Raw genomic sequence first — 144,179 nt, 5'->3', positions numbered from 1 at the left:
GTCATGAGGAAGGTGAGGGGTGGCAGTGTATTCTGTTCCCCTTTATAGTAAATCATATGTGCACGAGTGACCTTAGGTGTAAATTACAAGTGCAGGTATTAATACCTACAAGTGTAGGTATTGTTCTACTGAGGAATGAACTGGGGTTCCGAGTGCTCATACAAATGCTGACAAGCCAGAATGTGGCCTGGTCAACCTTTGAAATGAAGTCAGGAACACTCAACTCAAAACTAATTCTATTTTAGTTCCAGGACATTTGTCTAGAAAATAACCAGAGAAACTACATCAATCATTCATATGCCTATGAAACACTGAAGATCCTGGCCATAGGACTTTTGTTTTTAAAGGAAAAGACAGAAAGATAATGATAATTACATCAATTAAGGGGTCTGTAATTGAAGAATGCAAGGTATCATGATTGCCGCACTGGGAACTGCAGGCAGTGGGGTTCTGTGGCTGTAACAAGAGCATGGCACTAGCATGTTCTTCAGAGGAGTGTCCTCATTCACTCTATAACTATATTCATTCCTGTGGGTATCTACCTATTTCATTCCCAGTGCCTGGTAGTTTCTGAAGAATCCTAGCAGTGGTCATAATGCATCCTGGCTCATTTCTGGGAAGGCTATTAAATGGCATTTGTTTTGATTCTTTCTGCAGATACAAACCTTGACTAAAGCCCTAAGTTGTTTTTACAGTATAAAGAGGTTTCTTCAACCTCTGCTGTTTTCCTTTGAGGACTGGCTTGACCAGGCAACTAGAAATCCAGGATAGTCTCCAGCCTAGGTGTTTTGTTCAACTGGAATCTGCCAAAAAATTATATGTAACCTGCAATGAGTTTCTAAAGAAATTAGGACACGGAGTTGTAGATGGACTTTTTGAAATGTTGTTAAGAAGAGCATTTCTTGTAGCCCCAAGTATTCCCACTTCAGTGTGCAGCCCACCCTCTCGTGGTGATGACAGATCCTCACCTCTGTGAACGATGAGTGAAGGTGATACTCTCTCTCACACACACTTTCATCATTCTCATTTCTACAATGGTCCCCTGTCAGTATTTAATTTCATTTGTCTATATCCTTTAGGTATATTTGGCAAATAAACATTCCAGGCATTCAAAATACATAATTATTTAGTACCCATGGTGAGACAAACACAAAAGCCAAATTGCCTAACCCATTCATTCCCCTATCAGATTGGTATCAGTCTCTCTGTCTCTGTGTGTGAGATAGAAATAAATTACATCTATTTTCTTAGCAAATTCCACAGCCTTTGAGTGAAGTAACACAATGTAAGGTAAAGAATAGGTAACTCAGAGAACTGAATTTCACTAATGTACAGTAGAAAATGGAACAAGAGACCCAGCCAATAGCGAATCTATATTTGGGTCACACATAGAATTACATTTAAATAAAGATTCAATTATTTATTACTTATATGACTTATATGACAGTTGGTAAGTTCCCCGCTGTTCTGCATTTGGATTGGAAGGAGAAAATTTAAAAGAATTACCTGAAGCCCAAATAGACATTGCCTGTCTTCTTGTTTAGTTTTATATTAATGCAGAGAAAAAGCTGAAATAGTCGATGTACAAAAATGAAAGTCCATCTGGGCTCACAGGTTCTTGCGTTTTGTCCCATTATCAATTATTCCCATTGCTCTTGGGCTTCTACTCAGGAGTGGGGTCAATGGTAAGGAGTTCTGTTCTTCAGGCCTGGCCATGGCCATCTTGAAATCATAGATGTGATTACTTGCAGGAGAGCCTCACTAGTTACTCTGCCACACAAACAGAGAGGATGGAACGCAGACACTCCTGAGACTCCAGTCATTGATTTCTTCTGCAGCCCAATGTCCTACAGCTGCATGTGATGGTATGCCGGCTAGTATGGTCTTGGGAGATGCTAGAGTATATAGTCAGTGGAAGGTTAAGTGACGATGTGACTCCATCTCTACAATTTTTATGAGGTCATCATCATAAAAATTAGGTGGGATTTTTCAGTGATGCAGCTGTCTTGTGGGCCCCTTCACTCCTCTAAGCATTCTTCTTTAAGTAAGTCTAGTAATCATTGACCCATTATGCTGAACATAGATGTAATTATTTCCTTAATCTGTCATTGGCATACTTTCTGAAGTGAGCAGATACTTGTTTGTGTCTTCCAAGGAAAAGATCACACAGTATAACACATTCTGTCAGAAGGGTGAATAGTGAAATCATTAATTTCATGGCCAGGATGTGAAAGAGCTGATGGGAAGAGCCTGGGTCCAATTATTCCCTTTTACGTCATATGCCCAATAAGGCCTCTCACTAGACTCTATATCTTGAAGGTTCCATTGTTGTCCACACAACTCACCACTCTCGTAACCTGGACCTTCAAAGGATATTCCAGATTCAAGTTGTAGCATCTATGGAAATTAATAAAATATTTTAAGAGTTTGCCTTTGAATTCGGTTATTTATAGTTAATTTCATCTGAAAGCAAACTCCCATTTAGCAGAAGCAGCTTCCAAGACACTCTGGTGAAGAACTATCTCCCTTTATAGTGTCTCCTAAAGACATCTTTCTTGTTATTGTGGGTCACACGGACAAAAATCCTGTGCTGTTTTCCTCTAAAAGTGCATCTTAAAGTGAAAATAACACTTAGCTCTTCCATCAAGCTGTGTCAATGTAGACACAACTTTGAGTATTGATCTCAATGACAGCAAAGAAATATGTTCCCACTTCCTTCTAAGGAAGATTTATTTGTCTTATAAACATCCATGGTTCATCATTATAGTTCCTCTTTAAAAATAAATATTCTTTACTCTTGAGGGTTTTATACATATGTACAATGAAACATTATTGTATCTGCCCTCATTTCTTCCTTCAACTTCCCAACATGCCCTCCTCACACAGCAGCTATTACTACTTGAACAAGACCTGTATAAGATCAAGCTAGCCAGAGTTCTGGCATAGATAGCGCAGGTGCTCTCCACGCCCTGCACCTTACTGAGGAGCTTTTAGTACATCATAGCTACTCCTGAAGTTAATCTTACTCCTTTCTTAGGGTGTAACCATTGGTAGGTATCCTGTGCTCTTGTGCATGCCCCCACCTCTTCACACACATGGGCAGTACTAATTATTAGTGGCTATATTTTAAAAACAAAGTTCTTATAAACATCACCTCCCAAAGGAGGAAGTCTTCAATCACAGACAACAATGGGTCCTGAGTGCAGAGAAAAAGAAGCAAGTCTTGACAAGGGCTGCCATGGTGGTGAGGCTAGCAGATAGCAGGTGTCAGATTTGTCTGGAGCAATCTGGCAAGAGAAAACTGTGTGAAGAATCCAGGCAGGTATGAGAGTGACAGAAGGAACCATTTTTTAAAGAGGATGTGCATTGAGGTGAGGGACACTGTAAAAGGCTAGATGGCTTAAGAAAGGATGGCTAGGATTAACAAGGATTGACTAAGCAAAAACTCAGTGCAGTTAGGATGCTACAATAAAATTCATAAACAACAGAAATTCACTTCTCACATTTCTGGAGATTAAAAGTCTTAAATGTGGGTAGATTAAGCATCTGGTGGAGCTGGTCTGTGGCTATAACTCTTCGTGGCTCCTTTTACCATACTGATCCCATTTGCAGAAGCAGTACTCTTATGACCTAACCACTCCCCAAAGGGTCTGCCATGTAGAGTCTGCCTACCCCTAGCATCACTGTAGGAGCTATTATGATGTCAGCATATTGAAGGCACACACATTCCATGTATGTCATTCATGGCAGGCCAGATCCTTTATGAGGTTGTGATTGTAGGAATGAGTATCCATCTTCTTGTGTGCATATACCTCCTGTCTCAACTATGACCTGAAAACTTGCTGGGCCCAACAGATATATCCAGGGATGGCAAAACTTCCAGGGCCCTGTGTGGACTTCTTCCAAAACCAAACAGAATGCTTCAGGCTTGCCAAGGGATGAGCTACTCTGTCTCAAGGGAGGGGAGAATAATCCTTTATTCTCTCACCATGAAATGGAAGCAAATCCAAGGCCATGAAGACCTGTTTGCTAGGACGCCATGACCCTTCACATTCCAATCTCAGCCAAGAAAGCAGGCAGATCTGCTGCTTAGCTTTCTCATAGTTTGTAAAGTAGGTTTGCACTCACATTTGAGAAAAATACCATGCATTGAGCTTGTATTTATTTTTAAAATTGTTTTCTTGTTTAAGATTCGACTAATGCAAATATTTACTGAAAGAAAACTATTGCAAATGTCAAAATCTGAGGAACAGTTCTACTTTGTGAGACAAGTTAGTATGTTCTTTGGGGACTTGTCAAAAATGCACACTCAGATTTATTACCTTTCTCAAAATCTGTTTTATGTCAAACTGCAGCTAAAGATGGCTAGGATATTCTAGAAGATTTATTATGTTTTAGATCAAGCCCTTGCTATAGTCAAGTATGCATTTGGTTTCCACTTACATCAAGATGAATTTCAGTACAGTGTCCAGGTAAATGTCTGAACAGCATAGGAACCAGTTAACATGAAATTGATGCTTTCTATCAATGGTGCCACAAAACAAAAATGTGAAGAGAGGCTGTGTCTGTCATGAACCAGGCACCACAACCTCTGTTCTCTGCACCATCTGAACAGTCTGTTCTGTTAATGTAAATAATGAAATCCCTCTTCCTGAAAGTATCCCAAAGAGGGAAAATGTCATTATGATCTTGCTTTGATTAGTAGATTAAAAGATCATTCAATATTAATGAAATGAAGTAACTGGCACAGTAAGCAACAGTGAAATATTGCTGTGTGGAAGAATCTCATCCTCATGATTCCAAGATGAAACTTTGACCTCAGTGACCTCAGTGCTCTACCTGATGTGGGTTAAAACATCCCCCCACAGGTCCATGGGTACCATTGTCTGGTCTCTAGCACCCACCCTGGAGAGGTTGTGGAGTATCAAAGAGTAAGTAAGTCACCTGGAGGTGAGCTCTTAGCCTGGACAATATTCCTGTCCCATTTCTGATCCTCAGTCTACAAATATGTGAGAAGCTTCCTTAGAATCCCTCTGCCATGTACCCCACTATAATGAAGTACACCTTCAATTAGAGTCAAAAATGAATCTCTCTTCCTCTCTTGGTTGAAGAGATACCATGACCAAGGCAACTTAAAAAAAACAAGCATTTAATTTGGGGCTTGCTCATAGTTTCAGAGTTGAGTCCATGAATATTATGATGGGGAGCAGACAGGTCTAATGCTGGAGCAGGAACTCAGAACATACCTGTTGAGAGAATAATGAACCAGAGAAACAGAGAGAGATGGAGAGACAGAAGTGGAGACAGAGATGGGCACAGAGCTATCTGGTGGTAAAAGGGTTTTGAAACCTCAAAGCCCACTTCCAGTGACACACTCCCTCCAATGAAGCCACACCTCCTAATCCTTTCTACACAGTTCTACCAACTGGGAGGCAAATGTTCAAATATGTAAGCCTATGGGGGCCATTTGCCTTCAAATCACCAAATTAGGTTTTAAGTCACAAAAACGAGAAAAATAACTAATGCATTAGTAGGCTGCTGTGACTTTCTACATGCATTATTGTTGTTACAATTGGAGTTGAAGGAGGCCAAGGATAGAGCTGGAAAATGAAGCATAAAAGCAAATGGAAAACCAGCTAGACCTGCTGAACGATGACAGGACAGATGACAGCAGTTAGTCCTGATAAATAGCACAACTTTCTAGAGTCATCTTCTATCGACATACAAACTGAAGAGGGTATTAATAGAATGTGCTAAGAAGCACGTCAAGAACACTTGCATGTGAACGGTGTGCAATTCTTCCCATTAGCATCATAAAGCTCTACACTACTGCAATCTATGCAGGCTTGGGCCTCGGCACTCTCACAGTTGAGTCATTTCTTTTCCCATCAACCTGCTTGTCAGAGACAAAAATGTCACATTCCTTTCCTTTACCCCCTCGGTACTATAAAGATTTGGGCAGGACTGAACACTAGCTCTCAATATCTCAATATAGGAAGGTTTTCTCACAACCAAGGAGTACTTGGGAATATATCTAATATCTAGAGATATTTATGTTGTCACAATAAAGGGGATGATCTTAAAAGCACTAAGACGCTCCCAAATCAACTACAGTGTGCGTAGCAGGCCCCAAAGTAGACTTAAAATGTTACCAGTGGTAAGAATAGAAAATAGTTAATTAAAAACCTTGCTTTTTAGGCCATGGGAAATGAGTCTTAAATTAATTACAGACAATAAGTAACTTCTAAAAGGAACAAAGCTTATTTAAACTATATGACCTTTTAATTTTTCATTTTTAAAATAATTTTGTATGTGAGTACAATGTATTTACATTATTTCTACCCCATTCCCCTCTCATCTCTCTTTCACTCATTGCCTCTTATAATTATTTTTAATGTATGTATCTGCATATGTGTGTAATCTGCTGAGTCTATTTAGTGTTTCTCATATGTACAAGTGTTTAGTGTTACACACTTAGGATCAGATAAGCTACTAGGGTGTATCCTGGAGAAAACTACTTTTCCTTCCTGCCACAACCAGTGGTTTAGTGCTTCTTTACCTGGGCATGGGGCCTGATGTGGTTTTCTTCTATCTAGTTTGTCATGTTGACCTGGTGTGGTCCTTATACAGGCCACCACACTGCTGAGATTTTAACAGAACAGCATATTTAAAATTTAACTCAACTATTTTCTTAAAATTTAATAATATGCCTTTTCTTTTATAGCAGTAAGCATATATTCCCATCCATGTAATATTCTTTGAACATTGCTGTGTTCCAAATATCATTGATATAGACTATAAAAAAAGAACATGGAAACCACACTCAAGAAGTGCAAACAGACCAAGGGAGATTCTGGCCACGAGCCCAGTAGTTTCTGAGTGATATGTAAGAGTTAGACTCCCAGAGAGGATCAAGCAACCATGTGACTGGGTCAGGCAGAGAAAGCTTTAGTTCAAAGAACCAATAAGTAGCACGTTTTGAATATTTAGGAAGTGTGACTATAGTTTGAAATGTATGGTATGCTGCTAGAGTTCCAGTCCATCAGATTTTTAATGTGCTTAAAAGGGTTACTTTTTTCCTAATATGCTTTTATGAGCTTAAAAGTCATTTTTTTTCTTTTTTTTATTAACTTGAGTATTTCTTTTTTTTTTTAACTTGAGTATTTCTTATATACATTTCGAGTGTTATTCCCTTTCCCGGTTTCCGGGCAAACATCCCCCTCCCCCCCCCCCCCCCCTCCCCTTCTTTATGGGTGTTCCCCTCCCCACCCTCCCCCCATTGCCGCCCTCCCCCCAACAGTCTAGTTCACTGGGGGTTCAGTCTTAGCAGGACCCAGGGCATCCCCTTCCACTGGTGCTCTTACTAGGATATTCATTGCTACCTATGAGGTCAGAGTCCAGGGTCAGTCCATGTAGAGTCTTTAGGTAGTGGCTTAGTCCCTGGAAGCTCTGGTTGCTTGGCATTGTTGTACATATGGGGTCTCGAGCCCCTTCAAGCTCTTCCAGTTCTTTCTCTGATTCTTTCAACGGGGGTCCTATTCTCAGTTCAGAGGTTTGCTGCTGGCATTCGCCTCTGTATTTGCTGTATTCTGGCTGTGTCTCTCAGGAGCGATCTACATCTGGCTCCTGTTGGTCTGCACTTCTTTGCTTCATCCATCTTGTCTATATGGGTGGCTGTATATGTATGGGCCACATGTGGGGCAGGCTCTGAATGGGTGTTCCTTCTGTGTCTGTTTTAATCTTTGCCTCTCTATTCCCTGCCAAGGGTATTCTTGTTCCCCTTTTAAAGAAGAAGTGAAGCATTCACATTTTGATCATCCGTCTTGAGTTTCATTTGTTCTAGGCATCTAGGGTAATTCAAGCATTTGGGCTAATAGCCACTTATCAATGAGTGCATACCATGTATGTCTTTCTGTGATTGGGTTAGCTCACTCAGGATGATATTTTCCAGTTCCAACCATTTGCCTACGAATTTCATAAAGTCATTGTTTTTGATAGCTGAGTAATATTCCATTGTGTAGATGTACCACATTTTCTGTATCCATTCCTCTGTTGAAGGGCATCTGGGTTCTTTCCAGCTTCTGGCTATTAAAAATAAGGCTGCTATGAACATAGTGGAGCACGTGTCTTTTTTATATGTTGAGGCATCTTTTGGGTATATGCCCAAGAGAGGTATAGCTGGATCCTCAGGCAGTTCAATGTCCAATTTTCTGAGGAACCTCCAGACTGATTTCCAGAATGGTTGTACCAGTCTGCAACCCCACCAACAATGGAGGAGTGTTCCTCTTTCTCCGCATCCTTGCCAGCATTTGCTGTCACCTGAGTTTTTGATCTTAGCCATTCTCACTGGCGTGAGGTGAAATCTCAGGGTTGTTTTGATTTGCATTTCCCTTATGACTAAATATGTTGAACATTTCTTTAGGTGTTTCTCAGCCATTCGGCATTCCTCAGCTGTGAATTCTTTGTTTAATTCTGAACCCCATTTTTTAATAGGGTTATTTGTCTCCCTGCGGTCTAACTTCTTGAGTTCTTTGTATATTTTGGATATAAGGCCTCTATCTGTTGTAGGATTGGTAAAGATCTTTTCCCAATCTGTTGGTTGCCGTTTTGTCCTAACAACAGTGTCCTTTGCCTTGTAGAAGCTTTGCAGTTTTATGAGATCCCATTTGTCGATTCTTGATCTTAGAGCATAAGCCATTGGTGTTTTGTTCAGGAAATTTTTTCCAGTGCCCATGTGTTCCAGATGCTTCCCTAGTTTTTCTTCTATTAGTTTGAGTGTGTCTGCTTTCATGTGGAGGTCCTTGATCCACTTGGACTTAAGCTTTGTACAGGGTGATAAGCATGGATCGATCTGCATTCTTCTACATGTTGACCTCCAGTTGAACCAGCACCATTTGCTGAAAATGCTATCTTTTTTCCATTGGATGGTTTTGGCTCCTTTGTCAAAAATCAAGTGACCATAGGTGTGTGGGTTTATTTCTGGGTCTTCAATTCTATTCCATTGGTCTATCTGTCTGTCTCTGTACCAATACCATGCAGTTTTTAATCACTATTGCTCTGTAATACTGCTTGAGTTCAGGGATAGTGATTCCCCCTGAAGTCCTTTTATTGTTGAGGATAGTTTTAGCTATCCTGGGTTTTTTGTTATTCCAGATGAATTTGCAAATTGTTCTGTCTAACTCTTTGAAGAATTGGATTGGGATTTTGATGGGGATTGCATTGAATCTGTAGATTGCTTTTGGTAAAATGGCCATTTTTACTATATTAATCCTGCCAATCCATGAGCATGGGAGATCTTTCCATCTTCTGAGGTCTTCTTCAATTTCTTTCTTCAGTGTCTTGAAGTTCTTATTGTACAAATCTTTTACTTGCTTGGTTAAAGTCACACTGAAGTACTTTATATTATTTGGGTCTATTATGAATGGTGTCGTTTCCCTAATTTCTTTCTCGGCTAGTTTCTCTTTTGTATAGAGGAAGGCTACAGATTTATTGAGTTAATTTTATACCCAGCCACTTTGCTGAAGTTGTTTATCAGCTTTAGTAGTTCTCTGGTGGAACTTTTGGGATCACTTAAATATACTATCATATCATCTGCAAATAGTGATATTTTGACTTCTTCTTTTAAAAGTCATTTTAAATTCATCCACATGGGCATATGCATTTTTTTTATCAAAGATGACCGAATCAGGTTTGCTCTACAGTCTTTGTGACTAGGGTCAAAGGTCTGACTTAGCTTTTCTTCTGAGGAAAGCACCCGCTCCCAGGTTACCTACACCGTATGAGTTCTTAGAACCCTGGTGATACATCCACTAAAGTCCATTTTAATAAAAAGAAAGAACCATAGTTTGTTCAAATTTCTTCAGTTCTCTATCAATTTCTCCATCTATATAACTTATATAACCTTTATTTTGTAAATAGCGCATTTAAGAAGTAACCTATATTTCTCCAGGATCTCCCCACAATAAAACAGTCCATAAAACACAGGCAAGGCCAGGCATAGAATCTTTGAAGACTAAGGAGAGATACCAGTGAAGAGATGGGAGCCGTTAGTCATCCCTCCCTCCTTCCCACCCTTCTTTCCTCCCTTCCTCCCTTTCTACCTTCCTTCCTTCCTTCCTTCCTTCCTTCCTTCCTCTGATTATGCTTGACTTTCGAATTTTTCTAAGTTCCCAGCCACTATAGTAGCCAAGGCCACCGCCTATCTTCTATCATCTTCAGGTAGCTTCCTGACTGGGTCTTCATCATTCCCCAGGTGTGCATAAGGCAAGTCACAGAGAGGCATGCATTGTGGCTTGCTGCTGAGTTCCCTTCCTGCTCTCTCATCTGCCCATCTCTGTGAGCCCTCTTCCTCCCCTCACCCCACCTTTGTATTTACAGGCCACCCAATAACTTCTTTTTGTACGCGAAAGCTTGCTTTAGTGTCTGCCTTTAGTGCTTCCAAGATGACAAAGGGGACCATTCTATAAAGATCACTTAGGACTTGCTTTCCTTTCCTCTCCTTCCCCACTCGACCCCCATTCCCCTCCTCTTCTCTGCTTTCTCTTTAATCCTCTTCTTTCTCTTCGCCTCTCCTTTCCTCCCACCCTGTTCTGTCCTGTCTTCTCCTCTACGGCTCTTTCTAAGTCTCTCTTCCTGTGGTCCAAGCTGACCTAGAATGCTGTATGAGCTCAGCTGCCCTTTAACTCTTGATTCAGCCTTTTAAGCACCGAGATACCATGCATGTATTGCCACACCCCTGGAGTCCTGGTTTTCCTTAATACATTATTTTCCTGGAATTTGTATCCAGCTCTCTAATTCATAGCTTCAAGAAATGAGGTTTCTATCCCACGTCATCCCTGTATTCTTAGATGTCCAATTATATGCCCCAAGGCTCTTCCAATCCCCAAGAGAATATACATTTAAGAATAAATTCTACCCTCATATTCCCATCCAAAATCAGTTTCAAAATCAACTCGCAACTAGGAAAACAAAACAAAGCTTTAGAACTATGTTTCTGTGTGGTCTCTCTGTGCACACAACCGTATCTTTCTCCCTTCCTTCAGTTCACTCTCAATACTGTTGTAAATGACCCATGAGGGAACCGTACAGCCTATTTCCAAATACAGCTCAGCCCGGATTAATCTTTGTGTGGTCTTAATCAGGTTTTAAGATCACTTCCCTTACCCTCTTGGCCTTGTGATTTAACAGGAATGGGTGTTTGGGAGCTTAATGGAAATATCTATAAATGAGAGTCTCATTGTGCCAAACACTTTATATGTGAGCTAAAATTACGCCCCTGTTTTAATAAAAACACTCTCAGTTTCAAGTAAGAAACAATTTAGTTTTACCTCTTCAATTCCACCTCTTTATTTAAAATTTGCAGATGACATCACCTGTGTTGATAATGTCCAATGTGGTGACGTGAAGCACAAACGCAAAAGGCGAACAAGCCCTGGTCCCCCTTGCCTGAACTCGCCACGGTACTCGCTGAGAGTCACTGAGGGTCCGTGCCATACCATCTAGAGAATGTTCTGTTTATAGTTCAGGCCTCTGCCCTCCTATGAGCCAAGGATAATTTTGATCTTCTAACCTTCCTGCCTTTACTCCTTTAGTGTTGGGGACTGAATCCAGCGCCATATAAATGCTGGGTAAGCATGCCATCACCTGAGCCACACTTTGGCCCCACACAGGGCATCCTTACACATGTTCTACATTACCCTGCCTTACCTGGGAAGAGTCCAATGTCATTAAGACACTGCCCTTCCCAAAATGGGTATCATAAAAGACAGTTTCAGTCAAATGTGTCCATGATTCAATAATGCAAAAAGCAAACACTAACATAAAATGGATAAAAAATAAAAATATTTTGATATCAGAAATTTTCAGGGTCTTTAAAAGGGAGGGATGTTGGATGTAGTGTCAAAAGCACTTATAAGTGGATTATATGAAAATGCATGGGGTCAGTTCTACTGCTCCAGGATACGTTTGTTCTAGCCATGCCTCAGGGATGGGTTCACACAGTCTAGGGTTGATGGGGAGGGCAAGTCTAGACTAGTCCCTGACTAAGACTGACCTCTGTTCCCCCTACATGGAGTGTTCTGCAGTCAGAGCCCTCTCCACAGGAAATGATTTGATTTTCAAGTACCAGCTACTTCTATGGCCACATAAGAGTGTTTAACTCTAGGGTCCTGCTTTAATTTCAGACTTAACCAGAGCCAGAGTGTGAGGCGCAGACCATTATTTTTATTCCCTCTCCTCAAGCTTCAGTTGTAACTCATCAAACACAGAGCTCATGGTGACTGAGAAAATCAAGTCACAGCTTGCATTCATTTTGCAAGAACAAGATTGGATTACATCCCAGGTATCTCCTCTGGTGACACTAACACTTCCAAGCTCTTACTAAGCAAAGCGTCCCTGCTTGTGTGACACACCACCAGTCCTGAGCCCATGTGGCCCTTCTGTTTGAGGGCCTCCTGTGTGGTAGCTTATCTTTAAATCTATTACAGAGCATCATGCAGAGTAAACCAGACTCTGTTGTTTACCTCCAGAGGCCTCCCTGTGATGTGCTGCGGTCTAAGCAGAACCTAGAATGACATAGCCAAAGAGCTGAAGACTGAGGAACCATCTTCCCTACTGCTCTCTGAAGTTTGGGCCTCATTTCTGCATTGATGGGTATAGTAAACCTAGGTAGGGAAAACAGCCTGAATCAAATTAGAGACATTCCGGTGCTTGGTTGATGCTACTAATCCAGAAATCGAGGATTTTGGAGAGTTACTCTCAGTGGCTGTTTTCTTATAGTCTTGAAGCTCAGTAATTCAATAATTTTACTTTTCTTCACTCCAAAGTCAGTTCCATAAGACTAACCACAAGGCTCTGTAAGAATAGAAAGGGAACCATTGCCATACGGTGAAATAGTCGTTGCTGCACGTTTTTAAAGTTTCTGTTAATTTTCTTCATGGACCACTGCAGTTTTGCTCCACTGGTTATATTTATGTATGCATCATCCACTTACTTCTACTAAGGATCAGAGGCCAAGGGCTAGGTCCAAGAACATGTGTGTCTCAAGTCACACAGGCTCATTTTCTCTGCATATGTTGCTCATTCTGTATGTGCTCCCCTAAACTGCAGCACATGACTATTCTACATACAGAAACCACCCGACCCTCTTTCTCTGCACCCTTTGTGGGCGCACATGTGAAGAGAGCTGTTTGTTAGGGCCTAACAGGGAGCCAAGGCATAGTGAAGATATTCAGAAGCTTGAAGAATGACTTCGGTTTCAAAACCCTTTCTGCTCCTACTGAGGGCCTAGGCTCAGTTCCCCAGTCCTCATCAGGTAGTTCACAACTTTCTTTAACTCCAGTTCTAGGGAGAGCTAATGTCCTCTTCTGGCTTCTGCTAGTAACAAGAACACACATGGTACACATACATGCATGTAGGCAAGCAATATATGGGTATATATATTATAATATATTAATTATATAATTATAATATGTAATCTGTATGATATAATATATATTACAAATAAAATAAACACTTTTAAAAAGAAAAGATTCCTAGTAAATAAAGACTAAATGAGTAGCTATGTCCAGAACCTGAACATGGCAGAAAATCCTGAGTCTTAGCCTTTCCCACTGAACCACACACATTTACCTTGTGGCTTGGGTACCCAATGCCTCCTTTCCCAAGGGAAACATTGACAGCCCTGACCCAAAGGACGAGGGCATCCTACATGATCACATTTCCTAGGATCTTTCTTGTGCCCAAAGGAAATCTTATAAACCATAGAAAGCCTTGCAAGTTTAAATAACAATAACAATGAGATGAAATAAAGTTTCACTTGAAAACTCTAATGTCACCATGAGGCTGAATGTATCCTCCAGAGGACAAGAATATGACAGCTCCTGGCAGATCTGCCCCTTAGTACTGGAGATTCAAGGCATGTGAGGCAGTCATTTACCTGTCAGCACTGTTCCAGGAAGTCTACAGGTGGGAGAAATCAGGCTCAGTTGCTGAAAACCCATTTGCGTCCCTCACTATGGCGTTATCTCCTTCAGTTATAATTTGCCTATCTATCAGCTTGAGAGTAAATCCCAGCCACATCTATACTCTGTGCTGCAGCCTTCTGCACAGATATGTAACTAATGAGCTCTGTAATCAGCCATTTATCTTCTGTCTTAGGCTAACTGTCTCAGCCCTCAGCCCCTAGCACACGGCTGGGCACTTGATTAGAGATCACAGGATATTGCTAGATGTAATTGAATCAAAGGCGCCTCACTGAGGGTGGACAGAGGTAAGAAAGTTATTAGCCCTCCTTTGTTCTCCATTTTCTCTGTTCTTTGAAGAAAATTCACACCCAGCTCACACCGGAAAACCAGGCCTCCGTCCTGGTCATCACAGCATGCATGAGCCATTCTGGGCTCGTACCAGTCACCAACAACTCCTTGTCCCTGTCAAACAGGAAAATAGATGCCTGACCTATAGCTGTCACAAATTACAGTGCCCATGCTACCAAGAATAGCACAAGCTGTTCCTTCGTTTCTCAACAGCCAATCAAGCTAGTTATGGGAAAGCCATTAGAGCATCGCTGCTCTCTCTTCTGCCTGCTTCATCCCCCCACCTTACCCCTGCAGGAAGATCTCTAAGCCTAACTAGTTATTTTTCTAAGCTAGCTATGGCAGGGCAGAGACACTGAACGGATGGGAGACAGTGACACCCACGAACAGACCTTATCATTAATATCTTCCCTTCACAACTGTTCCACTCTCAGGTTCACCTATAATGCCTAATTAAAGCCAGCTCCTATTCGATTCATTCATCAGGCATTTCAAAAGCATCCACTAGAACGATGTAGGCACTTGGAAGAAAGGGGAAATGCAAGCATTGGCGATGCCTCCTTCCAGTATCCTATGTGCAGAGAAGTTGAGGATCATGGTAAAGGGGCTGTGAGAAGGTTCCAGAGAGCCCGATGCTGTTATTAAGTGGGGTCTTCACCTGCGCAGTCATTTACTATTTACTAAGCGGTCCCTGGGCTAGATGCTGAAGTATTGTCCATTCTTCACTTCAGCGTCCAGTAAGGTCTTCAGAATTTAGAATTGGTGCTGGGGCGGGGAGAAGGAACAGTATTAGAGACTGAGACCATTCTACCTTGAGTCTCCATCCTTCCGTCAGAAGTGGGCAAAGCTGATTTCCTATAGGCTAATCTTTCCTTCCTAAAGAAATAAATGGAGTCTTTTCCAGGATCAGTTTGAGCTGTTGTTTTTACTCTTGTGCCTCATTTCAGACTTTTTTCCTAGTAGCTCACTTTCTACTGAGTTTACAAGAGCAAAAAACCAACTCTGGCCGATCTGCAATTCAGCCTGCTTGCCTCGCAGGAAAATTTTCACACTGATGTCCTAAATTTTATGCAGAGCATACATGAGCTTCATGGTCTTGGAAGTCTGGGGACCTCTCACCCAAATCTGCCTTTAGGGGCCCAGGCTGACATCAAGGGGCTGGAATGCTCCTGCAGAGGTGGACAATGGCGCCCTCTTGTGACGCACTTTGTCACATGCTGTTCGTTCCTGTCCTCGCTATGAAAAGACAATTTGTTCTTTTCCCAACTTCACTGCAGATAGACAGGAGCAACTTGACCTGAGTCTGAGGATGACTTCAACACTCTCCCATTTAGAGACTCTCTCCTTTGCCATTATATTCGTGCATTCAAAAAGTACTAGTCTTTGCCTTAAATGAGCTGGGCTTTCAGTTCTGGGCTTAGGAACAATGGTTCTCCTTCTTTGCTCTCAGCCTCCATGTGGGGGGGACCACTGTGAGAATGAGGTTAAAACCGGCAGGAAGCAGACTGAAGCGCCTCAGGGAAAACTGGATCCAGTAGACAAGTCTTCAGCACGAGGCCAGTCTTTTTGTGCCTTGCTCTAGGTCAAGGGACACTCTAGCCAAATGAGACACAGACAATGAGGGCATGATCATTCTCAGTAGTTCTTTGTTCAACGTTAGTCAAAAGTTTGTCAAGAAAAATCAAACGTTCACTTTGCACATCTACCAGCTACCTCTGTGTTTGTCTGTAACTAGACCACACAATGAGGAGCCAACGATGGACAGGGCCATGCCTTGACCAGGACTGTTCAGATGTGCTTGTCCTTGGCTCACTACCAAAGCTTCAGTCTCACTTCAGAACCCCAAAGATGGACCTATGAGGTCCTACGAAATGTGCTTCCAAATGTCTTTGTCTTTCCCAGTGTGGCCATATTGGATAAATCTCTATCTTCTGCTTCCTACCCTCAATTTGTCTCTTACTTGGCTGCTGAGGTTTGGGTCACAGGTTATGAGCCCCAAGTTCTGTGGTCAGTGGTAAACCTTGACACGTGTCTGTCATGCCTCTTGCAATAGCGAAGGGAAGAGAATCCACACAGGACCAGCTTCAACCTAAAGCATTTCTCAGGGCACACGGCCAGGTTGTTCTTTGTGTGTCAGTGCTATAGTTTGTGTGCTTATATCCAGTCACAGTAAGCACATTGCCGCCTTGTGTTTCTGTGGCTTTGGGCTGTCACAGCTCCTCCCAGTGACCAGTTTTCCCAGGGGGCTGTGAAACTGTGTGTGAGGGGTGGGCTGATTTTCTTGCCTGGGTAGGAACTGAAAATGAAGCTGAAATCATGGCACATAGTTCTGCAATGCTACAACAGACCTGCCTCAACACCATCAAACATACACACATCCTTCTGCAGCAAGAAAGGCAGCCACAGCCCTGGGGCCTGCATGCTGACTCCCATGCCGCACTCTCTCCATGTCTCTGCTCTGCATCGAAAGCCCAACGCTCCCATTACTCTCTGTGTGGCTTTGATCATATTGTGTGGATTGGATTGGGCTTGAGTGTTTTCATCTCGTCTAAAGAAATAGCATCTACATGATGGATTTTCATGGAGACTTGAGTAAACAATGCAGATAAAGGAAGACCTGGCATAGACTCTGTGTTTAATAGAAGACAACTGTGGTTATGTTAGGCAACACAAAAGAACTTTTAATGGCAACAATTAGGTGATAACATAAATTAGTTAAAAAAAAAACATAGGGTCTGTGGAGTAAGATGCTTGCTGTGTAAGATTAAGAACCTGAGTCCAAATCCCAGACACCCAAAAAGTGTGGGCATGGCCACGTGTGCACCTCTAGCCTCAGCACTGTGTGGACAGAGATAGGAGGGTGGTTGGGGCTTGCAGACTGACAGTCAGCCCAGTTCCAGGTTCAGTGAGAGACGGCATCTCATCAGGACAGAGAGAATGACTGAGAAGGATACGGATGCCATGTGTCTCTACTGTCCTCTCAGTATCTGCAGATCATGGAGTGCCTCCCTACACCTAGCTAACCTATACATGCGTGCACGCACATGCACGCACACGCGCGCGCACACACATACTTCATACGTACATGCCACACATACACACCACACACACACCTTATATATACATACCACACAGCACATATCACACACAAATACCACACATATCACACACATACACATTATACACACACACACCACACATACATACAACACACAGCACCTGTCACACACATCACCATACCTAACACATATCACACACATGCACACACAGCACATATCACACTCATCCACACACAGCACAAATCACACACATCCATACACAGCACATATCACACACATCCACACACAGCACATATCACACACATCCACACACAGCACATATCACACACATCCACGCACAGCACATATCACACTCACCCACACCCAGCACAAATCACACACATCCATACACAGCACATATCACACACATCCACACACAGCACATATCACACACATCCACACACAGCACATATCACACACACACACACACACACACACACACACACACACACACACACACACACACAGTCCTTTATTATTTTATGAAGCTCCCATTATGCCTGAGCAGGTCATAAGCCTTCACAATCCAATTATTATAGTGCTGTCCAACTCACTGCTGGGGAAAATGCTATGAAGGGCTGGGCAGATGGCGATTGCACATGTCAGGCCTTAGCCACACTTGCTGTTCAGATGGTCTTCAGGACTCATCCCAAATGCCAGGATTAGGAGCACTGCAGACCTGAGGTGATCTCAGACTGCTACAGAGCCGTCTGTGTCACAATGTTCTGACTGCTAGACAGCCTGTACCAGGGCACGCTGCTGCTCAGCTGCCCACCCAGGCTCTCTCGTTGCCCCTGATCCAGCCAGGGCAGCTAAATGGAGGGCTGCAGCCGTCACCTGTGCCTCACCAGACAGTGGTGCTAGAGAGCGAAGTAGACTAGAGCCTACCAATACGGTGCTGCTGCTTCAGTCTTGTGCCCTGGAGCCAATTTCTGGAAATAAAAAGAAAACATTACACATTTATTTTTATAAAAGCCAGTTTTCTGAGCCTGATGTAATGACTCAGTGGGTAAACCTAAATCCCATCAAACCAAGACTGCCTGAGGTCAATACCTGGACTCCCACATATGGAAGGAGGAAACCAACTCTGTCCTCTGACCATGTACATACTGTGGCACATGGACACAAGTGCATGCACACATGCTATAAACAGACAGACAGACAGACAGATAGACAGACAGACAGATGTCATAAAAACTCAATTGGTTTTCTTTTTAGCATAAGGACTCTGAGGCTAATCCTTTGCTGGCTTTGACCTCTGGAGAAACAAACAAGATTAGAAACATGGAGGATTCTAGCACTGGCTTCAACGAGTTAATTAGAAAATCCTTTTGTTGGGTCTAAGTCTGTGGTCTGCTGGTGGCAAAGAGCATGTGTCTAAGGAAATACGGGACAATGAGGAGGGGAGGAGGGAGGCAGATGCAGCTCTGGCCATTGGAAAGAACTATGAAACGGTGGTTGGGTCACTGAGTGTGACACAGGACACAGGGGACCCAGATGAGGTCAGCAAAGGACCACACTGTGAGTGGGAGGTCAGACAAGCCTGTGCTCCCTGTACCACACCAAACTGCACCAGGGCGTGATGCCTTTGGGAGATCAGACCAAGAAAGAAACAGACACTCCAGGCAGCAGAGCCATACCATGCTAGCTGACATCAGTATCCTGCTTCGCATCAGAGTGGAATCCACAGCCTTCCTGCACCATTCTCTACCTCTGTCATGCTCAGCAGACTGGTCCTCCACCCTTGGTTCCACCCTTCAGTTCCAACCACACCCATCCTGTGCTACAGCCTAGCAGTCTTCTGCTGAGGCTCTTCCTGCCTGGAACCTTCTGTCTGCTTTACTCCTGTTTCTGCCATCTCAGATACTTTCCTCCTTAGAGCTGGAACTCACTGACCTGTCTTCATGTTCCTTGGATAAAAGATGCACATTTTACTTATGGTGGGTCTTCAACCTCCTGGTTTCCAGGCCCATGGGAAGGCAAATATTTTCCTTGTTACCATCCTCACCTAGGTGAGCCTCTAGGACACAGAGCATTTGGGGCATATTTATGGAACCACAAAGAAGGCGGTCACCTGCTATCCAACGGCCCTGTCTTTGGTGGGGCCGGAGCTCTAAGAATTCCTAAGTTCCAAGCCTGAGAAATAAACAATTTGTGTGATGAAGGTAGTAAGGAACCCCACTGTGGCAGGCATGCCTGTGTGTGTGAGTTCATCATGTGCTAACCTACCTAACACAGGAGAACCAATGGAAAAGCCATTGGGACTCCAGAAATGTCAAACATACAGTACCACATAGAAGTGTGTCGCCACTGAAAATAACAATATATGTGTGAGCAAGGCCATAGTGGAGTTGGATAAATCTCTATCTTCTGCTTCCTACCCTCAGTTTGTCTCTTACTTGGCTGCTGAGGTTTGGGTCACAGGTTATGAGCCCCAAGTTCTGTGGTCAGTGGTAAACCTTGACACGTGTCTGTCATGCCTCTTGCAATAGCGAAGGGAAGAGAATCCACACAGGACCAGCTTCAACCTAAAGCATTTCTCAGGGCACACGGCCAGGTTGTTCTTTGTGTGTCAGTGCTATAGTTTGTGTGCTTATATCCAGTCACAGTAAGCGCATTGCCACCTTGTGTTTCTGTGGCTTTGGGCTGTCACAGCTCCTCCCAGTGACCAGTTTTCCCATGGGGCTGTGAAACTGTGGCATGCAGGCCCCAGGGCTGTGGCTGCCTTTCTTGTTGCAGAAGGATGTGTGTATGTTTGATGGTGTTGAGGCAGGTCTGTTGTAGCATTGCAGAACTACGTGCCATGTTTTCAACTTAGTGGAGCTAAAACGGGACCATATTTGCTAATGGCTACTCACAAGAATGGATATGTTGTCTCCCTGTGGCTCTGGAACTCTGTCCTGTGTCCATGTCCTTTCTACATCCCTGGGAGTGCTCTGTGTGAATCTCGCCCTGGTATTTGGTAACCCATATGCATACCTTGAGTCTTGTCTCCAGATTGTTTAACAAGCATGCACATAGTATTTTACAGTTGCGTTGGGACATCATGGGTGGAAAACATACAGAAGACAGATAAAGCCTGTTTTCTGGCAGTGCCGTCCAGGTTTTTTTTGTTTGTTTGTTTGTTTTGTTTTGTTTTTTTTTGTTTTGTTTTGTTTGTTCGTTCATTTGTTTATCTGTTTAATTTAATTTTTTTAAGTTTTTTCTTTCTTTTTTTTAATTGGATATTTTTTATTTACCTTTCAAATGTTATTCCCTTTTCCAGTTTCCTATTCATAAGTCCCCATCCCACCCCCCTCCCCTTCTTCTATAGGGTGTTCCTCATCCCCAACCACTCTCCCTTCCACCTTCCCCAACCTGACATTTCCTTATACTGGGGGTTATAGCCTTGGTAGGACCAAGGGTTTCTCCCATTGCTGAACAAACCCATCCTTTGCTACACATGCAGCTGGAGCCATGGGTCTGTCCATATCTAGTCCCTGGGTAGTGGTTTAGTCCCTGGGAGCTCAGATTGGTTGGTATTGTTGTTCTTATGGGGTTGCAAGCCCCTTCAGCTCCTTTAATCAAGACAGGCCTTCGTACATGTCTGATTCAATTCACCCTCCAACCTCAGAGGAAGCGGAACGAGAGAAATTCAGCATTTTCCCGGATTTCCCAGCAGCATGTGGGCTTTTCTTCCAGTCCTTCTCTGTCTCTCAGTCCATTTCTCTAGGGCATCACAGCAACAGCAGGCTCCACCACTTCCTTTCTGTTTCTCCAGGGCCTTGTCACAAGCCTGCCTGAACTGTGTCACTGACCTCCAAGACTGGAGAGAAAACAGTGTGGTCTGGCCAACAGCCACGTATAAAGGAAGCAGGACCTACATCTGGCCAGGTTTGTGCAGAAAGACAGAGATGGTTGACAGAACATTGGAGCCCCAAGCCCTTCATGAAGTCTTGGTGCCCAGGAAGACTGACAGGACTTACTGAGATGCCACTGCCAAAATATGTGGCCAGTATATCTTGACTCGGTCCCAATTGATGTCTTTCTCTGCCTGGGAACTGTCCTGTTCTCTTCTCACATGAAGGCTGTCAGTCCTACTGAGGTTGCAAGTGGCACCAGAACATTCATTCAGCAAACATGACCATTTTCAAACATTATTTGCACCTAATGAAACATGCTGAGACCTCTGATAGTGTCTGCTAAATAATTCCATGGGTCATAGGTCTCCCAGGGTTATGCAAGTTGTGGTTTGTTTGCTTGATTGCTTGTTTTCATGGCCATGAGAACCCAAGTCCTTTGAAGGGTGCTTCTTGGTAAGGAGTATGAAGTATATGCTCGGTTCTTGGGTTTGCTGAGGCTATCCAATACTTCTCTGCCGTCCCTCAGGTCAGAGACCTGGCTGTGATGTTTTAACCTCACTCAACTGAGTTATAACCCACTAAAATTGAGAGAAAACTGCAGAATGCCCAACCGAATGAGAGCAACATGCTAACAATAGAGCGTGTTCTGATGCTGTTACCTACAGCAATACAGGTGACTGTGTGGAGTTGAAGCAGTTTTCTCCAATAGGCATCCTATCCAACTGACATGTAAAGCCATCTCTTCCCCTCACCATAGAGCACACGTTTAGGGACTTGTCCTGATGGATTCCAGTGTTTTACAGGCTGTAGGTCTCAGAACTCTAGTAGGGCATGAACCCTCTTAGTTAGTGTCATGATTCTAACTGATATGACTGAAGAAGACATGAATTCCTTGTACTTGTTTGGGAGATTTGCTAAGCCAAGAGCAGAAGTGAGCATCAGACACTGCCTTGTGAGGCACGTGCCAAGACACTCTGAGGGCAGTACTAATGCAGTGATATGAACTTACCATGCATTCCTGATGGACAGTTTTATAATCCTCCCAAAATTCTGTAATACACTCAAAGGATGCAGTCCTGGCAAAGGCTGGAGAAGGAGGAATTCAAGATGATGTAGATTGTCTTATTGATCGCAACCTTCAACTAACAGATTAATTTTCAAGTCTAATGTCTAACCTCAGCATAAACAAATCTCCAGAAGAGATAACCATGATCACAGGTGGAGGAGGTTGCTATGACCACAGAGTGGTGAACATTGCCATGACCACAGGTGGAGGAGGTTGCCATGACTACATAGTGTCACAATTTAGACCAGACCACTAAAGGGGTTGTGTTTCTTATAACCAAAACCAAACTCTGAATCCTTCAATATATTAAACACTTTTATCCTATATTGTCATACTGATTTGCCCAGAATAGTCAAAAGGCCCTGAGGACCTGTGAAGATCCACATAGAGGGTTCACATTTAGAATTTCATTGAGGTCCTAACCCATCAGGAAGATATCAAGTCATATCTAACTGTACTGGAGATGTGTAAGAAATATAATGATGTTCCAGAACAAAGAGCATCCAGCAGCAGTGAAATACTGAGATGGGCCATGAGCAAGAAAAGACCCTTTCCATTGATGCTAACCATTAATGATAACCATGGAGACTGGACCATGCTGCTGGAGTAACCAGCGAGATGACGGTCAGTGAATTAAGAAGTGTGTAAATTTGCTGTTGCTTTCCTGAGCTGCAGGATGATTTTTCTACTAAACAGAAGGAAGAAGTGAATAGCTTAAATTCACGTGCCTCGAGGAGGACTTGAAAACATGCATCAGCCTGCTGGCATCTGTACAATATCCAGTGTGTCTTCTAAGAAAGAAGAAACCACAGACCACAGCAGGAAATCTGAACTTAACAGAATCTCTCCAGATTTGCTTCTCCACGGAGGCTCTAGAATGTCCACGTGACATTCGTACCTTCCTAAGAGGACAGGATCCCCTGCCCCTCCCTGGCAGCCCCTGGCTCTGTCTCTGAGAGCCCACTCCCTAAGCTCTGTCTTAAGCACTCCTATTGAAAACAGTACCAGAACATTCCCACAACTGCCACAAGCTCCCATAAAAATTTATGAATGGGATCTAACATAGTCCTCAACCCAAACAACCTTTCAATGCCATTATTTAAAATAATACATTATTAGAATCCAAACAGTAAAAGCACCTTGAAAATTTCCCAAATGCTGTTTAAATGTGACTCGTCTATTTTTTTAGGCATGACAGCTATGTGGCCTGAAGGTCAGGCCTAAACAGACAGAACTCCTCTGTCATTTGTCTCTACAATTCCAGCTGGGGCCTCGGGCTCCTTCTTAGCTCAGGGATGACATAAGCCGAGTGTTCTTTGCTTTTATTTGGCTTAAGGTGGAAGAGGCTGAGACAATGGGAAGGGAGTTTGTCCATCCTGTGTCCCATTATCTTTTGAGGGAGCGTCTCATGTGACTTACTGTTGAAACTAGCCAAATATCTTCAACGTCTGTCTCTCCTTACTCTACCTCTCAACTATGAGATTGCAGGCCTGCACCATGGTCCCCAGTTATGTGATACTGAAGTTCAAACCCAGAGACTCATACACAGGAGGCAATAAGTCTGCCAATGGAGCTGTTTCCACATCCCCACAAAAAAGAAAAATTTGAGCCACATTATTTTTGTTCAGTGGCTCCCATTAACTGAATGCTTACTGTGTCCCCAGTACTATGGTCTGAATTTAAAGTGTTTAAACTTACTTCAGCCTTAACATCACTCAGAGCAGAAGTTTTCCATCTCTATAAGCACTAGTTTTCCATCTATATAAGTGTAGACCAGGAAAAGAGGAAAACAGTAAAGAATGCACAGATGGAAATTTCCAGAGTTGGAACTTGAACCCACATATCCTGTCTTTACATCTGTAGTAGGCTGAGAAGGTCTTAGAAGAGGAAGATAATAGAGATTCAAAAGAGGATAAACTTATTAAGATAATAATAAAAATTAAATGAAGGAACAAGTAAAGCGAAAGAAAACAGTATGTTTTCTACTGTCACAGTCAGCTGGGATTTGAAAGGGTATGTATGTATAGGTGTGTAGTGCTGTTATTTACTACATATCATTGCAGATTATATATGTGTGTGTATATGTACATGCATGTGGCACACACACACACACACACACACACATTCTACCACATGTTAACAACTTATAGCTATGAAGTAGACACAAGTGAATCTTTTTTTAAGATACAAGGAAACACTCTAAAATTTGACCTTTTCCAATTATCCTAGCGAAAGTCCACCTACTGAAGGAAAGATGAGGGTAAATGTCAGGCAACAAATCACAGACTACTGAAAAGGTTACAGCCCAGGAAAGCATCTCCACACTGCTTTAGTTCAAGACATGGTAATAAGGAACCTAATTTATTCTGATTAAAAATTCTCCCATTTTCATGGACAACAATTAGGACCAAAATGCCAAGTAGTGAAGTTCAATACTTACTTCCTGAATGCCAGTATGAAGGTTCTTCTCTAGGGATTTATGAGAAACATCCACAGTGTTCTTGTGTTTCCTAAAGGGCATGTCCATCTACCCACTTCTGTACATTCTCCCTGATGTTTGCCAACAAGGAAGAATAGCCCTTGCTGCCCGGTGGACACAAAAAAAATTTCTGTATATATCAATGACTGTGATATAAGAATTTGTGTCTGCCTTCCAAATTCAGGTGTCAAAATCTAAACCACAAAGCAGAACTGTCTGAAGAGATAATGGTGATGTTCGACATGGTTTATCAACTTGACCAAACTCTGCGCATACCTATGCTAGAGTATCAAGATTGGACTAACTTAGGTCAAGAGAACCACAGTAACTGTGGATGGCATCATTTCATGTGCTAGGATGCGAGACTACATATAGAGCAAAGGGAGCAGAGCACAGATTCCTCCCTCTGCTCCATAACTGTGGATGAAAAATGATCTGCCTTATACTCCGACTGCCTCCAGACAGTGAGCACAGGTACAGTCCTGTAGTCACACACAGTGAGCACAGGTACACTCCTGTAGTCACACACAGTGAGCACAGGTACACTCCTGCAACGACACACAGTGAGCACAGGTACACTCCTGCAACCACACACAGTGAGCGCAGGTACACTCCTGCAACCCCACACAGTGACACACATACACTCCTGCAACCCCACACAGTGACACAGACACAGTCCTGCAACCACAGTCACCTGACAGTGAGTGTAGATACAATCCTGAATCAACAGACTGAGTACAGACACATTCCTGCAACCACAGACAGTGAGCACACATACACTCCCGCAACCACACACAGTGACACAGATGCACTCCTGCCACCTGGAGACAGTGACAAAAATATACCTTGCCTTTTTGTGTTTGTCAGAGCATCAAGAAAAGAAAGAAAACCAGAGCCTTGGGAAGTATTAGTGATGAACAGAGTCAGGGAGGTTGTGAAAGAGATCCCAGAGAATAGATGGCCCCATCTACAGTGCAAGGACACAGTGAACAACGGGCGTTCATGAAGCAGGAAATGCACCCCCCAACTTACTCCTCTCCTAAATGTAGAAAATTCAGGTGCTATCTACAAACTGCTCACTTTACTGGCATTGTTTAATAGCAGCCCACACAGACTAAAACACATCTCTCTCCTGTTTTTCTCCCACATCCCATGTAACACTGTAATTACTTATGATAACTGTGGTTAGCATTTGACCTGTTTTCTTTTCCATCAAACAAAATGGCCTCCAACATGTCATCTTCAAAAGGGTGAAATATTTTTCTTGTAGACAGGACATGAATCAAAATCTCTGTATCCACTTACTGTAATTATCTATAAAAATAGCATGATATTTAAAATGAATAATCACATTGCTGGATAGCATAAACTTAATTACACACAAATCTCTGTAAAAGTTGATTTCAGAACAAGAGATAGTCTTACTATGACCAACTTTATTCTGAGGTCATGAGTGGCTATTCAAAGTTGGTTCTGCTGGGATCATAGAATTAAAAGGCTTTTAAAATAATGTGTGGGGTTGAAGATTATAAAGTTGAAGTAGCTATAGCAGATGGAGTAGGTTACCACTTTCGAGGATTATATGCAAGTCCCTGGACATGACTATTTTTAACAAAATCTAAAATCCATATACAAATCAATACACTTAAACAAAATCTTGAAAGACTTAAAAATTGAAAAATTATCTCTAGAAAGTTCTATAGGTACAAACATAAGATAAAAGAGAAAAAAGTCAAGCAATCATTTGAACACACACACATGCACACATTCACATGTACACACACACACACAGGTACACACACATACACAGAAACACACACAATGAAATTCTAAAACTCTAAGTCTCATTAATCATCTATCTAAACATCTGTTCATGATTGTCTGCTTTTCATCAGACTTAAAGCAAAATATGTAAGTTGAATTATTTTGTATTTCTGAAGGCTCAATGCCACAGAAGGTTTGTATTAAATAAACCTGTAGGTTGGTCTGTGTACTCGCCTGTGTTTTGTTACAGGAGATTCAGTAATGAAGATGTGTAAGTAACAAAGCAATTCCCTTCTCCCCTGTATCTACATCCACTTGAAAGCAGATTTTCTACTGATCACAACTTTCCTCATCATAGGCTGTCATCTGCTTCTGGGCTGGACGTTGAACACTGGGTACACCAAAATTTCTTATCAAGAGATTAAACATAGTATGAGACTGCACCTCCAGTCAGTGGAGAGTACCAACAAGGGTGTGGGACCTGTGTCCTTCACTCCTGACTCTGGCACTTCTCTTTACAAGTTATTTATACTCAAAGAACTTGTTTTTTCTCGTTTCCAAAATAAGCATATGATTTTTATAAGCATGAAGTTTGAGTAAGTGAGATAATGGATGTGGTGGTTATGTGATCAAATTGGCACAGTCTTGAGTCATCTCAGAAGGGAGTCTCAGTGAGGAGATGCCTAGACTAGACTAGTCTATGGACATTTTTATGAGAGATTATCTGAATAATGTTTACTAGTGAGGGAAGACCCAGCCTACTGTGGATGGCACCATTGCCTGGGTTTGGGCCCTAGACTGTCTGATTAAAGGAAGCAAGCTGAGTAGGACACATGCGTGCACTCATGTCTTTCTTCCTTCACTATAGGTGTGATATGACTAGCTGCCTTCACTTCCTGCAGCATTGATTTTCTGCTGTGACAGACTGTGACCTGAATTGTGAGCTGAAATAAACCTGGCTCTCCAAAGGTTTCTTTCTCTTAGGTTGTTTTGACACAGCAACGTAAGTGAAACTTTGGTAAAAAACAAGAGTGAAAGCCTGGCAGGAGACACACGCTCAGTAATCCTTTCTCCCAAATGTGTGCTGTCTCAGTTCCATTTACATTCAGTTTCTAGGAGGTAGGTTCTGATCATTTGTTCCACAGGCCTAGAGCATGAACTAGTTTCTCGCTGCTGTGTCTAAACACCAGACAAGAAGCAACTTCATGGAGAAAGGTTTAATTTTAGTTCATGGCTTGAGGGAGTATAATGTCATCATGGCAGGAATCTCATCCTGAGTGCTGGACCTATCACATCATATTTGAGAGGAGCAAGAAACAGGGGACACTAATAAGGATAGACCTATAAACTTTGTGCCCTGCTTTTCAGTGATTCACTTCCTTCAGCAAGGTCTCACCTACCAAAGGTTCCACAGCTCCCCACTCCCAATAGCACACCACTTTAGGGACCAAGTGTTGGAACAAACAAGACTGTGGCAAACATTTCACATTCAAACCACAGCATCTAGTAAGATCATGCTGGATTTGTGTCATTTCTCAGATTCAGCCATGAAGTGAGGGGCGAAATCATGCATGATCACACCACAGTTTTTGATATGCTCACTAGCAATAAGTCCTCCAGTGAGGGAAGGGCTAGGCAGGAAGGAACACCTGTTGGCTGTAATGACAGAGTCATTAATGTCTCTTCCACGTGGTGCCCAAGTCTCAAAAAGGAGCGAGTATCTGGCATAGGTGCAACATTTCAACTTTATTTTAGCAACAGAGGTGTCTGTGATGTGGATAAGGGTCTTCAATTACTTGTGTTTATAAAAGCCAGCGATCCTGAGATTTTTGTCATATTTAGTGTCTGTCTTCAGTTTTAAAAGTCATATTATACTCTGGTATCTTTTCTTGATGTTCTAACTGAAGGAAAAACCAGAACAGATACCAATTGAGCTGCCCTCTGAAACACCTGCTGACCTCAGGATATTTATTGTGACCATGTAAGAGAAGGCGATTAGATGGTAGTGTCTTTCACTGGGGACCCACAGCCATGCTGTCCACCTCTTTTCTGGAGAAGCCTGGAGTCAAACCGAGTCATTGTTCCATGGTCCTTGTCACGGAAGCCAATCTCTTCATGACACGCAAAGTCTATGCATGTCACATTATTCAACTTGTGGATATGGCAGTTGGTTTGAGGTGTTTTGGGGGGATGTATTTCACAATTTTTAGTTAAATATTGCCACACACCATTTGAAGATGGACCTCTACTTTGTCAGTGTAATGTTAATCTATAAGAAACCACAAATACAAAAACCACTAAATATAAAAATTCAGCTGTGTGGTCTAAGCTGATTCTCCAGCCATATTTGGTGATAAACAGATTTTCTGTTCTCTCCACCTTTAAGGCAATTTAAAAATGTGCTTCTGCTCAACTAGAAGCAGTGGTGTGGCTAACAGTAGGCATCATCTGAAGATCATTGGGTAAAATGATAACCTTCATGGCTGTGTTTTACTTGTTTAAGATACTGGATTAAAGCATCGGTAATTATAACAACCAGCACTGAGTGAGTTGTTACATGTCTGTTTACACATCTGTTTACATATCTGTTTACATGTCTGTTTACATGTCTGTTTACATGTTTGGGAGCAGAGTGGACCACACTGGTAGTAATAGACTCAACGCTTGCAAGTTACCATAGGACTACATATACTCAAAGATTGAAAGTGGAACTTTGTAAATCCCTCAGAAAAAGCACAGAATTGTGCTGTCAAGGAACCAACACAACTGTAATAAAAAGTTCTTATTCAATAGTAACTTTTAGCCACAATTTAAAAAGTCATAATAAAGAGATTTTGGGGATTCACTCTAACTACAAAAGAAGGCAAGAATTCTGTATATATGTATATACTTATGCACACACAGATTTACATAAATGTGCATGCATACATACATATGTACTCAAGCACAGATATACACACACATACATACACAAACACACACATACACACATAGATACACACATACAAACACACACACACACACACACACACACACACACACACACACACACACACCATGTTTCCTAGCCAAGAAAACCATTTTGCTTGTTAAGTGTAATGTTTTTAAACAGGTGAGGCAGAGAATTGAACACAGGCATAGGTATATTTTGCTTTGGTTTTTAGATTTGGTCTCATGTACCCCAGAGAGTCTCATCCTGTAGCCATGGATGACCTTAAGTTCCAGACCTTCCTCTATCTGTCAAGTGCTGATCTGACAGGAGTTTGCCACCACACAAGGCTCTAAACAAAGTTGAAACAGGCAGCATCAATTATATTAAGGACCTATATGGTGCTTACGGAACATTTTACATTATTTTCTTCCATATTCCATGGTTGGAAGTCCCAGGTGAACGCAGATGCCTGAACTCACTCTGTCAGGGGAACCACACAGAGGCACAAGGAACAGTATAAACTCTTCTGAGGCTCATTCCCTAACAGGAAAAACCCCGCCACCTGAGGCCCATTCCCAGGCAAACAGAGGAGACATTCACACCAGCAGAGTTACCCTCTCCCACCCAAGAAAGCTATCCAGCGAACAAGCTCTAAGGAACCGAGCAGACTTTTCAGCATATCCACAATCTTTAGCCTCAACAATGCAATTTAATCACCAAAAACATTGATATTAGGACTCTAAATGATCCAAGTTACCAGTTAACATACTTTTTATCATTGGCACTTAAAAAAATAAGTCAGAAAATAATATGGCTTCAAGTGGAGAAATAAATATGCGTTTCTGAGGGGCCGTGCATTATCTGCGGCTTTCCTCTTGTTTTGACTCTAAAGACAGTCTCTCCCCAAGCTTTCTAATGAGTTCTGCTAGGTCCTCTGTGTTCTGTGATTTTTCCTCAAGGAGTTCATAACGGAGACTTGAGATGTCCTGCTTAATTTCCTTCAGCTCCCCTGTGAAGAGGAAGAATCAAAGGAAGTTAAATATAAATAAGAAATGAAGTTAACTATGAATTCTAAATGCAAACCAATGATTCTAGGTTAGGATGAAAATGATCCTGACCACAGTCTGAATCTTTTGAAAGGAAACAGCATGCCAATTCGAAAAGGGTTTTTATTTTCTCAGGCAAGAAAAGGCATTACAGCAAAAGTTTAGTTATCTGGAGACGTGAAGAGTTGTGGAGCACCCCCCTCCTTTCCCGGGCACCTCCACCAAAACCCCATAAAATTAGTGTTTCATCTAGCCTGTGCCGTCTCTGCAAAAAGAGTTTGTTCCCGGCTGTTTTGTGCCTTTGATGGCTTGGTCACAGATAATATTGACTGTTACTTGACAAGATCTAGAATGGCCTTGGAGACTCACTAGCATCTGGACCAGTAAGGGAGTTATCTGTGAGGGACCAGAGTGCCATGGGAAGATTCATCTAACCTGTGGGCTGCACCAGTCTCTGGGAAAGGATCCCAGTGGAACCAAAGGGAGAGTGAGCCCAGCACAGCCACTCATTTCATCCTCCTTCCTGACAGCACATAGTAAAAGAGCTGCCTCCCGTGCCTTTTGCCAGTGCAGTGGACTGTCCTCTCTCACTGTACTTTTTCAGCATGGTAGACTGTCCCCTTAATCAGTGGACCAGAATAAACTTCTGTTCCTTTAGTCACTTTGTTAGGTATATTGCCTCAGCAGTGGGGAGATCTATTAACACAGCCAGAGAGAACTTATTCTGTATGTCCTCCAGAGGCTCATCTACTGTGCCCAGCTCTCTCTTACCTCCACATCTCCACACATCCCCAGCTCACATAGGAAAGCTGTGTCCTTATGGTCAACTCACCTTCGTTCACTTCATCACTCTCCTTATCAATCTGGGCCTGCAGTACGTATCTTTTAATGAGTCTTTTCATGATTTTCTAGACAAGAAGAAATCCACTTCAGCCTTATGTTCATGCAAATCTCTCATTTGAAATAGGGTTCTGGTCTACCTGCCTTTGGAAATGATGGCTATCAAAGCTCAGGTAAGATTTAGCTCACAAGGAGAATGCATTTCCACATTTTATTTTTCTTATGAAAGCAACTGTCACATTACTCGGGCTAATGACTCAAAGGTTAATTCTCACAAGGAAGAAGACAATAGAGCAAACATTTAATTCTTTGGGCTTCTTCTTGTATTATTTAACAGTAAAGCACAGACTTCCTGTCAGATGGGTCAAAGATTTGTGTAGAACTCTGAAGAAGTAAGGAATTAAACAATGTCCAGTCTTCCACCCTACCAAGAATTTTAGACACTTTTGATTATATAGTTTCTTTAAAAACCACCTGTTTCAATAAAATAAAGCTTCTCTAGTGTCTTGGCTTGTGTATAACTATAAATATATATTAAAGGTAAATTAATAGACAACAATTGTATAGACATGTTTACATTACTACACCAAAAATTACTGCATAAAACCAAAACTAAAAGGTAATTAATTCACATGAGGATGTGGTTTGGTTTATAGATGCAATGTTTTTAACATTGTAAAAACAGAAATAAATATGTTTTAATAGTGTTACTTACAAAGGGAAGTCTTAAATGTCCATCAATAGTAAGGTGGGGTTTTTTGCTAAATTTCCATTTACTTATATAAAAGAATAAATCCATTGATAATCACAGGAATATATGTCAGAGTGAAAGCACCCACTGTAGAACTATTACACAATTTACCATTAGTTCATCTGTATAACATGCAACATATGCTGTAGAACATTACCATATATAAAATTGTACACATGCATACACATATACAAGCAGCAGATACGGTCTATTCACAAGTAGACCATCTTTATTTCACAGTGGGAGAAGGTGAGGTAAATTTTGCTCTGGTTTTATTTTTAAAGGTTTACATTTAAAATCATGCATATGTATGTGTATCTGTGTGCACATATATTCACAAGAGTGTAGGAGACCTTGAAAGTCAAAAGAGTGGGTTAGATGCCCTGGAGCTGAAGTTATAGGTTGTTGTAAGCTGTCATGTGGGTAGTAGGAACCAAACTTGGGTCCTTTGTAAGAGCAGTATGTGCCCCTAAGTTGAGTCATTTCTCTAGCCCCTCTTCCTTGTTTTGTAATGTTGGCCTTCTACAAAGAAGCTAGGCTCTAAGCTAGGTGATTATCTGTTTATATATCCCCTATTTGGAAAGTACCAGGCATATGATAGTTGCTCCATAAGCACAGGATACAACCTTTGATGTTGAAAAATATCCTGATATTTCATTTTAATTTAACAAAGTTCAGAGCTTGAAAGCCTGAACCTAACCAATATTTACATCTTGAAGTACTCTGAGCTTACCTGATACTGTCTTGGAGGATTACTGAAGCTATTTAAATGGAAATCTTCTGAGCTCCTTGTACTTGATTGTTTGTTGTGTGCCAGCTACAAAGAGAATTAGACACTCTGATTTAATTCGTATTGTTAGTTACTGTGTGACAGATTATTAGTTACACACGTGAGCTAATGGTCTGGTGCCTTCCGATGAGCATATTTGTATATAAGGCTCTTTGTTTTCATTCCATAGTACTCTGTCTTATAAGATATAAGAAGTGGCCTGACAAGAGTCTTTGATCACTGCTGCTACTAAAGATTATGTGTGGAGCCCCTCAGACATTGTGGCTCTCACAATGTTCTCACAAGAGTCATGTTTTAGCCTTGCAACAAGTAGGTGTATGGTACAAGGGGAAATACACGTGCTGGGGACTTTGTGATGATGTGCTGATCTGCTGGTGAGAACGCATTCACTGTCTGATTGCCAAATCTGCACCTACCCTAGACACTCAATAGAATACCAGGGGCCTCACCAAACAGAACTCAGATGCTACAGAAGCTCTATGAGACCGTTTCAATTCGGGGATCTGGACAGTGTCCCCTTCAGTTGTACTTGCTACTGAACTGCCATTGTGGCGATTTAAAGAAAGAAAATGAATTTTGGCAGTACACAATAAATGGAACCAACTACATTCACGTGCAAAGATGCTGGCTGAGGATTCTTCAAGGCATTTTTCTTCTAGGAGAAAAACTTATTTTTTTTACAAATAATCTTCAGCAAAACAGAATACTTCTAAATCTATATCATGGGGATAAACTATCTTCCAATGGAATAAGACTTTTCCAAAAGTCTGTGAAGTCATCCATTGTTTAGATTCCCTAATAACATCTGAGCAGCATGCCTGCTTTCTAAGCCCTACATGTTGATAGCAGCCCCACCCCACTCAACAGCCCCAAATTCTTCAAATCAAATGCATCCCCATGGAGGGTCAATGGGAAAATCACTACAATTAACAGTTCATAAGCAGACAGGTATTAACTCATACCCATCCTTCTCTGGCTAGAAGATATAAATTTGTTATTTCAGGAAATAATATTATCATTTTTCCAATACATCAAAACAACACAACAAATAGTTATTTGAAAATTGAATCGGGCAATGTAATGTGTAAAAGGAACTGTACTCAAATGTGCAAAAAAGCTTTGTTACCACTTGGTGGCACAAAATCCTGCTTTATCATCTGGCCCTGTGCTCAGCTGCCTTGCTGGCTCTAAGCCTAGAGAGCTGCAGAGTGGCAGGTTTGCTCTTTAGCTCATAAAAGGTAATTCAATTGCCAGTATGAAAAATATCTAAGATTTAGAGATGTAGGCACAATAAAGGCACAAAGGACTGAGCGCAAGCTTTGTTCTAACTATCTGTAAATAGCCGCCCTCTCCAATTCAGAACTAAGCATGGACTGCTCTTAAAAATCCTTTAATTATATTTTGTGTATGTTTGGAAGATATGGAGATCAAATGCATGAGACTATACATGCTACACAGGTACTGTTCCATGAACCACATACAAGTCCTTTTCTGCATGTAGAGAGTTCTGGAGTTTTCTTGATCTTGTAAGGATTAAATTATCAGCAGCCAGGAAAAATCAAGGAAAAAAAGAGCTGGAGGTGACGTACTCAGGCTTCACCAAATGCAGATGTGAGGAGAACTGTTGTGTGCACTGCTGGTATAGAGCTCCTGCTTTAGAACTAAGTAGATGTGGACTTGGATTTTAACTACCACTTGTCTGAGACTGGAATTTAGCCAACGTATTTTACCTGTCTGAGCTCAGAGACCTCCAGTGCAGAATGGAGGGATAATATTGCAAAAGAAAAGGTGCATGGATCCTGCAGCTTAGAATGGTAGGCGTTGCCAATATCCATTGTTGTTATTTTAATTATATAGAGGCATAAGTACATACTGTATGGTTTGAAGTCTGTTCATAAACAGTTCTCATCTACTTGATCTGGGGATAATCTGCAAACCTTGCTTTTGATTCATGCCCAAGGCCATGAATAAGACATTTAGAGAATTACATAGTATTAGTCCCCCATAATCTCCTACAGTCTTGCCTTTCTTATATTTTAAATAGGTTTCTACCACATATCCCTGAGTGGCCTAGGACTCACTCTGTACACCAGGCCAGCCTTGAACAGCAATCCTCCTGCCTCTGCTACTTGAGCATTGGGATTAGAAGCATGAGCTCCCATGCCCAACTTCCCTTGAGCTTAATGAATGCATATGTTTCCAGAACCTTCTGTCATATATTAATGCAAAAAGATTGAGAGTTCTTACAAGGTCATGTAAAAGTTAGCCCTGTATTTTCTCTGCTTGCTTTTTCAGACGATTTGCTTTTCAGTAGCTCCTGCCCTATTTGGTGACTACAAGTCCTAGCTGTAAGAACCATTAAAAAAAAAAACAAACAAAACAATATTCTCACTGAATCCAGGGTGGAGCAAACTACCCGAAAGGCATGAAACCTACTGTGACATCAACAGTGTGTCAGTGACCTATTTTGAGACAGGAGCAGAGCAGGAATTAAAACATCACTCTGCATTAGCTGGTTTATGTGTATAATATTGAATGGCAGAGACTGATTCTCAATTACACTCTTATGTGGCACTACATGTCTGAAAAGCGGAGGCTATCCTCCATTAGAGCCAGTAGACACTCAAAATAAAGCATGTGACAGACAGTAATGAAAAGGTCTTCTCAGTTAGTTTTGAAAAGAACTTTGACCTGGCTCACCCTATTGATTTCATGGTATGCCTGCAGTAAATGGTATGCCCATCCCAGTGAGCCTTTCCATAGCTAATTAAAGACTATAACTTGCGAGCCATCAGAGAGGGATCTTGGATGAAAGAGAAACTGCCATCCTAGAGGCTGACTTTATAAAAGAGAATGAGCTGAGCTTTTGGGTAATGAAGACTGAACCATAGGTGTTCAAACCTGGACCTTTATGAGAAAGGAACATTCCCAGAGGAACCTCCCTCAGCAACACTGGGAAAAGATTATTTTCAATATAAATGGCTGGTTTGAAATTATTTTTTTTCAAATAAAATCATTTGAAACCAGAATCTCACATAGTAAGGAAAATTGACATTTATGTTGATTTGATTATCCAGTAAGCAAGTGTCAAAGATGGTTCTCGAAGTTTGGGACATATCCAGAATGATAGGTCACAGCACATGCAAAATAATGAGCTTTATTATGTCCTGTACAGATGTGAATCATGTGCTCTGCTTATTCTCTTCCTCATTATCCTCTCTCACTCTCCCTCCACACACTGCTCCCCTCAACACTGAGGGATGGCTTGCCTATGAAAGAGGGAAAGGAACAGAGACTGCCTTGGAGAAAGCCAGCCCATTCCAGTGTCTAGATTGCACAGGGGTTGGGGGGCTGGTGGATGATGTTCCGTGTGAGACAGAGGACCTGGAACCTAAAGAATACAGTCATAGCAAGAGCGTGACAAAATCTCAAAGGTCTACACCGAGAGGCTGCTGCTAGTTACAAAATTACCACTCTTTCTTGAAGAAAGACATGAGTGCCACAGTATACAACCACACGAATATCTCTTATTGTCAAATTGACAACAGAATCAATATCTCACCCCAAACTCCACAACTGGATCAACTAAGCCATTCCTGTGCTACCTAGATGTTCACACATTCTTCTTGGTCTGGGGACTGGTTACCATGCCATGACCAGCATGACCTCACCAGGGAAAAGGAAGGAGAAATGGCCAAGTATACATCCCACCATGTGCCTTGTTTCAGAGTTTATTTTGCTTCGTTTAGTCTTCCTTTGAGACTATAATAACTACAGTAAGGAACCAGCCTGACAGGTTCATTCAATTTATGTAAATTCTTAGCCAGAGTGTAATGGGAAAATGAATATAATGTTGAGAATGTGTGTGTGTGTGTGTGTGTGTGTGTGTGTGTGTGTGCGTGTGCGTGTGTGTGTGTGGCCAAGCACACCCAACAGAAGTTAATGTTGGTGCCATTCCTCAATTAATGCTCAATTAATGTATGCTGGCTTCCAAGTGGCTGATGATTTTCTATTATCATTACCATTTTTCCACTTACTAATTCAGTTATTGCAATTATTTTTCCAGACACACCCACTTACATTATTTAGCTGGACTCCTTTCCTTTTTTGTTTGGACCCTTTCTCTAGGAGTTTAGGCCTAGTCTCAGTTCTGTCTCCCTGTGTGACTATCAAATGTGTGCTTGTGTTTGCTCTCACAATGCTAATAAAATAATAAGAACCCACTCTATTCTACTCCAGCTTAGATACTGTCATAAGCACTTTATTTGCATTAACTGAGCGGATGTTCATCGTGTTTGCTGCCTACATCCTACACATGAGGAAGGAGCCATCCCGATAATGTTTCTAGCATAACTCTTACAGCCATGCACTATCCTGAGGAAATCCTTTATAAATATTCAAATATGCTCTGTGTTTTCAAAGTGTTCTTGTCATAACATCAGCACAAGCCCTGGAGCAGGAAGCTTCTGTTGTGACCAGATAGTAAATACTTGGTAGTTGTGAGCCACATACTATTTCTGCCAAATTCTTCACTTGTTTTTCTGTAATTCTTTAAAATGTAAACACACGTGATCACACACATGCACACACATGAATGCACGACACACACGTGTCCCTGCAACAAACACACCAGCTCCCCACAGAGAAAGTAGACCTTGGGGCACTCTTAAAAACATTATTTCACTCTATGCCTCCCTTATCTGCACCATTTGAAAATGCCTGGTGTCTTGGTCAGAAGAGAAGCAGCTCTAAATAGCAAGATGGTGCCAATTCCTCACAACACTGGTGGTCACTGCCCTGAGGGCTGAAGGCTATTTTCCCTTCACTGGCTACTATCTCACTCATGGCCCCCATGCTGCAAACTAAAGCCTCAGGCTGCAGCAGGCCTCTTGGATTCCTGGGTGTGTCATACCCACACCTCCTTTCTACCACCCTTCCTGCTTGGGATCGTGTTCAGTGAAACTTCTTCCAGATAAAATTCCTAATCGAAGTAGGGCTTCTAGCCCTAGGTGCTCTATATTAAGACCTGCGCATCAGGTTCTGGTTTAAAGTAGGAAATGGTTGACAGACTCATGGCAGAGAGGATAAGAAAGGAACCTGGGAGACTGGGGATCATGGTCACACAGTCCTTGAGAATAGCTGTGTTTTGGTGAGGGACATAAAATATTCAGTTAAAAGCAGACAGCAGTGGCCTCCCTTTTGGCCTTTGCTTTCTTTCCTCAGAGCAGCTACACAACACATTATAGCCAACCAGCACAACAGAAGTGCCTCAGAGATGCTTTTGGGATTCAGCTAGCTAGCCATGATTCTTGGTACACGGTCATTCCACTCTCCTACCTTCACAGGGAGTGAAATGACTGCAGGTAAAGCTGTCATCTTGTGTCCAGGACAAGAAAACTCCAAGAGAATCACAGCCACTCACCCTTAACAAACCCCACATGCTGTCTCACTGGGGCAGGTTATACGAGAGGAGGAAAAATGAAAACAACTGTCTTGCTTCGCCCATGAAGCTTGGGGATTTTGTTATGTACAAGTGAACACAGGGCCTTCCGACAAATTGCTCTCTGGATTTGCTTAGTTGAATTTCTCTTTAGTGTCTATTGGAACCTATGACCTATGACTAACAAGGAAGGGAGCAAATATCCTTATCATCGAGGATTTGCTGTCTTCCATTTAGTGTACCTCAAGATACCTAACTCATTAGGAACTGTACTGGCCACAACATCTGTTGAATCCTCACGGTACCTTTGCAAACAGCTGCTTGCTGCCTGACAGACCTCATTAGCTTCACTTGCTCTTCAGTGCAGTTAACACGAACCATCGAATCCAGTGCCTCCTTCCTACCATTAGCCTTGTACCCCACTACCCATCAGTCCCACAGTTTACACACATGCTAATTTCCTTTTGTAAAAGAACACAGATGCATCCTCTCGTCTCAATTACAAAATCATTGAAAGTTGTCAGGGTGCCTGTTAATACTATTAATGTGGCTGTTATCTATTTCTCTTACTTTTTAATGTGCACTGGTGTTATGTCTGTATGCATGCCTGTGCATACTAGTGCCTATGAAGTCCAGAAGAGGGTATTGGATCCCCTAGGACTGGAGTTACAAAGGTTATGGACTACGACGTATGTGTGTAAATTTGGACATGGGTTCCCTGGAAAAGCAGCCTATGCTCTTACCCACTGAGCCATCTCTCAAGCTGCTACAACACATCCCTTAACATCGCTTACAAACATGGGTTCTTTTCTCTGACAAGATAACTCTGATCCCAGGCAACGTAGATGTGAATTCCTAGTTTCAAGTATTAACTTACCTGATTTCTGTCAAGTGAAAATTTTGAAAGGTCTTCATGACTTCCCAACATTCCAAATTTCTTTTCTTCATTTCTCTTTAAAAGATAGACATTTAAATGAGTCCAGTAACATGGCCAAGTTTTACTCTTCAATCTTTAGATTACTCAGTTGGACCATATCCCAAAATCTACCTGCTCTAATCCTACAGCATGAGTTAGTGTCAGAAATACATTCTTTTTGAGTCTTCCCTTTAACAAGTCCTTGTATATTTATTTAAACATTAATTTTCACATGCTATAATTCTTATCAAATCTGACAACTGTATATTTAATTACATTGAGTAAAGAATTTTTTCCATTAATCCACTGACTAAACTAGATATATGGAGGAAGGCCATAGATGCATTTTTCCCCCAAATTTCTACGCACAATTATTTAGAATTTTAAAATCACTTTCTATATTGATTTGATTTAATCTCTGCAATGTAGAGGTGAGGAAATCTGAACCAATGGAGCTTGTCCCTGATTCAGAGTCTCATGCAGCTGGAACAACTATTGAAAAGTGTTTTCCTTCCATTCAGTGACAGCGAATGACAGACTCCTGTTATTTCAAGAACCCGCAAATCTGGTCAATGGGCCACCCAATCTAGGGAGGAACTTCTCCTACTGTCAGACACTCATGGTTTTCTGATTGGCAACAGTTACAGGGGCACCATACTTCCTACGACTATCCAACACTCTGCTTGGAAGATCTTATCATTATGAACTCGTTCTTTATAAAACTCAAATTGAATTATTTATAACTTTTGCTCATTGACTTACTTCTCAATTTTCGAGAAGACAAAAAATGCCTATAATCTCTAACCAAAACGAATTTTCTAAAAAGATCCTTGTTCCTTTCAAACTCCTTTTGAAGAAGAAACTGAGAGCTGTCACCACCCTGACCCACCTCCCCTGGAAGTGGCTGGAAACTTAACAATGATACTTGGTATGCTACTCAGCAGCCACAAAGGAGCCTTGTGCAGGGCACACACAGCACTGAGTATGTGTTTGAAAGGCTTCCAGGATTACTGACCTCAAAACTCTCATGTGTTTATAAACACTATATAAGATATCAAGTGAACTTTTTATACTGCATGACTCCTACCCCATCATCTGAACAGTACTCTTGATCTGTTCTTTCTTGAGATTAACTTGCCTGCTGGGATTCTTATTTCTAGTCAGTAATCTTAGACCTTCTTTCATCAAAAACCTTGCTGCAGACACTGACTTCCCACATTGTGTGTGAACAATCATTCCTGAACTTTGCTATGCACATGCTATCTCAGAGTCAGCCCAGCTCCCATCAGCTGTTCATAACTCCTGGCATTTCAGTAACAGTGAAGTGAGGAACTTGGGCATGAAGAGCACGATAAGGCTCCAAATGCTCTCACTTTCAGTATCTATCAGACAATGCATTGATTTAGTTACATTTCATAAATTTTTCTTAAACACACTGTTTAGGTAGGAATTTTCCAGTGTGTTCTTGCTAATCAACAGACCAAGGAGCACCATAGATATAGTGATGAGGAGTGAGAATAGAGGGACATGGTTCATTTATGGACAGCTCCTTTAAAAGGGTGTGCTTACTGCTTACCACGATGAAGGCAACAATTATGCCCTAGAGATTATTGAGCAAGCTAATCACCTTGTTCATCTCTGCATCTTCTTGAAAGCCTTTCTTATGACCCTGGATAAGCTCAGACATCCATTTCTTAAATTTCAATAGGAGATAAAGCAGGGACTTTGGACTTGGCACAAGATTGAAGGGGACAGGCAGTGTTCTTCCCTCTTCAAAGTAGGAAAACCACAATTTGGCCCTTGCAAACTTCCACTCCACATCCGCATCATCCTGTACAAATAGATGTGAGTGTTCAGCATGGAAACAGAATTATCAAGTTGTTATAATGCCACATGGCTAGAGAGAAGAGGGAAAGGCTACAAAAGGCCTAAGACTTCCAAGACAGAGCTCCATGGTACACTCATGCTGTATTCCTTCTGAAGTCTGCTTCAGACTTTACTAGGCTTGCAGGACTACTGATCTCAAAACTCCCAGCTATTTATAAACACTATGCAAGAAATCAAGTGTACTTTCTGACACTCTAAAGAACCCTGTGAGATAGTATACTTCACTCAGTCGTTCATTCATTCAGGGTACTTTTGGAATAAAAACCCACAGTCATCACCAATTTGAGAAAGGATTAATTCTGAATATATCTCAAGAACAGATTTGGACAGTAATATTATTTCTAAACTCTTTTTCATTTTTGGTATTGTTCTTTTGAAATAGAGTTTTACTGCATAGCCCAGGCAGGTCTGACCCTCATGTTATTCTATCTGCTTCAGTCTTACAAATGTTGGGATTTCAGCTTGGGCCACAACACCTGACTGTTGGTAATAACTGCTGACTAAAATAAGAACTCATCACTAGGTACAGTGGCACATGGACCCAGAAAATAGAAGCAGGAGGACCAGGAGCTCAAGATCATTCTCTTCTATGCAGCAAGTTCTAGGCTAGCTTGAACTACAAGAAATTCTATCTCTGAAAATGTAGAATAACAAAACACCACAAAAAAAGTTCACCTCGTTATACTATTTTAAATTTGAAGAAACAGTGATGCATTTGGACTTTGCAGACCTAGCAGATTCCATCAATACTGTGTTTAAGAGCAAAGTTAAACTCTTCAGCATTCCTTGACCAATATAGACCGAACAAGCATGGAATGTGGAGAAATAGCAAAGCAGGCAGAATCTGCTTCATTCCATTGATTATTGATCCTTACACTACTTGAAAGATGTAAGCATGGACTATAAGAGATTATAGATTTCATACCTCAATTTCCTGGAATGAACTGTTGATCATCGCAATTAACATATTTAGCAAAACAATGACCATTGTGACATTATAGACTCCATACAGAACATAGCCTATGTTCTCAATGAACTTGTGATTGTAGTTGATGACCACCGACTTCACTTCAGAAAGACCAAATATAGCCCAGAACAGAGTCTTAAAACTTTCCTCAACTCTGGGGAATCAAATAACAGAAAGAAAAATATGAGAAAAGATATGATTACATAATAATAGCATCATCATAAATCAGCTTTTTCAATATTCTTGCAAACTGCTTGATACTTATGAGAAGTCAAAATTGCCTGACTTTTTAGTTTCCCTTCTGTAAATGGGTAAAATTGTAGATCTGGGTTCACTGCAAAGATGTGATGCTGTGAACGAGAAGCATGCCTTGAGGTTTAGCATTGGATAGATAGTAAAGGCGATGAGATCACTTCACAGCTGTCAGACATTTGTATTTAAATGATCAATGGGTTGGCAAAGTTAAATGAATTGCTTTAAAGAAATACAACATGCTAAAGTGATTTTAGTTCTAGTTCATCTGTGCTTTCACCCATACAAAATAAATAGAAAGTAATGATACATCAGGAAATAGGACACTATAAATACAGACAATGGCGCCAAAATTCCTGGAATGACCTGGGAAAAACTGTGGTGCTATAGACATAATTGTTTGTCCAAGGTTAAGCCTATGTGTTTAACCCAGTTGGTTTAATTTCCCCTTTAAAAATGCACTTAGGAATGTGAAAAACAGTGAGCTTCTCTTGAGATGTCATTTGTCATGTGACAGGGAGGCTCCGACATTTAAAACACCGATTGCAGCACAATATTTGCAATTGTGTGTGGTGGTGGTGATGATGATAGGTTCCAGGAAACCGAGCTGTGAGAGCAGCTGTCCTCATACCTAGTCTTCTGGATTCCCCGTTAAAGAGAATGGCCCGTGATGTAGAACAGTCGATGCTACATAGCCAGCATTGTCAGCACTTATGCAACATTGCTTAGCTTTAGTGAGCTTTGGTTTCTCCTTTTTGTGGACTGAAGATAATAAATGTATGTGTGGGAGGTATTTGTCATCTAATCTGATTCTAAAAACATTATTTATCATCATTTTATGTTGGGAAGTTTCCTATATGCTAGTCTTCTTGCAATCCACTTTAAGATCTCCTCATCTTGCTAATGCATACCGAGAGAAGAGGTCTGCACCAAAGTGTAGACCTGCAAGCATAAATGCTATTGGTCAAACCCCCTCCTAATCCTCTAATCTGCAGCCTCTACCATCAAGACACATAGCACCACATACGTTGTGAAGGCTTCATTCTGTTTTGCACCAATGTAGTAGGAGTAGAGGTTGAACATTCCAATCATAAAGGCTACAAACACCATGATGAATATGACCATGAATTTGAAGATATCTTTCACTGTTCTTCCAAGTGAAATCTGCAGAGGTCCAAAGCTTTCATTTGCCGGTAAAATGTAAGCTATTCTGGAGAAACTTAAAACCACCGCGATTGCATAAAGACCTTCAGAGATGATCTGAGGATCGGTAGGGTCCCACTTTATCCTGGCTGGAGAAAAAATAATCAGAGACAAAGATTATGGTAAGTTCCCATGGTTTATTTACTTAGGTAAATTCTTCTCTGAGAAAATAAATGTTCAATCAAATTTCCCAAGTGTAAGTTTGTTCTCTGAAGAACTTCTCAAGTATCTGTAGCATATTCTTACTTGATTGGGGTGATTTGTTATGAATTCTCAGTATAATATAATCCTGTAGACCAGTTGAGCAACTGATTCTATTGATTTTATTGATAGCTACAAATGGAAGAAAGAACTTATGCAAATTACCCCTCAGTTTCATTTCTCCCTCTCTAGCAATTAGGTGGTTCTGCTCCTGTGGCTCTCATATGCCCTTCAAAATTCATTGTTTACATACGGACAGTGCTTAAAAACATCTGTCCATTACTCTGTTGAAGTATTCATCATCTTGAACTATAACTACAAAATAATGTTATTTGTGGCTTATCCTCCTTGTTATTTAAACTTACTAGAAATACTTTTTATTGGTCAGTAAAACAAGTCTATTTTGTCACAAAAAATTTCTATAATTCATTAATAATTTCTTCTGGCATTATTACATCAAGCCATCAAAACCCACTTAAGAGACCATTATGAAGAAAATAAATGCAACACAGTGTGTAAGAAGCAGGAGAATATAATTATAATTTTGCATTTCCTCATTTGCAGAGAATTAGAATTAGGAAAGGATAACACAGAACTTATGAATGTGTTTCCTTTTTATAGTGTTTTGAGTGTCCCCTATAAATAGATATTTTTGAGTATATTTTAGGAAACTACTTAAATAAAAAATTAGAATTGAAGTAAGTACTAAGAATTCACAATAAGGAGACTTTAGTAATATAGATATTAAACCCACAAAGGTGTCAGTTAACAGATTTCTTACTAGAGAGTTTCAATAAATATTCAAAAGGACTATATTTCCCCAAAAGCCAAGTTCCTATGGGAGGGATGATTTTCCTTTGGCAAATACTGTACTTTATTTCCATTCTAGTCACTTTTCTCCAGGGGAGAAAAAATAATTCACCTGGTTTGTTAATCTGGGATAGGGAAAAAGTCTGTTTGGATCGTGGGCCTGGCATCATCATCTTTAGTCTTATGGGACTTCTCAGATCCCCACAGAAGCATCCCTGAAGATCAACCATTTACTGAAATCACCATGTCACCCCTCATTGAGAAATTTGATGATAACTCTTACAATTTCTGCTACTCAGCCTTGGTGATCGGTCTGGTTCAGATTTATGACATCTACCCTTTTATCAGGTTTAGGAATAATGATTAGGACTCAACTCCATATTCATTCATTTGTTTTATCTCTCAACTTATTCAATGCCTGGTTGGAAACAGTGTCATTATTATTTACAGAGAGCCTTCCTGGAGACTTCAAAGACTTTTGGGTTGAAACAGCTTATATGTCTTGAAAGGAAAATAGGTTCAAATATAAACTTTTTCAAGTCATGTGTATATGGATTCAATGTCACACGTGTTGACATGTCATACTGATTAAATTAATTTCATTAACATATCAATCACCTCACAAACTTTTTCTGTGTGGTAAGAACATTTAAAGGTAACTGTCTTCTGCAATTTTCCCTTGCACAATATGCTGCTGATAACCCCAGGCACCATGCTGTAGAAAAGAACAGTAGCATTTGTAAACTGTGTCTGACTACAATATGATCTTCTCTCTGACCCACATGACTCTGTTCCTGCCAACCACCAGTATGATGTACTCTATGAGAACACACATGTAAGTGACGTCATGAGGCTTTTTCCATGCCAGTCTTGTTTCACATAACATGATGTTCATTGTGGTTTTGTAATAATCATCTCCTTTCTTATTTAAACTCAAGTATCATTTCATCACGTGTGCATAATTCAAATGTAAACTTTTCTATTTCAACATTTCACAATTATTGAACATGGTTGATTAGACAAATATCTAATGAACTCCTACCATCAACATGTGATCCTGTCAAATGCTCCAACAAAGCCTGCATTAAGAGGCCATACATTTTTGGCCAGGTGTGGTGGTGCTTATTTTTAACCATGACACTTGGGAACTATAGGTAGATGGATCTTTGTGAGTTGAAGGCCAGCACGGTTTACAAAGTGAACTTCACGGCACAACCAAGACTACACAGAGAAACCCTATCTCAAAAAAAAAAAAGTAGGAGGAGAAGACTAAAGAGAAAAAGAAAAAGCCATATATGATTCACTGTTACTACTCAAGTTGTTCTCACAGAAGTACTACAAAGTAGTTTGCTCAGGTCTGTGCATTAGGTGAATGGTCAAGTGAGTTTAAACAGCATAAGAATCAACGGGATACTGAAATAGATGAAGGGGAGGAGCCGATGATAAGATCTCTGCTTCCTTACACTGTTATAAACAAAGGTACAGCCAAAATAAGACTTTAGTAGAGGCTTTAGAAGGAAGGGGATGCTTTCATGACATGAAAGACATGATTGGTCAAATACCTATTCTGCCTCTTTTTGGATCACTGTCTAATGTGGACTATCTATCTTAGTAGACTAGGAAAAAAATGGAGTAGAGAGAGGGCTCAGTGTTTAAGAATGTTGCTTCTCAGTTCCCATAAGTCCTGTTGAACAGCTCATAACCACCAGTAACTTTAGCTTCAGTGGATCTAACAACTGCTGTACACTTTAGGTACTTAGTCTTACATGAGAAACACACAAAGACATAAATAAAAATAAAAAGGAAGCATAAAATACACATATATGAGGTATGTGATAGTGATTCTCAGTGGATTTGATAGCTATTGAGTTGATCCAAGAGATAATGGGGGATGGTTCTTTTGGTTAATAAAGGTTTCCAATCAGAAGATAAATAAAAAGGAGAGGCAGAAAGCATGATTCTTCAGACACTGATGCTATTTGTCAAATGCAGATGCTATCAATAAACAATTTTACGTGAAGTGGAGAACAACTACTACTACTGATGTCTCTTTCACAAGAAAGTAGTTTATTGTCACTAGTTTAATCAGTATTGTAAACTCACCCAGATTGTAGTATTTGACGTTGTCCCCCAGTGTGACTTTTGTCAAGTCCTTTAAAGTGTCATTTGCATCGATGATGCTCTGAGCTTTGGATGCATGCCAGAATGCCATAAATCTTGCAATGAATGATGCTGCAAAGATTGCTAACATTCCAAAGTCAAGCATATTCCACAACTCAAATAAATATTCTTTGGGGCCTTGAGTCCAGATTTCTTTACATTCAGCCCATATCATTCCTGCATTGGTAAAGAGTTAATATAACAGATCAATTTCATTCTAACTGTAGCTCTTCCATGGCGAAAAACAATTGGAAAAGTCTCACTGGCTATTCACAGCCCTGTAAATATCCCCCACCTTCCTTTCCCACCCCCAAAAACCACAGTCCAACATCACCGAACTACCAGAAAGCAATCAAGTGATACTGAGTAAGAATCTCAAGTGAAATGGTCTTCTATTTCTAGCAAAGGAAAAAATAATTAAGATGTTCATTATGATAACCCAAACAAACATATACACACTTAAAATGGAAATGCTCAGTTTCACAATGTAGTTATGCAGACATTGGATATAAATTGTCATATAAATTACTGTAAGTTACAGGTCACAGGAATAGCACACTAACTTCTAAATACAGAACCTCTGTTGACCATTGGCCTCAGCTATGGCCTCTCGAAAACCACTTGTACCCTTCCTACTGTGTGCCACACCCAGACAGACAAAGAAATACATAAAACTCCTCTGATGGGGACTTTGGCTCAAATATTAACGGCCTTGCCGTATTTCTCTTTGTGTGAATGAAAGTTCGAACACATCTAACCAAAGATGCCTTCTCCCCTTCTCCAACCCTGAGGGCTAAATGTGCACCTGGTTTGGCAGCCCTTGACCTCTGACCCTCAGAAAAAAAATGCTCCTTAATAAAATTGCACTTCTTTCAATGTAAACATTGGTTATTTAGTATTTCTATGTGTATCTTGAGGGACCAGAACACACCCCAGTTGAAGGAATCAGAGAAAGAACTGGAAGAGCTTGAAGGGGCTCGAGACCCCATATGAACAACAATGCCAAGCAACCAGAGCTTCCAGGGACTAAGCCACTACCCAAAGACTATACATGGACTGACCCTGGACTCTGACCTCATAGGTAGCAATGAATATCCTAGTAAGAGCATCAGTGGAAGGGGAAGCCCTGGGTCCTGCTAAGACTGAACCCCCAGTGAACTAGACTGTTGGGGGAGGGCGGCAATGGGGGGAGGATGGGGAGGGGAACACCGATAAGAAAGGGGAGGGGGGAGGGGATGTTTGCCCGGAAACCGGGAAAGGGAATAACACTCGAAATGTATATAAGAAATACTCAAGTTAATAAAAAAAATTAAATGGCATGCAGTCTGTGAACAAATTTAAAATTAGCATCTTGAAAGACTAAAGGACATTAAAGTAGCAATTAGTATCAGTGTACGGATAGTAGTTGACATCTTTGATGTAATTACCAACACTTCATGGTTTTCCAAACATTTAATGCAGTGCTTAGGGCTGTTAGTTGTGAGGTTTTGATCTCCAATAACTCCAAGAATGCAGCTTTCAAAATGAGAGTGTAAATTTACCTACTTTGCAAGACAATGTAAAATAAAATGCCATGTGAAAATGTAGATTGCAGTACTAACATTTGGGAAGAAACTATGACAAACAATTTTTGTCCTTCCTTCTTTGGTTTACTCATAATATTCACGTATCCTCTCTCTTAACTTGACTAATATTACTTGATTTAAAAAAGTTAAGAATGCCTTCTGTTCTGTCATCCCAATCTCCTCTTAGCGCCCTGTGGCGAAATAAAATTCAACCCTGTGTTCAAGCCTTATTTCATAAATAACTTCCTAACCTAAGAAATAGGATGCTTTCCTAATTTTCAGCAGCCCCAGCCCCGTTCTCACAATCATCTCATGTCTATCACAGAACATGCCAATCCAATACCTGAGGAGCCCTGAGGAGAGAAGGAAAATGCCATGGCCTTTGCTCTCTGAGAACATATCATGTGCTTTTCTCAGTACAGCACAAAGAATCAGAGAATGTGGTCTTACAGGCAAGGCAATTTCACACTCATATTAGGTAATTTCAGGTTAAGGGAGCATTAACATTGACTTTCTATGAACTCTTATAAATTTGTAACAGAAAATAATGCAAGACTCATATTCACACCAAAACAATGAACAAGATAGGAAAACCTAAGACATCTAAGTTCTTGGTATGATCCCCAGGTGTCTTCCAACCTCAACAAAGACCACAATGATGGAGAGTAATGCACAGCAGCTCCGACCTCTGGGAAGTCAGCGATCACATAGTCTACTGATACACAGGGACCGAGGGGAACTCCATAAAACCCACACAATCCACCATCTTTAAAGCTTTCCATTCTTCCTCATTTCTTTCCTTCCTCTTTTCTATGATATAAATGGTATCTTGTTGTAGTCAACAAAGCACAGCAAGCATTCAGAGGTATTCAACGTAAAGGAAGTATGCCCATCTGCTTCCCTCTCTGCCATCCCCACCCCCGGGCTGTTGCTTAAGAACTTTTGAAACTGCCCACATTTGGGTCAGAGAGCTCTCCATAGGGACCACAATGCTTACACAGCACTGGGTGAGTGACTTATTACTTCTGAGGGAGACTTGCTCTGCTGCCAGATTGTGAGGACTACCTCTTCAAAGAGAGTGTGCTGGCTCTATTTCTGCTCTCTAGCGCAGTGGGAAGTATGCCAGCTCTCTCTACATTTGAATTTCTCTAAAGTACTGCTAACCTGTGTGCTCTTCTAGCAGAGCTGTGCTTAGCTGTGAAACTATAGCAGCTTAGGCTTCAATGTATCCTGCTTGCCCCCTCCTTCCAGGCATATTTTATCTTCTTTCTCTCTAAATGAGACCCCCAGCCACCAATGGAGTTGGCTCAAGTTACAATACTGTGCCCCCTTCTTTCTATCACCTTCAGCAATGAAAAGTAACACCCCAAGTCCTCCAAGAAACTCATTGTGGGGTCCCTCATTCTATAGTTTGCTAATCTTCTGAGAACCACTCCAGTGAGGTAACTCATTGTCACTCACTCTGCAGCTGCTGTCACAGGCAAGCACTGTCCTTTGTCAATCTTGCAGCCCTGGTCTCCACAGCAGGACAATGGCAGCCCTGAGTGTGATCTTACCCTCTTAGAGTCAACCCAGGATTCCAACAACTCCCTGTAGGTGACAAATAAGTGACCCATGGACTTCTGAATATTAAGCACTTTTAAACCTGCACCCTGACTGTGTTCCCGCTAGACTTTACATCAACATGGGTGTGCAGTTATCCTGCCTTGCCACAAATCTCTTGGAATATCAGTTCTACTTTTTGGCTGTTAGAATTTTCATCAAATGAAAGTCAAATATTTGTTTTCTGTTTTTAAAAACATGACTATTTTGCACCAACCAATGTAACACATCCAGCCATTGACCCACATAGGCAGTTTCTTCTTAATATTTGTAGAAGGCTCTGTGACTTTCTTGCAAGAACAAAAAAACATGAAAATACACAGTATTACCAGAAACCTCACGTATACCACATGTGCATAGCTAGCTGTTTTACTTTTTGTTTTTTCTTCAAGTAAGCATTGTGACATAATTTCTGAAGCAAAACAAACATACTTTTCTTCATAACATTAAAGGTTAATTTAATATTTTCAGCTTTGTTTTTTATTGAAAAGTATCTAACTCTATACTAAAAATATCAAATTATGGAAAGAATGAATTTTGATACAGAATGAAATGAGCTTTCATTATCTCTAACTCTCTCTATAAAATTTCTTTCTTTTAAAAATGATATCTTGTACTTAAGAAGACATCTCTTTTCTAATAGGAAATATTCATCCTGTGAAGAAAAACGGAAAATATCCAGTGAAATTTTTAATAATTATTATTTATCATTATTTGTAATTATCTGAGATTAACCGAGCCTGCCTTTTGTGCCAACCTCTATATTATATATCTTATTTATACTCATATATTAAAAGCTAGTTCTTTGTGTAACAAGATAAAGATGATATAATAGTATTTGCTCTTAAGTCATAAAACAGAGATAAAATATATCTCTTCAAGTTTTGTCAATTAAACTAGAAAAGAAAGAGTTAAAAGTCAAAGTCTTGCCTTATGTTCAACGTTTACCAATATTTTTGTAAAAACTAAAGCAAAACTGTTTTTCTAAGAAATATGAAATGAAGTGGTTTAAAGGTGTTGAATAACTCAGTAGCTATTGAGTTACCTCAGAGTTGAGAATAATCATGCTGTAATTGTCATGCAACTTCCTAATATTTCAAATGATTATCCACTGGGCTTCAATATGAAGAAGCCAAGAGGACATGGAAGTTCTAGAAGTGACATGAAATTGATTGCAATTATTTCTCCTGGGGACTCAGATGGACAGTTGATGGAGCAGACCCTATGGACTACTGGAGATTCTGTATTAAAAGCTCTTGAGTCTTCTTTATGTTCTACATAGTGCTACGTAGGGAATTTCATGCAGTCAAGGCCTTAAGAGTCACATGAGATTGAAGAATTTCTGCAAATTTGTCTATGGCCAGACTTCTTCCAGGAGCCAAACTTCCTATGATTTAGTTGACATTTATCCCTGGAAATGTTAGGACATTTCAAAGTTAATCACAAATTTAACAAGGAGTCCTTCATGCTTCCCCTTCTAAGCAGGACATTCTCTATTCCCCACTAGAGGACAGTAACACCTTCTAATCCACAAACCCCCACCCCCTTAGACACACAACAATCACCAAGTTACCCACAGTTTAACCTTTAAGTCATTCTCAGGTCCTGTTCTGTCCATGATGAACTCAGGTCACTTTCCTCCAATGAGCTCAGCCTCTGGGTTCACCACTCCTTCAAGCCTCCCTCTACCTCAAAACCATAGAAGCATTTCTGAAATGTGCTCAGAACCCATCACCAACCACTGGAAATCACCCTCTGATCATTAAACGGCTCACATCTGTCATCCACATCCATGAAGCACCCTGATACCAGCTAGGAAAGCCTCATAATATCTCAAGTGGTCCAGTCTTGTCACAGCGCCACAGCTCAATACCTGGTTCTCCCATGCCTTCTGTGTCCTTATCTTTCAAATGCTTGATCTGGTTAGCATTTCCTTTTCCCCAAACCCTTAACTTAAAGGTACCATTGGTATTTAGGGAGGATTTCCTGATTGTTCTTTGTCCTACCTCACTCAGATTTAAATGTCTAATCTGTACTTGGGTAGCAACTTACAAGTTCCCCAACTGTAGCATTTTCTACAAATGAGATTTTATTATTAATTTATTGATTTGTTACCCAGATTACTTCCTTTCAGCTCAGTGTCCTTATTACCCAGTGACACTCAATAACTGTTCAATGTATTTATTCATAAATATCCATGAGACACCTTTCTCACATGCTTTGTAATTTGTGACAATCCACAGGTGTAAGTGAGCTCTAAAGACAAATCAAATCCTGTAATGCTTCATACTGAATTGCTTCTCTCTCACAAGCCACCTGAGGAAGTAAGCTATTTAATGCTCACATAACTAAATGAAATAGATATTATTATATATAAAAGATTGGAAATCTGAGGTACGGAGAAACTATGTGGTTTGATGAATGTCAACGGCTTTGAATATAATACATTTTTAATAAAAAATGAGTGGCTATTAGCTTCAGTTTCTCTTAAATCTCAATGTAAAATAACATGGTTGTTTTCAAGCTTGAAAGCAAAGCTCTCCCAAACCTCACATGAGAGGTTCTGCTTATTGATGGTGGGTTTGACTACGGGCATCCTGCTGGCTTTCTTCCTTTTGGGAGCTGAGGTGGGAATGCAATTATCACATGGCATATGAAGAGATTGTGACTGGCAATAAGGCCACCATAGCAACTGTGAAGATCACAAAGACAGTCACGGTGCATGGAACACTGTTTCCTGCTGCATACATTTGTATGACTGATCATGTGCAACAATCATCAGGATTCAGTCCAGTTGCTAAGGCTGCAAAAAGAACAAGACAGGAAATCAGTCTTTACCTATTACCCAGGATATAATGAGCATCTCCATCCATGAGAAACAGGATGTTTTCATCCTGAACAGCTGCCTTGCATTATCTGTGCTGGTTTCATTAGGGAGGAGCTTGGTGCCTTCAAATCTGTCAGCTGCATTCATGACGAGCAGCCCCAGGAAAATGGTGAAGGAGGCCGCATGTGCTACGAACTTCATGAATGGACCTCGTAATATCTTCCCCATCTGCCGTGACACACAGCAACAGAAAAATGTTAGCTTTATCCTCTCTCCCTCCCTCTCTCTCTCTCTCTCTCTCTCTCTCTCTCTCTCTCTCTCTCTCTCACACACACACACACACACACACACACACACACACACAAACATCTGCATATTTCAACACTCTCCTAAATTAATCATACATATTTACATGATTTGTAACAGAACAATGATTTTTATGCTGTTGTAATTTTTAGGTCATGTTCTCCAACGTGCTAAGGTTTCTAGTAATTGAGAACTAAATTTTCTATCAAGAATATTTAAATTCTTGTGCTAGGGAGAGAGTCCAACAGTTAAGAGCACTTGTTGCTCTTCCAGAAGACTTAAATTCATAGCCCCAACACCCACATTGGGTTGCTCTTGTAACCCCATCTCCAGCGATCCGATGCTTCTGCTCTTCTGCAGGCAGGCAGATGTATAAATGCACACGGACTGGCTGTAGCCATTCCTATTCCCCTCTGTGTTCTTGGTGACTGTGGTTTATCACTTGGCAATGCTCCTGATGGACTGATCTATAGCCAGGATACCCGTTCCTGATGCCACCATTCAATGAGCGATGTCAGACAGCTCCTTCTGCTCCAGGTTCAGTGCTGGGAATAGCTAGGTCGTGGTGCAGGCAACAGCATGCTCCTGACAGGACTGAGTGGATTGGCCTGCCACCCCAGCAGGTCAGCAAGATGCCTGAGGATATGACTGGGATCACCAGGACCCGTTTTGCTATGGTCATCCCTAAGAGAAAGCAGCTTAATAGTTGGGAAGTGGGATGTGGACTTTTAGAGCCAGAACTACCTTCATGTGTCTCAGGGGACTGGATATTTCTATTTTCACTCAGTTCCAAGAATATTGTGATGTCTTTCTTGGGTTCTTCTTTGATCACCATATTTCTTTCATCATTTGTTAATGAATTGTTTCATCTCAGTGAGTTTATTTACACCTACTAGAGTTTTGTTTGCTGTGGATCTGGAGTTTTATTCTGTAACGGTCAGATAGGAATATGGGACTCTCTCAGTTTTTCTGCTTTTGAGATGCTTCCATGGACTGCTACATAGAATCTGTGTTCTTTGGCACTTCAGTGGACTATTTTATAGACATCCATAAGGTACATTCGATGTAAGATCTCTTTTAATCCTTATGTTTCTCTCTTTACTTTTTGTTTAGATGACCTGTTTCTTTTTTTTAAAAGTGGGGCACTGAGACTGAATACCACTATTGGGCTTGTGTTAATCTGTGTCTTTAATTCCATGAGCATGCTTTGTATAAAATTTGGTGAGCCTGTGTTTGGTACATATACATTTAGTATTATGATTTTTCTCCTGATTAATTGATCCAAACACAGATGGGAAGAAAAAAATAAAAATAAGAGTGGAAGTGAATGAAATAGAAACAAACAATACAATACAAAGAATCGTTGGATCTCAGAGCTGGTTCTTTGGGAAAATAAACAAGATTGACAAATCCTTAGCCCCACTAACCAAAAGAAAGAAAGAGAGGACCCAAATTATAAATATCAGAAAAAAAGAGAGAAACATAACATACACCAAAGAAATACAGAATGTTTTAAGTTTTTTTAATACTCTATTAAGGTGGAAAGTATTTTTAAGTGGGTCATTTTCTTGATTTATCTAAACTATCAAAATTAAACTAGAAAGAAACCAACCAGCTAAACAGACACAGGAGAAGACTGAAACTGTAATAAGTCTTCTAACTAAATGTTCCACGCCCAGATGTATTTATAGCAAAATTCGACCATACTTTCCCAGAAGGAGCTGCAATGAATTCTTCTTTGACCCCCCTCCCAAAAATAGAATGTAAGGGTCACTTCCAAATTCATTCTATGAATATAGTATAACTCTAATACCCAAGCCAATTAAAGACAGAACTAACACAAAAAGAAAACAGGCCAATATACTAATGAACATATATTCAAAAATCCTTAACAAAATACATACAAATACAGGCATACATTAAGAATATCCTCCCACTTTAATCAAACTGGTCATATCCCCAAAACACATGCCTGAGTCAACATACCTAAGGGAATAAATAATGATAAATTATATAAATAGATTTAATGACAAAAATAACATAATCCCCTCAGTAGATATAGAAAAGGCCTTTGACAAAATCAAACATGATTTCATGATATAAGTATTAGAGAGAATAGGACTGGAGAGAACGCACTCAATACAGTAATGGTATCTATGATAAACCCACATCCAACATTATCCTGAATGGAGAGAACCTTGAAGCAATACTATTTAAGTAGGGAATGAGACAGATCTACTCACTATTCTTACTTCCTTTCAATATTGTTCTTGAAGTATTAGCTGGAGTAATAAGGTGAGAGAAGAAAATTAAAGGGATAGAAACAGAAAAACAAAGTCAAAGTATCCCCTTTTGCAAAAGATATGATATTATGAATAAGAGGTCTCAAAAATTGAATCAGGAAACGTTTAGCAACAATCAACAATTTCAGCAAGAGTAGCCTATAGTTCTTTGTCAATAGTTAGTGCTTTCTTGTTTATTCAGCCATTTCTAGAAGAGACTGCTTCACAGTATACATTCTCGTATTCTGAGTTTTCTAATTTTTCTACCATGATTCCAGGTAAGCCTGGAATCCTCGAGATTGTTCTCTTGATTTCCATTGTGTGTCTATGGTGGTTTTCCGTAATGATCTCCGTTTGCTGTAAAGAAAGCTTTCTTTCCTGAAGTGTAGTGGTAGCTACTGTTATGTGTGGATACAAATAACGTATTTAGAATGCAGGAATCGTGTAAGGAATCATGATTGTCTAATAAAATGGGGGTAGTGCTCTCTTCTAAACTTCATGACCTCACTAGCCCTAGAAAGTTGGCTAGGATTCTAGTACAGGATCATTCCACTCCTGAGTGGACCTCAAGTCCAATTAGAGAGCTGTTGGTTTCTAGCAACATGTGTGCCAACTACTGCATCTCTGGGAATGCCTCGCCTTGCTGGCAGCTGTCATGGACCATAAGTATTCTGACTCAGTAGGACTGTTTTAATTGCTTCCCTCTCTTGGCAGTTTTCTGGTACCACGAAAACTAGAACATAGGAAAGAGAATTCTCAGGTCAGATCCAGTGCTTGAATCATCCAAGTCCCACTTCTCAAGCATGAGACATCTTCAGTGAGAGGAGCCACCTTCCAACCCTGAGAGGCAACCAAGGGCTACATCTCTAATCTAGACTGTTTGGGAAGCTGCTAGGACTACCTTGTCTGACCATTCAAAAGGTAGTTTCTAATGCTTGGTTACCTAGGCTTTTCTTAGTGTATGGTTCTTGTGGGCAGTATTGTCAGCCCTAGTGGCATAGTGGCATAATTTCTTATGTATTATATATATATAATATATGCTATAATTTTTGGTAAATTAAAACAAAATATGGATTCCTCAAGGCTTCATCAAATACCTTCGGTGTTATTTGTCCCATTCTTCTCATTCCCCATCTTCTATTGAAAGACATTTAGGTTGTTCTCATTTCCTGGTTAGTGTGACTAGGGTGTCCACGTACATTGCTGAACAAGTGTCAGTGGAATAAGATGTTGAGTTCTTCGGGCATATGCCAAGGAATGGTATGCCAAGCTACATCATGTGGTAGATTACTTTTAATGGTGTGAGAGCTTTCCATACTGATTTCCAGAGAAGCTACCCCAATCTTCATCCTCATCAACATCGTTAGCATTTGTTACAAGTTATTGTGTCAATCTTCAGTCATTTTGACTAGGGTGAGATGAAATCTCAAAGTTTTTAAATTTTCATTTTCCTAATTTATAAGAGTGATAAACACTTTCGAGGTGTTTCTTAGCCATTTCTTCTTTGGGAAACCCTTTGTTTGTATCCCTAGTCCATTTAAAATATATTTAAAAGATTTTTTGAGGTTATAATAAATCATTTCTCTTTCTCACTTTTCCTCCCTCCCAATACTTTCATATGCCCCTATTCTTCTCTATCAAATTTACGTCTTTTCGTTAACTGTCCTATATATTTTTATACATAAATACAACCTGCTCAGACTATATGTTACACATTTGTTTCCGTGATTCTTCATTTACTGAGTCCTTTGTATATTCTGGACATTGACCCTTTGTTGTGTCTTTTTTGTTTTATGAGGTCTCAGTTGTCAATTGTCAGCCTGAAGTACTTGGCTAATGAAATCCTGATCAAAAGATCCCTTTGTATACCTATTCATATAGGCTGTTGTCAATGATTCTTCTAGCAGTCTCAGTGTTTCACATTTCAAAGTGAGGTCTTTAATCTGCATGAATCTAATTTTTTGTACTGCATAATAGACGAATGCCTAGTCTTATTCCTCTGCATGGGAACACCCAGTTTCCTAAGCACCATTTGTTGAAGATGCTGTCTTTTCTCCAGTGCACGTTTTTGCCTCTTTGTCAAATATCAGATGGGTGTGGTTATGAGTATTCATGTTTGGGTTTACTATTCTCTTTCTTGTTCTACATGTTTGTTTATACACCAGTGACAGATTGCCTGCAAAACTATAGCTCTACAATATAGTTGGAAGTCTAAAATAGCAATCCTCCGCGGTTCTTCTTAGTCATAATTACTGTGTCTATCTAGGGTTTTTCAATGCTTATGAATTTTAGGTTTTTTAAAATTACCTGTTGAAAAGGTTGTCATATTTTGATTGAGATGACATTGAGTCTATAAATGTGCTTTGCTAGGATTGTCGTTTTAACATCTACTAATCTATGGACATGGGCTATGTTTCCATTTTCTGGTGTCTTTCTCCATCTTTCTTCAGGAGTTTGAAGTTTTAAAAGTCAGTCACCTCATTAGGTAAGTTTATTCTTAGATGTTTTATTATCTTTGATGATGTTATTAATGATAGTTTGCCCATAATCTCTTTCTCAGTGTGTGTGTGTTTTGGTGATATCTAGAAAAAATATTAAATTTTGTAACTTGACTATTTTTCATTGCTTCCTTCCTGTGACAGCTTACGGGAGACGACAGCCATTGAGGAAGAACTACAGGCTACTCTGGACTGCTGGAAGAATTGGGCTCTTTCAGGGATGAGGCCCTTATTTGTCTGTCCAAATGTACAGCCGTCAGCCCTGAAACCATTCACACCATATCATCAACATGAACTTCGTAAGTTGTATTTCTACATATCCGTGCATACACATGCATCCGTTCATCCATATAAAGGTTTCTAACAGTGATAAACAAATAGAAAGAAGCTGTCAATTTGAGAGATGTGTGCTCATGGGAGAGATTGAGGGGGGGGGGCATTGGGATTGGTTGGAAAGAGAAAGGGATGGGGGAAATCAATGCAATTGTGCTTCAGCTAAAAGCATTTTAACAAAAAAATGTGCATCTAAGATTATTTAAAAGAAGTGCTTCTTGGGGCCGGAGAGATGGATCAGCAGTTGAGAGCACTGACTGCTCTTCCAGAGCATCTGGCACCCATCAATTCCCAGAACCCCCATGGCAGCTCACAGCTGTCTATAACTCCAAGATCTGACCCCTCACACAGGCATGCCAGCAGAAAACAAATGCACATAAAAATAAAATAAATATTTTTTAAAAAGAAAAGAAACGAAGTGTTTCTCTTTAAGCATTACTAATCCGGCTCTTGGGCTGGAGAGATGGCTCAGTGGTTAAGAGCACTGACTGCTCTTCCAGAGGTCCCGAGTTCAAATCCCAGCACCCACATGGTGGCTCACAACCACCTTAATGAGATCTGATGCCCTCTTCTGGTGGGTCTGAAGACAGCTACAGTGTATTATAAACTAATCCGGCTCTTAGTCTTTTAATCATTGAGCAACTAGAGGACAAGCAAGATTGGTGAAGATATATATTACTAAACTTTTGTGTTTATTTTTGTGGCTATATAAGGAACTGTAAAGTATTTTAAATAAAAGCACCAATTTAGCCAAAGATATCATTAATAATACATATCAGTTCTATGCCCCAGTAATAATGTTTAGTTCACTGAGAATGAGAAAATTACTACCAGACTTCATTCCTGTGACTCTAAAGATAAATAATAACCCCGAGTGAAAGCATATGGAGGCCCCGTGATTTACATCCACTGCTCCCAAGAAGAGGACGGTATTTGCTTTAGGAAGTTGTCACAGTTGCACGGCCACAGAGTGAGAACAAAGATAACCCAGACGCTCCACTCTGCCTCCTGAAGCCTTGGGAACAGAAGCAGAGACACGGGTGCAACCCGCGTCCAGAAGAGGTGGTTAGAACACATGTAGGCAAGAAACTCTAACTCAAAAGAGAGAGAAAATGGATGTCAAAAATAGTACGAGAATTCCGCAGTGGCTGTAAACCACATTTCCTAGACGTTAAATCCTAGACCTACCTATTATCAACTGTGAGTATGAACAGACTTCTAACTTTTCTATGCTCACATTTTCTTAGCTGTAGAATTGGAGGTCATCCTGGAATTTACTCTCTGAAGGCCTTCGCTGCTCCCAGGCTATATGTGTTTGGGAATATTTTGTAATATTACTACTATAAGAGACCAAAGGAGTTTTAAATATCAAGTAATGCAGAGCTTTCAAATACACTAAGATAGGGAGAAGCATGGGGTAAAAATGATGAGAATTCATTACATAATATGATGAATATGTAAAACTCTCAAACAAAAATTTAAATTAAAAAGGAATTTGTCATTTCTTTAAAATGTGGGAGCAGTACAATTAAGACGGCTGAACAGGGGAATGTTCTTAGGTCCGTGGGTTCTTTTTTCCTCAAACCTCACAACCTGCGTTCAATCCGTGAAACACACAGAAATGTGGACAGAAAGAATGAACTCCATGAAGATGCCCTCTGATCTCCACACATGTTCTATGACACACACACACACAGCATGAGCACATGTATGCGCACACACACACATGCAGACATATACTCATGAACCATACACTATGCACCACACACACACATGCAGACACACATACCATACGCCACATACTCCACATACACACATACATACATGCACATATACACTCATGAACATAGACACATACACTCACACATATCACACACCACACACACACACATACTCATGCACACACATGCATATACACACAAACACCATACACCACACACCACACATACACACACATACACACACACAAACACATGCACATGTACATTCATGCATACACACATATACACACACCAAACACATGTACACCTACACTCATGCACACACAAGTGTACACATATATACCACACACACACACACACACACACACACACACACAGAAACATAAGTGTTTTTCAATTAATTTCATTGGAATACAACTTTGTATAAGACAAACTGCACTATAAATATAATTTCTAATAAATCCTTTATTGTTAGTGTTATCAATGTGTACTTTATATGTGGTCAAGTTTTGGTCTCATGTGTTATAAGGGGAAAATTCCATGATGGTGGACTTTATTCTCATGAGGAAATGTTCCCAGTAATTCCTAATGTCATCAATCTAAGTAGTAAGAAAGTTGCCACTGCTTAAGAGACCTTGTACTAGCATCCCAGTGTGAGTCAGTACAAGGACCTCTGGTGACTGAAATGCCCGCAATGTGTCTGGGTCATAAGACACCATGTTTGAAATACTGCATGAGTTGTCCCCCACATAACAAATGCCTAAAATGAGGCCCACCTGTGTCTAGGAACTGCAGTCACAACCTGATATGTCTAGCCAGCACACAAACTAGATGGACCAGAAAGTGTTTATCTATGAATTATTGCAGTAAGCCTCTCAGATTTGAGAGTTACACAGAACTTGAAAAATGGCTTCAAACCCATGATGAAAAAAGGTTGTTATTAACGCAACCTCCCAACTCATATTCCTGTTTAACAGAATGGTAAGTCAGTATCGCTCATGCCCAGCAGTGGACCTATAACCCTAGCTACATAGGAGTCTCACTGGAGGAGCACAACCTCAGGGTCTGAAAAGGCAATTCAGTGAGACTCAGTGCTTGCCTAACATGTCCAAGGTCTCCAATTCAACACACAGTCATGAAAAATACTTCTTTATTCTATGTGAACTTTCACCAGAAAAGCAAGGCCTGGTTTTCACCTGAACAAGCACATCATGCTTAAAAAGCCAGTGGCCATTGCTGCTTATCTACAGTGCACTTTCTCCTTGATATAGACATTCTTTACTGAAACAAGCCTTATAGTAGCATTTCTATTAGTGTTCCATGACCATACAAGGTGTGGTGGTTTGACTAAAGCAGTGACACTATTAGTAGGTGTGGCCTTGTGTACTCTAGTAAGTGTGGTCTTGTTGGAAGAAGGGTGTCACTGTGGGCATGGGTTCTAAGACCCTCATACTAGATACCTGAATGCCAGTCTTTTCCTAAAGGCCTTCAGTTGAAGATGTAGAGCTCTCAGCTCTTTCTGCATCATGTCTGCTTGGATGCTGTCAGGCACTATTGGGATAATTGATGCTAATTAGCTGTAGCTAATAATTAATGGTGATTAAGAAAAGACCAGCATTGTTGAGGTAAAATCTTCTGGGAAGTGTTTTCTTAGAGCACAAAGAAGCTGTGTCCCAGAGACAGCCAAGGTTGTGCCTCATGCCACATCTGTATTTGGTCATGTGTAAGAGTCAACGAGGTGGTACTGGTTTTGAAGGCATGCAGGGGTCATGAAGAGCAGCTGAGGCTTGGCACTGTGAGAAACCATGGAAGGCCATTGGTGAAGGTGCAACCTCAGTTGCAGTTGATGGCCCAGGACTGAAGGGGTCATGAAAAGAAATTAAAGCCTGGTACTATAAACAAAACTTATGATAGGCTATTGGTAAAGCCTAGTTGCAATAAGAAACCCCAGCATATAAAAGATGCCAGTACCATGGGATGACCACCAGGAACACTAGCAGCAATGGAATGGAGTTAACCAGAGCCTAGAGTGCTACAGAAGGCAGGGCTGGAGAAGTGATGCCAGCCCTCTGGAGGAGCCCAGAAGATCATGTGTGAATCCCAGACATTGGAATCAGAAGCTGAAATGTTGAAGTTTCTTTCGATACCCTAAGATGTTAGAGATGTCAGAGCCAAGGGATACCTACCAAGGAAAGCTGCTAACAGGGAGTAGAACTAGCTCAAGAGAATGAAATTTGATGCTGCTGAATGCCAACAGCAGGCAACAAGGATGAAAGGAGTTGGAAATCTGAAGACCACTTTGACATCAGACATGGAGATGTGGAGTTTGGAGTCTGCCAAGCTGGATTTCTGTCTAGCGTTGGTCCAGTATTTTTTTTTTTTACTTTATACAGGATTACAGTTAAGAGACTGCATGAATCTAGGTTTTGAATTTTGGACGTTTAACACTGTTGAGACTGCTATAAACTATGGGGACTTTTGAAGTTGTATTAAATGTATTTTGCATTATGCTAGCCTAGGTATGGTCCCCATGTGTTTGAACAAGGTTATGGGGGACAGGGAGTGGTATGTGGCGGGTTCAGTATGTTTGGCCAGGGAGTGGCACTATTAGAAGGGATGGCCTTGTTGTAGTAAGTGTGGCTTTGTTGAAGGAAATGTGTCACTCTGGGTGTGGGCTCTAAGACCCTCATCCTAGATGCCTGGAAGCCAGTCTTCTCCTAGCAGCCTTCAGATGAAGATGTAGAACTCTCAGCTCCTCCTGCACCATGCCTGCCTGGATGCTGCCATGTTCCTGCCTTGATGATAATGGACTGAACCTCTGAACCTGTAAGCCAGCCCCAATCTAGTGTTCTTTATAAGCATTGCCTTGTCATGGTGTCTCTTCATAGCAGTAAAATCTAACTGAGACACAAGGCAATATGCATACAAAATATATATCTTACCGTGAATACTATTACAGGAGAAACAAAAGAAGGAATAATGATCAAATTTGAGGAAACCTTTGATAGATGAGCTCAATAAAACTAGAACTTTTAAAATGCACAAAACTCTGTATATTTATGTGCTCGGAGGAAAAATAAGGAAATAATAGACTGATAATTTATTTCACACATAAATACTGACAGTATTCTGTTTCAGGTAAATTTTCAGGATTTTTTTCTGTCTCTCATTGAAAATAAGCACAATTTTAGAATATTGAAAAGGACACTGAGGAGTCTCTAAATAGGACATTGGTGTGGCACTGTCACCTCCTAAGGCTTGAGAGTCATGCTGAATGAAAGGAAGGAGAGATTGAAAGAGTCAGAGGTGGCAGTGGGATACTGAAGCCAAACACAGTCTTCTAGACATGACCAGGCTCTGGCACAAGTGAGCTCAAAGTAGCTGTGCTACTTGCACAATTCTTGCTCAAATCAAGGCCGACAAAAACCTCAGAGTGTGGTCAGGGGGGAAATGGAAATGTCACAAAGTCCCACCCCTGGCTGAAATGTCATGGAGTCCCACCCCTGCTTGGAGTGGTTAGCAAGGGATGGTTGCTGAGTGGGACAGGGGCAGCTGCTGAGAAGCTACCCATGTTTTGGTGGGCAGCCTAGAGCCATACACATGCTGGCACCATTAAATGGATTATGTGGGGTTTTAAAAGAGCACATGAAATTAGGAGGGCAGGGGACGGTGTATACAGGAAAAGAGAGGAGATTGGACTTATTCAAACATATTACATGCATGTATGATATTCTCAAACAAACAGAAAGATCATTTAAACCCGTGTGCTTCAAATCAGATTTCCATCTTGGAGCTGTATCTTTCCCTACTGGACAGAATTCAACTACAACTGGGCTGCAGCCCTAAAGACATACCTTGCTGCAAGGAGCACACCAGTATATGAGAGCCAGGAAGGGCAGTCCAATGGCGACAGCGAGGACCACGAGGAATTTCACTGCCATGGTCTGCTGCCGTAAACCAGAGAGGTTCTCATACCATATGGAGAGGAGCTGCTGCTGGCAGTTCGGATGCGCCACGAACTAGGGGGAGACAGCATACAGGATGGTTTGATGAAAAACAGCGGAGCTTAGACTGTCCTCCCAAGCTCTGGTGAGTGGTTTATGCTTTCCCGGGAGAAATGCAGTTAGCATTAAGGAGCAAACAAGGCATCTCACAGGTAGCAAGCAAAACAGTTCTAAATCTGTTCTTTATATTCAGATATTCCTGCTGATGACCTCCCCCCATGACTGGTGGCCTGTCTTTTAAACACAGAAAACATTGCGTTTTAAATATTATAATGTGATTTGTAAGTATTGTGCACAAATGCTTGTATGAATTTTACATTTTTTCTTTTTAGCAAGAAGGATCATCCTAGCTTAAATGTGGACATATAGCTTGTTTATAAAGATTTGCTTTTAATTGGGTGCATGCTCATGTGCATACCTGTGTATGTGCGTGCATGACTGTGTGGGTGTCATATGTACGTGTGTGCAGTTGTGTGTATGAGTGTGTGTGTGAGTGACTTGTGGGCGTTGTGTACATGTGTGTTGTAGGAATGTATGTGAGTGTGTCTTTGTGTGTGTGTGTGGTTGTGTACATGTGTGTTGTAGGAATGTATGTGAGTGTGTGTGTGTGTTTTGTGTGTGAGTGACTTGTGTGAGTGTATGTGAGTTTGTGTGTCAGTGACTTCAGTGTGTAAATGAGTGTGTGGGGGGGGGTCGTGTATGCACATGAGTCCACATGCCTTCAGAAGCCAGAAGAGGGAGGGCATTACACCCCCCGCCGCCAGAAGCTGGAGTTATAGGCAGTCTGTGAGCCTTCTGATATGAATGCTAGAAATTGAACTTGGTTGTTCTTTTAAAACAGTGTGTGCTCCTCACTGATGAGCCATCTCTCTAGCCCCAGATCACTGTTTGGAACCAAATTCATTTCGCTTCCCTCTGGAGTAGCGTGCTTCCTACAGGGACCACATTAATATTTGCATCTGTCAACTCTACCCACCCAGATCCAATGGGAGTCTCTGCTATCATCTTAAACCTTTCAATTCCATTTTTTCTAGAGTTCCTTCTTCTCACACATTTCATTTCAATAATGTGGTTTTCCTCATATTTATTTATGTTTTATATAAAAGAGTTTAATGTTAGTCTGTATACAAAAAAGCAATCATCTAAAATAAAATTTCATAAGGAGAAAAAAATCAGGTTACATTAAAAACTCTATCCAGATGAGCTTAAGGATGGTTCACCCCAAAGACAATGAAAACAAAGCATCTTTCGAAGGCAACGCTTGAGAGCTGCCACTGGGGAGAGGAAGGAGCCTTTTCACAGTGTCGGGAGGAGGGACCCCTCACTCTGCACACTGTGGGGAGGAGGGGACATCTCTCTCTCTCTCTCTGCACACTGTTGGAACTGGAAACTGGATGCATCTTTTGGGAGGGAGGAATTTACAAAATATTCTGAAATATAATAAAGGTAATGTATAAAGTAAAACTCTGACATATTAATATTACACCTAAGTTTTCTTTGCACATTTAAAACAAGTAAACCATTAAAAATATTTATGATATAAAAATACTCATGTCTTAATGATCCGAGTTTTAAAAACAGAAAAAACTTCATTGCACACTAAACTGATTAAATGAACAGAATGAATGATAGAGCAGACCCAGAAAAACAATGAAGTGTGTGCTTGTTGACTGAAGAGGCTCAGATAAGAATTTGTGGAAGGAAACAGTAATGATTAATTACTCTCTGTGATTAACTGGTACCCTGAATAATAACTATAAACAGTATATACATATATACATATACATATATATATATATATATATATATATATATATATATATAAAAGACCTATATTTAGTAGCTTGTTAATGGCTGGAGAGATGGCTATGTTTAAGGGAATATGATGCTCTATTAGAAGAACAGAGTTCAGTTCCCAGCATCCATCAGACCAGAAACTGCAGCTCCCTGGAATCCAACACTCTCTCTGGTTTCATCCAGCATACACACATGCCTGTGCCCACACACATACTAAATAAACGAAACAAGTAACACTAAAAAATGTCTTCATGCCCTAGGAAAGTTGTCAGAGGATGGGGTTTGTTGTCTAAGGAAGAATCTGAAAAAACCCTTGAAGGATTCAAAATGAAAAAGGAATTGAAACTGCTGGTCCAAATTGGAAACGAGCAACCGCCAGGAAAACGATGGATTCTGAAATATTGTGACTTCGTTTCCTTCATATAGACAACGCCTCGGGGTTTCTGTATATGGAGTCATTGTTATTACCTGAGTCAAGCAAACTGGCACTGACTGTAATGTTCTACATCCAAGGGCCAGGATTTTAATGATTGACCAGCCCTGTGGGTTTCGTGCCTCGCTGGATGCTTCCTTGAGACCCCACCTACTGTAACTGCAGTTAGAAACCCCCTGCTCTATCCAACTGTGCATATCCATTCACACAAACTGAAGACATGAAGTGGCCTCACGCCCGACCTTACTTTTTTTACTTCATATTTAATAGCGAGTTTTAAACGGCTGAGATTCGGACGAGCGAGGTCCCCGGGCTGGCGAGTCTCTGCATCCCCGTTCAGGATGGCTTCCACTTCCTCCGTGTTTCTGCAGAGGTCCAGGAGACCCACAACAAAATCCTTGCACTGCATGGACAGCTTCCTGTAGTCATTCTAGAAAAGAGAAGTATGGTTAAAATGAGAAGAGCTAGCTCATATTCCGTGTATGGCGGGAATTCTCAGGTAATCCAGGGATTGTAGATTTCAAGAGGAAAAATCACATTTTAGTTTTAGTACACCTGGTGTGCTTCGTTTTGTTTTTGCTTTGAGACAAGGGTCTAACACTGTAGTCTATGCTGATCTAAAACTCACTGGTCTCAAATTTACAGCAAACTTCCACATTAGTTTCCCAAGTGCTGCAGTTAGGATGAGCGACCATGCCTAATGTACTTTCACTGTACTTTATTTTAAATATATTTTGATCCTACTTTGTGTCAGCCCTCTGGGATATTTTATCACCATGAAGAATTTTCTCTAGATTCTAAAAGAATTACCAAAGAATTACCAAAGATATTTTAAAAGATTTTGCTGTGCCAAACTCACCAACTAATATGGGAGAAACCTCCACAACATGACTACTATACTTTGCATAGATCCTGCTCTACGTGGTACAATCTCACCCCTGACGTATAGTATGAACTTTAAAATGTCAAAAGGCTTCTAGAAAGGTGCCTCAAAAGCAAGCAAGTTCTTGACAGTTACCTTCCTTTTTCCTTCTTTCTTTCCTTCTTTTTTAATCTCAAGGTGGTCTTGAACTCCTGATCCTCTGCCATCACCTCTCAAATGCTCGGAATACAGATGTGTTCCACCGTATCTGACTTATCAACTATTTCTTTTAAGAACTGTTATTTCTTATATTAAGAATCCAGCACAGAGTCAGAATATAAGATCTCTGTATAGATTCGGAGAACTCAGATTCTCTTTAGAGAAGAAAAATATTAGCCAGGTATGTGTCATCTATGTACGTGTATGTGTTGTGTGTGTGTGTGTGTGTGTGTGTGCGTGCGTGCGTGCGTGCGTGCGTGCGTGCGTGCGTGTGTGTGTGTGGTACCTGCAGGTATATGTGAGTAACTATAGAGTTAGGGGAGCCCCTGCAGTTGTGGACAGAAACCTTTAACCACAGCATTAGCAGAAGCAGAGGGGTGATGATTTTCAGACCAGAGCTACACGATGAGACAGTTTCAAAGTTTAATGGGGAAACTCTAACTGTGCTGCTGTATCATTCCAATGAACTAAAGTAGCACTGGGAAGGATCAGAATGAAGGTCATTTTCAGTGAGCGTCCCTCTGTACAGCATCTCTTCACATCTTCATTTGTGTCTTCCTGGTGCTTCCTCCCTCCTTGTTTCCTTACCCTGAAATAAGATCTTTCTTACATCACCAAATGTTAACCAAAAACCTGTGATAGAGCAGGTAGATACAATCCTATTTATTTACCATATAATCTGACTATAAATAATGTATTCCAAATTATTCATTCGGTAACTGTTGCTATCTGACCGTAACATAAATCTGGCCCCAAATTCATTCATTGCCTTTGAGGACACCACACCATGTCGATACGCTAGAAGACTTAGCAATACCATTTCTTGCTAAGCTGGGAAACTTTAAAAGGGGAATGTACCCGAAGACCAGGATTAAGGCAGAATACCATTCTCTAGATAATGACAGGTGCCCAACAATGCTATAGAGACTGACTTCAGTCTGGGACATCCATGATCTTAATAAAAGGCCGACTCGTCCCAGCTCTGCCACAGTTGATGTGAGAAGTACAAGAGATGAACAGACACTAGCCTTTGGGAAAGGTAAAAGTGAGTTAGATACAGTTTCAAGTAAGAATTAAGGGAAGACAGTTTTGGAGATCCATCAGATGCCACCAACTGTCCTGTCGTTGTCACTAACGGAGCTTTAGATGCTCAGCAGTGATGCTCCAGGTTCTACTGCAGCTGCCAGGCTGAAGAACCAAGAAAGAAAAGGAAATGCAAGAGATGTGGAGGGCATCGGACGCCCTGAAGCAGGCTGTCCTGATAAACCTTTCTGTAGCTGAATTGTCACAGACCTAAACTCTACTGGAAAGACACTTCCTGTATCCATTCACTTCACAGTTCGGCAGGAAATACAAAGGAAAATGCCTACTTGTGTACACATACGAGCATGCATGAAGAAGGTTGCTGTATTCATTTACACATCTGTCCCCCCTGACACTCACGTATCTCCACTTCCATGTAATTAAAATATAATTGCATAATTTTCGATTCTCCTCTTTCTTACCACCTCCATTTCCCCTTCACACCCTCTCCCAAATTCATGGGGACTAACCATTGTTGTTACATATATTGAATAAATAAAGACATCATTACGCCCTGTGAATCACTCTGTGTTGCTGGTATGTATGTTTCTAGGACTAAAGAACTTGCAATGAGTAACTAATCAGGGTCTCATCACCAGGCCCTCTCTCCATAGTTGTTGAGATGGGAGCTGCTTTTGGTGGAATGGTCATTTTTCTGTTACTGAATCTGTCAATGCATGAGTGTGAAAGGTCGAGTTTTCTAGTATGCTCCTTGGTCTTTTCCTTCAGATAGTTAAAATTCTCTTCATAGAGGTCTCTCCTCCTAGGTTAGGTTTTTTCTCAGATATGTATTTTGAGACTGTTGTGAATGGGAGTAGGTACATGATCTACTTCTCAGCCTGTTTTTCACTGGTGTATAGAAAAGCTACCTGCTTTTTGTTTGGGGTTTTCTTGTGAGTTAATTTGAGTGTCTTTCCGGACAAGTGCCATATCTTACTTCTCTTTTGAGTCTACCCGAGCTCACAGAGTGTGAGGCATACAAAGGAGAAAAGTGGCTGCTGCATATGCAGAAGGGAGCATGGAAGGACGTAAAGCGTAGCTGTATCTGAATTCCTTCTTGCTGCTTGGTAGGTAGGAAATGGCAGCTCCTTGCCTGGTCTCCTAGTGAGCGAGCACTCCTCTGTCGTGAAGTCAGAATGGAAATAACTTAAAATAATTCACAAATCTCAACAAGAGTACATTTTCTCCTTCCTGTTTGATCAGTCAGGACCTCAGCTCTGGGTCCCTGGTATGTGACTCCATCCTGCAGGTTATATCTCAAGTAAGTGACACCGTTTGTTTCCCTACAAGGTCTGATACTAGGCATACCACCTTAATGCTAACAAATACAACTCCCCAACTCAGCCCAGTTTCTTGGAAGATACTTATTTTTCAAACAGGCAAAGCCAGACCTTTTTAAACATTATACAGCAGAACATAGCGATGATTTAAAAATAGGCACAAGATGAGCTCCTCTGCTGTTCTCTTCCCCTCTCTGCTGCAGAGGCATCTGGAGAGCCATGTGCATGGCAGTGAGTGCCCAGACCTCTGGGACACACAATGGAGCTGGAAAAGCTGCAGGAAAACATTCTCTTCAGAATTGTAGGGGTGCTGGGGATCCTTATGGGATAAAGGAAATGAATGGGGAAAGGGGGCCTAAAACGAACCATTGTGTTACCACAAGCAACCTACGAGGTTCAGAACAGTCTACAGACCTAACTTACAGAAACATAAGCTGTCACCGATGAACTTATGGACACTGGAGACGTGTATTTGTCATCGAGTCCATCCTGTACTGATCTCTCCCTTTGAACTTTCTCACCCTTAGTTTGAGGTTAGACTGGAGGCAGGAAAAATCTGCTCTTCTGTGGTATTAAAATAAAAGTTCTGGGCTTCTGCTTTTGGGTTTGTTTGTTTATTTGCTTGCTTGATGATTGCTTATTAATTTTTATATCCACTGCTGAGGCTGAATTCTGTCTAGCTTACAATAGTCAAGACCTTGAATTGCTCTGTAAAGCCTATATTCTTGAGTTAAGGTATTCCATTTGTTTGTAAAATATCATGTGTACCTAGTAATAAGAGACCTCCCTCTAATGATATCGCCATAAACCCTAATGGCTGCCTATACTTCCCACACTTCACCCATGTGCTAAAGATGGGGCTCTGTGATAAAGAGGTGTGTGGACTAATGGTAAAATGCTATCAGCTCACCTGCCCCAAGAGGCATTGCAGGTGTGGCTAGCACATCGCATGTGTGTCAGCAGAGAGAAGAAAGGTTACCCATGTGCTCAGTGTTCTGACCTATAAACACCTGAGTGTTTAGTAGCCTAACATTACCTGAAAAAATAAAATAAGACAAGTCTGTGGAGCCAGGAAGCCTGGTCAGGGAGCTGGCCTGGGGTGACAGACCAGGCCTGTGATAACCCCTGCCTGGTGCCATAATACATGAGCAAGACATCACTTCTGAGGCCACTCCTGATGACCCCAGACACTCAAAGATCCCCATGCACTACTCAAAGGAGAAAGTAAGTGGTGCAAAAATGGAAGATAAAAGAGAAACAGAAGATTTAGACACAGGGAAGAGAGGTAAAACTGGAGATTCAAGAGCAGTAAAGGGGTCCTGGCCTGCGCTGCCACAAGGGGTCTTGTCTCAAGTCTGTGGTATGCCCTGCAGAAGCAGGGGTCTGTTAGCACCGAAGACCAGGTAGACTTCTCTGGTCTGGACTGCTGCCTGGGGACATCTTATGCCTGAGAGCTGTGCAGAACTGGCCTCACCCCTCACCTCGGCATAGTGGGAGAGATGGCCCTGCCTCTTGTCTTTTGTATGGTGGCATCATGGAGGAAAAGATCTCCTCTCCTTCCATTTGCCCTCATCACGGGTGGTGAGTTGAAGAGTTGACCCCAATTGGTCGTGCAAGCAGGAGAGCAGGCCCTGCACTTCACCAGGGAAGCAGGGTAAAGGTGACTCAAACAGCCAGGCATGGATAAGTGAAGCTGAAGGTGTGAGGATGGGGCGAGAAGGTCTGGTCCTGCGACTTGGCTGCTATGAGGCAGCATGGGCAAAGGAGAGTTACCCATTCCCTTGCCCTTGCACCTTGCCACCTGAGGAAGGTGGGAGAGTTGGCCCTTGGAGTATAAGAGCAGGAGAGCTAACCGTGACCCTCATTTGCTGCAGTACCCAGGAGAGCAGGCCCTGCACCTAACCTGGGCAGCAGAGTAGAACTGGCCCTGGGTGTGGGGTTGCAGGTAAACTGACCCTGAGGGCATGACAGCAGGAGAGAAAATGGGTGAGGTGACCAGCTCAGATACCTCTCAGGCCCAGATTCAGGGCCTTGGATTGGCCCAGGCTAACATCTACCTCATCAATGAGCTGCTGCAGTTCATGAAGGGGCAGCTTCCACAGATCCAAAACTACAGGATCTGCATGACACCAGGTAGCAGCATGATGCCTAAGAGGCTCCAGTACTGAAGGAGTAGCACATGCCAGCAAGTCATTGCAATGAACATTTGCAAAGCTAAGTGCAGGCAAAATGGTATACTGTGTGACACACTGTGACACACTGTAACACACTACAGCTTCTTTAACAAGATTTCTTTCCTCTGTTGGACAAGAGGCTGCAATGTTGGAGGGTAGGTATGAGGGAAGGGGGAGATGAAAAGGATTGGAGTACCTAATGTGAAATTCACAAAGAACCAATAAAAAGGTTTAAAAATGCTAAAGTTTGCATGTGTGGTCAAGTTTAGCAATGAGAATCAGTGTTGTTTTTAACATTCATTGCCTCTTCATTCTCTCCCATTGCCAGAGCAAACATCGTTCTTGAGAGGTCAGCAAGACTGAGGTAAGGAAGGTGTCACCAAGGACCACTGAGTGCAGTAGCTCTGCCCCTTCCAAGGATTTTGCCTTCTAACGTTTCAGACTCTAGTGTTCAAGAGTTGTCAGAAAGTACCAAATGAATGGAAAGCTTTTAGAAATAAGCAATTTCTATGTTTTAAATTGTATACACTTCCTGATTTGATAAATCCTTTCGTTTCTCCAGTTTCATCTCCCCTGTGTCCTGTGTTCAACAATAGTGACACCAAGGATCTACCCAGGAGAGACTTTACTATAGTCTCCAAGGTGTGAGTATAGAGACCACATGGAATGGAATAGAGAAGATCGTGTTATCATGCACTTCTATAAAACACTGAGTTTGATGAAATGACTAGATTCATAGATGCATAGAGTTTGGTAAAGTGGACAACAATGAGCTGGGGGTGGGCAATAGCTCGGTGGCCAATAAAGTGTTTGCAGCACAGGCTTGAAGACCAGAGTTCAATCCCAGTACCAACATAAAAGTCCAACCTTTTAATTCCAGTGCTATGAAGGCAGAGGTAGACAAATCCTGGGAACTCTCTGAACTGCCAGTCTAGCCAAATAAAGATCTAGATATAATGAGAGACCCAACCTAAGACCAAGGGCTGAGGAGATAAGTCAGCAAGTAAAGGTCCTCTTGTCAAACCTCCTTACTCATGTCAGTCCCCAGAATCCATATGATAGAAGGAGAAAATCAACTCTCACACACACATGCTATGGCACACACACACACACACACACACACACACACATACACACACACACACACACACAAACCCTAAAAACCAATGTTGACAGTGACTGAGGAAGACACTCAAAGTCAACCTGTGTACCACATGTTCATGCATACATGCATATGCACAAACACACACACACACACATGTTCATGCACACATGCATAGTCACATTCGTGCAAATGCACACAAACAGCTATACACATATACAAATAGCCATGACAAGGCAGGACAGAGAAAGATGAACACAATCAGACTGTATAACTCACAGAGGAAGCTCTGCAGTATGAGGTTGCTCTTTGGCTTGGAATCTGTTATCTTCTCCAAATGTGGCAGGGACCACATAGACACATGGCCCTGATCCCATGTCTTTCCCCAGACTCTTCTAGTAAGAGTCAGCTTAAAGTTCGGCATGCCTGCTTCATTCATGGGTACAAGACTGTTTTGTTACATCTTTCATCTCATTCTCAGCCCTCCAAAATCCCATTCATTCTTCCCCACATAGCTGAAGTGCCATCTCCCATGAGAGCTGGCTGAAGCCGAGTAAGAATTCAATCTTTCGCCTTAACCTCTATAGCACAATGGTCCAAGTTCTACCTAACAGTAACTCTTTACTTTATGTCCTGTTTCTTCATATATGGAGTGCCTCTCAAACTGTGCCTTGTTCATCTTTCTTATGCAGTGGCATGTTCTACTGTGTACTACACACAAACATGGTGTGTTTTAAGGTAAGGAAGCTAAAAATTAGGAAGCTTATATTCTGACCCCAGCTCTGTCATTTAGCAGTTGTTGAATTCAAGTACTACTAAACCATCCTATCCCCCAGTTCTTGTGTAGAATAGAAAAGAATACCCATTCAGGACTGTGATAAATGCAAAATATCTGATAGAAGGCAGATCATTACAATAGTAATTATACTTATTTAATGAAACATAAAATTGACGCTGGGAAAATGGTTCAGTCAATAAAGTCCCTGCTGTACAAGAATTAGTACTTGAGATCCCTGTAACATGTTATTAAAAACCCTGCAGACTGACACATGTCTGTAACTCCAGCACTAGGTTCAGATACTGGATACCTGAAACTCATTACCCAGACAGTTAGCTATATTAATGAGGTCCAGGTTCAGGGAGAGATCCTGTCTCAAACAATGAGAGTGATCAAGGAAGATACCCAATGTCAGCTGTTGGCTCCACACACACATGTACACACGCACCCATTTGCATACACTCACAGAAACATGCATATCACATTTATATCTCAGCAACCCCCCCACATCTCCATAAAATCCCAACATGCGCAGTAATTAACACATCATGGAAACACACCTTGGCTTTACTTTCCCTCACTCTGAGCCTTCTAAATTCCTTTCAGCTCTCCCACATATAGCGAAATGACAGCTTTTACAGAATTTTGCTGAAACCCGGTAGGCATTATGTATTTCTTGCTCTGATATTTTACAGCACATCACTTGTACATCTACTTAGTACTTAACTTTGGAACATGCTGCTGTGAATGACCTACCTTGAACTCTTTCTCAATGTTGGCAAGCACTGCCAGCTCATTGCTGAGTTCTAAAGCTGTCATGACTGGATCTTCACTGGACAGTGACAGGTATGCTGGACTTGCCAGCCCTTTGTAGGCATTGATCCTGGATCTAGAGTGGCTGAAGGAGTCATGCTTTTGTTTCTGGCTGCATTCTGTACACTTGCAGAAATAATCATGAGGCCGTTCGATCCGGGCACCCTTTCTCAGGAGGGTATGCACAATTTCATATTCCTGGCAATGAGCAGCCAGAATGATTGGGGTCACATCGTGGGAGAATCTTGTCCCATCTTCATCATAGGCATAAAAGTCATCTTGCTGGAGTTCAGACTGGCTGGGGCTTGTCGCCAACCTCTTGCCTTCAGCAAAAGCTGGATGGTTGAGAATAGCCTCCACAATCCGTACATAACCTTTACTGATAGCTAAAAGTAAAGCATCCCCAACTCGAGACAAGTTTTCCTTCTTGAGTAACAGCTCTGTAATTTCCAGGTGCTCATTGGCCACCGCCAACTGTAGGGCATTCTGGCCCATGTAATCCACACAGTTAACATTGAGGGAGAGACATTCTTCTAGCATCTTCCGCACCACTGGGATGTTGCCATATTCAGCTGCGTCCAGAAAGCGTTCCTCCTCAATAGACAGGCTGGTTGAGTGATCATTAAACATGTATGCTGGTCCTCGATTAGCCAACCTTCTTCCCTTCTCACGAAGAACTGTCTGCCGCCGGTGAGTCAGTCTGTTTTCATTACCCCGGCTGCAGTAAGACAAGAAGACAGTGGAGAAATCATATTAAGAGCATTTTCGTATGCTAAATGACCTGCCATTCATCTAATGCAATCCTCAAGTATATTACATGTTGCCTCAACATCTCTAGACATACTAGCTGATAAGATGAAGATTAATTTATTTGTTAATGAATTCCAAGAACTTCTTATTTAAGAAAGATAAGTGCTTTATAGAGTTTAACATTCCAGTTTGAGGTAGAGACCCTGGTGACTGCCTTCCTTTGTCTTGTGTCATTCACTGAGAGACATTGGTGAGTATTTCTGAACTAAAAATGGTAAAAACTTAGGAAGGCTATTGGTCTGTGATGGTTAGTTTTAAATGGCAACTTGCCACAATATACAGTCACCGGGTAAGCGTCTTAATGAAGTATTATCTACATCCAATTGGCCTGTGTGATACTCGTAAGGGATTTTCCTGGTTGAATATTGACTCAGTTCACTGTGGGTAGCACCATTCCCTGTATTAGAACTCTGGGTTGTGGAAGGGTCAAGAGAGCTAGCACAGTAGTAAGCAAGGAGGTATCCTGGGCACATTTGCTCCTCTCTGCTCTGGTCTATGGCTATAATGTGACCTGCTGTCCCACACTCCTGCCCCTGTGACTTCCCTCCAGTGATAGACTGTAACCAGGAATCAAAAGCCAAATAGGCTAATTTTTCTAAGTTTTTGTGTTAAGCTGTTTGTGATATCAACAAGAATGAAACTAGAAAGAAAGAACATGAAAGCATTCTTAACTGGCAAACAGAATAGTAAATTTACCCAAGACTTTAGTGTTTAGAGTCATTCCTATATACATTATTCCAGGGAAATTGAGACTGAAAAATGTACTATTTATTGCTTTAAATCTTATCATCTAAAAGCAGAAGTCAGCACACTTCCCCATTACTGGCTGCTTCACTGCTGTCATGAGTCTACAACATGGCCTTCTAGCCTGACTGCTGGGAGGAAATGTGTCAGAAATGGAAGAATGACTAGTTAGATGGATGTGCATTTGAGAGCTGGGGCTTGAAGTGAGAGTAGATGGGAGCTTTTTTGGCAGAGGAATCATTTATGTGCTGAGGGAGAACTTTACTAGCTGGGACAATCAAGCCTTTGACTCTGCCAACTTGCAAAATTGCTGAAAACTTGAAGAAGTCGTGATCAAGAATTCAGGAAAAAAAGGAACTCATCATGGTGGGGAGACTGTGGCTGAGATGCTGCTGGCCTCTGCTGAGCTCTTTAGCCTATATAATAAGAAGCTAAAGCAATCTTTGTCCTGATCAAAATGCTATAAAAAGAAATCTATCCTTCATGAATAAAAAACTTAGTGTCAGAAGGTTTTCTTGAGGACAGAGGGCTCTTGTTCAATTGAAATGTTCCAATCTAATAAGATGGTAATAACTATTGCCTACAGGAAACCCAAAGAGGAATAGGACAGGCCTCTTTAAGGGAGGAGCTTAAATGAAGGAAATAGAGATGACAAATGAGTCCTTGTTATAAATGTTCAAGGGCTTCTCTAAATCCCGCAACAGACCCTCCAGTATAAGAAGAGTACCAATGGATTGATACATATCGCAAGCCACCTTTCCTGAATGTACCCAGGTCTAGAAAACTTAATGCCCTTCCTTTCTGGAATGCATCTGTTGTCTGTAGGAGTGATGCCCACCATCAAAAGAAATTTAGTGAAACTTCATCAACCCCAAGGTTATAGTTCAAGGAATTTGTACAGTGCACTGCCAGCTCACATGAACTTTCATTTTCATCCACCATATCCTACTGCAGAGACACTAGCTCATCCACGTCCATTGGTATCATACTTAGTAACCAGGAAATGGAAGTAGCCTAGATGTCTATCAAATGATGAGTAGCTACGCATTGTTGTGGGAGAGGAATAAGGGAAATTGTAGAAGCCAAAGAAACAGGAAGTCTGTTGTGAGATTGTGTTTCCTAGACATGTCAGAGAGGCCATACCCATGGGGTTTCATCAGCATGGCTGCCTAAAAAAGCCCTAACATGTAAGACACCAACAGGCATACTAACATGTAAATGGGGTAGCTCCTGTGTTTGGCCTCAACTCTAGACAAAGAACTATGGCTAAGAGCAGGAGAAAGGCTCTTCCTGTGGATATCCGATCATCTGTTGCTTTAAAGGAAAATGTTCCCCATGGGCTCATGTGTTTGTATAATTAGTCCCTGGCTGATAAATTGTTTGGGAAGGATTAGGAGGTGTGGCTATGTTAGAGTAGGCGTGTCCTTGTTTAAGTAGGCACTGGGAATAAGCTTTGAGGTTTTAAAAGCCTATGTCACCAAACCTAGTCTCTCCTCTCCTTTCTTCCCCCAACCCCCTGCATGTTGCCTGACGTAGCTCCCAGCTTCTTCTCAAGTACCATGCATTCTTGTCTGTTCCTTTCTCCCACCATGAAGATGATGGACTAAACCTCTGAAGCTGTAAACAAGTCCCCAGTTAAATGCTCTCCTTTATAAGAGTTGCCTTGATCATGGTGTCTCTTTACAACAATAGAACAGTGATAGGACAAATACCATGTGATCAGCTCTGAGATAATAGACATTTAGGTGACATTACACAGACTGAGAAAGTTATATTTCTGTATTTAGTAATATGTATGTATTTGTGTGTGTGTGTGTGTGTGTGCGTGTGTGTGTGTGTGAATAAATTTCTTTTAAAAAGAAGCAAAGGGGTACAAGAGGTGGGTTGAAGAGAGAAAGTGGAAGGAGAGAATAATGTGATTATATTATTTCAAAAAATATTTTTAAAATGATTTTTAAAATGTGGCACATTTACATGATTGAATATTTATTATCCAGCTGTTGATAAAAATGAAATTATGAAATTCACAGGTAAATGGAAGCAAATGCTTTGTTCATGAGCCATGTCTACAATGACTTAATCGCATCACCAAGTGTAACCGATAGTGTGGCTGGATGAGGAGCTCTGGGTTGCCAGAAATCCTGAAGCTTGGACTCTGGTAGATTCTAGTTTTGAAGCAACTGCTAAAAAGCATAATAGGCTTTGAATGTAGGGTCACATCTTTGTCTCTAGTCTTCTAAGATGAAGTGATGTATCTGTGCAGGGAGCTCTTTCCCGTCAACAACTCTGAGACCATTTCTGCTTCATGTCTTAGACAGTCTTATCGCCTACTATAGCCTTCTATGTTTCATAATCGTTCTTTAAGTTTATTACTTGTTTCTCTCATTTCCAATTATTCACCTGTGTCTATCATATTCTGGGAGAAGTTTTTCAATTTTATCCTGTGGTGTAACTAATGAGTTTTTCTTTCTGACACTACATCTTTAATTTTTAAGATCTTTTTCAAATGTTTTCTTTCATTATTTTTTATTATTATATTTTCTTTTTCTTTTATTATTTGTTATAAATATACTATAATAAAATAGACTCCTTTATATAATATGAATAAATTCCATTATAGTTTATAATTATCGATTATCATTTATAATTACTGTTATATATTATTATTATAACTACTACTACTACTGTTGTACTGTGGTGTGATGTGGGTGCTTGCCTGTGTAGAGATCAGGGAACAATTTTCAGGAGTGTTTTCTCTCTTTTCACTAGGAACCTAGCTAGGACCTTCAGGCTTGAGTGGCAAGGGCCTTTCTGCCATCACATGGCCCAAATATTTTTCTTAATACGTTTTCACTATCCTTTTATATCCCTCTGGGATAGTAAGAATACAGGCTGTGCAGACTGTAGTGCAAAGGATTTGCCTGCAATTGCTTGCTTCCATATGTTTGCTTTGGTCTCTGTGTGTCACACCAGCGTTAGACCACATAGACCATGATCCTCAGTAGATTAGCTTTCCTGTTCTGCAAAGCAGTCCTAAGAGAGTTCCACCTCTTCCTGGGAGAACGAGACTGATGTTGGTTTAGCAAAGCAGGTTTCCTGAGTAGGACAGAAGTTTCTGGGAGAGGCATTATTTCTAAGTTGACAAGATGGATGAGGCAGCAGACAGGGAGTCACCGAGGTGTTAGAAGAACAGCTATCCATCAACTTCCCCATGAAATTCTTAGCCCTCCCTCTGTCCTCCCTGCCTTTTTCTGATAATCAATTTGGGCTTTCACGTCATGTGTCCTACATATACCATATTTCGTGATTTCTGTTGTAGACAAGAATGTTGAAAGATGAGGAAAGGAAGAGCTTCCAGCTGAAGATGCAGGATAGTTTGAAAAAGACAAATGATGATGATGATGATGATGATGATGACGATGATGATGATGATGATGATGACGATGATGATGATGATGACGACGACGATGATGATGATGATGATGATGATGATGATGACGATGATGATGATGAAATGAGCTAGGATCTTGGAATTTAAAAGGGTGAGATGGAAGCATCAGGAAGTTCCCTTTATATAATATGAATATGAAAGCCCCCATGAAACAAATAATGATGACGATGATGGTGATAACAACAATGATGGGAAAAAGGCATAAAGTAGTACAAAGTACCAAAACATCAAGAAGCATGCTTCTTTTGTTCATTTTTAAGTAGTTATCTAATTTTACTTATGTGCATATATCTGCCTGTGCACGTGCTGCATGAGTAAGGGTATCCTACAGGTCAGAGAAGGAAGTGGACCACCCGGGGCTGGAGTTACAGGTGCCTGTGAACCACCTAATGTGTGGTTGGATCCTCTGGAAGAGCAGCAAGTGCTCTTAACCACTGAGTCACCTCTCTAGCCCTCATAGATGCTCTTTGAAACTCATTAAAATGGGAACCAACAACTATGCTAGCTTGTCTCCAAGTATTACCCTGGAAGTCTGTTAAAGTTAAGAATTGGAAAGCACTTAAATTCAGATCGCATTTGTTTACATCCTCATGAATAGGCACTTAAAAGAGCAAGGACACTTGGACTTCACCATTTGCTACTTATCATTCAAGTAAAGGATCCTAGCAAAGCCCAGAATCCGATGATGACTGACACAAGCAGCTTGTCCTTTTCTACAGACAGAAAAGATCTAATCCATAACTTCATCAACAGAGCACTGTTTTGACTTGGTCCCCACAGCTGTATGTGCATGCAATCCACATTTACGTTTGGGTTGAACTTATATTCCCTTTGCAGTGACACACTTATTCTAAAACTTAAAAATAAAAATGTATTATCTTAATATTCCTTTGAAAAAATGTCATGTTCTAGTTTGACAAGCCACTAATCCTGGACAAACCCTCTTTCCCTCTCACCTCTGCTTTTCACACTCGAGCTTCTCTCTTGAAGAAAGACATTCCCATGGGAAAAGAATGCTGTGTTTTCAAGGGAGAAGCTGCTCTGTCCTCTCCTAATGTCTCTGCCACAAATATATGTGAAATACAGTGACATTAATTTCAGGCACATTTTCATTTAAATAATCTGGCTTTCTATTTTGTCTTTTATGCTGTTTCCATGAAGAAACATGTGCATGGTCTACTGCCGTATAAGAACAATAAATACATGCATGGATAGGTTAGTTTCCCGGCATGCAGTAGTGAGATGCTGCTCCCGGGCTGGTAGACACCTGGCTTCTGTCTGCCCCTGCTCACTCTAAGGCACAGAGTAAGAAAGCAACGGGAGGGTCTGGTCTTTGGTTTGGTTTGGCTTTGTGTTTAGTTTTCAGTCATGAGTTGCTTGATTCCTGACTTTCAACTGTAAATACAAAGTAGATAAAGTAACTTTTAAAATAAGAAACAGCTCAACCCTTCCAGAAAATAGATGAAATGTTAATAGTCCATATTACCTCTCTGAAAGTGAGTTTTATAAAGCTGTCATATGGAACTGGATCCTAATAGAAAACACAGCCTGGAACCAACACCTATTGTAAAGGACAAATCCCTAACACTGGGTCAACAAGAGGTATTTTCATTTTAACCACAAGGTAATTTTGCAAAATCATCTCTTCTGTTTTAAAGATGTACACACACACACACACACACACACACACACACACACACACACACACAATTTTCCTTTCTATTCAGTTACATTTAGCATGGTTAAAAGTTTAATAATCTATATTTTATCTCCATGTTTTTACATTTTGCTTCATCACAATATATAAATAACTGTTCTAGTAAATAATTCAAATTAACCACTGACTCACAAGACGCTCAGCCATCAAGTAGGTCATGAAAAGCAGGTTTTTACATACCTCATTTCCCTGATTCTTGTCTCTGACCAAATAGTGCCTGTTGCCCCAGATAGCAAACAGTGGAATACTCCATCTCACTTGCCAAAGCCAGCAACACGAATTAGCGGCTGAGCAGAGTGACTACGTGCTGGGGCCAGAGCATGTACAGCAATTTTCTCTACTTCCTGTTCCAAGATGGTGTGCTTTTATCAAACGAAAGAGCTCCAGTACAAAGTGAGCCTTGAGATAAGTGCCTTGCTTAGCTTGCATTTGCTGCTATTGTTATTTTGGTTTTTTGTTTCATGTTTGGTGTTTTGTTTTTGTTTGGTGTTTTGTTTTGTAAAATTCTGGTAAATATGACAACTCAAGCACAAATCTGTTTACCTCAGTTAATGTTAGGGATTACAAAAGTGGATTTTATAGATTCAGCCTTGGTAATGGAAATAAAAGACTTGGAGATCTATATTTTGTCACATGTACAATAATTCCCTAGAAGAACCAGACATGGTTAGTTAGAGACTGTTGATCAATACAAGTAATTAATTGATGATGAATGATAGGAGTCATTTTATTATAATTACATAATATTAAGTCTGTTTTGACCCTGTCTATTTAATTTCTCTCTACATATTCCAGGCCCTTCTCTCGGGTTGAGGAAGCAATAAATATTAGTGGGATGTGTCTTGATCCCTCGGGAGCAGAACTACTTGGCTTTATTCAGCACTGAGTTCACACTCTCAGGAGAGTGTTCTGTGAGAGCTCAGTACCCACAGGCAAATGAGTGACTCGTGTCTGTCAAGGGAATCAACTTCACAGCCTTTGCACTCTGCTTTAACCCCACAGCCAAAAGTCACAATGTGCAGTGCTCCAGCAAAGAAAGACAAAACAGCCTAAGCCATAGTGTAGCTTGGTGTGCAAACATAACATTTCATACTCTTCAATAAACAACAGCCTCAACTGGGAGTCACAGACACTGAAAGGTGTGTCTTAAATGCTACCCATTGAGATCATTCCACCCTTAAAGATAGAACTAATAACCTCCCAGGAGCTCTGCCCTTCCTGCCTGACTTGACACTGCACAAAGTCTGTGGCCACCCCTCTTCACAATGCATCACCAGACCTGGCTGAACTCCAGATAGTTTTCTAGGTAGCGTTTTTTGGTTTTTTTGTTTTTTTTTTTGTTTTTGTTTTTCTGTGAACTTATTTCATCTCATCAAACCTAAACTTCCTCTTGATCAGTCACACTCCATCACTGCCTGTCTTGCAATCCCTGGAAAAAATGGAGCAGGAGGTACTTGTCACTCAGAGAGAGCAATTATGTGGCTGAAGAAAAAGATCTTGCTTGTGGAACAAACTGTGGATTGCATGTTTTGGTTTTAATCATCAATTATTATCTTGTTTAAATCAGTTAGATCCCAAACTGTAAGGCGAAGAAGACAGGCAACTCCTGGAAGTTGTAGAGCGTGGCTTTTATAGCAGAACTACACCGGATAGGCATTCCTGCTCTGTCCTTTCGGTTGATTTCATTGTCATGGCTTCTTTCTTTGAAATAATCTTTGGGAGAGTTCTGGGGACAGGCATTCACTTTTATCTTTTTTTTTAGTTGAGTGTTTTTAAGACTATTAAATTTTTGTATATAACATAAGCAAAAATAGACCTGTTGGGTTAAATAATAAAAAAGGATGCACAATCCCACACTACTCTCTGGCCTCAGCAGTGGTCTTGCTGCCTCCATGACTGGCCCCATGCAGTGACCGCTCATCTCACAGTTAGCTGTCACAAATCCCTGTAACCAGTAAAATCGAAATGCTAGAGGCTTGTAATTTATCAATCAGATTTACATCAGTAAATTCTCAACCCACAAAATGCCCAAAGAACTTTATCAATTGATATTGATAAAGCTGCCCATTTCAATTGGACAAGTTGCTGTGTAATAATCCATCCCTTACATGATATTCATAGCTAGCTGAGGCTATGAAACCACATGGATCTGGGTCATCCTTCTCTTCCTCCATCTTCCTTCCTGCTCCTTTCTTATCATTCCCACCTCTCAAAAACTCTCAACCCCTCCTCCTTTTCTACTATCCAATCATAGGCTCTAGCCTTGTCTTTCATCTGCCCTCACCTGCTTACAGACAGAAACCTACATAGACCCCAATTATGTCAAAGGAAGAAGTTTAAACCCTTTGCTTCTATTATCAACAACTACCTGGTCCTGTGTATTTGTTACAGAACCTTTCCCATTCCACAAGTAACCTCTATAGAAGGCAGATGCTAGGACAGGAAATGAGAGTATTTACACTGGTTAAAGTGGAGTTAACAAAGGGGATTTAGCACAATGCCATGCAATGCCCACAGCAGGACAGCTAAGGTGCAAATATAAAGTGATATAAGAAGATGGTCAGTCGTCAGAAATGTGGAATGCAGAGATGGCATAGAAATAAGAGTACTCACTGCTCTAACAAAGAGCAGGAAAGCAGTTCCCATCATCCATGCTGGATGGCCTGTGACTCTGGCCAGGGAATTTGATTCTACAGAAAGCTGCACATGTGCGTGGTATGCAAAGACAAATACACAGACACACATCAACAAACACACACACACAAGCACACGCAAAGAGATGGGGAGAGAGAGACAGAAAAAATATTTTTTAAATTTATCAGAAGTGAAACAAAGTCATTGTAAGAGAACAATTTAACAGAGGTGCTGCCCTTTGAGGAATGAGTCAGGGACCAGGATCTCACTTTCCTGTCCTCTGCAACCCACATTTCTTCCCATATGCTGGGAAGTGTCAGGAGACAAATGAGCCCAATGTAATCTGTGCATATCTGCAATGATGGCCCCCAAACGTTGGACCAAGTGCAAGGCTGGACCAAGCCAAAAACACTCAGTCCAAGACCCATGGTGAGCTTAACTTTGCCCTGGTGAACTCCTTCAGTCATCACTGGTAGAAACATGTATAGAGAGGATGTCAGGGGAACCTTTACTAGATGGTTATTGGTTCTTACATCTCTAAGCTTTGCCAGGAAAGACACTCATATTCAAGTTCAGGCAAGTCTGTTAGCTTTTTTTTAATAAGAAAGTTTCTAATGAAATTTGGGCTTTGAGTGAACAATTCAGATTCTAAAGCTGAGAAAGACAGCCTCACAGTCTCAGATTTGTCACAGACAGATGTAAAGAGCCTATACTGATGATGCTGGCTCCCAGAAACAAGTGTGAATGACATATCTGGAGCTTACTCCTGTGGGCCATGTAAACGAAGGATACTGTCTTTTTCATCAAAGAGTTAAAAAAGACAAAACTTAAAAAAGAAAACCGGAGCTCTTAGGGCCTAAACCACCAACCAAAGAGTACATATGGGGGACCCATGAATCCAGCAGTATATGTAGCAGTGGATGACATTGTCTGGCATGGATAGGAAGAGAGGCTCTTGATCCTGTGAAGGCTTGTTTCTCCAGTGTAGGGGAATGCCAGGGAGGTGAGGTGGGAGTTGATGTGAAGGGGAGCATCCTCATCGAAGAAGTGAGAGGGGGATGGGAGAGGAGAAACTGGGAAAAGGAATAACAACATTTGAAATGTAAATACATAAACTATCCAGTAAAAAAAAGGAAAAGAAAACTAGAAAAGCCCCTGGCAGGAACTCTATCTCCTGAACAGCCATCACTTCTTAAAGTCAAAATATATGCTGAACTTATTATACTCTGCTAGAAAAAATGCACTCAGCTTCTCAGCTGCATTATTTCAAACTAGCCCATTTGCAAGAATGTGAGCTGAAGCTCTAATCACTCAGAATGAAGAATGGGATCCCTTTGCATTAGGAATAAGAACATAGCAGAATTTCCACATGTGCACACACACTGTCCACACACACTGTACACACACACACACTGCACACACGGGTGCTTCTCTGCCTCACTCAATGTGGCTATGTACCTTTCTGAAGTAATACTGTTTTAGTCTTAAACAGTTTGAATTGTGTGGTCATTTTCTTGAGATTCCAGAACCATTTCTTACACTCTTAACTTCCACCCCCAGGGCTAGATCCAAGAATCCGTTGCTGAAGTTCTAAGTTATAGGAGGCTGAATGTATCAGCAAATACAGCTACAAAGATTGAGAATGCTAAACTCAAGTCAGTGCACTGACCTCAGGTATTGAACCCAAAAATCTCAGAACATCTTTCTTCATGGATCAGGTATGATTTTAGATGGGAGTCACCAATTGCATTGATTCAATCATTCAACAGTCTAAGTGTTTTTCCTTTTATGTTACATGTGTGGAGAGGGGGTACATATGTGTCCATGTGTACTATGTGCATGTGCCACAGCACACATGTGGACATCAGAAGACAACTTGCATAAGTCACTTATTTCCTTCTAGAAGTATATGAATCGAGTGTCAAAGTGGCTTTGACTTACTCCACAAGATAGCTTGTTAGTGTAAGTGTTGCACTATTTGCCAGATGTTCAAGTTTCTGTGCTTGGCACAGAATGTTCAAGTTTCTGTGCTTGGCACATGGGAAATATTGCATGAGGGGATGAGGTAGAATAGAGAAAATAGAACAGGAGATCAAATGTGGACGTTCTCATGCTGGGCCAATGTACTATGCAATCTAGTAGTAGGCAGTTTTGAAACCAGTCTGTGGATCAGGGTAAACCCTCCTCAGATCAAATGTCTCTGAACCTAAGGAAAAGGGAAAACTATCAGAGAAGAGGGATCACAAGAACACAACAACAACAAACAAACAGAAGAGCCTGCTCTGAGTCAGCACACAGAAACTTTACCTTCAATCCAAGAACTCAAGTTCCCTCTTGCATGGAAATGTCTGGTTGCTGGCTCTGTTTAACCGGAGGTCTGGGACCTGGGGCCCAGTGCTGAGCATCTGTTTAGCATTTAGGGTTTGCATTTTAAGGTAAAAATTGGACTGTTTAGGGCACTCTGACAGCTCAAGACTGTCCTTTAAGGATTTGAGTTTCATGATGTAAGACTCAGGCATTATGTGTATGTGTGTGTCCACGTGCTGCACATGTGCATTTGTAAGCACATATCTGGAGGCTATGTGCAGTGGGTTGGCCTAATGCTGCTTGTATTTTAATGCTAATTTGGACCCCCAAGGCTGTTTGTTCCAAAGGTGAGAGGGTTGGACTTAAAATACTAAGTGAATCAGCACCAATTGATTGTTATTGGTAAATGAAGATGCCAACTGCTGCGGAGTTGAGTGTAGGGAGTGAGGAGGGAATAGGTTGGGTTAGGCTTAGAGGAAGGAGAGAGAACAGGAAGAGAAACCAAAATGAGACAGTATAATTTGCAGGAGAGGAGAAAGGAGAGCTACCATAGGTTAGCAGAGCCATAAAAAGAATTGTGACCACGTGGACTAGCCAATTGTAGCTAAGGGCAGTCCAGATGAAACAGTAAGTGATAACTTGGGCTAATGATAGAAAGGTAGATCCTAACAGCGTGAAGGGTAGATAATTGCCTGACTATTGTGCTTTGTTTGCCAACCGGCACTGTGGAGGCTAGATGTTCATGTCATCTGCCTTGTCCAATCACTTCACCTGATTCTTTGGGAAAATGTGATCTCACTGATCTAGAAATTCAATTTCTTCTAGTCTGGCTGGTCCACGAGCCTCTGGGCTCTTCCTCTATCTAGCCTCTAGATGTCATACCTACCTTTTATATGGGAGCTGTAGAACTAAACAGAGATCTTCATAGTTGCTTAATGTGATGGCTATTCTTGGTTGTCAACTTGACTATATTTGGAATTAACTAAAACCCCAAAATCGAAGGGCACAACTGTAAGAAATTTTTGTTTAATCTGAGGTAGGAAGATCTATTTCTATTTCTAATCCAGATCTTTTGAGCCAGGGAAAGACATACATTTGTTCTGGATCTTGAGACAGGAAGACACACCTTTAATCCAGAGATGGGAAAACCCACCTCTAATCTGGACCATACCTTCTGCTGGAAGCCTATATAAGGACATGGAATATGGAAGTTCCTGCTCTTTGCCTGTTTGCCCTCACCTTGCTAGCAAATCCATCCTTTCTCTTACATTAGAGCCTACTTCTTTGTGATTCCAGCATATACTGAACATTATGAAGCCATCCAGCCTTGAGGATTAAGTAGCTACTGGATTCTTGAATTTTCCATTTATAGCCAGCCACTGTTAGATTAGCTTGACTGCAACCTGTAAGTCATTGTAATAAATCCCTTCTACACACACACACACACACACACACACACACACACACACACACACACAGAGGCAGAGAGAGGGAGAGAGAGTCATTCTATAAGTTCTGTTACTCCATAGAATTCTGACTAGTAGACACAGCAAGCCCTTTACTAACTTATCTCCTCTGTTGGTCCAGATATGTTTAATCCTTTCCTTTCATCTCCTCATTCTATACTCAGGCTTTAGCACACATTCCAAATTCCAACAACTGAAAGCACAGATGCTAGAGGAAGCAGACATGAATTTTGGTTCTGGCTTTATTATTTGTTGACTGTCTGGCTTTCTACAAAATGAGAGAAAAATGTTCTTCTGACAGGCGTGATAGCAGAGCTCTCTCTCTCTCTCTCTCTCTCTCTCTCTCTCTCTCTCTCTCTCTGTGTGTGTGTGTGTGTGTGTGTGTGTGTGTGTGTGTGTGTGTGCGCGCGCGTGTTAATTTGGAAAATTCCACTTACAGCTGTTCCAGAACCCAAATTTAATGAAGATGGTGGCTTCATGAACAGCAAGTAGAGATGTAAGTTTGCAAACTCAGATTTTCAGACAGTCATATTTTGGCATTTTTTCCTTGTTAAAGAAACTACAATTTTTAAAGAAATAATGGATTTGACAATGTTTAGCTCCTGTCCCCACCTACTTGCATCATTGATCAGTACAAGGAAGAAGTATGGTTTTTATGTTAAAATCGTCTTCATTTTATAGTTTTTTTAACTACATAAACAAACAGTAAAATGAAGGAATACCACCACGGTGGCACACTTGGAGGGAGTTTCCTAACATACAGTGTCAAGCAGTGTCAAGCCAGCTTCCCTGAGAACCAACACAGAGCTCCTGGGTCAATCAGCAGCATATGGTGAGCCAGTCCTGGGAGCCATGAGGCTGAACAGAGCAGCATGAGCTGTCTGGGATGCTGGCAAGGCCTGTGGCTCCACCCACTATTCTCTACTCTGTCTCCAATGCATAGGTCAAAGTACATTCAGAGAGGTTCACCCTCTTCCAGCAATTCCATGTTGTCTTTAAGAGAAAAGGTGCTAACCATAGGTTTCTTTGTTTTATCGTATGACCTCTTTTGTCTGTATTATTTTAAAGTTTTATATTTTTAACAAGTATGTGTGAATGTATCCCACATCTGTGTAGGTGCTGTGGAGGCCAGAAATGGGTGTTGGATCCCCTGAATCTAGAGTTTCAGGTAATTGGGAGTTATCCAATATGGGCTCTGGGAACCAAACTTGTGTCCTCAGATGGCCTGAAAAATGTTCTTTCCCAATAAGCCACCACTTAAGTCCCTTGCCTATATTGTTTTTAAGACCAGTTCTGCAAAAGAAAACACTGAATCATGACAAAAGCTACCCTAGTGCATCCAGTCAGTGACAAAGCAGACACATTGTTAAGGATGACATAAAGCTTCTTCCATTCGCAACTTACTTCTACTTAAAATGAAGTTGGAGAGATGACTCCACCTATGAAGTTCTGACTTCTCTAAAGTAAAGTGGGAAGGAAAGCACACAGGCAGGTGAGCCAGCAAAGCCACATCAGTTGGCACAACACAAAGACAAAACCAGCTGACTACATCTTGCACGCAGAAGCCAAAGGTTGGAAAGGTCTGGAATAAAACAGTGTCTTTCGGACACAACATTATTGCACTTATGAACACACAGTAGCTGTGTTTGCCTGCAGAAGACTCACTCAACATCAAGGGGATACAATGTGGAGCACAATGGGGGTTGTAGGGTGGACTCACTGGAATTTTGTCAATTGAAGGCTGCTGGGTTAGGGGCAGTCACTATTCTTCAGGCAATGGCCCCTGTTAGGTGCCTGTGTTCCTGTGGATGGCCCTAGATCCATGGGTATAATGCTGTATTGATTGGCATAAATAGACTGAAGTTTTAAGGGGCACATGAAGGGGTAAAGATCTGGAAGGAATTGGAAACCGAGTTGGATGTTGGTCTAGTCGAACAGTATGTGTAAAAAAAAATAGATAAACATAAATCTGACATAACAAAGACAAAAGTTCTAGCTTTCCACAGGGAAGTTATTATAATCTCACTCTCTTTATGACAAAACTGAACTTCAGTTCCTACTAAAACAACTCCGACTGCTGTGCTGGTGAGTTGTAAACAGAGCTCTACACAAGATTCCTGTTTCCTCTCTATACTCAACTCTGTCATTCTTTATTGATGGTGCTGGTCCTGGGGTGTCAGTCACTTCAGTACTCACCTGCACTGGATGCACTTCCAGGTCACTTCTTTACTGACCAAACAAATAAGGATGTTGGTCTCCCTCCCGCACCAGAGATAGAGTTAGAATCATTTGGGAATCACAAACTTAAGTGTCAGCCTGACTTGGAAGTGGTCTCTTTCAGCCTTGTCAAATATCTGTCTTGCATCTTCCTAGAGGAGAAACTTTAATGAGAAGGGGGAACATTCCACATGAGAAACCTAGGGCACAACACAACTTGTCCAATGTGAAATGGCTGCTTGTAGCCCAGAACTGTTGGGTTATTTTGCTTCAGGTTCCACTATTGCAAACTAATTGTTTTTTTAAAGTAAATTCATTTCTTGTCATATTAAGAGGCATTTTCTGTGGCAAAGATAAAATTTGAACACCATGTTTTCTCCAGATAATCCTGTAGTTGATACAATCCCTCCTCCTCGGTTTACACTACAGACAGATAAAAGCAGAATTATTTTAGGCCACAGGCTGTTGGCGTTCATATAGCTAAGGCCAGAGTAGTGACTTAAACCACAAGAGTGTTAGCTAGTGGTGTGTGTGTGTGTGTGTGTGTGTGTGTGTGTGTGTGTGTGTGTGGTTAGTTGGTTGGTTCATCTGTCATCTGTTTTCTTTTGTTTTAAAATTTTATTTACATTTTTTCATATAATGTAGTTTGATCAGATTTTCCCCTCCTCCAGCTGAACTCCTCCCCCATGGTTTTGTTCTCGTTCTCTCTCTCTCTCTCTCTCTCTCTCTCTCTCTCTCTCTCTCTCTCTCCTTCTCCTCCTCCTCCTCCTCTCTTCCCACCAAAAAAACTCCCCCAAAAAATCAATAAGACAAAATATCAAGACAAAGTACACAAGTGTGCACACACACACACACATACACACACACATACACCACACATACACACACACCACACACACACATACACACACATACACACACACATACACACACACATACACCACACATACACACACACCACACACACACATACACACACATACACACACACACACACACACACACACACACACACACACACACACATACACATACACCATGGACCAACTGCACCTGGGCATGGATTGCCCTGGAGTGTGGTTGATATACCCAGTGTCACTCCTTTGCAAAGAACTTTCCCTTCCTCATCAGATACGGATTGCAAATAGCTTCTCAGCTACAGGTGGAACTTTGTATCCACTTCCCCACTTCACAAGAACTCAGACATCCATCGGTCCAGTTGTGTCCGGGAAACACTATTTCCTTTGCTATAGGGCATCAAGGCAAACAGATCAGTCCAATATTTCATGCCAGTTCAAAAGGAAAAAAAAGAAAGGAATTATTTTCTTTCTTTAGTCTTCTAATTTTGAAGCAAGATGTCCTCTCCCCCAAATATACATTCCAAGTGTGCAGAATGTACCTGACACCTAATGGGCTCTAGCTGAGTTCCACTGAATGGACAGATATACTCATGTCATATGACTTGACACCTAATCAATCAATATTTAAATATGTAGGAAATATGAGGTTCAGGTTCAATGTAAAAAAAGTCAACAGAGTTCTTCAGAAAGGTAGATGACACTTGTAAATCTCTGTCAAAATGATTAGAAACAAACCAACACAACCACCACCAAAAGAAAAGAAAAGAAAAAACACAAACTACAAAAATGAGTTAATATTATTACAAAATCTCTAGATGTTGGAAAGTGTAATAGACTATAGATCACTTTAACCCTATACACTCAATAATGTGTACTAGAAAAAAATTTTACATAAGATACCCAGGGTCTGGGAGAAAACATGTGCATGTAACATATCTAGTAAAAGACACATAAGATGATGTGATAAGATTTCAATTCAAATGCCAGGCACTATGGATATAGCTCAGTGGAAGAGAGCTTGTCTACCACCCTCAAGGCCCTACGTTCAATCTCCAGAGCCATAAACAGGAAGAGGATGAAGAAAAACCCAACAAAATCAAGAATTCAGTTTAAATTTTCTCAGTTTACTGTGTGTGAGCATGATGTGTGTGAGTGGAGCTGCATGTGGAGATGGAAACTCAAGTTTTCAGGGTCAGCTCTCTTCTTCCACCCTCTGCAGGTCTCAGGGACACAACTCAGGTCCTTAGACCTGCTGGGCTGGCAGCTTTGTGTGTTCTGCCTTCTACCTCACTGGCATAGAATTCAATTTAAAATGAATATATTTAACAGATCTTTCGTGGAAGCATATATGGATAACAAATATCAACCCTCTAAGTGTCAAACTACAACCCCTATGAGATGTCACTGTAGGCTCATTGGAATGACTGGAGTAAGGAGAAAAATGGCAGCTTGCTTGATGACTAGGCACTTGGGATCTGGGCACTTGGGATCGCCTGGCCTAGCTGCATGGAGTAAGATTCCCAGCTCAGTGGCACCCTCTTCTGCCCACATTGCAAAGTTCAAGCACTTGGACCTCTGAGCTGCTCAGGCCCTGCGTTTGCAGACCTTTTAATCTTTGGGTTGTCTTGTCAGAAAGATCCAGAGATACAGAACCACAGGGATTTATTGTTCAGAAAAGGCCTTTAGGTTAAGTGGGCTGAGAAGGCCCACCACCTGCATGTAGTAGACCAGAGAGAATGATGGCATCATTCAAGTCTGAGTCAAAAAGACATGAGACTCAAGAAGGAAGAAGATGAGTGTGTGTCTCCAGGTGCCTTCTTGTTTTGGACTCTCCACAGGTGGAGTGATGGTGATGAGGGCTCACACTGGGGAAGACCCTCACTCCTCAGTAAAAATGTTTGTTTGTTTTTCTGGAGACTCCCTCACAGATACAAATTGACAGGCGTTACCCTGTGGCCCAGCCAAGCTGACACAAAATTGTCGACTGTCAACAGGGGGCACAGAGATCTCTGTCTTTTTCCCTTCTTTCTCTTTCACAATGTGAAAAATAAATACAGTTTTAAAACGTTACTTTGCTCTTTTTAACTGGATGTTAAACCCTTTAAATAATTTAAAGCATTTAAAGCCTGCATGCAGCCTTATTTATAATAGCCAGAAGCTGGAAAAAACCTTGATGCCCTTCAACAGAGGAATGGATACAGAAAATGTGGTACATCTACACAATGGAATATTACTCAGCTATCAAAAACAATGACTTTATGAAATTCATAGGCAAATGGTTGGAACTGGAAAATATCATCCTGAGTGAGGTAACCCAATCACAGAAAAACATACATGGTATGCACTCATTGATAAGTGGCTATTAGCCCAAATGTTTGAATTACCCTAGATGCATAGAACACATGAAATTCAAGACGATGATCAAAATGCTTCACTCCTTCTTTAAAAGGGGGAACAAGAATACCCTTGGCAGGGAATAGAGAGGCAAAGATTAAAACAGAGACAGAAGGAACACCCATTCAGAGCCTGCCCCACATGTGGCCCATACATATATAGCCACCCAATTAGACAAGATGGATGAAGCAAAGAAGTGCAGGCCGACAGGAGTGGGACGTAGATCTCTCCTGAGAGACACGGCCAGGATACAGCAAATACAGAGGCGAATGCCAGCAGCAAACCACTGAACTGAGAATAGGACCCCCATTGAAGGAATCAGAGAAAGAACTGGAAGAGCTTGAAGGGGCTCGAGACCCCATATGAACAACAATGCCAAGCAACTAGAGCTTCCAGGGACTAAGCCACTACCTAAAGACTATACATGGACTGACCCTGGACTCTGACCTCATAGGTAGCAATGAATATCCTAGTAAGAGCACCAGTGGAAGGGGAAGCCCTTGGTCCTGCTAAGACTGAACCCCCAGTGAACGTGATTGTTGGGGGGAGGGCGGCAATGGGGGGAGGGTGGGGAGGGGAACAACCATAAAGAAGGGGAGGGGAGGGGTTAGGGGGATGTTTGCCTGGAAACCGAGAAAGGGAATAACATTCGAAATGTAAATAAGAAATACTCAAGTTAATTTAAAAAAAAAAAGAAAGAAAGAAAAGGGGAGATCTGGAGAAAAAAAACTGCATGCTTTTTAATTACTTTTTAATTCATGTTCTTGTCTAGTTGTACTCTTTTCCACATTTAGGATTACTTTCTGCTCCCTGAAAGTGATTTTATAAGAACTAAATGCCACTCATTTTGTTTGTTCGTTTGTTTGGACCCACCCCCCCTTTTTTTTCTTTGTTCCTTGTGATTTTTTTTAATTTTCTTTTCAGGGTAGAAAGAAAAGTCAGGAGGGTTGCAGAGCAATAGGAGGATCTGATAAAGTATTTGATAGAGGAATGATATTTGGAAGTTGGCTTGCCCTCAGTCTCCATGTTCTTTAATGGCATCCCTCCCTTGGAGCTTCCCCTGTTCTCTGTCCAGCATCATTTCCAAGATGCATTACAGAATGCACTGAGCAGGTCTTCAACTGCTAGAACCTTCTGTTCTTTGCCTTTCTTGTAAAACATTTAAAATCAATTGTATTAAAAGTTAAAAGAAAAAAAGGGAGCCAGCAAAATAGGTTCCAATAAACATTAGAGTCTAACTTTGTGATGCAAACATCATTGCTCAGTACAGAGGAAAGAAGGAAAGGAAAGGAAAGGGAAAGGAAGGGAAGGGAAGGGAAAGGAAAGGAAAGGAAAGGAAAGGAAAGGAAAGGAAAGGAAAGGAAAGGAAAGGAAAAGCTCGGCTCATATTTTCCCCTTAAGTTAGATAACAGTTCATTTCACAGATAGTTATTATTGAATGAAACACAACAGAGAATATTTTCAAGGACTAAACAACTGCAGTGATTTTGAAACTGTATCCAATATACCCAAATAGCCTACTGTGCTGACATTGAGCATTTAAGGGAAGTTGGTCCAGGAAAGTGGAAAATAAAGATGTCTAAATGTTTTATGCCCATGGAAAACAATCAAGAATGTATATTGTCATTCCATGGGGAAAAAAAAAAAACTCTACTCCTTCCTGTAACAACTTGGGCAAAGCATGTCTCTCTGTCATCCCTGTCTGCTGTCCTACATCTGTTACAGTTTCATAGCTATAATGTCTGCTGACATGAGAAGCATTGACCTTAAAGGGATAGCTTTCTCATTAGCAAAATAAACACAAAGTTACTCAGAAATTGGCCTGTGTGTGTCTGCTTGGTTAGTCACTTAGCTGTAATGTAAATAAACCACATCGTTACAACAATGCTACCATTATACAAGATCTTCAGTTTCAAGACTGGGTCTAGCAATATCATCTATTTCCCAAAATACTAACCGCCTGCATAATACACATGAATACAGTTTCTCATACATTCTCTGTGAAGGGTGACTGGGCGAAATATTTATAAGGTCCCCATCACGTAGTTCTTTGTCATTATCTTATGAATTTCCTCTTGCATAGTTACAATACTTTTTAAATAAAATTGTTTTCTTGATGCAAACTGATACACAGCCCAGCTATCCCGTTCCTGGAGTATCTGAAGAATCCTAAGGCAACATACAACAGAAATTCTTTCACACGTATTCACACAATAGCCAAGTTATGGTAAAAATGTAGCTGTTCAACTATAGAGGAATTACAGAAAGTAATTAGATAGAAATATATATTATACATAATAGAAAACTCTTGGTCATAAAAAAATGGCACTCTTAGAAGAGCATGTTCTATCTCATTAGTGCTTCCTAGATTTTTGACACACAAGATTTTATCCATGTATATATTAAATGAAAATAGAAGTGAACTTGTCCACAGGAACAAAGGGGATTAATATGAAAGAGAGGATGAAAAACAGGAAATGGGAGGCACACGAAGACGTGTCCAACATCCAACATACACCAATAAGAAAATCTTACAGTGTACGACCGGAAGTGCGAGACTGTTCTGGCCACAGCAGGTCAGTCACACACACAGCAGCTCTGACAGTATGCATAAGACAATCTCACGTTCAAGCCAGAAAAAAATCCCAGCGTGGAGGTAAGAGGTGTGTCTGAAGTCCCTCGTTAGTTAAGGAGTTTGAGCCATGGCTAGCTTCTGAGGAAGCAAAAATCAGTTTTCCTTAAAGATGTAACAACTGGTAGGTAGACCACACTGGAAGATGGCTGCACATCCAATACATGGGCAGCACAAATGGACTAAATGAGTCATTTGTTTGTTTGTTTGATTTTGAGGGTAGGGAAGAGAGAGTGGTTCTGAGAGGAATTGGGACAGGGGGATGGAAATGTTCAAAATATGCTGTCTGACATTCTCAGACAATTAATACAGTATTAAGAATAGTATTCCAAGTGACACATTGCTTCACTCACTTTCCAGTTATTTGTCAAACCCTGTGCCTTAGAAACAAAATGAAGCTGCGAGTGGTTTAGGCAGAAGTCTTAGAGGATTGTCTGGAGATGAAAATGCTCAATGCCTAGCACCATGTGTGTTAGTGCATTTGTTACAACTGTGGAAAGAACTAAACAGCAAAATGAATCCGAGTGAGCCTTTTAAAGCGGTATGGCGTTAAGCCTTCAGCCACAGCACCCTGAGTGTACCTGCTCTCCCCAAAGTGATGTCACTTTGAACAAGCACGTATGGTCATTAGCATACCATTCCCTTGGGGAAACATCATGGAATTTGGCTTCGATTTTAGCTTTGGGACTAAGTATATGATTTTTAGGCTAATAATTAAAGTACTCTTGGCTTCAATTTCCCCAGCTGTGAAAGAGTAAGAAGATCATTGAAGTTACGGGTTTGTTTCAATAACTAAAATTAAAAAGTAAAATAGTTCACAGCTAGACACTGCCGTGAGTCTTCAGCGTGTGGTGGTAGGAGTGCAAGGGAGGGGAAGGAATAACAGTGACCCAATTCTGGAGTGGATGGGTAGAACAAGAAACTACAAGGTGGATATGAACTAGTCAGGTAGAGGCTTGGTAAGTAAAGTGAATATTCTAGAAAGAAGGAGTGAAATATGATTTACCACTCAAGATATTCAGAATGGTTTGAATGGACAAGATACTCTGAAAATGGGTTGAAAGAAAAGCTGGGTAGTTGTAAATGGAATTTTATATTAGGTTGCAGTGCTAGACTTTATCCTAGGTGGTGAATAGGCACTAAAAGCTACTAATTTAATCTATGGTTACAAAGAACATGAAGCAAAATGACCAATCGGGGTCACCAGCCAAAGGTTGATTTGGTGGTGGTGCTCTACACTGGAGGGAGCATCAGCGGGTGGGAACTAAAAAGCACACAGGACAGTTTCCAGAACACACAGATGGACTGTGGCTACACTGTTCCAGTTCAGAGCCCATTATCCTCCCTACCCACCCTGAGTGCTTATCACACAAACTGTACAGTGTAATTCCAGAAAGCTGGAGCCTCGGCTTGTTTGCAGCCTCCACACATGCCTCTGGCACAGAGAGAAATCAACAGATGTGCACCGATGAAGAGTCTACAACTGCCTCTCTGACCTCTTTTGTGCCTGTCCCTTTAACTATTCACAAGATGTGAGGACACTTTCAAGTACTAGGACCATTCAGTGTCACAAAGACTGCTGATTTCATGTGAAATTGCATTAATCATTGAACAGTAACTAAATAAGGGCTCATTATTGTCCATAAAACTCATATGTAAGATACAGTTTTAGATTTTCAAGGAAGATGAAGTTCAGTGAATTGAAGTCATGCTTTTCCCCTTTAAAGTGAAAAACAGCAAATAAAGTAATTTTTTAACCAAGCCTGTTTGGAGGAGTGGGGCGTATGCTATTCCGAAACTGTATTGTCCTTTGTATAAATTTCAGAATGTCCTTTTGGGAATTTTTTTTAAAAGTGTGTGTGTGTGTGTGTGTGTGTGTGTGTGTGTGTGTGTGTGTGTGTGTGTGTGATGTGTGCATGGATGATTTGTCCAGAGGGGACAGAAGGGAGTGATGGAACCTCTGGATCTGGAGTTACAGGTGGTTGTGAGCAGCCTGGTATGGCAGTTTAGAACCAAACTCAGGTTTTCTACAAAAACAATCGAGTCTTTGCTCCATCCCTAAATTCCAGAATATTCTGAATATCAAAAGATAATTTAATTAAATAGACTGTGTTCCCAAACTGGGGGACTGTGTTATAAAACCACAACTGATGATCTCAGATTTCTAGAGCGCTACTATTAACTTGGTACATGAACGATGGACACGTGAAAAGGAGCGTAAGTTTAAAAGAACTATGTAGACACAAAACCACGTAGCATTCTGTAAAACAGAGGTTGACATTGGAGAAGAGAAGAATGCTATCAGTATACAAGCAACTTTATTTTCTAAAATTTTTAGAATGAAAACTAAATTTTGTCTCTTATAGAGGATTTGTTTCCCACTGAAATTTATACTTTGCCTGAAATGTCAACTATGGTTTCTCTATTTTGCAAAGCCCACTTAGATTAGAGCTTCCTGGTCTAATAGGCTTTTACTAATTACTCTCAAGTTTGAAAAACAATATTAGAAGATGCATTCATATATATTCATATATATATACATATAATATTCTATTATACTCCATGTCTCTATGACACTTTTTTCTGAAGCAACAACTTGGCTATCTTGTCCAGTGCCCTTTCTGTTGCTACTGAACAAGCAAGTGTCTATGCCCAATACTGAGGGTAAATATGGATTTTAATATCCCTGTCTTAATGACAGAGTTCCAATACTGAACAGAGCCATCTATCACTTGTCACTGAGGATACACACTAAAAAATACAATAAAATGTGATTTTGTCATTGTGCAAGTGTCAGTGTTTTATACAAACATCAGTAATCCAAATCAGTCATTCAACCTGATCTCTGAATACAGTCAGAAAGATGCTCTAAATATGGGACAAGTAAGGCTGCTGTCTGTGTGACAAAGGCACACACAGTCTTATGTTTGATTGGCAAAGATATATAATATTTACTTATATTTATGAGGGACAGTATTATATTTTGAGTCATGCATAAAGTGGATGCTGGCCAATTTAGGATGTTTAACACATCCATCTCCATATCTTTGCCTACCATTCTCCACCATATTGCCTTGAGACATGATCTCTCACTGAACTGCAGGCTCACTGTTGTGGAAAGGCTGCAGAGCTCTGGAGAACTGGCTTCTCCACCCCTTGATGCTGAGGTTACAGACACACATAGCAACACCTGACCTTTTTGCACAAGTGCTGGAGAGTTAAGCTTGGGTCCTTGTTGCTTGCAGAGCAAACACTCTTGCCCTCAGAATCATCACCCAACTCCTTTGTGTTTATTTATACAACAGATACTCAAAATTCTTCCTTCTATTTGGAGGTATACAATATGTTCACCCTTCTGTGCCACAGAATGCCAGAAGTTATTTTTCCAATCTAACTGTATCCTTATCAACTTTCATGTAAGTAGGAGTACACAATGAAGGAATAAAAGGTTGAGTAAATACAGACACCAGTCACAGAGTCATTTGTAATCACTAAGGAGCATCGGGTACCACCCAGAATCACCTTGCTGTACTATTGCAGGACTGATAGGAGATGGAGCTGTTTCCCAGCTTCTCCCTGAGTGTGTGAGGAGTGTCCATGTCAGCATGGCTGCTGTGTCAGCGGGAGCTAGGGATTGTTGCAGCTCCATTGTGAACCCATAGGACCCCACTGCACTGTGCACTGTGCTCTTGGCCAAGCTGATGCTACCCAGAAGATGCTACAATTGCCAGCTACACAGGAGATGTAACGACTCTGCAAGCAGTATTTATGCGTGTGTATCTATAATTCTTTCCACAGGCATTTTATTTTTGTTAAAAGAGCAATGGTGTACAGTTTCTTAAATTCGCTGATAAACTGCATGGAATGATTTATTTGCCAAAAGAAATTTTATTAAAAGATGTTTTACACATTAATAAATAACTGCTGCTCTTGTGATTTCTTCTCAGTTCTGCTTAGTTCATGTAAGAGTACAGAAGAGGTATGCATGCACGTTATGTATGCATGTACGCATGTGTCCACAGTCCATATACAACTCTATGTATGAGTACCTTAAAGTTACATATTCTTCATTATGTTAAAGTACACATAGATCAACTGGAGATCTTGAGGTTCTGACACTGAAATATGTCAACTACATGTTCACTGCAATAAAGAAGTGCATCAGTAGATAGCAATCGATATAGGATTATATGATAGGAAGTGCATCAGTGGGCAGTACATGATACATTCATACAATAGGAAGTCGATAGGAAGTGCATCAGTAGATAGTAAGTGATACGGGATCATATGATGAAATACTTAGGTTAAACTTTATCTTTGAAATGTAGATATTTCCAGGGAGCCTTGTCATAACTGTCATCCTACCAGAGGAAGCAGATTGCCACTATGCCTTACCCTTGGCACACACTTAACAGTGAAATGCAATTATCATCTTATTATTGTTGTATCACTAACTCATAAGTAATAATGGCAATAATATTCTTTGATTCAAATATAATTTTGACTAATGGTAAGGTTTAGTTTTAAGCTATTGTATATATTTAATTTAGTATGTGTGTATGTATGTATGTATGTATATGTATGTATGTATTATGTGACTAGGTACACATGTTTCATGGCATACATGTGGGAGTTGGTTCTCTCTTTGTACCAAGTAAGTACTGGGGATTAAACTCAGGTCTTCAGGCGTGGCAAAAATTGCTTTTACTTACTGAGCTATCTTGTTGCCCACAAACTGAAAAGTTCTTATATACAAAGAAATAATTTCTGTTAAAGACATTATAAACCATTTGGCACCTAGAATTATGAAATATTAGTGATTCCTGGAAACAACATATTCTGGGAAATGTATCTACCAAGTACGTAGTCACTTTGGGAATCAGGACTGGGAGTGATGGGCAGGTGTACTTTCCTTCTTTCAATAGTTAACAGGATAAACTTCAGTTGGAAGTAAGGACTAACAAGTCTAAAGAGTGCTCAGGCGCTCTCATCAGAAAAAGCTCCAGGCTTCACCAAAAGCCTAAGGCAAGCAGAAGAAACTAAGGGAGTTCACAGCCTGATATGTACTACTGAGGACAAGCATAGGATAACGCATGATCAGCATCTGCCATCCAGAAAGGATGGGGAGTCACAGAGGAAGCAATGTCTAGCTGAAGCGCCAGAGAAGCACCCTGGTGAGGAAGGGGCTGCTCTCACAGCACTCTCCTAAGGGGGCCGATTGATGCTGGAGTTCATTAACTGAATTAAGTAGCTGGATAAAAGCTTGCGTGTGCACTGAGTGGTCTTTTATCCGTCAACACAGCTCCCTGATACCCATGATGTTTCAGAACCATTTGTCCTATGCAGGCTCATCTAAAAGCAAGGTAAAGTAGTGTGGAAGTTTGCGCAGAATATAGCTAGCTCTGTAGAAGTACAGAGCTTCAGAACAAGGAGAGACTTCAGAAAGTACACGCTGTATGCACTCTAATTATTATTCTCTTTTGTTGTTTGTTTTTGTTCTCTGTTTTTACACAAAGAAAATATTTCTATTTGTGTATCAAAGACTCTAAGGTTACACTTGCTGTCAAGAAACAAAAATGGTTTGAAAAGCTTCAGATAATCAAGGTGGGGTCAACATGCTAATTGCTATTTTCTAAACAAGCTCTCAATTAAGAACAGTAAGTCATCAGAAGTGGAAGCCTCTTGCTCATATATCACACAGGAACAAGAATTGACCAGCTACCCATAAACCAAAGCATCTCTGTGTGACCCATTGGTCCAAGGAAGAGAGTGTAAATAAACCCAGTGGGTGCCAAGACAAAGGTGGTTCTCTCACAGGGGAACCTGAGGGCACCTTTTGCTGAAAGAAAGGCAGCTTTATTGTGTGGTGATATAGATCACAGATTGTGAGTCACCACTAAATACAGCAGCCAAACCCAGACACTGTCAAAAAGCAAAGAGCAAACCCTGGTGGTGTGCCTTTTGCTACAATGAAAATTAAAATAATATGAACAATTATTAATGCATATATAATTATAAATAAACACAAAGTTATAAGTAAACAACAAAGATCTAACATTGAAAGACCTATATTGTGAAACTTAAAAGGAAATATATCTTTCTGAAAGAAATCTAAAATGAGAAGAGGATTAACTTAAAATAGCATAGAGATTTTGCTACTGCAAAGGCCAAAAATAATTTTAGAATGTCTTTACAGCTATCCATATAAGCTATCTTTATGGCTAGCAAATGTATTATTTTAAGTGATAAAAAGAAAATGAAAAGTGAACATAGAAACATTAAAGACTTGAGAATTCAACATGAAAAATAAAACTTCAGAGGAAATATGAGGTACTTGTGTAATCGTTGGATACACAAAGATTTTAATAAGTTTTTAAAATATAAATTCCAAAATTGATAAATTTTGTTTCATTAAAATTAAAACCTTCTTGACAAGCATGGTGGTGTACCTTTCTAAATCCAGTGCTCAGAAGGAAGAAGCAGACCATTGGAGCTCACCCTAAGCTACTATAGACCCTGCCTCAAAACAAAACGCACTACAGAGAAAATATTTACAAACTATCTGGCAGAATATAAAACGATCCCAATAACCCAGAGAGCATAATACACAAGGAAATGTTTTAAAATAAATATTTAGAGCCGGCTTAATAGTTAAGAGCACTGACTACTCTTCCAGAGGACTCAGGTTTGATTCCCATCATGTGGTGCATACGGTCTTTCACTAGTGTCTCTAACTCCAGTCCTAGGGGATCTGACCACCCTCTGCTGGCCCTCATATATTTGAAAAGAAGTCCTCACTATACCAATCTGATGAGATTGTGGACTACCTGGAGTTCATGCATTCTGGTGTCTAGCCCCTTTGGAAAGTACACTTATAATTTCTTATAAAGTTAAGTGCACATGTACTCTCTGACCTATCAATCTCACTCTGAGGGAAATGAAAGCAGGTTTGCTTTGTAAACCTCACATTAGTTGGTGTTTGTTTCTGTTCGTGTGTATTATTTTTCCAGGAACATGTTGGGAACACTAGTCACTTCTTCAGCCCTGGGAAATGGCCTCTCAGGAATTCATTTAATTCATGAAGAACACCAGGTATAAGACTCTTTTAAGTCATAGTCTCCAAATGAGATCTCTGTTGGTCTTTACATGATGCACATGTGTTCACTATAATTGAAACAATTGACACATGTGTTTCTCAGATGCATGGACCTGTTTAAGATAGATTTCTTGAATCTGTTTTGAGGCAGAGGCTTTTAACTTGCAATTTAATGCTCTGCACCATATGACAGAGCCTCCTGATGGACTTAAATCATTCTATAAAGAGTTCATTCAGCCTCAATCTTAGCACATTGTGAGCAGATGTTTTGCTTCACTTATTAAAGTCAGTTCTAGGCAGAGGATGGGCTTTTATCGTTTTTCCTCCTTTTGCTGTTAACATCTCACCATTTATCATTTTTAAGGAAACATGGAGGTTGCTCAGGAGATAAATATAATTAAGTTTTGAATTGACCCAAAGTTCTGAGTTTGAATCCCAACTTCTCCACTTGATATCTGGAAATCCAGTCCTGCTCCTTAGCCCTTCTTGTTCATGGCTTCCTGATTGACAAGAGGATGATAATAACACCCATTTCTAAAACTCGGACAAGATATATTCAAAGTACCCATCATGTTCTTGGGACAACAAGAGATGATGAGAAAAAAAGTTAGTATAGCTGTAGGAAGACTCTTAATACAATTTAGCTTCTACCGGGATATTTTAAAAATAAGTCTTTTCCCATCCAGGAATAGAAACAAACTTATTCTGATAAAAGAAACTATTAAAAACTAGATAATGCAATGGGAAACTCTTAAAATTAAAAAAAAACAACAAGTTAGTCAGACTTGTCCTGCCAGAAAGACTTACAATGGAGCTTTGGTAGAGAAAAGAACACTGTTGAAATACAGGGAACAAGACAGACACAGGAGCAGAGCAGGGTACTGCAAATGAACATAGGCAGAGTCTATGTAAAGCAAGGATATTGCTACAAGCAGTTAGATAAAAAATACAGCTTTCAATAAACAGTGCTGAAAAAAATTTATTTCCTTTACTAAAAAAAAAAAAACACAAATTTTTACACCTAATAAACAGAAAAATGACAAAAACAAAAGAAACCAACCAACCAGCTCCAGGTACAAAAATTCCCTAACTGAGAAAAAGCAAACCCACCAAGGTTCTAGAAAACAACATGGAGAAAATGGACCATGCCTCTGAGCAGAGGAGAATGTTTTAACAAAACACAGAAAAATACTAGCTATAAAAGAGGTGTTCATGAAATAATGTGAGTTGCTGTTGTGGTTTGCCCTGGAGTTATCTGTATTTTGATGCTAATTCCACTGCCCCAGGGACAGCTGCCTAGTCACATAGTCAGGAATCAGGTACTTCACCAGAACCTTCTCCCCATTGAATTTGTACAATACAGGTGAGGGGCAGGTACAGGATAGAAGGAGGCCTGTCATTGGGTGAGAAGGAAGGATGGGCAGGAGAGAAGTTTGAAGGAAGAGGAGAAGACTGGGACAGAAAGGAGGAAGAGAGAGGAGGGAGAGGGCGAGAAGCCTTGGCAGGACAACATGGCAGGTGACTGTAAGATTCCGCTCTGTATTTACAGGTTGTTATTAATGTTCTTAAGGGATGGATGGTACTGGGCTTTGTATGTTTAGGTGGGCAATTTTATCTTATCAATTGGGTCAAATATTATTGTGTTGTGTGTTCTTTTATGTGATGGTTTGAGTGTAGGAAAGTGTGTGGTGGCAGAAGACACTGGGCTGCCTCGAAGTTGGGATGTGTTTCCTCCAAGATATCTAGTAGATATCTAGTAGATATCTACTAGATATCTTGGGGCACCGTGGTGCCAACCTAGTGGGGATAAAAGACAAACATACTTTTTTATTTTTTATATTTTTACAATAAATTGCATTTAAGAACATATTTGTGTTTTGATTTTTGTCAAAATAAGTTGTGTCTGTCTGTCTTGATCAGGCTGACCTCAGACTCAGAGAAATCCGCTTGCTTTGCCATTGCAAGTGCTGGGGTTAAAAGTTTGCATAACCACACTCAACGATTAATTTTTTAAAGATGTAAGCCACAGATTAGATGACCATAATGGTAACACAAAAATAAATCATAATGTAAAGACGAACCCACATAGAACAGGATTGAAAGCACAAGCAGAGATCACGGGTGGGGACCAGTGTAGGGCAGAGGGAGTGAAAACTTAGATGGGCCAGTGCTGCTTTTCTCTTATTTTATATGTACATATGTATGTATGGTTCATATGTATTTTGCCTGTGTCTGTGTTTTTATGTGTGCCACAGCATGTGTGTGGATGTCAAGCACAGTTATGAGTGCCCTAGACGGAACTCAGGTCAACAGGCTTGGTGGCAAGAGACCTTAACATTCTGAGCTGTCTTGCCAGCCATAGCCAGGGCTTTGCTTTGCTGTACTTAAAGATTAACAAGAGAACGCATATGTAGAAGACTTGCTCAAACTTTGCTAATTCAAAGTAAAACTGTAATTAGATAGTATGACATTTCTGTGACATTTCAAAATATTAAGACATGAAAAAAAAATTCTGTAAAGGGTTGAGTTCGGTTCCTCTGCCCGAGTAATTCACACAATGAGGCCCTAAAACAGTGTCTCTGGATGTGACCTTATATGGGATAGAATCTAAACAGGAGTCATCAAATGAAGGTGAGATCATTAGAATGGGCTCTAATCCAGTAAGACTGGGAGAGGTGGGGGAGGGGGACAGAGAGGGAGGGAGGGAGAGAGAGAGAGAGAGAGAGAGAGAGAGAGAGAGAGAGAGAGAGAGAGAGAGAGAGCCCTGAGGAGAAATTAAGGTTGCTAACACCTCAGCAGTAGCTTTGTATCTTCGGGAAATGGAAGGTAAGAGACTTCTGCTGTCGAAGGACACTGGATTTGGGATGCCTTATTTAAGCAGCACTCACAGACAGTTTGAACCAAACTCCATACAAAAGTTAGCCAAGGTGGATGCTCAGATCCTGTTTGATAGAAGAGAAGATAGAAAAGTGCTTGAAACTCAGTTTAGCATTATCTGGTGAAGTTCTGTGTATTTCAGGAATAATCAGTTCTTTTAGACATCCACTGCACAGCCTGACTGAGAAATAAAACCTTTTAAGGTAAAATTATATTAGTTGGCACTGTCCTGTACAATAGATACAAGTCAACTATTGCTAACAGGTATTTGAAACAGTTATCACAATTAAGGACCTGAAGTTTTTGTATGTGCACATGGTGGGGGAGAGAGAGCTGAGAGAGAGAATACATAAGTAGATAAAGGTATACATTTGGGGCATTTTTATACAAGTTTGTGGAGGTCAGAAGACAACTGTAGGTGTCATTTCTCATGTGCCTTCTCTAAAGCCTAGAATTTACCACATAGGCCAGACTAGCAGGGCAAAGAGAGCTGCCTGCCTCTGTCTCCTATCAAACCATTGCTGGGGTTGCAAGAGATGTCCAGCATCGGACCTCAGTTTGGGTATTGGGCTCAGGTTCTCATGCCTATGAAGCAAGTGACTTTGACTGAGCAATGTTCGCATGCATGTACATAGAGAGATCAAGGGAAAACCTCTGGTGCTATCCTTGGGAATGCTGCCCACCTTTCTTGAGATGGTCACTCATTGGCCTGTAGATTGTCAGTTAGGCAGGACTAACTAGACAGGTAGCCTGGGGATCCCTGCATGCCACCACCCAAGACAGTATTTAAATACAGATTCTGAAGATCAAGCTCAGTCCTGCAGAAGGTAAGACTTCATTAACTCTGCCATTACTCCAGCCCCACTGACTTTCTAATGAATTTAACTAGTATCCACTGTGTATAGACTTTATAACACCTAAAAGTATCCAAAGCATGGCGGATCGAATATCCATAACACAATTGACTATTTCCATCAAAATCTAGAAATAGCACAAGCACCTAACATAATCAAATGCATAGGTCAATTATGGTTCTTTCATGCAATGGGAAACTACATTGTTGTGAGAAGAAATGAGTATGTAAAGTTGATGAATCACAAAATGATCAGGTGAGCACATTAAGCAAGGCATGAAAGAACTCAAGTAGCCTGATACATTTGAAGGAAGTCTAAAACAGAATAAATATGGAGTGGTAAATGATAAATAAAAACAAAGAAATTATCCCAACAAGAGTTGGGCTGGGAAGAGGCTCATGGGTATTGTCTAGAATTATATAAACTGTATGTATATATTTCCCTTTTATTGAAAATAGATTTTTTTCTGCCACCTAAAGTATCTTGATTATGGTTTACTCTTCCTCTGTTCCTCCCAGTTCTCTACCTCCCCTCCTCCAGACCCATCCCTTTCTGTCTCTCATTAGAAAACAAACAGGGGTTCTAAAGGATAGTAATAAAATAAAGATAATAAGATAAAACAAAAACTAACACATCAGAGTTAGACAAAACAAACCAACAGAAGGAAAAGAGCCCAAGAGAAGGAACAAGAAACACAGACCTGCTCATTCTCCCATTCAGGAATCCCATAGAAACCCTAACCTGAAAGCACACATATACAGAAAACCTGGTGCAGACCCTCGGCCTCAGTCTCTCTGGGTACTTGAGCTTTTATCAAGTCGATTGAGAGGGCATTGTTTTTGCTTTTGTTTTGCTTTTGCTTTTGATGTCTTCCATTCCCTCTGGCGCTACATTCGTTCTGTCACTTCTTCTGTAGAGAGGGTTCTCTGAAGCCTGGGGCAGGGGAGAGGGGTTGATGCTGACATCCCATTTGCAGATGAGTGTTCCAAGGTCTCTCTCTACATAATATATGGAAATGGATCTCTGTGTTTGTTCTCATCCACTGCAGGAGTGAGCTTGTCTGACGATGACTGATCAAGGCACCCATCTATGATTGTAGCAGAGTATCATTAGGAATCATTTTATTGCTACTTTTGCTATTGGTGTTTTGGTGTTTGTTTTTAGAACAGTAATATTTATTTTTATCCCAGGTCTCTGGACTCTAGTATCAGGTTTTTGGTCACCCAAGCAGTGTTGAGTATGTGTACCATCTGTGGAGTGGTTCTTAAGTTCGATCAAATTAGTCAGTTATTTCTACAAGCTCTGTGCCCCCATTGCTACAGCTATCTTGCAGACAGTACATCATTGTAGACCAAACTGCTTATGGCTGGGTTGGTGTTTACTCTTCTTTCTCGGTAGCTGTAGCAAGGACGCTAGCAGGTAAGGGTGAAGACTCTCTGAAGACACTATTTTGACTTTTCCACGTCCAATGAAATATACAGGTATCTACAGCAATGGAGCTTTGCCCTTGGTTGTGGAGAGCAACTTTAGCCACATCCTGTATGGTTTGGGAATTCCCATGGGACTCTTGCCCAACAACTCAGTTAGATATAACCCTATCCCCAGACCTGAAAGCTTTATTTGGTCACTGATGTCAGTTTGGGCAGTCTTCCTCAACATATATATATATATATATATGGAAGATTTTACTGTATTAGGTTTCCATACAACCCCTCAAATGGCCCTTAATTTTTCTGTTTTTCTTCTCAGTCCCCCTCTCTTCTCCCAATCCCTACAATTCCACTGCCTCCAATCTATCCACAATTATCCATTCTATTTCCCGTGCCCACTGAGATCTGTTTGTCCTGCCTTGTGCCTTACTCTATATCTAACCTCTGGCTTGGTTATTACTGATTCAACAACTAATATTCTAACGTAAGCAAATACCATATTTATCTTTCTGGAACTGGGCTACCTCACTTAGGATAACATCCTAAGTGTACCTGTGTACTTCATGATTACATTTTTTAAAGGCTGGGGAATATTCCATTGTATAAATGTACCACATTTTGTCTATCCATTCATCTGTTAAGGTTATTTCCACTTTCAGGTTATTATGAATAGAGTACCAATGAACATGGTTAAGCAAGTGTCCGTGTGGTAAGATAAAATGTCCTCTGAGTATGTGTCCAAGAGTGGTATGCCTGGATCTTGAAATAGATTTATTTGCATCTTCCTAAGGAATGCCCATACTGATTTCCACACAGACCTGCATTCTCACCAGCAGTGTTTCCCTTACTCCACATCCTTGCCAGCATGTGCTGTCACTTCTGTTATTGATCCTAGCCATTGAGATGGGTGTAACATGGCATCTCAGAGTAGTTTGGATGTGAAGCTCCCTGATGGCTAAGGACGTTGAACATTTCTTAGTGTTCCTCATCCATTTTTGCTTGCTTTTGTAAGAATATAATCTGTACTGCAGCTTTTTAATTGGAATAATTGTTTTCTTGAAATCTAGTTTTCTGAATTCTTTATGTTTTGGATATTAGCCCTCTATCAGATAGTTCATTACTCATGTATGAGTGTGCTGTCTCACAATAAAAATGAGAACAAAAATGTAGATTTAATCGTTACTCTAAAGCATTCATTATGTTTAAATAATCAACATCACGTTTCTTTCAAATGTATAGAAAATTAGTCAGCAACTTTCAGTGGAAATTAAATTTTTATCTTCTTTCCTATGTCTGAGTTCCTCAGTTTAAAGGCACAGTCCACTGGATCAGTAGGAGAAGTCTTCATTAGGGATTCTGCTGATCTGAATCCAGGTTAACTAATGTTCTCCATTTATGGGACATATTCACTGGCATTTTACTGTGACTAAATACTTCTCTCTCAGTTGTGTGTATTTATTAATTGGGTATAAATATAAAATGAGAATCAATGACTCCATGAGAAGTTATTTGTATATTGGCAGTATATAACAAGGAGAGTCTACAAAGAAAAGTATGATCATCATCATCATCATCATCATCATCATCATCATCATCATCATCATCATCATCATTGGCAGAGCTGTGAAAGATATAAAAATCAAAATTTGGAAGATTTCTGTACTTAAGCAGCTTGGGCCAGTTTTTAATTTCTCATTCTGCAATTTTATTTCTCATTACACAATCAAAAGATTGAAAATTTTACACCAAGGTTGACTGTGTAAATCAAAGATGGCATAATTGAGTGTGGTTGATAAGAGACAAACCAAATATTACAACAATACACCAGCACAAAGCAAACATGAGTCTTAAAGAAAATTACTAACATTACATCAAAACATCAGTGAGTCTGGCTTATTTTATGGTTTTAAATATGCTTTAACTTAATATATTAACCTTGAAGCATTCATGTTCCTGAAGTCTTTGTTTCAGTCAACATTTTAAACTTAACTATTATCTGCCAATGCTAATAGTTAGACGACATCAGTTTCACTGCTTTCTACTGATGTTAGCTTGGAGAAGACGTCAGTCTAACTGTTATCTGAAGATGTTAATTGGTAGAAGGTATCTGACACACATTGGAGGAAAGAGGCAGGCAGAGTCCAGATAGCAAATGTTTTCAAAACTGTCAGGCAACCCTACTATTTCTGCTCTCTCCACTCAAATTCTCAAGTTATTTCATTGGGTAGGTATGTTTATGACATTGAACACTCTTGATCAATGCTATTATTGACTTTCATACTGAAAATTCAATGGCCAGTTTATTCCTCTTTTTGTTTTGTCCCAGGATTAACATCCTGTCTCGTCTACTTTGACTCTTCTAAAAATCCATTTAATACTTGGCTCTAAATAATAAGTTCACATTAGCAAGTCCTGCTGACTCTTCCATTTTGAGCATATATGGAAATCTAATAAGTATTTGCAATGTAAATGTCCAATATGAGACTAGAATTCCATTTCTCCTGTTCTCCAGTTGGCTTTCACTCAACAGATGGTGACCATATCTGCTTTGGAGTAGCCATGATCTCTTTTTCTTTTTTCTATAGCTAATATCTATACAACAAGCCACATCTATCTGGAATCCAATCATTTAGAAATATATCTGCTTATAAAATGGTAGTTTATGTTCCTACCACCTCTGTCTTGCTCTCCAGCATTAGGTCCCTAACTGGTCTCCAGTGTCTAGCCTTATCTCCTACTCAAAGTTTATCTTTTTTTAAGTATAAAGTCAGACTGTAACTTTGCTTTGATAAAAGATAAACTATAATCATGTCCTACTCCCATCAGTTTGTGTAGAAATCCCTTTACAAACTACCTGGAGAAAAATCAAACAGATACCTTACAGCTCACTTCTCTCCATCTTCTACTGTGCTCTGGAATCCTGGATTCTTTCCTTGTCATTCCTGGAATACACCAAGCCTATACTTGTAAGTATCATCTTTCTATTGCTTCAGTATAGGGGCCTGGAGAAGATCTACTGGAATCCTGGTCTTGTGCAGGTATTATGTGAGAAATCCCAGCTCCTTCTCCCAGTAAAACAACCCTATAAGCTCAAAGAGATCCCTAGTATTCAGTTAGCTCCAGCTGAGCCCCTACATATTTTGGTATGAGACAGCCTTGTACCTTTTATAAGAATGTTTTCAAAATAGTACAGCAAGCAGTCTTCCAAGACAGAATGTCCCCTCTACTGAGCTGAGGACCTGTCAAGATTCTTGACCTCAGTAGGCTTAGGTAAACTGAGCACAGAACTTCTCTATCACACACCTCCCTGGAGGAACAGGTAACATCTCATCCTTTTGCACCTCCATAAGGAAATCAGGGCATGGGAAAGCAATTCAGAATTGAAAACATATTTGTTGCTGTCATTGCTTGATAGAAACCTGATTACCTGAGACCAAGAAGTAAATTAGTGTCTTTCCCCAGTGTCTATGAAACTATGACAGGTTATCTTATAAATATGCAACTGGAAATTCCAGGTCTCTCATCAAGATTGACACTACTAATATTGCAGGCTTTCTCTACATTCATTCGCTATATGTAGAATCCAGAAAGTTATGGTTTTCTTTAACTAAACAAAACTAAAATTAAGAAAGTCAAAGTCTGGGTCACATCTAGATACAAGAAATAACAGAGAAAGATGGTGGCGAGAAGAAGGTCACACAGCGCATGCTTAGATGACAGCATAGGAGACAGACTTATGTAACTGTCTGAGTGACTTGGCTCTCAACATGTCTATCAGCTTCTATCACCGAGGTCTGTAAGTCAAGAGAAAAAATGTTCTGGGAAAGATTTGTACCAAATAATTAAGGCTGTGTCAACACTGAACAGAAACTGAGCCACCAAGTCAGAAACTGAGTTCTGCTCCAAGGATTTCTTTTCCTTCTCATTTTTATATTTGTTTATTCATTAAGCATAAGTTAACTCTTCTCTACAGATTCTGAAAGATAGAAAGTCCTACCTCTATTAAATTGAGTAATTTTATAAAATCTATCTCTTATGAAGATAGAAGATATCTCTAACTGTGTATCTTGCTTAGAACTTGTGCGTTTCTCTTTCCTACTGGTGTGGAGAAGACATTTTACTCCAGTGGAAAAACACCTAGTCTAATTCTGGGCTCTGTGGAGGGCTAAAAACAACAGACATGAACATGACAGGGTATGTTTATGAAGAGCAATGATGAACCTTATCAAACTTGAGTCAGAGTGGTTTTGCTGTTTCCAATGTCATATGTAAGGTAAAAATATCAGAACCAAGAAATCTTGTTTTCTAGATACTAGAACAATGTTTTACTGCCAGTCATATGAAAAGCAAGGTTCCCTTTAAGTTTAGAAATTATGGAAGTGGGTTCTAATGGGAAGTCAAATCATGGTCATGGGATAAAGCACACCAAGAAGGAAACAGTATTCATTTCCTGCCCTGGCTAAGTCGGGATCATGAACCTGAGCTAGCCTGGGTAGCCACAGATGCCCGCCTGTAATGGAGAGGACTTAGGTATGCCCTGGATTCCACCCCTAATACATTTGCTTTAAATGTTAGTTTTTGTCTTTTCCACACTCAATTTTGTCTTCCTTCTCCTGCAACTCTGTCACAGCCAATATTCTAATTAATGCTAGATGAACAAAAACAGACGGATGCCACCATAGGCTGAGTACAAACTTTTAACTGCCACTAAATCCTTTTGACTTGGCCACCCATCAGATCAGACCCTTTGACATCAATTTTAGGCTAAAGCTGTAGTAACAGTTCATGCTTGGACCATTGACCTACAGAAAAAATACTTTAGGACCAGCTAGACTGTGCTCCTAAGAAATTCCAAGTGGCTATCAGAACACCATTAGGCCTCTCAACATTTCACCATGAGTTGGTGAGGAACTATTAGCAGTTAATGGTTGCTGGGGAAGGGCTGCCATTTTCTCCAGTGGTGTTGCCACTGATATGTTGCCCATGTTCTATTAAATAACCCCCTGTTCTTGCTCAGATCAGAAACTCCAATTAAACTTAGAATGCAACACATAAGACAGGGAAATAACGGGTGGGGCTTGTTGAGAGGAAGGGCTCCAATGGGAGAGGGGGAGTATGAGAAGGGAATGTGGAGTGAAATTACTAAAATTATTATATAAATATATAAAAGTCTGAGATGATAAAATAAAAAAGCTAAAGAGGTCTTCAGGGTGCCTTTGCGCTCAGTCATTTCTCCTGCAGACATAACAGCTATGCCATACTGCTAAGAGCTACCCAGGCTCCTGCACCTGTCAAAGGCCTTCTGTTCACCCCCTTTTAGCTCCACAGTTAGCACCAGAGGAGTCAAAGTACTCAGGGATCACTCCCTCCACAAATAAGCTTGTAAGACTTATTGTGCTGAGATCAGGAGTCCGTGGGAGGGAATCATTTTGTTAGCGCCTATGTTGTTCAGCACACCATTGCAAGATCTCATAACTTAGTGGGAAAATGTTGGGAGGGAATTTACATGTACTGTGCATAGAATAAAGTATTAAAAATGCTGGAGTCTCGGCTGAATTTAGAGGAAGGTGTAGTCTAAACTACATGTAACCAATGCAATTGATTCTATAAATAAGCGAACAGCATCAGCATTCCAGGCAGACAGACCAGAGTGTGCAGCGCAATGGATGTGTGAGACAGCGCTGCATCCTGTGTGGTTTCAACAGGAAGCGCTCAAAGGGAAGCTGGCTCTTCCCACTTCTGTCTTTTCATTAACTGCAGACTTGCATTGAGTTGGACCTAAATTTTAAAGTTTTATATTTACACACGCTCATTTTAAAAGCCTTCATTTGCACAAATGCTGTACTTATTGTCTTAACTGGACACTTGCGGTTATTCCAAAGTTGAGCAACACTGAAACTGGGCTTTGTAAGGGAGAAACAACAGCTCAGTGTGCTTGTCTCTTCACCATTTCCCAGGCTTGCAGGAATCCCATAAGGCCTGGGAATATGGTGGGTGAGTGCCCTGGCAACAGTGTGGCACAATGGTAACCTCTGCAGTCTCCTCCCAGCCTAGCGGACTTCAGGTAGTGGCTGCCCAAAACCAAGCAATGAGAGAAAGCAAATGAGGACCCTCACATGAAGAGTAGGGAGAAACAAAAGAACATAAAACACAGCAAATCACCAAGCTTCCTTGCTAAGTAAGAGGTGGTGAGAAATGGTCTCTGAACTCCCAGCTGAAGTAAATAGCCACTGGACTGGCAGAGCTAGAGGCACCCTCACCAGCTTGTACCCTGCAGTCCTTTGTGCTCCCGCTAAGCGTGCACACATTGTGCCCTTGATCCTTCCCTTCCTGCCTTCCCTAAGCTTGTCTTCTCTGTTGCTAAGTCTGGAGAGAGTCACCCAGGCCCCGCTCCACAGCTTGGGCTTTTCCCAGGTCAGATTGGTGTGTTTCTTGTCCCACAGCTCACAGTGAGGGCTGATGTCTCTGAGCCCACACCCTGTGCTATGCCACAAGGACATGGCTAGCAACAAGGGAACTGCAGATTTTGGAGTCATGTCATGTGACTTCTATATCAATAGGTGATTATGCAACTAACCCCCTTTTGGTGAAATAAGCTTTTCTCCCCTACTCTTCAAAGGCAGGATGCTTTAGGCTTGGGGTCAGCTGGTCGTGGACCATATGGTGGCCCTGTACTATTTCTTCCGTTCAAAAATATCTTCCTTTTCAACTCTGTGACATGGCATCCTACTCTTTCACCAAGCTGTACTAGCCCTCTCTGCTATTCCGTAGCCTTTAAAGGCTTCCTCTCAGTCCCACAACTTCCTTTTCCTGTCTGGGAAGGGTCCTATGAGCTGTATGTTTGTTCGCGGTCTGAGCTTGGAGAGTAGTTACATTCGTATTTTCTTTTGCATAGTAATCAGTGTGAGTCATGGGCTTTTCCCTATTTTAGAACAAATACCCCTGAGCTTGTGGTACAGCCTAATGACACACAAAGTTATAGATAAACACATTACATCTCTCTGGGAGAAGTTAACATGGGAACATTGTGGAATCAGATGCAAACTTTTAATATAAAACAAACATTAAGAAATATTTGTGCTTACAGCAGGATGTACCAGATCTCTCTGAGAGCAAGTCATTTTTATTCTGCAGTGAGGAACATAAAACATTAAGAATTTTATATAAATAATTTTTCATTTGTAAAGTTCGACATGCTCCAGCTCAGCAAGTTCCTCTGGAATGGTTTGTCATGATGTTGTGACCGTAGATGTTAAACTTTAACAAGGTGACCTGCTGTGGACACTGCCTGGAAGCTTTTCCAGGGAACTCAAAGAATTTCTTGGCAAGTGAAAGGGATATTATCAATATCATGTTTTTAAGATTTATTTCTTAATAAACTTACAAGTTTCTACATTTTAGTCAATATATCTTTTTTATCAGTCCATTTTAAAATGATGGCTGACTACCTTGTGAAAAAGAAAGGGCTGTTTGCCTAGCTTCAGAAATAAAAATGAAGCCTGTAGAACACAGGAGCGCCAAGACTTTGCGAATTGATGGAATCCCCGATTTCATTACCTTAGCCTTTGAGGGAGCAGATTTTATTCAACCTTGAGTTACAGTCTCATGGAAACTGACCATTTGCTCATTCTAAGTCTTTAAAAATTATAGGATAAGAGTTATATCTGGTCTATTGTCCTTTTGGATCATCCAGTATTTGACACATCAGAACATTCCTCATATGAAATCTTACTTCTGACTTCTCTTTTAACAGTGATGGAATTTAGGAACACAAGGCTCTGGTGCTTCGTGGTCATTATTGATCAAAGCCAGATAAAAACTGTCATTGTCATGAAGGGCAACTTCACAGTAAATATGTCCCATACCCCTTCCTCTCTTTACATCAAATTTGGATGAATTTGACTTGGCTACACTGATTCATTCAACCACCCACCCATTTATCAGGCATTTTTTGGATATCACATTGTTTCAAAACTTACTAGCACAGTACTAAGCCCCAACCCTGCCCTTAGTATTTGAACACGTCAGAGAGTCCTTGTATTGCAGTGTCTAAAAATTCCCAGTCAGTTTCCCCAGAGCATTATGGGAGCTCTAAGGAGAAGCACTGTGGAGTTCAGAGAAAGCTGAAGAAAGGGATTCTCTGAGGGGTGCCCCGGTAGAAACGAAGCAAGCATAGCCTGTCCCAGAGCAAAGTGGAAATCTACGATACCTTACTGCCAATAAAATATCAATATTTTAAGTGAGTTTGGATGTTATGGGACATTTCTTCCTACAGTATAACCTTCCGTTTGAGTAGCTCGTCTTTTACATAAACCTGTAAGTCAAGCTGACAGCAATGAAAATTACAAACTCCTGAAGGTTGTCTCTGCTCATTTGTTGTTTCTAGTATGTTATAGGCGAAAAGTACAGAACAAACTTCATGAGAATAGATAAAATCTTTGGCTTAGGCCAATATGAGCACTTATAAAGTCTATACTAGAAGTCCTTTGCAAATCTTTCATTTATACAAGAACCACACATATACATAACACTTAAATTTCCATGCAAATTGAAGTATACTGAAGAAGAGTGATTCTTGTTTTTTAATCCCTTATATTATCTGTGATCTGGTCAAAATCTAAGAGGGAATGAGCTAGTATGTATGTATATATATACATATATATATATATTGTCTCTTAATATATGAAGTCTGCCACTTTTAGAAAGTTCTAAGGCTAAATTTAAATAGTCTAAAATTTATGATAATAATGTCAAATAGAAATAGAAACAAAAACAATTATGGATTCCATCATCATGTTTAGAATATACATAATGTATAAATATAAAGATATGAGAGGATATTAAAGCCACCTTAGTTTATACACATACACATACATGATTATTTACATTTGATATACAGGCATATAAAATATTAAGGGATAATCATGAAAACTTTTTTGAAAAGTAACTTTTTAAGAGTTTGTGTACTTCTTCTTAATAAGCCACCTGGGGCATGCCTCCGAAGGGCAAAGCCACGCCATATGTGGACGAATCGAGTTCATCGCCTGGATGACCAGAGAGAAATTGAGGTAAAGGAGTGTTCTGAGATACTAAAACCTCAAAGTGACTTTGACCATGTGCTTTGTAATGTCTGTGTGTCTTCTTCCTGTAATTCTCCTGAAAATTGACAAAATAAAGTCTCGTAAAAGAAAGAGGAGATGCAAAAATAAAATCTGCAACTGAAGAGAGAAATATGCACAGGGTAAGGAAGAAGGAGTAGTAGTAGTAAGAGGAGGAGGAAGAAGAGGAGGAGGAGGGAGGAAGGGAGGAGGAGGAGGCAGAGAGGGAGGAGGAGGAGGGGAGGAGGAGGAGGCAGAGAGGGAGGAAGGGAAGAGGAGGAAGAGGAGGACGAGGAGGAGGAGGAGGAGGCAGAGAGGGAGGAAGGGAGGAGGAGGAAGAGGAGGATGAGGAGGAGAGGGAGGAAGAGGAGGAGGAGGAGGAGGCAGAGAGGGAGGAGGAGGACGAGGAGGAGGAGGAGGAGGCAGAGAGGGAGGAGGAGGACGAGGAGGAGGAGGAGGAAGAGGAGGACGAGGAGGAAGAGGAGGAGGAGGAGGAAGAAGAGGAGGAGGAGGATGAGGAAGAGGAGGAGGAAGAGGAGGACGAGGAGGAAGAGGAGGAGGAGGAGGAAGAAGAGGAGGAGGAGGAGGATGAGGAAGAGGAGGAGAGGGAGGAAGAGGAGGAGGAGGAAGAGGAAGAGGAGGAGGAAGAAGAGGAGGAGGAGGAGAGGGAGGAAGAGGAGGAGGAAGAAGAGGAGGAGGAGGAAGAGGAGGAGGAGGAGGAGGAAGAAGAGGAGGAGGAGGAAGAAGAGGAGGAGGAGGAGGAGGAGGACAAGGAGGAGGAGGAGGAAGAGGAGGACGAGGAGGAGGAGGGGAGGAAGTCACCCAGTTTAACCAGACTTGTAAGAAGCAGAATAAGCACTATGTACTCAGGCTTCAGTTGGGGAAGTTCCCGCCTGTGAGAGAACTATGATCTCATCCTGAATCCGAGAATTTTCCCACAGCAAACCCCATTGCAACCCATGCTGTCATTCTTCTCTCTTTTCTCTTTATTTTTTTAATTATTGAGCCATATGAAAATGCGTATTTCTGTAAAACTTCGCATTCTAGAATACCATCATAAATTAAAACACGAATGGCAAAGTGATCTTTGCCCTTGTTCCTGACCCCTTTGGAATAAGAGTTTGGAAGAAGTATTTAAAAAATCACCTTATTTACCCAAGAGTATAGAAAAAGCATTGTAGATATGTACCCTGGCATCAAAGTACTTGAGTTTGAATCCCACCTGGCTTAATTAAGCACATGAATTTTGGAGGTCACTTCATAAGTTTACACATTTTCCCCTATCCATAGCATGGGGAGAAACAATAAGCCGACTTCATAGGGTTGCAACTGGGTATAAAGAGTTTGCATGTACAAAATGCTTAAGCCAGTGCCGAGAACACAATGCACCCTTCCCATGTTCTCTGCCAGTGCTTCAAGGAACTAATCAATGCGCTAGCCCAGCCACATAAAGCAATGGGCACCGATGGAGATCAAACAAAGCTAGAAGTCACTCCTCACTTTTATTGCCATATTCCACAACCTCCACACCACAGAGGACTGTTATCTGGGACACAGCAGATGCAGAGCTTCACACTCTGCGAAATGCCAGAACTGAGTAAATCCATACATGGAATAAACTTATTAGAACTATACTAAGCACAGAAAAAATACTAAGTGTTTCCATTGCCATTATTAATTACAGAAAATCATGTCAAAGAGCTCCTTGTTGTTGCAGAGGGCCTGTGTTCAGTTCTCAGTACCCAGACAGTAGCCTTTGGCAATCCCTAGCTCCCCTTCCAGAGGACCCAAGACCATCTTCTGACTTCCACAGTCACCAGAAATGCATGTGTTACATGCAAGCAAAACGCCCATATGCATAAAATAAAACAAAGAAATCTAACCTTAAAAATCATTCGAATTTTTAAGTTTTATGGAGGCTTTTTATGAAACTTTACATGAAAAAAATGTGTAAAATAAACTCTGAGCTGAAAGCCATAAAATGAGCTGAATTAGAGGTTTGGGTCATTCTGAACGTCTCTTTCCTCCTTTCCTTGCCTCTAAGTGGAAATCAGACTGATTTTCCAGGAGCAATGCAAATAAAGCGAAGGACCAACAATACTTCAAAGTCAGCTGGAAAATATAAAGTACAAGCCATGGAAATTTGCCACAGATTGTAAAAGATGGTGTTGCCCTTTAACCTTTCATGCTTCCTCATAGCTCCAGCACATTGGGCATCATATTTCATAATTCAAGAATATATGTCTCTCCTGTTTTTAAACTACATTTTTAATTTAAAGAAAATTAAATAATTTCCTCTTCCCTTTTGAGGTACTCTCCTTCCCACCCCACCTATGTCCCCACAACTCTCAAATGAATGGCTTTTTCTTGGATCATCACCATTATATACACAAACACACACAAATATATGAATCCTACTGGGCCTGGTTCTTTGTATGTGATTTCAGAGCTTAACATTGCACTAAACAACAAAAAGGAGGCAGGTGAATGAAATGACAATGTGATTCGTATATTAATGGATTAATATTTAGCTGTAAGAAAATTGCAATCATGAAATTTGCAGGTAAATAAATGGATCTAGAAAAGCTCACATTGAGTAAAGTAGCCCAGACACAGATAAAATGCTACATATTCTCTCATCTGTGATTCTTACCTCTAAATCTTCAGATATGAGTCTACAACATGAAATAACCACAGAAACCAGGAAAGTACAAAGGGACTATGCTGGGAGTGGAGGGATCTCTTGGAAGGAAAATAACAAGATACAGGTGATAGAAAAGGGGAAATGAAAACTAGGGAGAGGCTCCAAGTAGGGGAGGAGAGAGGTCAATACAGAAGGAGAAGAGAGGAAACTGGGCAAATAACACCAATGTTTGATAAAGCCTCAAGAAGCCATATTATTTTATATTTAGTAGAAATGATACATAAAACATAAAATATATATTTATCTATACACACATATGGCAATGGTCCCCAAAAGAACCACAGACACGAGAAACACAAGAAAACAAAAAGAAAAGTAGCAGACATGAGAACTCTCCTTTTGAAATGTTGGTCAGGGGAGTCCAAGCAGCTTGCAACAGTCTACACTATTGGTGTTTGACTGCCAGAGGTTGACGGTAAGATCCTATTGCTGAAGACAGCTCTCACTTAGGATATTGGACTTGGATGATTCTAGCAAAATCTTAACTAAAGGCCTCTTTCCTGCAATGTAACCTTCACAGTACTAGAAAACACTGTGTATGCTGCTAAAGGAGGAAAGCAAGTTCTATTGAGCTACAGCACATATGCCTCACAACAGTGACCAGCAGGACAGAGGTGCAGAAAGGTGTCTACGCAGCATTTGCTTGTCCGTGATAACCAACAGCTACCTAATTCATCTTAAGACCCACTCAACAGGAAGGAAGGTCTATTCCCATGCCTGGGACTAGAAATCTAGCCAACTTCACAGTAAGGTCACTGATCTTAGAAAGAATCACTATTCTGCTAGACCAGCATGATTCTTAATACATTTTAAACTTTATCTTTATACCCACAGATAAAGGCACCCATCACCTATCATCAAAGAAGTATCTCTTTTGCAGCAAATGGAGATCATTACAGACAACCACACTTGGAAATCCTCAACATCAACAAATCATGGGATACCCAGCCCCATTTAAGACCAACAGATAATGGGGTGCCAGTCCCACTAAAGATCAACAGATTGTGGGGTGCCAGCCCCAATGGATACATCTGTGTCACAATTCCTGTATCTATTCAGGGAACATTATGGAAGAGGGGGCAGAAAGATTCTAAGAACCAGAATACAAAGCAGTCCGGTGTGAAACAGTCTCTCCTGGAAATGGTTACATAAACAAGGCCAGAACAATGGCAACATCAGTAGACATGCTGATGTACAGAGGGGACATTCCATGGGGTCTCATGCCTGGGCTAAGAACTATGGGCAACTGATGACTGCTGGGAGAGCTAGCTTCTCCTAGGGATCAGCCTTTGTTTCTCCTATTTTAACAAGCTTAACAGTGCACGTGTCTTATATTGTAAGCCACCGTGCCAAAGCTCTGCTGAGTGACAATCATTGCTGGGACATAGCTTTAATCAGCAGTGCCTGTAGGAACATTAAAAGCAATAGCCTCCACGGGTTCAGTGGGAGATAAACGTTCAAAAATAAATCCCAGAAAAAGTGCAAAATATTCTCTTCACTCATAAGAAAAAAATAAATGTGCATCTGTGTGTGTGTCAGGGACGACCAGGAGTCCATACGGGACAGCAGTGAGTTGGATTCTTTAAGCAGTGTTCTGGAAACATACAATTATAAGGTCAGTTTAATTGCATCACACCAATAAACTGCATACTTGAATTTAAAAATGCCTATACGAGGAGCTGGAATGGGTCGGGGGTAAGAGAACTTGTCGCTCTTGCGAAGGGCATGAGTTTGGTTCCCAGTACCCTCATCAGGAAGATTACAACAACCTGCAACTCCAGCTCCACGAATGGCTAATACCTTCTACAGTCCTCACTGGCATCTGCACACATCTGCACACATGTGCATGCGCGCGCGCGCACACACACACACACACACACACACACACACACACACACACACCCATAATAATAAGTTAATAAATAAATCTTAAAACTGTCTCTACCCCAACATTCTGCTTGTCGCTGAGCACAGCACTCTAGAACACAGGGCCACTGAAGAGCCTCAGTTACAATGGACTCGGGAGAGTCGCATTAGATGTGAAGTGTTCATGATGTGGTAAAAAACGTTATTTTATGTATATACTCCTTTTCTATGTTCCTAAGTTATACATAAGCCACATCTATATAAATGCAGGCACAAAAGTCATTTCAACGGCTATGACATAAAATCTAAACTACAGTGTCTAGAGGCTACAGATGACAGCTACTTAGAGTTCATGAGATGAGGAGCACACAGATTCCAATTACAGTGCCCAGTGAATGTAAATAATTTAAACAACCATTGAAATCAATTAGTGACTTTTTCGTCTTGGGGAAGTGACCAGCTCTGCATGTAAGTAGGAAGTAGGAGAAGTAGGAAGTAGGAAGTACGGAGAAGACAGCCTCAGGGCATAAGGAAGTGCAAGAATTTTCATCCGACCCAGAGACTAGGGCTGCACAGCTGTCTGCTGCTCTTCAGTCTGTTCCTTGGGAATGTCTGCGGAATTCAACAAACAATTCTCACCCAAGGAAACTCGAATGGCCGAGAAGCACCTAAAGAAATGTTCCACATCCTTAATCAGAGAAATGTGAATCAAAACAACCCTGAGATTCCACCTCACACCAGTCAGAATGGCAAAAATCAAAAACTCAGGTGACAGCAGATGTGGAGAAGGATGTGGAGAAAGAAGAACACTCCTCCATTGCTTGTGGGACTGCAAGTTTGTAAAACCACTGTGGAAATCAGTCTGGAGGTTCCTTAGAAAATTGAACATAGTACTACCTGAGGACCCAGCTATACCACTCCTGGGCATATCCCCAAAAGATGCCCCAACATATAAAAAAGACACATGCTCCACTATGTTCATAGCAGCCTTATTTATAATAGCCAGAAGCTGGAAACAACCCAGATGTCCTTCAACAGAGGAATGGATACAGAAAAGGTGGTACATCTACACAATGGAATATTACTCAGCTATTAAAAACAATGACTTCATGAAATTCATAGGCAAATGGTTGGAACTGAAAAATATCATCCTGAGTGAGGTAACCCAGTCACAAAAGAACACACATGGTATGTACTCATTGATACGTGGATATTAGCCCCAAAGCTCAGATTACCCGATACAATTCATAGACTATATAAAGCTCAAGAAGAAGGAAGAGCGAAATGTAGACGATTCAGTCCTTCTGAGAAGGGGGAACAAAACACTCAAGGGAGGTTGAGGATGGGAGGGACGTGGGAGGAAGAGAGGAGGGTGACGGGGGTGGGGGGTGCAGGATCAGGTATGAGAGGAAATGGAGATGATGTGTCAGGAATTTGAACAGAAGTGTGTAGCAATGGGGGATGGGGAACTGGGGGTAGCCACCAGCAAGTCCTAGATGCCAGGAAAGCAAGAGGCTTCCAGGACCCAATAGGGATGAGATTAGCTGAAATGCCCAACAAAGGGGAGGGAGAACCTGTAGAAACCATATCCAGAGGTTAGGCAAGGCCTCCAGTTGGGGGATGGGATCACCCACTCATCTGCAGATTCTTAACCCAGAAGGGCTCCTGTCTAAAGGAAATACAGGGACAAAGTGTGGAGCAGAGACTAAAGGAAAGGCTATCCAGAGACCTCTACCTGGGGATCTATCCCATATACAGACACCAAACCCAGACACTACTGCTGATGACAAGAAATGCTTACTGACAGGAACCTGATATAGCTGTCTCCTGAGAGGCTCTGCCAGAGCATGTCAAATACAGAATCAGAAGTTCATAGTCAACCATTGGACTAAGTGCAAAGACCCCAATGGAGGAGTTAGAGAAAGGACTGAAGGAACTGAAAGGCTTTGCAAACCCATAGGAAGAGCAACAATATCAACCAACCAGAACCCCAGAGCTCCCAGGGACTAAACCACCAACCAAAGAGTACACATGGAGCAACCCATGGCTCCAGCCACATATGTAGCAGAGGATGGCATTGTGTGGTATCAGAGAAGCCCTTGATTCCCAGTGTAGGGGAATGCCAGGGAAGTAAAGTGGGAGTGGGTAGGTGGGAGGGGAGCACCCTCATAGAAGCAGGGGGAGAGGGGAAGGGAGAGGGGAGTTCCAGAGGGGAAACCAGGAAAGGAAATAACATTTGAAATGTGAATACATCAAATATCCAATAAAAAATAAAAAAAAAGAATGCTAATATTGCAATAACAGGGGAGAGTTTCATTTGCAGCATTGTAATTCCCTGAATGAATTTTTAAGTTACCCTTAGAAATCAGCTCATTTCCAATTCATATGTTAATTCTGGTCATTTAATCGTTTACTTTGTTAGCCTGTCCCAGGAAGAGCCTCTCAAGGTTCAACATGAGGGTTTTGTTTGTATTGATCATGTCAGGACAAGATGCTTCTTGTACTCAATTCAGAGTTTCTATAATGGAAACGTGAAATTTGCCCTGAATAGACAATCAATCTTAACACAATCATCGACTCAATTGAATTCCTGAGTACATACCTCTGGGTAAATACTACACACATACTTTTTTAATGTAAGCAAGTCCATTTTTATTTATTTGAGTTTTGCTTTGTCTCATAAATTTTTAGTATTTTTTGTGTTTATTTGTTCTGTTTGTTTTGAGAGCAAGAGAAAAGACATGAAGTTGGATGGAGAGAAACTGGCAAAAGTTGGGAGAAAGAAAAATCATGACATATATATTATATATGTGAATAAAATATATATATTGAATAAAATTTAAAAAATAAATTATGCAAATCCTACATTGAACTCTAGTTTCATGCTGTTGTCATTGTTTTTAAGATTTGTTTTATTTTTAATTTTAGGGGGTATGTATGTGCTATGTGAGTGTAGGTACCAGTGAAAGCCAGAAAAGGGCAGAAGATAGATTCTCTTGGAGCTTAAGTTCTAGGTACCCTATGCAGAGGCTGGGAATTGAACTCTGGTCCTCTCAGAGGTGGTGTGAGCTCTCAGCAGTTGAGCTCCAGAACCTCACCCTGTCATTTGAACCAATGTCTCTAACAGGAACTGTGTACAGGCATGGGAGAAATTTTGTACTTATTTTAGAAAAGGTGTACTTTATGTGTGTAATCTTTTGCTTTTAGAATTATAATGTACTTTATTTCTCCATTCCTGTTTCTCCCTCACAATCTCACCCATATACACGCCCTTGCTCTCTTTCAAATTCTGTTTCACTTAACTGTTATTGCATGCATACATGTCCACATCTAAACATAACCTTCTCTGCCTATATAATGTTACTTGTATGCATGTTTTCAGGGCTGACCATTTGGTATTGGATAACAATGGGTGTGTTCTTCCCTGGGGAAGACTATGTCTCATGCTTGTTATTGTTTGGGTGCCTGTAGCTCTTTCTGTAGGGCTGAGAACTCATGACCTTTCCCAGTCCACTTTGGCATGTCTATTGCTGTCCTTGTTCCATGCATGTTTGGGATGTTATGCTGCTGAGACTTTACGAATGTAGCTTTTGACATTACTAAGAGAAACAGTCTCACAGCAAACTCTCTGACCCTCTTATGCAATGTTCTCTGAACCTTATATAGGAGTGTTTTAAACATGCGTCCATTGGAATTGGGCTTCATAATTCTGTCCTTTTATTGATTGTGGTCTTTTGTAATGGTCTATGTCTTGTAACGAGTCATCAATTTTCTTGATGAGTGTAAGGACTACACTTGTCTATAAGTGTAAGGACAAATGATTAGAGTGTAGTTAGGGATTATGCTGGCTTTGTAAAGTAGATGCTAGATCGATGAGTTCACTGACAGGACCAGGCATGGTTCCACTCTTACTGAATTAGATAGCTGTGGATTACTTCCAAGGCAAGAATGGCCTTGTTACAAGTAAGGGTTATCATGCCATGCTCCTCATTGTAGTGGCATCCATTGTTCCTCATGTTCATCAGCATCATAACTGGGAAGGACTGTTGACTCCTCTCTCCTTTGGAAGCTTGTGTGGCACCTTCCAGTACCATGAGAGCTTGCCTTCAGGGAGGAGGTGTTCAGGTCAGTTACAGCTCAAGGGCCTCTGTACCCTGTGTCTGGAGTACATGTGTATCCAGCAATTGGGATTTATCTTCCACCCGCTGGCCTCAAAAGAGGGCTTCTCATACCTGGTCTAAGAGCATTTGTTAGATGACCTTTGGTCCTTGGAGGAAGCATTGTCCTCCCAGATTAGAAAATTTTATTTAAATTATATATGTATGTTTATACAATAATGTCTGTATTCTTTAAATATTTGTCATCTATTTGTGAATTTTTGGTTAAATAGAACAGTTATTGTGGAACAAACATCTTCCTTGGTGAGAAAGACTGGCAATATTTCAAAGCTTCATTTCACTGTTGATGGAACTGATGAGGGAGTCTTTGGTCCCTTCCTGTATTCTAATTCCTTCTCATGCAAGCTGTGACACAGTAGAAACATCCATCAACCTCTTAGCTGTATGATTCTTTCCTTATCAGTAAAATAAGAGTTTGAAATGCTCACACCTCACAGCTTTTATTCCAGTTTGAATGGCTTAATATCTCTGAAGCATAGAAAAGTTCACAATATCACAGTTAGGTTACAGCTTCAGGGAGAGCCTCCACTTCAGTTGTTAGGGTGCCTACGTGGAGACTGAGCTGCCCATCTGCTGCATATGTGCAGGGAGCCTCATTCTAGTCCACGTGTGTTCTTTGCTTGGTTTATGAGACTGGCCTCAGTGGGAGAGGATGCACCTAATCTGGCAGAGACTTGATGCACCAAGGGCAGCAGAATAACCTGGGTAGCTCCTCCTTCTCAGAGAACTTCTACCTTCTCAGAGGAGAAGAGGAAAGGTATGGGGAGGGTCTCAGTGAGGGGGGACCTGGAATATGAGCGGTGCTTGGGATGATAAATAATTAATTAATGTAAAAGTCCACAATAAGTTTGTAAATTCTCCTTACTGGGTGTGAGTGTATCAGGTCAATAGAGATGAGTAAATAGATTCAGAAAGCAATTAAAGGTATGGAGTATGTAGGTTGACTCTGACCAGCAAAGATAGAGAACACTTTAGAAACAGAAAGCCAGAGTCAACGTTGCCTAGCATCATACAGACTCATGGTATTTTTCTCCCATCTTCTCTGTGTATAATGAGCATGGCGGAGCAGAGCCAGCATGTGACTCTCCATATTCTCTATGGCAAGAGGAAGGAAGCATCACAGTGTGGTGAGGAGCCCTTTGTGTGAGTACAAGAGTGATTGTATGGGATGCTGAGACGGTAGAGGACCTTTCTATGCCTGTGTGTCACGTGCGCTTCTGAGATGCACTGGGTTGGGCTTGCCTGAAAACTTGCTGGCTTTGTAACTTCCTGCTCATGCCTCACATCTGTAAATTTCCCTTTCATTATTTGTAAAACAAACATTAAAAATAGCCAAGTGGCTGCTTTTAAGACTCAACCACATTTGTACAACGAGAAAAAGGCTTACTACAGAGAAGGTTTCCCAAAAATGTGAGATCCCCCAGATAGATGTAAATATTTTGGATCAGTTGTCTGTAGAAACAGAAACTTACATTGCATTGTATACAATTCTTCTTAGTATTGTTTTCTTCTCTTCCTGAAGCCTCAGTTAGCTCAAAGGGAAGCCAGTTATGTTCCAGACATGTGCTGTGGGATAACTGTAACCTTTGTTTGTGTAAGAATTGTGATCCAGTCAACTCCAGTGGCTTAGAATCTTGAGAAGCATACCAAATTTTAAAAGCTAGAGTTTAATTGAAACATGGTGAAGATGAAGATGTCTCCTTGCATTGAAACCAGCAGAACCTAAACAAAGAGCAATCACAAATGCTAATTTAACTCATTGGATCCAATTATAGCTAGCATTTCCATGAAACGGAGAAGGGAAAAAAGAAGAGTGAACTCAACAAAATGTCCGTTTTTGATGATTTTTACTCTCTAAAATACAGATTGCCCTGGGAAGTTACTTCTGACAATGCAGGGAACATAACTGTGTGGAGAAAAATGATGTGCCATTTCCTTAGACATTAACAACACTCTAACTAGAGCGAGTGCTAGGGACCCGTCAAGTGCATCTGAGGATCATTCATTGCTCAGTGCTGGCGCCCTAAAGACATGTTTCATGACAATCAGTGTTTCCCAGTGGTTATTGATTACCTCAAGTCACGGGACATTTTGAAACAAAACAGGTGTGTCTGTCATGCAAAGCCCTCTCCTTAAGGTCAAGGGTGAGGCCTCTTGCACTGTGGATGGCTAGGGAGGTGCTGATCCTTAATGAAACTGAGAAATCAAAACCAACACTATTTTCACACCCACTCTTCCCCTAAGTTGCAGCTCTAGAATACAAAATTTTACATTAAATACTGGTTGATATTCATTGATATTTCTATGTATCTCTGTACTTGGAATATTATCAACTATTCTATATCTAAGTTGTATTTTTAATCATACCATTGAGTTTTTTCTCTAAGAATTGTATTTTCAAACATGTATGGTGCTGCACACCCATAATAAATATCAGCACTCATCAGGAGAAGTTTAACCTTTACTACATCGTGAGTTCAAAGTTAGCCTGGAGAACCCAGTGAAACTCTATCTCAAAAATAAAAGTGGAATCATATTTTTCATGAACAGATGATGTATTTGCCTACTTTAACCAAAGTTCAGGATTTGTCATTAGTGTTAATGATGTTATTTCAAAGGGCATAAGAGACAATTATGATTCTCATTGAATTCAAAACACTACCGACATGTTTTTGTTTCCTTAATAGGAAATAGAAAATCGAATTTAAAATCTTTTGGGGCTTTGAAGAGATGAAAAAGCTTGTTTTGCAAACATGAGGATCCAAGTTCAAATCCCCAGAACCCAAGGGAAAAAAATGCAGGTCTGGTTGCATAAACCTGTAAGCCCAGCATCAGGAAATAGAGACTAATTGATTCCAAGAACTTACTAGCCAACCAGGTTAGGTGAAAGACACAGATGGGTCAGAGAGAGACCTTGTCTCACTGTAAGAGGCAGCAAGGCAAAGAGCCATAGAAAAACACACTCAAAGTCCAGCTCTGTCTTCCATGTGTACAAACAGGAGCACACAGCTGCAGTCAAGTGCAACCACCATGCATATACCACACATACGCACACACACACACACATACATGCATGTGCACATGCACACACACAAACACACATTCACACTCGTAATCAACTTTAAAATAGAATTGGATTATTTTCTTTTATGGGTGTATCCTCCTACATACATGCATACACACAATACATCAATCATTTTGATAAAAAAGGTTGTAAAATGGAACTGCACTGTTTTCTTTTGTAGATGGTCCATTTGTCACTTTTTTCAGTTTCATTCTTTCCATGAGGTTTTCTGCTTTTATACTGTGATATTTTATACACACTAACTTTACACTGTTATCCTAAGTTTCTAAGGCCCTGATACTGCTGTTTTCGGCTCGCTGTGCAATGGATTCTTCTGTTTCCTCACTCTCTCTGAGTTAAGTGTTTCCCTGTGTGCTTGGTCACTGGCTGTAGTGAGCCTATTTTCAGTGACTTGCTCTTGGATGAATCTCCTAAGCAGTCAAAATGGATGGCACTACTTCTTCTTCATGACTTAGGGTTAGGGCTAATACACTAAGAGCCCAAGGCTTGAGGATCTCTAGTTAAAATTGCCAGGGGTCGAAATGTCTTCATCCTGGTTTTTGTGTCCTGACTCTGTGCTAGTGGGCAGAGTTTTTCTGCCCTAACTTCTCAGTTTCTTAGAGTCATGGTTCATTCAAGATACACCTCAGTTCTAGCTCTCGTCTCATTCACAGCCAGACTTTCCCACATTATAGTCTCTCTGGCATCTTTGTTTGTGGCATACAGCAATCTCCTATAATTTTTTTTAACAATTTAAATAAGGTTCTTGTTTTGTTCTGTGGTACTTTTGATCAAATCCAGAGACCTTGGGTATGTTGACAAGCACCTTACCATGGACCTATATCTATCCCCAGCCTGTCAAGTTACTAATGTTTTAAAATACTTTAAAATATATTTTCACAATGCGCTTGCTACAATGGGGTATTTTTTACACTTATTTATTTGAGATGCACCTACTGCACAATACACGTATGGAAGTCAGAGGATATTTTTCCAGAGTGAGTTCTCCCCTCCCCAAATCAGACCCCAGAGATCAAACTCAGGAGGGGGACAAGTGGCTTTAACCACTGAGCCACTGTGCTGCTGTGCTACCATAACTTTTACTTGTTGCTTTAAACTAAGATTATTGAATTGCCCATAGCTTTTGTTTTTCTTACCATGTCATTATTCATAGTCTGAACAATAATAGTAACAATTCAATAGTTTATAATCCAATGACCAATTGAACTGAATCAACTAGTCTCTGTGACTTTGAAAACACTTTAATGATGTGTGCTTATCTGGGATTCTCCTTCATGTTCAGAGTCATAAGCTACATAAGTCAAAAGCAGATATAACTTTTAAAAATAAGGAACTCCGGGGGCCTTGGCCATACTTGAGACTTTACTTGATTCATCCCTCAAAATAACTGTAATAGAATATGGCATTTGGTTTCTAATTGGAAGTTAGAGAAAGAAGAAACTCAGAGTCTTTGTTTCAAAAGCTCCATCATTAAAATATTGACACTCCCATTTCCCAAAGCCTGAGAATGTGCAGTTGGTCTTCCACGAGATAATTTCCCACCATCCTCAGTAGTCAAGCTCCAAAACTACATGTAAAAACATTCTTTTTAAGAAGATAGATGTGAAAGAAAATTTCTTAGTGAGAGTGGGTGAAGTCGTATCACCGGAACAGCCACTAACAAAGTTCTGGAATCTTACAGGGAAATCTCAATGATTTGAGAAACTAGGCATCCTGTACCTGAGGTCAACAGTGGTTGCTACAACTCCACGAGGATGCATGAAACTCCACCAACTGTGAAAAAGTAAAACAAAACAAAAAACAAAAATCACCCCTTCACAAGCTTAAAAGCCTTTACCAAAGGGAGCTGAATTTCTTCAGCATTCTGTCCTGCATCTTACATACGGAAGAACAGTGTTTATTGGTTAAACTTTTCCAGTAATTTCATTCAACTGTAAAATCTTAAAACTTTGATGTAGAACACAGAGGATGAAAATAACCCTGAACTTTTTGAGAGATAATAGATTTGGGAAAGAAAAGCTTTACTTCTTGTGTACGGTTCACTCTCAACATGATTCAACAAATGGTGCCCACCAAGAAGCGAAGTCTGTCACAGGATCTTTCTGTATTTGTTTTTAACCTGGCTACATGAAGAGTGGTCCGAAATTCCTAGACTGAAGGAGAAAAGTACTTTTGCTCTAAATAGTATATTTAGATACCTTCTCTAAACATATAATTATTGAATATATAATTGTATACAAATTATTATATACAATGGTAATTTAAAGAAATTTGTGTAGCCCAGGCAGGCCTCAAACTCATGATCCTCCTGCCTCTACCTACTTCAGCAAATCCTACCAGTATGTAGCACCACAACTGACTACCAGCCAGTACCACCACAACTGGCTTCAGGCAAATGGATGGAACTAGAAAATGCCATCCTGAGTGAGGTAACCCAGTCACAAAAGAACTCACATGGTATGCACTCACTGATACATGTATATTAGCCCAAAAATTCAAAAATACCCAAGATACAATCCACAGACCACATGAAGCTCAAGAAGTTGGAAGACAAAGAGTGGATGCTTCAGTCCTTCTTAGAAGGGGGAACAAAATATTCACAGGAAGAAATACAGAGACAAAGTTTGGAGCAGAAACTGAGGGAAAGGTCATCCAGAATCGCCCCCACCCGGGTATCCATCCTATATACTGTCACCAAACCCAGACAATATTATGAATGCCAACAAGTACGTGCTGGCAGGAGCTTGATATAGCTGTCTCCTGAGAGGCTCTGCCAGAACTAACAAATACAGAATCAGATGCTCTCAACCAACCATTGGACTGAAAATGCAGCCCCAATGGAGGAGATAGAACTGAAGGAGCTGAAGAACTTTGCAACCACATAGGAAGAACAATATTAACCAAGCAGACCCCCGCCTAGAGCTCCCAGGGACTAAACCACCATCCCAAGAGTACACATGGAGGGACCCATGGCTGCAGCCACATATGTAGCGGAGGATGGCCTTATCAGGCATCAGTGGGAGGGGAGGCCCTTGGCCTTGTGAAGGCTCGGTGCCCCAGTATAGGGGAATGCCAAGGCAGGACGATGGGAGGGAGGGATGGGGTGGGTGGGGGAGCACTCTCATAGAGGCAGAGGGATGGGGGAAGGGATAGGACAATTCCAGAGGGGAAACCGGGAAAGGGGATAACATTTGAAATGTAAGTAAAGAAAATATCCAATTAAAAAAAGAAATTCGTGATTTAAACAGTAAATCATGTTTGAAGACATTCTAGAAACTGTTCAGAGAACTTGGAAATCTTTATTTAATCTCACTGCTGATTACAAACAGAGCAAGAATTTAAAGCAAAGCATTTTCCTAAAGACAAAGAAATAAATCAGAATAGAGATTGTAGAATAAAAATGTTTTGTTAAGGAGACCATCTAATTCTTGAAAAAGGCATACAGTCATTAAATCACTTAATTTAGCCAATAGATAATGTTACTAAACAGCATTAGAGCTTGGCCGAACTCAATTCAAAGACAAGATCTCCTTATGCTGCCCAGACTGACTTCAAACTTGAAACCTCCTATGTAACTAAGCCTATGGGTGTGGACCACCTGGCCCAGCTTCACAGTAAATTTGCAAATAGCTCTGTATGGAATGCTAGGATCAATTCATTTTTCTATAATTTTTTTTCTTGCCATGCATCTTCTTGTCTTTGGTGTTTTTGTGTCAAGAGCATATGCAGCATTACTAGAGACTGTTAAAAGTGCAGAGTCCTCAGCTACATCTAAGACCTAGGGAACCGGGAGTTTTAGCAGAACCTCCAGGTGGTCACATGCCTATCAAAGTTTGTGAAGGTTTGGGGCTGGGGATTTAGCTCAGTGGTAGAGCACTTGCCTAGGAAGCGCAAGGCCCTGGGTTCGGTCCCCAGCTCCAAAAAAAAAGAACCAAAAAAAAAAAAAAAAAGAAGTTTGTGAAGGTTTAAGTCTGTCTGAGGAGACAGCATTTTAAGGCTTGGAGAGGGCTCAGTGGGTAAAACTACCTATTGCAAAATCATGAGGACCAAAGTTCAGATCCTCAGCATTTGGTGAGAGCCTTGTCTGCCATGTAAGCAAAATGATGGGCCGCAGGTCAGCGAGGGACCCTGTCCCCAAATGTAATGTAGGGCACTGTGGAGCCTCAGGTCAGAGAGACCTTGTTCCCCAAATGTAATGTGGGGCACTGCGGCGCCTCAGGTCAGCAAGAGACCCTGTCCCTCAAATGTAATGTGGGGCACTATGGAGGAAGATAATCTATGCCCCATCTCTGGCCTCTACACACTAACACATGGGCAAGCACATCTACAAAGTACCACCCCTGCACACACACAGGGAAGGAGGCGGAGTGAGAGGGAGGGGGAGAAGAAAATTTTTAATTGGACAGCAAATATAACATTGACAAAAGTGTCCTGAAATTACCTATTGACTGTGGATACAAAATGCAATGACTATACACGAGCAAGAAAGAAAATGCTGGGCAGTACAGCTAAGAGGTGAATTCTACATTGTCTGAATTGTATCTTAACTTCCCAGGAATGGACGGTAGGTTATAGTAGATGCGTTTGGCTTGCACATCTCAGATGAATGGAACCACTTCCAACTTTTTTTTTTCATCCTCTAGAAAATGTAGATGACCCATTTCCTGGGGGCTCAGTCCTCACCAGGAAAATACACCACAACAGACTTTGACTCTCTCAACCCTCCCTGATCACTGCCCAAAAAGCCAATCTATGTCATGAGGGTCTGCCAGGTCCCCCGGGTGGGGTGGGGGAGGGGAGGAGGAGGGGTGGAGCCCTCTATCCCCACTCTGGAAGAGCTAACTGAACTGACAAAGGCTTTCCTAGGAAACAGCTTGCGGAAGGCTGTGGCAGGCCAGGAAACCTGGGTACTCAGTCAAGCAGAGATTAAGGGAAGGTGTAAAGAGCCAGAAACACTATCTGCCTGCTGCACATGTGGCCACAGCCTGTGGGGGGCAAAAGAGGAATGGAGACTTTGTTTCTCCATTCTGTCAGCTGCTGTCTTTCCCTCCCCAGCACCACTGTCACCAACCTCGTATAGGTTGATGTTGTTGCTGTTGTTGTTGTTGCTGCTGCTGCTGCTGTTAAATAAAGGCTCATGGTTACTGAGAGGCCATTAGTAAAGAACTGGTCTCTGGTTTTTTTGGTCCTCCTACGGGTACAAAATCCTGAATGGGTCTATTTCCCCGTTTTAATCTCAGCTCCAGGGTGAGAAGGGGGTCTCCCATTCTTTCCCTAAGTAATCCTTGCTCAAGACCAGAGGGCTATGGTAGAGCAGGAGAGTGCACTAGGATAGGGTTTGTCCCAAAGTGTCTTCGGAGACCCTTAGAGTTCTGATCACCTCTCCCACACAAACTGAGCCACTGGAGCGAAAACTGGAATCTGTTCAGATCGTGCCTGTTGAGCAGAGTTCTTCAGGGTGGCAGGGGCTGTAGTAATTGATCAAGCATACCCCGCCCCCGTGGTGACAAAGCATCAGGTCCCCTGCGGTGACCTGGCATCCCACCACCTGTGGTGAGGCGGGAGTCACACAGGCTCACTCATAGGGTGAGCGCAACCCTCAAGTGCCAGCCTAGTCCCACGCGCGCGTTCGCACCCCTAGCTTGTCTGGGAGTCTGAAGAGACGTCGCTGGTGAGACACGCGCGGGACCCACTCCTGCAATCCATACTGCCCTTGCCCATACTTACAAGCTGGGATAGTAGCCATAAGGTGGCTGCTGGAGCTGTGGGTAGCCGTCGTCTCCCAGCTCGTCCATCAGCAGATAGTCCTGGCTCTCGTTGCGCCGCGCGCCGGCTCCAGGGGCAGCCTTCGGAGAGCCACCCCTCCGGGTCACGAACCCCGGGCTCTGGCTCATGGCACAGCGCCCGGCCGGCCTGCACCCCGGCTTCCGTGGATGATGACCTGGGGAGAAGGGGCCGCGTCACCTACCGAGCTGGCCCAGAGCAAAGCGATGCCCGGGAGAGGAAGATGAGGGAAGAGATGAAGATGCCTGGCTAGCTAGGTTCTGCCAGCGGCTTCCCTGCCCGCCAGAGTAGAAGTCACTACTTAGGGGCTTAGGAGACAGCCACGAAGGGAACCTTGACCTGAGCGCATCCGGACCGCGCAGACAGGCGGTCCCAGGTTCCCAGGCAGAGGGCACAGGCGGAGCCTCAGTGGCAGCCGCCAGGGAGAGCAGCTGAAGAGTTACTATGTCAACCGCGACTCTCCAGCCCTCGCCTCCCGCCTTCTTCCCCCACATCCTCCGTCACGATCCCCACCTTTAAAGGGATCCAAAGGACCGTCCAGAAATCCGCCGACCCCTGTCTGGAAGCCACAACAATGCAGAGCCAGAATAAACCAAAACTAGGGGGAGCCAGGCAAGCTCTTTATTTGGGCTTGGGAGGGCTAACTGCTCCCAAAGTAGGTTTCTTAAGTAACGCCAAGGGAGGGCTTTCGAGGAAGTTTCTTTTAAGTAACACTCAGAAAGCAGGGTCCTCTCCGTCTTCCACACTTCCTTCATGGTTCTCGAAATGTTTCTCTCCCGTTCCCAAGCTCCGACGGAATTTGGACTCCACTTTGAAATGAAGAGCGGTCTGTGTTCTTGCCGCGGAATGTTCCTGGTTCCTGAGAAAACCAACAAGAAAACGGACATTTTCTGATGATGCCTGCTTGCTTTCGGGAAAATTCTCCATGATTCATTTGAACGCCAGAAATCGTGGCTCTGCTTGTCCTAACTGCTTTTAACATTTGTTTAAAAAAAAAAAAACCTGATTAATTGTCATACATCTGTCAAAATCAAAACCTTCTCAATAAGAACAGAAGGAAATCTCTCAGTGGTTAAAGTGCTTGGGGCAAAAGTATGGGACAGGAGTTGAGGTTTCCAGCATTCATGTAACAGTCCTCCATAGTAAAACGCATCTCTAACTGAGGCAGGCAGTTAAAGGACTGTCTTTCCTAATAGTGCTCTCAGGAAAGAGGAATGGTGATTAAATAATCAGAGTGTACAGCTCTCACCTCTAAACCCTGCATTTGGAAGCCTGAGGCAGAAGACTGGGGAGAGTTCAAGTCTAATCTTGACTATATATGAGTGCCAAGCCAGTGTGACCTACAGAGTCACAATTTGCCTCAAAAGAAAAAACATAAAAATTGAAAAGCAAATAAAATTGACAGAAATGGATGCAGAAATCAGGTTAATGTGGTGGTCCCAAAAAGAAGTAGACATGTCTCTCTGAGAAGCTGCACAGAGAGAGAGAGAGAGAGAGAGAGAGAGAGAGAGAGAGAGAGAGAGAGAGAGAGAGAGAGAGAGAGAGAGATAGAGAGCAGATGTGAGTCACACCTGAGTGAAAGAACAAGTTCTGCTTCCCCAGAAACAAGAGACAATGAAATGGGTGTTGGAGTGACAGCAATGTCAACCACCTTGAAAAGCATAAGGAAGTCAGAAGAGGTTACAAATCAATAAAATGTTGTCTTTGGCAAACACTGAGGAGAGCTGGAAAAAAGGAGCAGAACCCAAGGACCTAGCTTTGTGTTTGGCAAACGTTCACTGGATATAAAAATCGTCTGTGGAAGGCTCATTGTTAGTCCTGGCACCTGGAGTTGGAGAGACGACTCAGTGGTTAAGAGCTGTTCTTCTGGAGGACCAGAATTTAGTTCCCAGCACCCACGTTAGGATGCTCACAACTGCCTCTAACTCTAGCTCCAGAGCATCCAATGCCTTCTAATGACTTCTGTGGGTGCTGCACCAACATGCATGCACACACACACACACACACACACACACACACACACACACACACACACACCACATTCAACACATACACAGGAATGTTTTTTCAAGGCTTGATACTCGATGCAGTGTTCAGAGGTAGACTTTGGGGTGTGATTGGATCCTGAGACCCTGACCTCCCGTATGTGACATGGTGAAGGACTAGAGATTTGAAAGGGTTACCAGGAGGTATTGGAAGCTTGCAGGAAGAGTGGAGGAGGAAGAGATGCATGACAGGCCTGCCTGGAGGGTTTGTCTTGTCCTTCTCTCCTTTCCCTCCCCTCCCTGCTCTTTCTCTTCAAGGCCACTATGAGGTAAAGCAGCGTTTTCTTCACTACAAGCTGAGAATCATGGAGCCTGCAGTGAGCACGGACTGAAGTGTCTGAGACGGGAGCTAACGTGAGTCTGTTCTCCATAGTTGTTCTCTCTGGTATTGTGTTAAATTAGGAAGCTGAAGACATCACAGAGATGTATTGAGGAGACCAGTGAGTGGGCTATAAAAGACATAAAGGAGTCTGCGGACAGAATCATACTTACCCTCAAAACTAACCTACAGCTGGTTGCTTCTGAGAGCTTCTTTTAAGCTATCAATATGTGATAAATCAATATGTAATCAAAGTGTGGTTTAAAACTCTTACGACTTCATAGCAATTATACCCAGCACAAAGATTCTTCTTGAAATTTGGTCTGTGGTGGTTCTGGTTTGTTCTGTTGCTGTAATAAACAGCATGATTTGCTTACTTCTACATCAGTCCATCACTGAGGGAAGCAGGTAGGCCATGAGAACCAAGCCCTAAGCAGTCTGCTCATCTTGCTTTCTCATACAGCCCAGGGGCCCCTGCCTATCCACAGGAGACTGGGTCTTCCCACACTGATCAATACTTAAGCAAATGCCGCCACAGGCCAATCAATTCTTCACCTGAGCTTCCCGATGAGCAAATGACTCTAGTTTATGTCAAGTTGACAAAAACTGAACAACAGAGTGATTGTACCATCTATAAATACTCAAGACTTAAATTAATCAATTAATACATGTTTCATTTAAGCAATGCCTGGGTAATCTCCTTGGGAACACCGAGTATGGGAGGCAATGGAGTTGGTGATGCAATCTTCAACCATCTTCTAGTCAACTGGAATTCTGTAAGTTGAAGGAGCGTTAGAGAAATCCACATAGATGGTGGAAGTGTTAGGCTTTCACCTCAGAAGAGCTCCCAGGGAGTCTGTCACTTGTGTTGTGGCAGATACTTGAGCTGTTTGTGCCTTTTCTCAACACTGTTTTTCATTCCCACATAACAACCTTCACACTGAACAAAGTTATTAAATTTATACGGTGACATCAATTTATCATTTGGCAGAACAAGATACTATTTTTCCTTCTTGTTTGAAATATAGTCATCACTAGAGTAATGTAAGGGCATTTCTGTGGTAGGCGGACAGGGTATATAAATGAGTCGAGGATTCTGAAAGGTTTATGTGATGAAATAAATGGCCAGATGATGTTTGAGTGTGAAATGTCCCTACCGGCTTATGTGTTGGTATCTTTGTGGTCAGCAGATGGGCTTTGGGGGACGTGATTCCATCCTAAGGTACCTGACCTACTCAGTAGAATAATTCCTCAATGGACTCGACTGTGATGGCATTATTGGGAAGAAGTGAAGCATCAGAGAAGGACTTTGACTGGTGGAAGTAGGTCACTAAGTGTCTTCAGGGAGCTGAATACTCTCTAATCACGGCCCTGTCTGTCTGCGCTCCCATCTGCCTGGGCATGGGTTTGCCCTGAGACAAGGAAGCGCTCTGCATGCTTTCCCTCTGCTTTCAGGGCCCCCATGCTCTGCCTCAGCACAGGTATGGAAACAGCAGCCTTGACGTTTAGGTTGCCTCCGATAGCACTGTGGGCTGAAATAAAGTTTTCTTCCTCTTTCCTTGTGGATTTCATCCTGGCAACACAAAGTGTGACTGACACAGACAGGCAGGTAGGAAGTAGGACAGCCTGAATTCATTTGTGCTTTTGTAGGGAGTATGTGCACTCCGGAAATCCTCATATCCTCCTGCCTCAGTCACTGTCGGGTGGGGAATACAGCTGCACATCACAGTACATGACTAAGCCTCACTAACTGGTTGATAACAGATATCATCTGATGTCTCTATGTCACGGGTTGTTAATCTGTAAGGAAATGTAATTACTGAGGGCGACACTGTCTCTAAGGTCCCACATTCTCTAATCATGAAAACAGTAGTGCTTTTATGGTTAAGTCAGTAAAGAACGAGAGGATACCTTCCCTACCAAATGCTTCTGAATCAAGTGTGGAATATTGAGCAGATCTGGAATAAGGAGGAAAGGAGGGGCATTAAACCGATCTCAAGATTAAAAATTGCTGTTTGAGAGAAGAACATGACGTTCTCACAGAGTTGGACATTTTAATTCAAATCTGTAGCTTTATGTAGTGCATTTCAGTTGTTAATTCTAAAGCACAAGGGTGAATGTGAGCTATCGTGAAAGGCAACTTTGCTTCTGTATACCTATGAGCACTATGTGACTGATTATTACATGGGACTGAAGGGACAGCTCGGGAGCAGAAAGTGCTGCTCTTCTAGCAGATCCAGATTGGTTTTCAGAACCCACAAGGGCAGCTCACAGCCACTGTAACCCCAACTCCAGAGTATCTAACATCTGCTGACTTCTAGAGGCATCTGCATTCATGTGCACATACACACACAAAAATGCAGAAGTCAGTGAAATTCATGTTGAAATATGAAGCAAAGTAGATGTTATATTGTTTCAACGATTGTTGAGATAGATGGATGGTAAATAAATAGATGGATGAATGAGTGGATAGACGGATAGATAGATAGATAGATAGATAGATAGATAGATAGATAGATAGACAGACAGACAGACAGACAGATCTTTTGCCTCTGTGTTTTTGTTTTATACATGGTTTATACTGTTCCTTCACATGTTTCATCCTGCTATATGATGACAGAGAATAATACACATGTTTGTAGTTCCAACTATAACTAATGTATGAAAGACTTATTTCTGATTACAGAACCCCAATATAAGTGGTGCCAATGTAACAATATTGATTTAAAAGGTGTTAAGATGATATTTGTCTGAAAAATCCATTTGGTTTTTAAACAAAAGGAATCAATGGTTTTAATGGAAAACCTTGAAACTACTAGAGAAAAATATAGGGAAAATATTTTGCAATGTAGACAAATGTCTTTTTGGATAGACTCCAATAGTGCAGAAAATAATAAATAATTAACAGTGTTGTGTCAATATATTAAAACATTTCTGCACAGAAAAAAAGACAACCAACAGTGAAGACAGTCTACAGATTGAAATATTATCTTTTTCAACTATTCATCTATCAGGGGATTAATATTTAGACTGTATGAAGAGCTGAAAAATATAACCATCAAAAGACAAATAATTCAATTGAGAACAGGCAACTGAACTGAACGGTTTGAAATACAGAAATATAAATGCCCAATAAGGAAAATATGTAACATCCTTAACCATCAAGGAAACAGATCAGAAGTACACTGAAGGTCTGTTTCATCTCAGTGGCAAAAACCATTAGCAAGGAAAGAAGCAGTAACCATTGTTGAGGAGCAGTGGGAAGGGAACCCCAGAGCACTGTTGACAGCAATGTAAGCTAGTCCATGGAAATCAGCATGAAAGTCTCTCAAAAGCCAAGAGAAAACTTACTACACAAACCAACCCTACCACTCCTGGGCGCATCAAAGGCCATATGCACCAGACATTCATGCACGCCCAGTTTATTATGGCACCATTTACACCAGCCAAGTCAGAAAATCAATGAGATGCGGTTCTATGGATAAACGGACTTTTAAAATGTGGTATTTGTAAATATATGTGTGTGTGTGTGTGTGTGTGTGTGTGTGTGTGTGTGTGTGTGTGCGCGCGCCCGCGTGTGTGTGTGTGTGTGTGTGTGTGTGTGTGTGTGTGTGTGTGTTTTCATTCGAATGAGGATGGTCCTCATATATTTGAATGCTTATTCCTCAATTGTTGGAAATATTTGGGAGAGATTAGGATATGTGGCCATATTAAAGGAGATGCATCAGTGGGGGGTTTCAAACGCCCACAGCATTCCAGTTTGTTCTCTCTCTCTCTCTCTCTCTCTCTCTCTCTCTCTCTCTCCCTGTCTCTCTCTCTCTCTGTCTCTCTCTCTCTGTCTCTCTCTCTCTCCCTGTCTCTCTCTCTCCCTCTCCCTCTCCCTCTCCCTCTCCCTCTCCCTCTCCCTCTCCCTCTCCCTCTCCCTCTCCCTCTCCCTCTCCCTCTCTCTCTCTCTCTCTCTCTCTCTCTCTCTCTCTCTCTCTCTCTCTCTCTCTCTCAATGTGTGAGCTCTCAGCTACTGCTCCAGATTCATGCCGGCTTCCCACCATGATGGTTACAGACTTTTTGCAACCATTATCCCCAAATTAAATGTTTTCTTTTATATGTTGCCTGGGTCATGGCTAGATGTCGCAGCAATAGAATAGTGACTGAGACACTAGCCCTTAAGAAGCACAAAGCCACACTGTCTGCAGGGCAATGAGCTGAATGCAAGACAATCACGTTAGGTAAAATTAGCAGCGTCCTTTTAACTCTGCAATGCCTAAACTTGATGACCATTGTGTTCCAGCTTCAAATACAACTGGTATGAGATCATCGGAAATCACAAATAGATTTGTCTTTGAGAATCTCCTGCTATGACACAGGTAGGAGGTGTTTAATATACCATTTCTTTCCCAATTTCTATTCTGAAAAAGCTATCAAAGGCAAATGAGAGAAATATCTGGGGGGAAAAATCATAGTTTATCTAAATTTTCCAATTATCTATGCTGTATACCATAAGTACTAAAGCATTGCCTCTCTACAAAAACTACATTAGATGTTCCCAACCCATTTTATAATAAACTGATAATTTCTAGTCTTTTACCCTGAAACTTAAATATTGCCTAAGAAAAAGAGTGGTCAAGTGTTTGGCTGGGGAAATTGATGGTTTGCATCAAGAGCACTTGCTGTGCTTGCAGGGGATCTGGGTTCTGTTCCCAGCACCCACATGGAGGCTCCCAGATGATAGTAACTCCATTTTGGAAGATCCTACACCCTTTTCTGAACTTGTTGGATACCAAATTTACATGTACAACATATCTATATATACAGACAGAACATAGACATAAAATAAAAATAAACATGCATTTTTAGAGAGAATAATCAGATATAACTTATAAAAACTAACAAACTGCATTATCTTATCTGCAGATATCCAGTCCAATTTTGCAAAATGCTCTAATCCCCTTTGCTAACCCAGTACTAACCCAGGGTCATAAATTGTCTTTAGTTTCCTTGTCTCTTTGATCTGGAAGCTTCTCATTTTACTTCAGTGTAACACTGGCCTTTTGAAGGGTTCAAGTCAATTGTTTTAGAAATCTCTTTAACTGAGTTTGTTTGATTTCTACCAATAAGTTGAGGTTTTGCATTCTGTATGGAAATATCACAGAACGTATGTCAGAAAACATAGTATATCAGGTTGTCTGTTAATAATGTTAACATAGGTCACATATACAAAAATGGTTAAAAACGGAACACTGCTATGATGTGAATCTTGCGACTGAGTTTATGAGGTGACACTTTGAGTCTTTGTGCCTCGTGCAACTTCCCCCGCCCCCAGTTTTAGCATCCATTAGTAATTCTGCCTGAACCAAGTGACACTAACACAGTCACAAATGGTGACTCTTCTTCTTTCTACCTTTGTAATGTTTACGCATTTATTTATTTGTTTGATTGTTATTCACTGATTGATGCAAGTTCTTGCTCTGGAGTCCAAACTAGGCCTGTTCTTTATGTCAACTCAGGCTGGTCTCAGGCTTACAGTCCTCTTACCTCTTTCAAGCATTGGAATCAAAACTTTGTTCCATCATCTTGGGCTATTTTCTGAATTTGTTTATGAAACATTCATAACAGCCAAGACATGGAAAATAGTGAGGTTCCTAAAGCCACTAGTTACTTCTGTTTTCTCTTGCTGGTGACTTATTGTAATAGAAATTCACCTTTCCTTACCACATATTCACATATTCACTCATTATTTATGAGTTCATGAGTATATGTATCTTATTCAAGAGAGTATCCACTGTGGTGGTTATCCACTTTGATGCTCAAATGGAACTATATTTGAAATTTTTTATCTGATTCAGAAAATAACTCTGAAGTTCTTGAGATCTTCCTCAATTTTTCTAATATATAGTCTTCCACTTGGTAAATGAGGGAGTTGCAAATTATAACCTGCAAACTTTGAGCCATCATTCATTTTTAAAATAAAGTTTTACTGTTACACAGCTATCTTTTTGCATATCCTTTATAGATGATTTTTGTGGTACAACCAAAAAATTAAGTAGTTGCAACAGAAACTCTATGTGTCAGAATGCCCATGATCGTTTAAAAGAAGTTTTCTGTCTGTGGGTAAAGATGCTTAGTGTATTAATATTAAAGGTATAGCCTATTAATAATCCAGGTAATTAATTAATAGTAGATGAATAGCCTTGAGAGTATGTAGTTTCACATTGTTGGAGACAAAGACTAGAGTAAATTCTTAGGAGTAGACTTAGAGACTTGGAGCAGGCGGAGTTTCTTAAATCTGAAACACCTATGTATGCTTGTTAAATTTGGGCAAAAGTCTGCCAATTGCATATGTAAACTTTTTTCAACTCGTCCTCTTATCCCTTGCTCGAATCTAAGCACATTCCTACTAGTTTACCAAGTATTGTCCCACCATTTCTGGATAATATATTTAAAGCTTTTCTGGTTTTGAGAGTAGACATTTTTCTCTGGCCCTTGTGTAAGTTCTGTGCTTCGCTCTGTCATCTCAATGCCACTGTCATGACACTTGAGCCACTCACAATGTGTCATCTCAGTGCTACTGTCATGGTACTTGAACCATTGTCAACCGCTCATCTCAGTGACACTGTCATGAAGCTCAATGCCTTGGCCAACTCTGTCACTGTTTGTTACAGCTACAGTTCCCTTTAAGTACTTGTTGGTTTTAGTTTAAATTTAAATTTTAGTATAAAGAGTTAGGCTTCATTGTGGCATTTTTGAAACAAAATTTGTGGTTAGTTGGTTGTCCTCTCCCACTACTCTGGAGGATGTCAAATAGTGTAACTGCTACAGAAATCACTGTGGATATTGCTCCAAAAGATAAAAACAGAGCCTACAGGAAGGCCCAGCTATGCTTCTCCACACACGCAAAGGACACAGAGATGCTCGTGCATCCATGTTTATCGATGCTTTATTCCCAACAGCCAGGAAAGGGGCCAAGCAAACCACTAGGAAATGAAGATATGGCAAGGTAAACAACAGGATTTTGTTTAGTGTTAAGAAAAATGAGATGGTGCTAATTGCAAGAAAATGGATGGAACTGGAAAATGATACAGTAAGTGAGGTGGGCCACTCTTTGAAAGAGAGTCTTATGTTCTCTCTCATGCAGAGATCCTAGCATCAAATGTTTCTGTCTGTGTAAGTAAGGGATTT

General features: G+C 41.0%; 1 protein-coding gene, 1 long non-coding RNA gene and 1 pseudogene across 7 annotated transcripts; 1 reads left to right on the top strand and 2 right to left on the bottom strand.

The window, feature by feature from the left end:
* Positions 1-1,405: 1,405 nt before the first annotated feature.
* Positions 1,406-3,655, bottom strand: LOC102547871 (uncharacterized). Of its 2 annotated transcripts, XR_015627055.1 has the most exons (3): positions 3,504-3,655; positions 3,155-3,287; positions 1,406-2,397 (listed from the first exon to the last, which is right to left on the bottom strand). It is a non-coding gene; the product is annotated as an uncharacterized LOC102547871 (long non-coding RNA). The 2 variants fall into 2 exon arrangements; XR_015627056.1 differs by lacking the exon at positions 3,155-3,287.
* A 24,632-nt stretch (positions 3,656-28,287) lies between these two features.
* Trpc6 (transient receptor potential cation channel, subfamily C, member 6) lies at positions 28,288-135,233 on the bottom strand. Of its 5 annotated transcripts, none has more exon segments than NM_001429128.1 (14): positions 28,288-30,502; positions 31,372-31,447; positions 32,864-32,947; positions 39,238-39,312; positions 40,904-41,107; positions 42,089-42,284; positions 43,410-43,674; positions 46,700-46,933; positions 52,762-52,978; positions 63,745-63,909; positions 66,372-66,554; positions 74,379-75,153; positions 134,583-134,796; positions 135,153-135,233. In NM_001429128.1, coding segments are annotated over 13 exon segments (2,793 nt in total). In that variant the 5' UTR covers positions 134,750-134,796; positions 135,153-135,233; the 3' UTR covers positions 28,288-30,350.
* LOC120094508 (small nucleolar RNA SNORA17) lies at positions 70,478-70,602 on the top strand (annotated as a pseudogene).
* Positions 135,234-144,179: the final 8,946 nt, after the last annotated feature.

This window comes from Rattus norvegicus, chromosome 8, assembly GCF_021556685.1.
Source record: "Rattus norvegicus strain SHRSP/BbbUtx chromosome 8, alternate assembly SHRSP_T2T, whole genome shotgun sequence".
Classification (NCBI taxonomy): domain Eukaryota; kingdom Metazoa; phylum Chordata; class Mammalia; order Rodentia; family Muridae; genus Rattus; species Rattus norvegicus.
Note: the sequence above shows the minus strand (reverse complement) of the source record. Positions and strands in the feature narration are given on the sequence as shown.

Bases quoted from the DNA above. Each gene is read 5' to 3' on its own strand.
- Trpc6 (XM_087563990.1), bottom strand. The intron at 52,979-63,744 runs GTATGTCTTTAG...GTGTCACGGCAG, and splicing joins GGTGTGCTCCTTGCAGCAAG to ATGGGGAAGATATTACGAGG. The intron at 42,285-43,409 runs GTATGTGGTGCT...TTGATTCCCCAG, and splicing joins CAGAATGAAGCCTTCACAAC to AGTTGAGGAAAGTTTTAAGA.